At 48.3% G+C, this 144179-nt stretch overlaps 1 protein-coding gene across 1 annotated transcript; it reads right to left on the reverse strand.

Annotated features, from left to right (window-relative positions):
* Window positions 1-9807: 9807 nt before the first annotated feature.
* LOC149370767 (uncharacterized) lies at window positions 9808-113270 on the reverse strand. The gene is made up of 2 exons (XM_089578553.1): window positions 111321-113270; window positions 9808-9948 (listed from the first exon to the last, which is right to left on the reverse strand). The coding sequence occupies exons 1-2, from the start codon at window positions 112587-112589 to the stop codon at window positions 9808-9810; spliced, it is 1410 nt and encodes a 469-aa protein (XP_089434679.1). The 5' UTR covers window positions 112590-113270.
* Between the last annotated feature and the right edge of the window lie 30909 nt (window positions 113271-144179).

Raw genomic sequence — 144179 nt, forward strand, 5'->3', positions numbered from 1 at the left:
GCTGCTTAGTGAGTGAGCGGTGAATACTCTAAACCTTCCTTTTCATGAAAGAGCCGCGCCTCCTGAGTTTTGCTCCTGGACTTAAGGGAACTAATCGACTTTAAAGCCAACAGCGCTGATGCTACTTTGCGCGTCCTCTCAAACATTGCAAAGCAATTTTACCTGGAAGCTGAAACGCATATTTTTCTCTGTGTTGCAGTGATGCCCTCGGAGCTGTTGATGCTTGCGAAAACCCATTGATTCTTGTGTCCTGACCGGAGCGCTTGCTTTTGCTTGACTTGCCAGTATAAATAATGGTATTTAAGGCATTGTAGAAGAAGTGTATACATCACTCATGTCCTGGCTGCACGATAAATTCATCCTAGGTAACCTATTAACCTTGAGATTCCGGCCTAGATGCCAGATCTGATGTACTAAATCCCGCCGTATTGACGTATAAAAATTGTACGCGCTCATTACGTGGGCCATTATAGGCTGGTGATGATGATGGTACATACGGCAAATTGTTTAGTCAGTGTGGACATGCAAGGTTTATGATTGCAGTTGCTGGTAGGTGTTTGTCGCAAGAGATTTTTTGATTCCACAGAAATGGCAAAATGAGACAGGGTCCGTTATATGAAACTTTTTTTAATCAGCACGGTGTTATCAAGCAAAAAAACGCGCAGGTTTAGTAACACGAGGACAGAAATTTCCTTCCTGGGAAGGTTCCTTCTGGTCGCACTTCGACAGAAACAAGCTAGTATTTTTTGCAGGCACGCGTTTTCTTGTTTTTACAAGCTGCTATTTCTATACATTTCACGTTTTTGAGCGGCCTGCTGCTCACTTCCTGAAACATGCTGAGTTGCAAAGCTAAAATAAAACTATGGCATGTGCGTTGTGAAATAAAGTAGCAAGAAGGGAGGCAGGAATTGAGACTATTAACGGTCGCGTGAGCTCTCTCTAGAAGTGAGAACATATCGGAGTTAATTTTTTTTTTTGCGTTGGATGGTGCAAGCTTGTCCCGTGACCAAAAGGAGGGACATTGCGCTATTTTTTTCTCCTCTTTGCACATTTTCAGTTCGCTATCCTTTCTCTTTAATTCGTTCCCAATCAAGATGCCATATAAAACATTGGCCAAATAAACCACACAGTGAACAGTTGTGGTTTTGTTGCGGTTGCGGGTTCGGAAGGGATATAGGAAGAATTGAGAGCGAAAACGCATTGCTACATTCTTCGCTCCCTCGCCGCGGGTGAGTGAAGACACTGTTTTTTTTCTCTATTTTTCATACCATGACTTCAACCATAATATTAGCAAACATTTGCAGGCTGTGGCAAGTACTCAGTGCACAGCATTCGACCCACTGAAATCGCGTGCATTATTGATCGCTAGTTAGTCCCTAAACTCGACTCACAATTGTTTTGTGTCTTCTTTACCGATTACGCCTCTTCAAGTTTACGAACCGGTTGCCTTAGTACAATCGTTAATATTACGCTGACCGAAATTATAGTGACATGCATAGTACTAAACCCGTGTACTAATATATATGACTTGCCTCCTTGTGTTGGAACATCTCGGAAGTCTATAAAGTTTCGCGTTATTACTAAAATTTTGTTTTGGCTTTTCGCATCGTCGAACTATTGCTGCCTTTTTCACGTATTGCTCTTGAATCGCTCTTAGCGAGTATCAGCTGGCGAGAGGTTTTCATCGTCTTCCTGGCAATAAAGTTGTCTACACTCTATTCGCGCGACAAGCAAAACGTAAGAATAACACTTTTCTGGAAGTCACTCGAAGACCAGTGTGAACGACTCTTTTCGTATTTGCGCTGGTATTAGAAAAGTTTCTAGAAAATGAACACCTCACGCTGTCAGCCTCCTTAAACTAACGAAAAAAAAGACTGAACCCATACAGACTCTGACAACTGAACCAAAACCTTGACTACTTTACAAACTTCTGAGCCAGCAGCTGACTCCACAGAAATGCGTTTTCGAACGTTACTTTCACTACTCCCCGTTCCTTCCGTCCTGCGCAACCTAAGCTGCGATCTAGTCACTCTTTCTTTATTTCAAGCGCCTTCACAGACGAATTTCCCTGGTAGCGTTTATTCATGTGATCTTCTCGTATTTTTGGAGCAGAGATTCGCGCTTTATGTTTGAGGCACTGTGAGAATCAAATAAGCAAGAAAAAACACAATCACAGTTAAACGAGACACTAATGCAGAATATCTTTTCTAGCACATGTTTGAATGGTTTTGTTTTTTAGTGTTCAAGTAAACTGAGTGCTGCCGAATTCACTTTCCCTCTTGTCCAGAACTAAGTGTTTTGTTCAGCAACCGTTGTCGAATCTGTTGCTGCTGTTCCCTACCTCCTTCATATGTCATGCCATGCGCCATTCATAACCATTGAAAAGAGCCATAATTAGGAACGTGGGCGTCTGGTCAAGTAATTAAGTTAGGATGTGCTATGAAGTATACATTAACCGATGAATAAAATAAAAAACGGGCTCTAAGTTTCGAAACAGTCTACCCAGCTCGGCATGGGTGAGATCCTATAGAGTACGCGTTGAGTGTAGTGAAACACAGACCGAAACATGTGGCCTAAATAGATAGACCTCTATACATAGATATACCTCTATATATGGATAGACCATTGGTTGCCTATTTTCCTATTTTCAATATATTCGTACGGAACCTGATCGCGTGGCCGCACGGGTTCTTCCTAATCTGAAATCACATAAAGAAAGTTGTTTACGTACGGGAAGGGCCTGCCGCTATTTAGAAGATCAACCTTAACACGTAAAAACGGCCGCCCGGCTCACTACTTCTTATTTTTTATTTCGGAAAATCGTGTGCTGAATTGTTAGATTCGAACCATAAAAATACTAATACTCATTTTGTAAACTGTCTTTCATTGTTTTAATTGAGGCAAATTGCCAGGTTAACACATGATATAAATGAAACTTAGAGAGGTCATGTGCACCCATGCTACAACAGTTGCACAGTGGGCGCATTTTGTGCCGCTTTGGAATGGTTTGAATGAGCGCGTAAAAGTTCATCGTGCTGCGTTTTGATATCTCTGGCGAAGCAATTTAGAAAAGAAAATGCGTTACCTTTACACCGATTTACCAAGCTGTGGTGGCGAAATGGACCCAGCAGCAGTTCTGTGGGACTAGTCGACAACAGTGAGACTGTGCCCCATCGAGAGTGCATGCCTGGGATTTTGTTGTGCTCCGTATAACAGCTTTCCCTCTAGAAAATCAAGCTGCTCTCATCACCAGCCTCGAATACATCGGCGCTGAAAGTTAAATGCCTTGCGTAGTTGTCTGCATTTAATTCCGTACTGCGCCAGCCACGACCCCTACTCCTGCAAAATTAAAAAAAAAACAACTTTATTACAGTCGTACAGAACTCGCGTCTCGTACGAACGTCCCCTCCTGTCCATCACTGCCACTCAATGTCTATTTCTGCGAAGTTAATAGTCAAGTGAGAAAGGCTGTCTTGCTACCTGAACAGAACGGCAACCACAAGATGAAATGATGGGTGCTAGGATTTCTTTGTGCCTACTTGTTTGACCAAGTGGGAAGTTGAATGCTTTAGCATTATTTGTTAATTGATAGGCAGCGTAATACAGCCTATAAGATGTTGTAGCCAACTCAGTTTGCTTTAAGTTGTATCCTGCCATATACGAGTCTTAAAGGAGCGCAAAAGACCCAGATATGTGATCGTGTGTGTCCTCTCGAGTCTTTGTACGCTCTCTTTGCGCCGTTTGAAGGTATGAACAGGCAACTAGCCCGACTTTGATGCTTGCATAGGTATGGATGTTTTAATCCAATATTGCTTTCGTTCGGAAAAATGACGCACTAATCTCAAAGCTGTGTTTGGCTTCTCGATGCAATCCCAGGTTTCAAACACATTTTCGTATTAGAAGAGGAAGCATTCTGCGGCTCGGCCCCGGTATAGATTTTCGGTAGTGGCGCCCTCGTTTACATGGAGGGCAAAGTGGAAAATACTCCTTGCTCTCTGGGATGTCATTGCTTGCTTCAAAGACAGCGTTTGTTCTAGCCAATGTGCAACTTGGGCTTTGAGCCCCCCGTCCCTACTGCACGTCAGACTGCAATGGACATTTTCGATGAAATGACTGCAAGCATGGCAGGGCCGATTTCTTGCAATAATTCTGTGAACATAGGTTACTTTGAAGTTCATCCGTTACAACGATTCTCGGGTAGAGATCCACTTGGCGCGTGCCGCCGGTTCGTACATGATGGAAGATTTTCCAGCCTACGGCTGTCTGGTGTTACAAAATTTCTTTGGGGGATGCCGTGAGTGTCTGCCTCGTAGCGTCTTTATCGTAGATGATAATTTAAAAACCTCAGTAGATGGCCAGCTTAGCTTAAATATATCGTGATTTAACACACAAGAAACAAGATAAATTTAATTTAAGCAGCACGTTGTGCACTTATGCAGGTCCTAGAAGTGGAGCTTTGGACTGACGGAAATAGGGCGGACAAAACTTGCGGACCGAGAGCAGCAAAAATGTAGCCGTTAACTGCATTCCTCTGTTTTAAGAATTCCGTTGCCGAAAACTGACCCATTATTTTATGCTAGCATTTTGCTAATATTCCTACTGCTCACGAAATGCCTTGCGGATCGTTTGTGGGACGCCTTCTTGCAGCCGGCCTCCTGCACCCTCAGTAGATTCGCACTATCTTGTTCTCGAGTGTTAAAAATTAATGATGGCGTTAGGACCCTTGAACAGCCTGTTTTATAGGTTTTGCAGCAAAGCTGTAAGTGCCAGTTTCTTGGGTTGAGTATCGGTGTTGGCGTAGGCGGTCGGCGTAAGCGACAGAACGAGAACAGGAAGGGGGTTTATCAAGGTAGCGACTGTGACACCATGGTTACCGAGGAGTAAGGGTGGAGGATGGTTACGGCGAAGTCGCACGCTCCACCTGCGGCTGCTGCTGCTAAACGCGCCGCCAGAGGAGAGGCTCAGCGCTTGTAGCGGTGCACTGGTGATTAGTTCTAGTCTAAGAACGAGTATGTGCAGAACAAAAAGAGCAGTCTATAATTGTTTATATACGCATGTCTTTGTGAAATTGTATGCCTCGAATATCACGAATTGAAAATACTTCAACAAATGCGTTGAAAATTCGCATAACCGAGTACTGACTTCGCCCCGAGAATTTTTCTATGAAGAGTGCTTTCACTCCTTTCAAAACTGAGTTTTTTTTCTTTTCTAGCCCTTAAATCCGTTGTCCACAAGCTCCGGAAGGCAGGAAAACAGCCACAAAGTGACGCCTCTTCCATGCCGCAAAGTTAACACTGTTATGAAGAAAAGTAAAAAGATGAAGTACATTATTATCCTCATTACTTAAAGAAAAAAAATAAAACATAAGTGAGAGCAGTCTTTTTTATTTTTGCTTTAAAACCGGCTCTTTTAAGGCGCCTTTGGACGCAGCGTATTACGGGTTGCAGTTATCCTGTGCTGCAGCAAAAGTTGCCACGTGCTGCAGCCCTATTTGTGACACATTGTTCCTGCTCTTTTCTTGAGCGCTATTTTTCCTTCTTCAGGCGTTGCGGAGGCCACCGCCGATACTTCACGCATCACGTTAGTGTAACTGGGGCTTAATGTAGCTAGCTGCAGAGCCCAGTAATCACAACACCTCCCATGGGCAGTTTCTGCTAGCAGTGGTTATGCTTCTCTTCTATTTTTGCAGAAATCAAGACACCCAAATTTTTATACCCGTTAACAAATCTATGGCAAGTGGATCAATCTAGAAATTATAGCTGTGAACAATTCTCTCCTGTCCATAAACACACGAATCATATTTTCGCTTATCAGTGGTTTCCTACCTAGAGTGCGCTATCTTCTCTTTCGGGAGCACTTTGGATGAAAGGCCTATTAGCAGTATGTACACGCAGTTTTTGTTTGTGATACTTTCATAAATATTTACTTTGACGCAAGCTAGGAAAAAGAGTGACTGTAGGTGGTACTGTTTTGATCTCGCTGCTAGTGGTTGTGTTTACATTAATGCGAAGGAAAAGTGAAGCCACTTAATTATTATCATCGTCATAGGTCAGCCTTCACCTCGTGCTATTGTCTACACGCCTTATGATCGCTCTACACGTCCAGGTTATCAGAGGCAATAGTGTTACAACCGGGTCCTGAGTTCGATGCCTCTAGAGTTGGCAAAGGTCTACAGAACCTGGAATGCGACACGTGCAGAACGTGGGAGCATAGATGCCCTCGATTAATTGGAAACTGCCGCTTTACGTGTCTGTGGTTTTGAAGAATAGGCTGTGCAAAAAAAACCGCTCGAACGCCAAAGCAGAAACTTTTCCTAGAAATGTTCAGAAAGCGTATCTAACATAATCTTAGAGAAGTCCTGAAACTTTGTTAACCTCTCCTGCCAAGCATTTTGTGCTGCACGTGCTGCCGGCAGAGAGGTGCGCCTCTATTTTGCATCTTTTTCATCGGTATTAAGCACGCTCCGTTCATGATGATCAAATTCAGTGAATGAAGCATGACGCTACACGGCAGAGAGACCATTAACATTGCCCGAATGCTAATTTAAGTAAGTTATTTTTTATTTCCAAATTTCTCGTTGCCCGAATCTCTAGCCTAAAGACAGCAACGGATGTTCGAATTGATCCTGAAAGACAGGTACGTGAACAGGCGCCTCAGTAATCTCGCGAAATTTTATCAAGTGCCAGTAAACCTGTGGTTTCGACGTGCCTTTGAACTGCAGTGCCAAGGTATCAGAGGGTGTACTACAGAAAAATACACACACTCTAGGATTCAGTAGAAGAGGTTTGAGGTCTGTTTTCTTGTAATTATCATGTTTCGGTAATACTTTTGTTTTGTTACACTTTATTATGTATTATTTTTCTTTCTTTCTTTTCTCGTACTTTATTTCTAATAATTGATTGTACAATGCTGTTGGTACGTTCTTGAAATGTGTTTTCTGACATATTTTGTTTCACTTGTGTTGTTTACCTGCTATAATTTGAGCGCTAAGGATCTTGTATAAAATTTTTAATTATTGTTGCAAATTAGAAGTAGCATGTCTGTTTTAAATATATTATGATGTTACTGATACTGCTATGTAACGGTCTTCTTGGCCTTAGTCAAGCTGCATGAGCGGCTTTTAGCCAAGAAGACTCTCCAGGCACTTTCTGGAAAATAAAAATCGAATTGAATTGAATTGAGCACAAAGCCCCGATAACGCAGCACCACAAGAAAGCACTGAAAAGGGAGACGCATTGACAGGCATTGAAAGTTGAGCCCACAGAACCGAATGTTCATTTTTTTATCCTACTCTCTGCGCACAGATTACATCGTCCTGTAAATCGTGGTATTAGGGTGTAAAGCCAAGGAGATAGAAAACAACACAAGACGCAAAGAACAGACAGGCAGGCTTTGTAACGGCAAGCACATATCTTCGACTTCAGTGATCTCTAACGAGAAAATTGAATGGTTCCTTTCAGTACGGTGCACCATACAGAGTATGCAGGAAGCACCAGACAAACTGGGAAGGAAGAGGAGAGAGGAATGCACTCGCTCACAGAGATCTGGAGCGAACGTAATCGCCCATGCTCCATTGACGCCACCAGTGCCGCATCCGATCCCCTTCGTTCCTTCCTTGGAAACGTTGAGAAGCGTCTGCATTGATCGGCCCTTTCCTATTCCGCACTCCTCCCGCCAATTCCGCTCTCCGGGATTTATAGGCGGCAGCCGGGCGTGCTCCATTGAATGTGTTCGACGATCCAGACGCCATGACCTTTTCGCGTTCCGTAGCACCGATTTCTCCTGAGCGGCAGGAGTGCGAAGCCTCTGAGGGCTGACTGGATAATCTTCCGAAGTATCTCCGAAGACAGCAAAAAAAGAGAAAAATTGTGTCAGGATCCTCTATGTGTAGATTACTAAATATGCGTCTCCTCTTATTACTTCGTCTTTCAAGTGTATTGGGAGAAGTGCTACTTCGTGAGCGGCGGTATTGCAAAAGAGAGAGAGAGAGAGAATAAACTTTATTAATATAGAGTAATTACGCGGGTGGTTCACCCAGGTCCGGTAAACCATTGGCGAATACGGTCCTCCAGCCCTGACCGCCCGGCTGGCGCTGAAAGGGGAGCTCTGTGTGAGCCAGCTTCGCCTTCCACTGCTCATGGCTGAGTTCCTGTAAACGGTGCACTTTTGGTTGCTCGGGGCAGTTCCAAACCATGTGGAGGATGTCTGAAAACTCTCCGCAGGCCGAGCATGCCTGTGTTGGGTATTGCGCGGACCAAATTTTATTGTGTCGGGCTAAGTTTGGTAGTGTGCGGACTTGCATGTTTCGCCATACAGTGGCTTCCTGACGAGTGAGGTGTTTGTGAGGGGCTGCGTATTTCCTGCGACTATGATTTCACCGTGTGTTAGAGGAGACGAAGGTTCAGAGGAGAATCGCGATGAAGCTCGGAAAGTATGGCCTCGAGCTGCACTGTCAGCCGCCTCATTGCTCTCTATGCCTTCGTGGCAAGTATCCACAGAATACTGTGATGGATGTGTATACCGAGAGTGCTATTTGTCATCATGCGGGCGGCAGCTTCGCGGAGTTCCAAATTGAGGAACGCCTTGCAGGCTTACTGCGAGTCGCTCATGATTGTAGTCATTTGCTGGGTGGTGTGAGCGTGCTTGATGGCAAGCGCGATTGCGACTTCCTCAGCGTCCGCTATTCTGTTTCGGCTTTGAACCGTGGCGCTGGCTATCTCCTCTCCAAGGCCGGTTGTGACGGTTTCTACCGCAGCTGATCGACCTTGGTAGGGGCCGGCGTCAGTGTAAAGAATATTTGCTTTGCACCCTATGACCTTATGTTGTATTTGCTTGGCTCGGACCTTTCGGCGTGCATCATGGTGTATGGGGTCCATATTGGTTGGAATTGGGAGGACGTGGACGTTCCACGGGTAGCCAAGGGTAGACTGGTCCGCGGTGCGTGAACGTCTTCTGTGTGGGGGCGGCGTCCTAGCCGCTGAAGTGTCCTGATGCCTGTACAGATGAGGCAGAGGCGGCGTTCTTGAGCAGTTATGAGGGCTTCCTTGTGCTCCGCATAAGTACCGAAGGCGCCCTTGGGGTTGATGGCATCGGTTGGGGCAGAGTTCGGAAGACAAGTGCGATTTTATAGGCCTTGCTGATTTGGGCCTCTATTTTCTCCCCTTCCGTCCTAGTAATATAGTGGAAGGGTAGGTTGTATGTCCACCGTAGAATGATGAGCACTGTCACCACGCGCAACGCGCCCCGTTCCTTAAGGCCGCCCCGCAGGTTGGTGATGCGTAGGATCATCCCGCAGATCTGGCCCGTGGCGAGGGTGAGCCCTGTGATGGTCTACTGGCGTTCCCCATGGCTCTGGATCCACATGCCAAGGATGCGAATAGTATGGACCTCTCGGAGTGCGTGGTCTTGCAGGTGAAGGCTGATTTGCTTCCTTTTGAAGGGCTTTTTGTGGACGCGAATTTATTCTGATTTTTCAGGAGAGCAGCTCATCCCGCAGCGTCTAGCAAAGTACTCGATGGGGCCCTTGGCTTGTTGTAATTTCGATTCCTTCTCGCCTGCCGAACGAGTGGTTGTCCAGACCGCGACGTCGTCGGCATAGAGCGCATGACGAATGCCAGGCTGATCGGCGAGCATGCGTGCGAGGGGGATCATGGCAATGTTGAACAGCAGCGGCGAGATTATCGAACCCCGCGGGATGCCTTTGGGCGGAGAGGGCCGTTTGTCAGACTCGAGTAGTCCGCCCACGCTTACGGTGGCTGTTTGGCCAGTGAGAAAATTCCACACATATTGGAACATTTTCTGTCCACATCAGAGGTCTTCGAGGCTGTTGAGGAAAGCCTCGTGACTGATGTTATCAAAGGCTTCTTTGATGTGTGCGGCCAGGATAATTCCTTCATTTTTGGATGAGTTGTGGTCCAGGATATTCTCCTTGAGTTGGAGCATGATGTCCTGTGCAGAGAGATGCTTCCGGAAGCCGAACATGGTGTCCGAAAAAAGTTCCTCGCGCTCCAAGTGCTCTGCCACTCGAGTATGTACGATTTTCTCAAACCATTTACCCACGCACGACGTGAGCGAAATGGGCTGGAGGTTGTCCAGGTGTGGTCGCTTGCCTGGTTTGGAGATTGTTATTATTTCTGCGTGCTTGCACTTCCGGGGAATCGTTCAGGTCTCCTAGATCTCGGTGAAGTAGGGAGTCATTTCTCGGATCCGCTCGTCTTCACCATTGTGGATGACCGCGTTCGGGAGTTGGTCGCATCCCGTATTGTAAGAGAACAGTTTGACAATATCTGTGTAACCTAACCCTAGAATAAACTTATTATTAGGAAGAAAGGCATGAGAAAGTTATAAAGAAAGCTTTGCGTAATACTGAACCAACCTGTGGTAATTCTCTCTTTGTTCTCGTAAATATCTAAACTGTTCTCATACGTCCAAACCCAAATTATCTTCAATTTAAGGTGTTTGTTATTGTTGGTTTACAAAAAGGCTCTACATGGTTAGGCTATTTATTTCAAAGGTACTGAAACTTCCCAGACTCGAAAGAAAAATAAGTTTAGCAAAATATGAAAACATAATGGTGTATTACCGCAGGGAGGCTAGGTCCCAGCCCAAATCTCTTACCACTTTAGCTAATCTGCAAAAAAAGGAAATACAGCTATAGATTAAAATATGAAGCACTTTAGCGCTTGGTGTGGCCACAAGCCAAACATCTTTGTTATAAAAACTTACTTTTAGTGTTATAAAATCATTAAAAAATAGCTGGCTCTTATGCATGGAGTTAAAATTTCTAACCCGCTTAGTCAAGTGACTCCACAGTGCAGAACAATCGCGCAGACGCTGCTGGAGCGTCCGGGTGCCTCCTGTGAAAAAAAGTGCAGTCTGTGTACTGGCGAGTTGGCGACGCGCACCCACTACAGTACATGAAGAGTAGTTACGCAGCGTTTCTGGCATACGCGCCAGCTAATATGTCTCCACTGCGAGGTAGATCTACAGACCAACACCGATCTGTGATGCATGTAAGATGCGGCGGCGCAGCTGCCGCCTGCTAGGGCGACTTGGGTAAAAATTGTGAACGATTGGTTTATGGTATAGGGGTGTTTAACGTCCCCAAGCGACTCAGGCTATGAGGGACGCCGTAGTGGAGGGCTCCGGAAATTTCGACCGTTTGAGGTTCTTTTACGTGCACTGGCAGCGCACAGTACATGGGCCCTTAGAATTTCACCTCCATCGAAATTCGACCGCAGTGTCCGGGATCGAAAACGCGTCTTTCGGGTCAGCAGCCGAACGCCATAAGCACTGAGCCACCGCGCCGGCTAAAGTTGGGGGGGGGCGACACTGTAGTCGCCTGCTGCCGTCCGCCGTTTGTGTTCCGTGCTGTTTGAGGACTGTGCTCAATATCCACTTTGCTATGACATGAATGGCAGTATTTTCGAGGGTATCTACCATGCCCGGTACAGATGTAACACTACACGAGGAGCTTGCGTGATTCGTGGAGACCAAGCGGATAGAGCGCCTTTTGGGTGTATTTCCGGCTTCACAACACACATTTATTTTCCTGTTTTAAAAAGGTAGCTTCAAATTGGTGTAGCATACATTATCACAGTCTTCTTCTTCAATACACTCGCCAACTGTTAACACTCAGCCGCATCCATAGGCCCACTGTAAAACGAGAAAAATATTTCTGAAAGATTTTCTTACATCCTTTCCTTGGGGCCACCCTCTCGTGCCGTATCCAGAGCAGGGAAGGAACCCCACCCTCACGTAACTATGTGTTTTAAAAACACATGACTTTCTAAATGACGCTTCGTGCTTTAAGATCCTCTTCTGAGATCAATTTGGTTGTTCTTCACGAAGGGACATCATAGGTGCAATGCGGAATGAGAAACCTGCTTTGAAAACATTGCTTCCATGCATTCCTATGGGCACTAAGCCTACTTTTCACCCCCCAGTTGGATCCACCTGCCGCGAACCCTCCGCTTTTTGTGTAAACAACGTGTTGACCTATAGTTTCTTTTATGCGAAGCATACTACTTTAGCTACCACTTCAGCCCTTCACCGTGGTTATGCGCCTCCAAATCACGTGATACATGACGTCACACCACGTGACACGATGACGTCACGACAGTAGAGAAACGGGGGCCCACCTCGCGCCGTCGCTGTGGTTGTGCGCCTCCAAATCACGTGATACATGACGTCACACCACGTGACACGATGACGTGACGACAGTGGAGAAACGGGGGCCCACCTCGCGCCGTCGCTGTGGTTGTGCGCCTCCAAATCACGTGACACGATGATGCCACACCACGTGACACGATGACATCACGGCAGTGGAGAAACGGGGGCCCACCTCGCGCCGTCGCTGTGGTTGTGCGCCTCCAAATTACGCGACACGATGATGCTTCGCATTCTGCAGGCTTAACAAAGTTAAGCCTCAGCCTTTTTTTATATTGTCTGTAGCTTGCAACGGTGCAGTGGATGTTCAAGTCTTACGCAGAGAGAAAAGAAGATGGTTACTCATAGGTACATTGCCTGTAGGTAGCCATGGGTGTCAAAGGTTGCTCATAGATTTAGAAACCAAAGCAGCCGCTGTGGTTATGATGCTCGGCTGCTGACCCGAAAAACACCGGTTTGATTCTGGCCTCGACGGTCGCATTTCGATGGTGGTGACATGCTAGAGGCGTTATTACTGTGTGCTGTCATGATAATCATCATCATCAGCGTGACTACACCCACTGCAGGGCAAAGGCCTCTCCCATGTCTCTCCAATTAACCCTGTCCTTTGTCAGTTGCCTCCACTGTATCCCCGCAAACTTCTTAATCTCGACCGCCCACCTAACTTTCTGCCGTCCCCTGCTACGTTTGCTTTCTCTTGGAATCCACTCCTTTACCCTTAAGGACCAGCGGTTATCTGCTTATCTTGCTTTCGCGTTACATGCCTTGCCCAAGCCCAATTTGTCATCTTGATTTAAACTAGGATACCATTAATGCGCGTTTGTTCTCTCACCCACTCCGTCTTCTTCCGATCTCTTAAGGTTACACCTATCATTTTCCTTTCCATAGCACGCGGCGTTGTCCTTAAGCTGAACCCTCTTTGTTAGCCTCCACGTTTCTGCCCCGTAGTTGAGTAGCGGTAAGATGCAGCTGTTGTATACTTTTCTCTTCAGGGATATTGGTAAACTACCATTCATGATCTGAGAGAACCAGCCATATGCGCTCCATCCCATTCTTCTTCTTCTAGTTATTTCCCTCTCTTGATCCGGATCAGCGGTCACTGCGGTTCCCTTGCTATGCTGTTGAACATTATTTTGGTCTTCTGCATGTTAATTTTTAGCCCCACCGTTCTGCTCGGCCTGGTAAACTGATTGATCATGCTTTGCAGTTCTTGTCCTGAGTGGCTTAGCAAGGCAATGTCATCAGCAAATCGCAAATTACTCAGTTATTCTCCATTAACTCCTATCCCCAACTCTTCCCATTTCAGGCCCTCGAATACTTCCTGTAAGCAGGCAGTGAAGAGCATTGGCGAGATCGTGTCTCCCTGCCTGACACCTTTCCGTATTGGAATTTTATTGCTGACTTTATGGAGAACTATAGTAGCTGTGCAATCGTTACAAATATCTTGCTACATTTTCTCATAACATTCTTCCACACCCTGATTCCGCAATGCCTGCATGACAGCTGAGGTTTTCATTGAGTCAAATGCTTTCTCGTAATCAGTGAAGGCTATATATAGTGGTTGGTTATATTCTGCGCATTTCTCTATCAACTGATTGATAGTGTGAATGTGGTCTATGGACGAGTAACCTTTACGAAAGCCTGCCTGATCATTTCGTTCACTGAAGTCCATGGTTGTCCTGACTCTATTAGCGATTACCTAAGTAAATACTTTGTAGGCAGCGGACGATAAGCTGATCGGTCTGTAATTCTTCAAGTCCTCGACGTCTCCTTTCTTATGAATTAAGATAATGTTAGCGTTCTTCCAAGCTTCTGGTACTCTAGAGGTCGAGGTGTGTTGTCAGCGCACGTTAAAGAACCTGAGGGGGTCGAAATTATCCTGAGCCCACCTCTACGGCGTCCCTCATAGCCTGGGTCGCTTTGGGACACTGAACTTCATAAACCAAACCAAACAAAGAAAAAAATGCACCAACTTCTGTACGTTCAATTGAGAGAAGAATACGTTGGCTATACGATCATGAGACCTGACGCGAATAAGTTGCGAAAGCAGTTGGATTTATTTCCAATGATTACTTTGATGCTTGTACTCTAATGAACACGCATGGTCTAATTCAAGACGCCACATATCAACACAAATTTTTTGGATGAGGAAGGCGGATGCTCAGCGGTGCTTCTGTAGAGTCGAGGTATGGCGGGTAGGTGAATCGAGGTGTCGTGGGGAGGTGGGCCGAGGGTGGTGGTGGGTTGGTGGGCTGCGTCTTAGGTAGGTGGGGGGGGGGAGTGATGAGTGAGTTGTCTGTTGGCTAGTGCTTCTGGAGGGCAGCTAGATTTCCCGTCGCTCTTTCTTTCCTCCTGCTGCTTGCGCGACTAGCTGGTAGCGGCTTTGTGCAGGAGGCAGGTAGGTGGTTTGGTCGTGGGTGGCGACAAAAAACCCCACGTCTTCATTCAGGTAACGCAGACATTTTCGCCAAGTGCGTTTTTGATGCATTTGATAGGAGAGCATTCATTAGGACATTTTGACTCACGTACCAGACGACACCTCCTTAAAGGGAAGATGAAATGGTGTTAGGAGAAATATTCAAAAAGTCCAATCTACGGGGCTCCTAGGTAAAGCATGTGAATTGTTTTTGTACTACCATTTGAAACTTTGACGTAATCGTCGATTAAAACCGCGACGATCTTCAGGCTTTTCTCACTCGTTGGGGGAGCGCGAGGAAACTCGTTGTGACGTCATCATGGCCGATACTTCAGATGTCCGCTGCCTTCGCCTGCATGCTGCTGTGCGTCGTCCGATGCCGCGAAACAATGTTTTGTAAGATCCACCTTCGATGGCGTTGGCTCGATGGCGCCGTCGTATCTGACGTCATTACCGGGGCCCCTGCCCGTACTGTGCGATGTGAGTGCACGTTAAAGAACCCCAGGTGGTCGAAATTTCCGCAGCCCTCCACTACGGCGTCTCTCATAGCTTGAGTCGCTTTGGGACGTTAAACCCCATAAACCAACCAACCAACCAGCCTCTGTGCACTACAGAGAACCCTCAACGCCGACGCCACTTTATTCAGGGGTTACGCCACCATTTCAAATCCAAGGGCAAAAAAATTTCGCAGGCTTTAGCTGTATGTTTCACGAATTCGGCCCATTTAAACCCGTCTAATTCTAAAACCTCTTCAATTGCCCTTTAATGTTTGAGACTGCGTGGTGTCAATTGAAGCGTACCACCAATATATGCGGGCTTCGCTTTTATCTCTCAAGATTAATGCTTGTTGTTTCTATTTTATTTTTATTTATGATAAAGTACCTAAAGGCTCTGTGATGCTTTATTCTTTAAGATTTTACACCGGTTATTTTTTGAAGCTAGGCCAGGAACTACTGTTTCATAAGCCTGCTGCTCTACAGCACGCTATGGAACAACGTTCTTCATGCGTTCTGTTCTATTTTCTTATTTCCTGGCTGGGCTTAAAACGGCGAATGGAAGCAAGACGCAGTTCCTTGCTGCACAAAGCAGCACACTGCACACCGACTGCCCATCTCGTAACCTGCTTTTCTCCGACAAGGTCATTCGCAGCTATCAAGATTCATCGAGCTCCACGAGCAGGAATTGTATTATGTTGTTTTTATGTGTTTCAACATCCTAAAGCGACTCAGGCTATGTGGGACGCTGTGGTGGAGGGCTGCGGACGATTTCGACCACCTGGGGTTCCTCAACGTGCACTAACATTCCACAGCATACCTGCCTCTAGCATATCGCCTGAACGAAGAGCAACCTCCGCGGCCGGGGTTGAAAACGCCTCTTTAGGGTGAGCACCCGAGCACCATAACCACTGAGCCATCATGGTGGCTTGAATTTTATCACGTGACACCTCTGTTATTTTTGTTTCCTTAGCTTATAATTTGCACTATAAAAAATCTGCCTGGCCTTGTTCATTTCTTTACATTTATTCGGTTTCAATGAAGCCTTGTTATTTGCCATTTTTTGCTGCTTTGTTAAACGTGTTTATACCCTTGTGGTGTACGAGTGTTCGGTCCCTCATGTAAAGCTATGTTGCACAAGGCGTGCAAGATATTAAAAAAAAACAAAAAAAAAACAAACAAACAAGCGTAATCGCAATCAGTATGCTTAGCAGAAAGGTGAGCAGTCCCATTCGAACCTCTTCTAGCAGTGAAGTCCTCTTTAGTAATTCAGTCTTGCGCGCTTGGGGCATTTGGAACAAATATGCTAAGGAGAACGAGCGCTAACAGCGCCTTAGTTTAATTCGCTCTGCTTGGCGCTGACAACTTTCAGCACGGGAAATAGGCGGAGATAAGCCATGAATGAGGCGAAAGAAATAGGGGGATTAATAAATGCGTCCAGAAGTGTCGGGTTCATGAGCGCTGAAGCACATGAGACGTAGTCACGAAATTTATGAGCATGATCATGGGAGCGCGTGGCAGATAGCCTAATGCCCTGCTTGTGGGGATACGTGGCGGCTGCTTTACACAACGTGGTGGAAAGGAATACGCCGCCTTGCCTGCTTTCGGCAAGCGGAAGAACACACCTCCCTTTCCACTTTGTTTACGAAAGCGGCCGCCGCGTGTCGCCACGAGTAGGGTTCGAGGCTCTCAGGCACGCGCTCCTGCGTTCACGTTCATAAATTTCATGACTGTACTCTGTAGTAGCACCTCACTTAAGGACCAAGAAAGCTCAGAAAAATGTTGTAAAACAACAATGCGACCACCTTTGAACATGAAATCAATCTAATTTACGCACTTTTACTAAGACAAATGATATCAGGAAACAGTGTGTCTATGGAAATCGGGAAAATTTAGCTGTGGTTCAACCGGGCTGTGCCTAGTAAACGAGTGAAAGCTCTGTTAAGCATAGTTAGACATACTTTAGATCTGATTAAACTTTATTGCACATCGATTCGTCGCACTTACACACTGGGATAGGCCAATTGTATGGTCGGTGAGCCTCCGGCTTCGCTCTTCCCTAAAATCGGCGATATGCTCTCATGAACGGTCGATACGCTGGGCGAAGCAGACGCACGGGCAGCCTCAGATGCTCGTATCCGCTCTCGTCTAGCACGTTCACTTTCCCGTTTCTTCTCGAGTCAAGCTTCACGCTTCTCTTCAATTTCGGCATGTTATCGGGCATGTTGTTTGGCTCTCTTTATTGCCAATCAGATCTGACACCTTTCCATGTCGGAGAGAACATCAGGTTACGCTTGACGGCAACGATACATCGTCGAAGCACTAGTTCCGGCCCGTTTCTCATCCGTGGCTTTGTGTGAAGGTAAGCGCACGCCACACGTGTTTGTACAGCGAACGGCGTGTCGCGTGATTTCCGGAAGTTCCAAGAGTGCCGTCGTCGGCTCCGTGTACGCAGCAGAGGCGAAGCGCAGCGAGTCACGTGATTCGATAGTTGCGAGGCGAGCGAGCGCTGTCAGCACAACGCGCTGTGGCAAAGCGGGGCAAGTCACGTGGCATGACGTCAGGGCCAAGCCTCCGCTCCTCATGGTTGGAAGGTCAAATTTCAGAGCCACATGACCTTCAGCTTTGTAGGGGAGAAGTAGAGCTTTCGCTGTTAAAAAAAATCACGGGATATTTATGCTCCATTGTAATATATCACGCAGCAGCGTTAATAGGACCTTCAGTGGCCTGCAGTTGTCTTTGGATTTTTGAGTTCGCAGACACAGACACTGCTTTCTTTCTTTTGTTAGAGGCTAACTGGAATTTTTTTTTAATTTCCTACATGGAAATCGAATGAACCTTCCACAGTGGTCGAGGGGTAGCGCGCCCGGCTCACGACCCAACGGGCAGGTTCTCGCGTACGTCCTTGGTCGACATTTTTCTTTTCGGCGAAGTCGCTATTCTTTCTTCAAAGGCGCTACGCAGCGGTGGTGAAGTGACGTCACGGGCCTTTATACAAATGAGGAATTAAATAGTAACGTCAACACTGTTGTAATGGGTGTTAGTAACGGGATATTCAAATTATCCGCGCAAGGGCAAGTGGTATTGACGTCTTGACCCTCTCAACCAATCTCAATGCCGATGCCGGGTTTTTTGCTGAACCGGACACTTAATAAATTGACAAGATATTGTGGTGGTCCAGACTTTAACCTCTCAAGTCAAAGAAATGACGTCTACCTACAAGACAGTTCACATGTAAAAAACAGTAGAATCTACAATGGTTAATTTGTTTTGCATATGATTCGTGTAATGTGACAAGACGAAAATATCTACGTTACATATGATAGGACAAGACAGTTTGGTAGCTGGTGACAGCGGAACCTTAGTAAAGAAACAGGGTGGTGTAACTGGTCGTATTTTGAAGTAAGCCTAACAAGAAGCCATTTTTTATGTATAACAAACGCACTGATGTCATAATCAGCAAATAAGGACAGGAATTTCGCGGTCCTAGATGTCATATTCGTAAAAAAGCTCTTCCTTCATTCCCTTGCAGGCGTCCCAAAAAATAAGCACATTTCGTTTGTTTCCGCTTTAATGTCGTTCGATTTTTCTATTAATAACTAACGCAAAAGTACCGCAATCTTACACCCATTCATTCTGCGAGTAACAACCCAAATAAAACGTGATGACAAATACCAGAATGATTCTTTGATTGATTGGTTTATTGATTGGTTGACTGACTGATTTTCGTAGCCAGCATAAGTATCCCAGTCAAAGAACGGGTTTTCCTAATGAGAGGAAAGTTTGAGGCAAATATATATTTTTTTCAGTACCCTTCAGAAATCTTTCATTTATTTTGTGCCTTACGGCGAGTAAATTATTCCAGTAAAAATTAATCATTGTACGCCTTCCGCCATTAATTGTGTATTGTGCCTGGTTTTTTCATGCTGATGCTAGAGGCAGTGCAGTATTATGAAACATTATGGGTATTATGACTACTAGTATTATGAGTATTATACCACACATACACAAAAAAAAAGACTAATCATTCCAGCCCAGTATTGTTGCCCTTTTATGAGCTGTTGCCTTACTTTCTTCATCGGTTAGTCTCTCTGGTATCCCTCAATACTTGCCGCCACCGAAGAAAAGGCATCAGAGATCTCTTTGTTGCGCACAGCCTAATGGACTCTGTTCTTTTCCCCACACTCCTCCATTGACAGTGGAGCAGCCCATTGTTTCATTCTTTGGGGCTAGCGGCGCTGGCTCTTGAAAAGCCTCGGCAGTTCCATTCACACGATGCCGCCTGCTATTGCGTTCTGACGGGCCAGTGCTTCCACTAGTTTTTTTTTTTTTTGCGGTCCTCTTTCGTGGTTGCTAGCCTTGCTAAAGATTTGCGCTGCAGCGCAAAAGAAAGCACTCTGGTGTATTAGAAAGATAAGCTCAAGGAACACAATGGAAATCATTTGTTTTCCGTATGCAATAGCAGTCACACATTTAAGTGGATGCTAACGCTTCGTAAGCTTTCCTTTTGGAGGCTGAGAGGCACAGCTTATAACGTAAAAAAGAAATAAATGATCAATAGCTAGAAGGAAAGCCGTGACAGAGAAAGATTCCCACCGTCTGCGTTTCATAATCCTATAGTAACACACACCCTGTCATTACAATATTAATGTGTTGAGGAGACGCATACAGCGTCGTTCAGTTCTTGGGTTCAGAAACGATTCCACAAAGTATTTGTGCTAATTTATTGCCGTGTTACGAAGCTGCTACAAGAAAATTCTCCTGTGATGAAGAAAAGCATGAACCAAATTTTAAAGCTGTGCCTTTTATGGCACAGACTAGAAGCATGATGCTAGAAAATTAAAAGCTCAGCAAGTTTGCAAGGCAACTCTTGCTCCTGTTGGCAAGACACACTTCGGATTCCAATGCACGCATCACTGCACGCATCACTGCACGCATCACGCACGCATTTACTGTACAGACTGGCTCATTTAACGCTGTTGCATGGCACTGTTCACGACTAAAACCACTCATGAATCGACCTAATTGTTTCAGTGAAACGTGAAACGCTTATTTCAGCCCACGCAGTTTGTACACCCTTTGGGTTCACAAGTCAGACCTTTGGCTTGTGCCAAGAAAGTGTTTTTATAACTTCCAATATAATACTGCCTACTGCGTCACAAGGTTCGTGCTGAAGGGACCAGTGCATCTTCAAAAAAAAAAAAAAAAGAGAGAGAGAGTCCAAGGCAATAAAAAGCCGAAACTATGGGTTTGCGTGATGTTAATATTCGCGTTGTTCGGTTTGTTCGGTTATGCGTGTGAGACTCGCGAAACCGTTGCGAAACTTCCACCTAGTCGTTGGGCACAAAACTCGCTGTTTCTTCCGGGAAACTTTGAAAGAGAAAAGGGGTGTATATTTTTGCTGCCGCCCCACGAAACCACGCACGCTGGCGTGCAAGGTTAGGCTATTATCCTAAACACAACGCAAGAGGCGCGAACATATCGTTTGCATATATCTGCTTTTACTGAGGGTAGCCGGCATGAATTATCGAGAAGCAAAGCGATTTAGTGTGCTTTATCACGGCAGCTGCGTGCGACAATGTAGATGAGAGGCTGCTTTTGCGGTCGGCTCTTTGATACCACAAAAGGGCGTTGCGCCATCTAAAAGAAGAAAAATGAACAAAGTAACCATAGCCGCACGGTGCGAATGTGTTGTCTTGGCAGAGCCTGGCCTCACTTGTGCCTAGACATGGTTCTGTGCTTTTTCTTGAAAACTTTCTGTTTAACGGTGCAATGGTTAGTTTCGAAATACATGACTAAAACAAGGTATTACAATTCACCTCGATTCAAGCACTGAGGTCTTTCGTTCTCTTCATTTGTTTTTGTAAGCTGCGAGAAAACAATTGCGCCCGGAAAACAGAACTTTGCGCGCCATGCTGCATTAGCGTTCTTTGCTTACGTAAATATTCTACATCCCGTGTATTGTTTCAATCATTGAGAAAGGGCAATGGATTCTAGATACACACAACTTTGAAGTGAATGTTAAAAATATAGAAAAGGAAAAAAGCGCGTCAAGTAAAGCAAGAAACGCTGCGCAGGTAGGAGCAGAACTGGAAAATATTTTATGGCCATGTTACTAAAAATCATGATATAAAAAGAAAGCTAATGTGGCTAGTGAAAGCTGAGTTATAGCTTCCCCTAGCGTTTCTACAGGCGCTTCTTGGAATCGGACTGTGCAATTAGTTTAAGGAATAGCATGATTGCATTTGTTTCAGGAGAGTGAAAAGGAATGTGGTTCGCTCCTCTTGCGAGTAAAAATACAAAGGCTGGGCCGCGTGTAGAAACTTTCTGCTAAAAATGTTTTGAAGGTATAACACAGGTCTGTGTAAGCGACGAGCATTATCTCATCATAAAATGCGCCCCGCCTTGCTGTACGGATTCAGCACATCCCCTTTAAACTTCTCATGCTGGCCGGCCAGGTATACTTGTATTTTAACGCTACTAGTTTAAGGCTCCCGCTGTGCAAAAAATCTGTGGTCGTCGTCGGCGCTGTGAGCGATAAATAGGGTGGCGCAGGGTAGCCCAGGCGACCGCCTCTGAAGGAACCTTTGTGGGCTGCGTAGGTCACGTAACCTTGTGGCTTCATCAAAACCTATCTACCATATTGTGAGTAAACGAACCACCCTGACACGTGACAGCTAAATTAATGACTTATCGCGAGAGGTTGCTCGCGAACAGCAACTTGGGTATCACAAGCCCCACTGGTGGCAGCACCTCCCATCGCAGGGGGGGCAGTGGCGCATCATTTAACCGCTGCACCACTGCGCCAGGAGGGATATGATGACTGCTAGGGACATATGGATGTAAACCTGAGAATGCCCAATTCCGCATATATAAGCATTGATCCATGAACACTATCACGTCATATCCTTAAGGCAGAGCTTAAGTGTGTGTTCCTATGTTTTGACACTACTGAACGGCTGTCATTCAGTGCGGCATGGAACCGCACAAACAGGAACTAAAGCCTTTATTCGGAATTTAAGACATCATATTATCGTTCGAAACTTTCCTTATTCATCTATTAACATCGTAAAGAAAGTGCGCGATCGTTTTCGTCAGAATGAGGAAGAACAAAAAAGAAGATATACTTTTATGCAAACGCGTAATAAAAACACAATCTTTGTGCATTTAAAAGCGCACACATGGCGCGCAGTGACAGCTATGATTATGCAAATACTGACACTGCTAAGGAAGTTACGCGCGTGTGCAAGGAGCGGCCAGACAGATGAGTTAGGAGACTGGCGCGATATTCACAGGGTTTCAATGCAAATGAAGGACCAGGGCACACGTTTTAGATATTCGGCAAAGCGAAAGAAACGTCGGAAGAAGAATATTACAAATACATTGCTCTGCAGACGAAGGGTTTTGTAAAGACGGTCTTTAGAAATGTGAGTGCGGCCAATTACAAGACAGCTTGCCAGCATATCGTGTTTTATGTCGCTCTGACGCGTTTCTTGCGCTGTCATATTACTTTCGTTTTTAAATAATTGCGTTCTTATCTCCATCATTACTGGCTCTTTCTAGAGGGGAAATAGTCGAGGTGCCAAAAATGAGTATTGATCGGGAAGCAATGCTGGCGCTCAGAGCAATGCTTGGGGCAGTTACTATGCGGCCAATTCCGGCGCAAGGTTCCTCCAATGGCTGTTATTCAGATGAATGCACTCACATAGCTTTGTCTTGTTCTTTTGCATGCATCGTTTCCTTTATGCAACTGTTCCGGTGCTGGGGACCTACATACACATAAAAAAGTGACGTTTTTTTGTTCACTGCTAGGCCGTCAGTTCACACTTCATTACAAAGGCAGAAGTAGAAAACCAAACACAGCTATGCAGACAAAGGCAGGACGGACAGGAGAGCACGTCCGGTCTTCTGTCTGGCTTCCCATCTTAGGTTTTCGTCACTCCTCTTTTTCCTTGAGCTCAGGTGCTCACTCCTTCGACCTATTTTATCGGGCTAGCTATATAAGTAGAGTAGGACTGTTTCACCATCCTCGACGCCGGAACCGATACGCAGCAAAGGCTCCCGTGTGCACAGGTGCGCAGATGTCATTGGGAACTTGTGCTGTACTGTTGGGCGCTGTGCGATAAGCAATGACCGGTCTGCTCTGCCTTCGCAAAATGCTGCAAAAACAAGAAAAAAACAGCAAAAATAAACAATCACGGAATGATCGGCATGCAAAAGGCCTGCGCCTCAGTAAAGAGCACTACGTGTGACACACCACGCAGTTGGAAGAGCAGCACAATAAATTATAAGCAGCCGAACAGAAAAACGCCAACGGCGGGCAGTGAAGTTACCTATCACCTCATTTGTCTATTTGGTGTTTTACAGCGCTTCTTTTTTGGGGAACGGGGAACGGCAGCGAAAGATATTGAAAGCTACTAAAATCTGGGAACCGCTATCTTTTGCCGAGCAGTCTTTTTCCTGAGTTTCATTTCATTTCGTTGCTGAGTAGTGTCGTGCTTGTACATTTGGTTTGGGAACTTTAAAGCTTGTTGAACGCGTTACTCAATTTCGCCCCTCAACATACCCCTCACTGATACCCAGGAAATCTAGTGTACTGGAATTGTAATTATCGCAGCTAGAATACTCGAGTACCGTCGTGGTTTTGACGCTGCGCTGTGCTGCACAGAGGGGCAGGTCTAACTTTGGTTAATAAAGTAAACTGCGGGGCTAGTTGGTTCATAATGCACAGATGGTGGAAGCAGCGAAACTGACACATAACAATACAAAAAGGCACAAACACAACACCACTGAACGTACAAGTTGCAAGTCCAGCGGTGTTGTGTGTGTGCCTTATTTTTCTTGTCCTGCGTCAGTTTCGTTGCTTCCACCATCTATAATTTTGATTATTTACAGTTTATGGAAATTCTCTGTGGTGTCGGCGGTAGCAAATGCAAGTGAGGTTTGGTGAGCAATGACAATAAACTGCTCTCTTTTACGCCTATGCAGCGCACATAATCGTCAACCTCTCTTTCAGCCCGCGAGGATTACACACAGAGTCGCGCTTTCGACACCATTCTGTCTATTGAGCTATTCATGCGTATTAGCTCTGGCCAATATTTCGTAAGCTGGGAAATTGTAAGCGGTGGCGCAATACGGCTCGCCGTCGTCATTTTTCTTGATTCACGCAAGTAATGCAGATCAGTATCACACGTTCTTTTTTCTCCTGGGGCGTTAGAGTACGCGCTGACGCTTCGCAATTAGTTCCAGTATCATCGAATAGACCTGGAGCGTTTGGTAATAAGCTATGAGGCAATAGAACTCCCTCATGTGGAAGATTCACTTGGAGCCAAAATCAGTGGTTTCATAATGAGTGTCGCTTGCACAAACTAACACAGATGTCTGCACCAAGCGGGATGTAGAATTCGACTAAACCCAGTAAATATTTTCTCTCCCACGCCTTTCTTCAGTCCTTTCCTTTGTTCTCTCATTTCTTCATAGTAATTTTTTGTAGTATTTTTGCCCTTAAGTTTCCTCGCCTAGTGAAACGAGAAAATGTGAAAGCCGGCTCGTTCGTGAGCGGCATTGGCGATGGAAAGCTCACCGCATAAAGCGCTGAGCAAAGCAGCAGTACAGTTTTCTTCGTTTCTTTCTTAAAATATGATATTGCGGGAGATAGGTCGATCAGGGGATTGACAGGGCAGAAATTGAAATATGTACCAAGGTTCAGGCAAAAAAAAATTGTAGGCAATAAAAACCTCTATCTTTCAAAACCACCACGTTAATAGGGAATCACGAACCTGCAGACATCATTAATTAAGAGGGATGTCCGATACTTTCCGCCTCTTATGCTGCCATTTTAAATTAGGAGATTGTGTCAGAAGAAACTGAAGTGTAATTTTAGAGTGCCCTCTCTTTTGGGAGCGCACTGTTTTACGACACTGCCACAACAAGCGTACGCACTTTCACTTCGTGTTAACTGCACTGGGCAAGCTCTTGTAATTTCATAGATTTAGAGCTCCGAAATCAGTTCGATTGCGGCAGTTCTTAAAACTCGGGCTGGTTCGTGCAAAGCAAACTGCAAAACTTATCTCGTGCCTTTTTTTAATTGAAGCTGGTTTTGTGGCCAGGTTCTCGTTGAAGAGAACGCGAAAAAGAAAACAAAACATAAGAATAAGTTCCGGTGTGACTAGCTGTCGCTTTTAGAAAATGTGGCGCTTCAGCCACGGTAATAAAATTGATTTATTACCATCTTTAAATTTAACAGTAAATTTGGGCTGGCTGAGTTAGTACGCCCAGAATGTAAAACTATGGAAAAAAAGAAAGACGAACGAAAGTAAGATTAAGCACAGGCGGGGGCATACACAGATTATCCCTTCAAATATCCTCTGCAATGATATAGGAATGCAGCGCAGCATATTAACCTCAGTATCGCCGGTCGCTCGATATATCGAACAGCGCACTACGCCCCTGCAAGTGGCTCTTCTTCCAAAAATTGGCAGTGGCTTATCTCGGCTATGCCGAGATATACGTAGCGAAAGTGTTTAGCTAGTCCTTCGACGCGCTCTTCCTCTGTTTCCTGGGCGATTCGTTTCCTCTTCATCTCGTTCCGATGTCGATTCCAGGCCTCCTTCTGCTTAGCAGACTGGTCGCCGTCCATACTGTCGCCTCAACTGTCGGTGCGGCACTCGTGAGGCGTCCTTTTCAATCCTCCGACATGTTATCAGGCATGCGACACAGCTGGCGAAGCGAGCAGAGGCGAGCGCAACGGCGATGCAAGCGGTGTGACGTCATACCAAACGGCGGCGGCGGATCCGCGGCGAGGCGCGCGGTGTGACGTCATGCCAGATGGCGCAGCGAGCGCGGGGCGTCCGCCAGCTACGGCGGTTGCTAGGCAACAGCTCAAGGTTGGTCTCTGTGCCTCCTCGGAGCACCGCCACAGCGAAATCGGAAGTTCTTGGCCAATGTAGCTTTCGCTACAAAAGCCTCTTCGGTCCTTATCCGCGTGCTTGAAGGGTCCGGCTGTGCGGCCTTGGTCACCTTTCGGCAGCGCTGGCGCTCTAAGGGGTGCGACGACGTGAATATTGGACGTGCTTGAGGAGGGTGTTCGGTCGCTTGCACTCATATTGCACGCCATATCACTGCCATGCGGCGAGGCCGATATAACTAGCTAAAGCCTATAGGCGCCATTCGCCTGACATGCTTCGCATGCTTCGCTGCCTACAATCACTGATTGTTCTATTAATACTACACTGATAGCCGGAAAGGCGTTGGCTACTTTCAAAGCAACACTGCTGCTTCGATGCGGAGCACATTCGTACTATCAAATCCTAGCGAACGGCACGTTGCAAGCATGCGTGCGGGAGGCTTGCATACCGCTGCATAAAGCGTGTTAGTGGCGTGGATGCAATGCATTCAGCTTCTATGTTACAGATAAGCCTATTTACGAGCATTTTTGATATACAGGGTCTGTTCTGAAAGTAGTCGGACTGGTTTTTTCCTGGGCAAACGGGCGGACGAGAGGCGGTCTGCGCGTGCAGGATCGTTGAAGGGGGATATTGGGAATGCTGGGGAAAATCGGCAGTCGGCTCTCGGCCGTTGAAGAGAGGAGGTCGCTTGTACTGCGAACCCCTGTCGAAACGTCTCGTCACGCAGAATCCTCGAGCGTTTACTGGATCAGCGATACGCGATCAAATTTTGAGTAAATCTTGGTAAAATGGGCAAAGAGACTAACAACATGATTAAGGAGGCCTACGGTGACGCTTCCATGGGTAGATCAGGTGTTTTTTGAGTGGAACAAGCTTTTCCGAGAAGGTGAGGAAAGAGTGGAGGAAGACGGCCACTCCAGACGCCCTTCGACCAGCAAGACCAACGAAAATGTGTAGCGAGTGAAAATTTTACTTAACAGTGATCGTAGAATGCGTATCAGAATGATTGCTGATGACTTCAGCATTCCTCAAACCCAAGTTTTTGAGATCGTGACAGAAAACTTATCCATGAAGAAAGCGTGCGCGAAGTTGGTGCCGGGAGTGTTATCAGAGGAGGAGAATGCCAACCGGTAGGATCTCCTTCATCATGTGAATGAGGACCCCGAATTTTTGTCCAGCACCAGGCGGCAACGCTGCCTCAGCCCCCCTAGAGCCTCGACTTGGCCCCGCCAGACTTTTTTCTATTCCCGAGAATAAAATCGACGCTCGAGGGGAAACACCACGGATCGGTAGACGTGGTTCAACAGGCCGTGACGAGGGAGCTAAACAGCATTCCGGTCCAGGCGTTCCTGGAGGCGTACGAAAACTGTAAAACTCATTGGCAGCAGCGTGTAGGTGCGGAAGGGTGCTACCTTGAAAAATTGTAATCGTTTGTACTATTCTCTTGAATAAATTTTGTTTAAAAAAATGAGTCCTACTACTTTCAGAACAGATCATGTATATCAAAGGAACAATTTCGCAATCCCCTTCAAGTTCGATACATCCGGATTCAACTGTAACAACTTTCAGCAGTGCGTTTTTTTGACGCAGACTGGATTACGTGTAAAGCTATAAAAATGGTTTCCAATACACGTTTACTCCCGACATTCATCGCGGGGGCGGAGAGAGACAGCACATTGAAGAAGCAAAAGTCTGGTGACGACGCGCACCACTTTGCTTGCGGTGGTTCTGTGCTACAGGCGGTTCTTCTCTACAGCAATTTATCAAAAGATAACACAGGATGCGGAAATAAAGTATTAGTCAATTTTATACACTGCGAAATTGTTTGGCGCGAAAACTCGTGCAGCGAAAAAAAAAAAAACTGCTGTGACACAACGGAAAAACGCTGCACCGTAAATCACTGCTTTACCTAAATGCAGTCGGGAAAGAATAGTTGGGGCACAGGAACCGCACGGGGCTGTATTCAGTGCGGTCCTGCCTCTGCAACACTAAATAACTACACAGAGCATGATCACTCCGTCTCTTTCGTTGGTTTGTAGTGGGGTTTTTAGTTATTACATTCAATAAAAGCAAAACTACCACTCAAGAAAAGGAAAAATCACGTTTTATTCAGGCTTGAGGATGTGTGTGTCAGTGCTGTTTGGAGTCGGATTTTAGGGCATGACTACTGATGTTAAAATTAGGAAACATACGACATGGCTTCCTTTGAAAAAGGGAAAATTTGTTATTATATTAAGAAAATCGGTTTCCGATTTGGCGGTTAGATATACATCTTAAAGGAATTCACATTCTGGCGTCGCTCAGCGGTCTGCTGAGGGGCCATGAATATATTATATGCTTTTATTCTCACAGAGCTGAAAACATTTAAAGGAAGCGTTTAATAGTTGGACAGATTTGCATGCCCAATGTAATGTTAATGTAAAGAGGACTTACAGATTGCAACTCTAGAACGAATAAGCTTCTTACGTCTGAGGTCTTTATCTTAAGACACAAGATTTTCTATGTCAGAGTGGGAAATCTATAACTACCAATTCTCGTGGTGTTTTTTTCGCTTATGTGTAGTTGCGTGTACGGTCACTGGAACGAGGATCGCATTGTACATCATTCTTAGTTATTTAGTTTGGAGAAATATAGGATAAGGCCACAGGGAAAAGCTGTAGAACAGCAGCGGTAGTATTACCAAATGTGTTTCTGAAGATGCAAGCTTAGTTGATGGTTGCAAATTTAAACAATGATACTGATCAGCATCATCGCTCTCTGTCTCGCTACAGTAACCGTAAGACAATGGCATTAACTGATGTTTAATTTAAATCGCATATGTCGCATAAAGTTTTTCTTTCAATTAACTTATAATAATTTCGAAGGTGACACTTCTAATATCCTTACTTACTCCTTGGGGTACCAAACTACAAATCGCCATCCTCTTTCCATAACACCATTACATTCGCTAGTTAATTGTTTTAAATATTCTTTTTTTTACAAGGACCATCACTGATTGGAATGGCCTCACGGATGATGTCGTCAGGCAGTCATAATTGCATTTGTTTGAACAGCATGATTGTTGTTGATGACCATGCCGCGGTATTTTCTTTGCTGATTTTCTATGCACAATTCGGTTTTGTTTGTATGTGTCTGTATTTTTGTATCTTGACGCACTGTTTTCTATCTGCTATGATCTTGTGTACAAGATCGAAGCATCTATAAATAAATAAATAAAATACATAAATAACCGTGTCTACATTACACCAAATAATTCGGCAGTCCATTCTTCAACACCATTACTGTCCATTTCTGAACAGCATGGGCTTTGCACTAGACGCCCCTTGCTTTTTGAAACAGCTATGCCCTTATGCAAAAGTACTGACAGGTCTTGGTCTCCAAACGCGCTCACAATGTGGTGTGGGCTTGATTGAAACGCAAGGCACAAACCGGGCTCGAGACCTTTTCTGGAAAGACACATTAAAGCTCTGCTTACACATGTTTTCGCATGATGATGAAAAATGATCTGAACTCCCTTTACTCCCCCCTTGCCCTTCGCAAATTTTGGCAAATCTGTTTTCTCTCCGGATTTCACCACGCTTGATCAATTATCGTGAGGCGTATGAGCCACAAGACGTCACATGCTCATTTGGTTGTTCATAACTTATGTGTAAAACCTAACTATGAGAAAATATATGCAAAAAAATGTGTTTCTAATACACCTTTTTGCCGCGTTTGTAGTACGTGAGCGAAGATTAAAGTTCACCCCCATGCTTACTTTCTGACCTTACGTACGCGCCACACTGTTTCTGGCAAAGACTGCATATCGCTCTAATCATAGCTTGGTCTCTAATCCTGTTGACACACAAGGCCAGGCGTTGCGCCAGTGATTATCCTGCTGGCATTAAAGGCGGTGTTTGCAACACTGGAAGCAGCTTTAACAAGAAGAACGAACGTGGCATCTTGTGGAATGAGGCATGCTTTCAAGAAACACCCACTCTTTCCTATGACCCGCGATACAAGAGTGATCCAAGCGAGATCACCTGTTTTCTATCCGTTCTCAGCTCATCACTCATCAGCTGCTCATAAGTATATATTTTTTTCTGTTTAGCCAACGTATGCAAAATAAGATGTATTTGAGCCTACCCATACCCGCAGTACAGAGAGAGCTCTTTGATGTCGAAATCAACGATGAATACTCTGTGACTACGGCGTTTAAAATTTTCTTTTCTGACCGCAGCTGTTGCCATTGGTTTGAGCACTTCTACATGCGGGAGGTGGGGGGTTCCATCCCCACTGACGACGAGCACTAGCCAGTTTTCAGTAAGTACAGGCATTCCTTTGCAGGGTGTGGGGCTTCTCAGGGGTGGAACGCTTGGAAAATTGGTCTTTGACCCCTTCTATAGCCTGAAACAGTCTACGTCAGGAGAATCTTAAATTTGACCAAGCCGCCATTGCGCCATTTAAATTCAACATAATAAATTTCCTTCTCTTGTATCAGAGATCGCATATGGTCCCGGTTCAAGGAAACTGCTTTCCAGTATACGTCACCAATCTCTTTTCATGTAGGTTCTTTGCAGAAACAGGGCATTTACGGTATTTGGAAATATTTTTATTCTGTTGTTCTGAGAAAAAGAAAAGAACGTCTTCGTTTTTAATTAGTTTATTGCACCAAGAAAAATAAAATAGAACCACCGGATATTTGCGCTTTTTGGTAGTCTATCTTCTTCATCTTTTCGTTGTTGTCACAGCGCTCCTTCCTTAGTTAATTAATACGGAAATAAATTTCATTGGGTTCTAGTTTCAAGACCACCGGTAGCCGAGGTGTCTGTACTTCTAACAAGAGAAACTTTGTGTTTCGTATTCGGTGACACCGGTGCATAGCACGGGGACAGCTTAGAAAAGAATATACTTTAGAATATCCGTTATTGAAAGACATCAGTAGCCGCAGGATACATGAACGGATGCGCCAAAGCAACAAGGGGGCTTGTGTGGCGTGCCCCGGCAGCAGCGGTCATCTTCGAGAAAAATCAACTGCGCTTTGACCGAAGCAAAACCAAACATATCACAGATCAAGATGAACACAAAAAAATTTCAGTGCGGATTAAAATTTATCTAACGTTTGCATGGCAGTTCTCAGTCTTTTCTTGCAACTTGAAGAAAGTACATAGTCTAGCAGCTCATTGTAACAGAAGAACGTAATACGGCCTTAGCCTTTGCCAATGTGAGTGCTCACTCTTGAAGCAACATAGCGATCGCGGTATGAGTAGCAAGGCTGCATGTTTGACATTGTTATGTCTATGTCTGCTATTCTAAAATATTTTAGCACGAATTAATGAGGCAATGCACGGAAAACAACTAGCGCCGATCAATAAAAGCCTACATACGTCCTGTTACCTTAATTTGGCAAGTACAAACGTCCGCTCATGACGCTTTTGGAGCGTAGACTACTTCAAAAATTGGTTAATCCCATTTTGCTTCAGCACTAATCTGTTAGCGTTAGCAAGCGGGCAGTGTTTCTTTTTTATCTGGGCTTGTCAGCGTTAAGCATCAAGTGGTGCGTCTCGTCAAAGCTAATTTGAATTGTTATTTACATGCTGTGGCTTTATTTGACGCTTAGATTACGTTAAGTATTTTGCACAGTAAATTTAGGAGCATATTCATCCCTCTTGTTAATTCAGGCTATATATAATATATAATATATAAGGGGATAATATAAGGGGAGGGGGGGGGGGTTAATATATAAGGGGAGAATTAACATTTTCGATATCCTGAAACTTGGATAAGCCCGTTGAAACACAGAGGGTTATGTGGCAGACAACAATTGTTTCCTATGCTTGTTCATTTGGCTTGGTTTGGAATAAGCGTGTTTTTATTTGAAATTACCATAACGCCGTTAAATTATATCAAAATATCGCGGCTGCTTTCTAAATGTTAAGATATACCTCAAAGAAAGGCCCCAAAGGATTCAAGTAAAGGGTATGGGGCACGTCTTCATTGCTTGAAAACATAGGAGAGACGGCCACTATAAGCTGAAAAGAAGTCCAATTATTCGACCAACAGGGGCTACATAGAGTTTCCAATAGTCTTCGTGTATTCGGAGACCTCAAACATATTGCGCCCTTTGCGCACCTGAGTACTTGTTAACGAAGACTTGGCATGAGAGTGTTGTTGAGCTTGAGTTCTTATGAGCATTTTGGAGCCGAGCTGAAAATGAAAATGGAAGCCGGCCGAAAGAATTGGGAACATTAATGATAATTGCATCACTGGCTGCAGAAACTTCATTCGTCGCGATTTATGTGGTCTCAGCTTTTCGTGCGAGTATTTACCTGCGTTAGGGCTCGGAACTAGTAATCGATTGCTCAAATCGATCCTCTCCCGACTTAATCACGGAAAACATGCTAACGTGCGAGATTATAGAGCTTAATTTTCATCCATGAAGAGTGTGTGGTTGAGCTTGTCATTATATTCATAACTTAGGATCCGTACGGAAGTTTTTCGAAATATTATTTTACAGTTCAAGAACTCTTCCAATAAAAAGTACCCCTTTTATTACCCATTGGCATCCTGCGAAAAGTTCTCAGTAATCAATCTATTTGACTATTTGCCAAAGAGTATTACATGAATTTTATTCGACCACAGGAATCAAAACCCTAGCGTCTGTTCTCTGCGTATAATGAGAAATACAACTTATTTAATGTCAGTCTCCAGCTTGCAAACCTAGGAAATATTAATTCGGCACCCTACAAAAACGGTGGTTTCACACTACACAGCCTTCGCATATTTAAAATATGGAGAGTGGCTAAAAGAAAAACTCGAAAAACTACAGGCTTTCGTAATTAATTGAACGTGAAGACACCCATCGTCGCGTCTTGAACCAAAACGAACGGTTTTCGCAAAACACTGCGCATTTTTTACCGTGTCGTTTAAAATTGCAGCGCTAGCTTTTCTTTAACATTTATTTAAAGAGATTTAGGAAATTTTAACAATCATGATTGTCCTCCACAGGATTTTTTTTATTGCTTAGCAGTGTACACCAGTGAACCAAAACTCAAATGCCGGGTGACTTTCTTGACGTCTCTCAAAGCGAAACATTTCCGCTACTCCTTTTTTGCATATGTCTCTTCCCAACGTTCCAAGGCACCTAAATTCTTATTCCACGGTGCCCGCATTTTCGTCTCATTCATCTCTGGAATAGAAACAAACACAACTATTTTATAGTTCTTTCTATGCAGCTGCTGTTGGATCTAGTTTTTTTCCGCATTATCGGCACTGTTAGCGCCCGCAAATGTATCAGCGTCACCGGAGACTTTCAATGAAATCCTTGGTTGCACTGAACGCTTAAGAGCCACCGTTCGCCAGTGGCGCTGTGACGGCCCCTTGTATACGTGCGCACAATGGCGACAGGCCGCACGGCTTCTCTATCAGCTGCAAGCCGTAATGAATGGGTCCAAGTCCGAGTAATGGCCACTGTCCGCGAGGCCAGAACAGCGTCGATCCGTTGTTCCGGCAGCGGCCTTAGGGGCTGGCCCTTCGTTCAGTCTGGGCGGTGAAGGATGGATACGGCCTAGGTCTGTCGCCACCGCCCGGAACCGAGATCCGTTATCTTGAGGGGGAATAGCGGGCACGCGGGGCGCGCAGCTGGGTGCAAGATTAGCGTAGCCGGAGGGAAACGGATGGTGGGGAGGGGCGTCAGGAGGGCGGGAAACACCACTCATTCTGGTGGTCTCGCTCTCCCCACAAACCCTTGGTGTACCGTGAGTGGCTCCCGAAGAACCAGTCCCCTCAGTGGATGAAGGCAGTGTGGAAGGCCCCTTTATTTCTTGTGAGGCCATGTCACGTAGCGGCAAACAAACATGGCTTGCATTTGCAGTTGCCCCGCTTACGCTCTCTACAAATAGAAGCCGTTGCTCCTCAAAGAAATTTGCGGAACGTGAACGGGTGGGTGCATTTCCAAATACCTATGTTCTTTGAATTTCTTGCTCTGAGAAAACGCAGGAATATGAACGAACGGCCGAACATCATACGTGTTGGATATCTTTACACTCCGAACGCAGTGCGCACCTCGTTGTCTGGAGCGTTTCTCTATAGCTGGGAGCTGTACACTGAGATGTTACGTCGACTTCCTAGAATTGTAAATTTAGACGATTTAGGCTCACAGAAAGTTGGCTAGTCCAGGTGCACATCACTATAGCGACCTCTCGCACTCCCTGGGCTGCCTTGGTGGTAATTATGCGTGTCGCAATCCCGTGTGGCGAAGTTTTTTCCAGTATGAATGTTAAACGCCTTTTATTGCGTAAGCAATACTGCGCCAGGTTTAGAGCCGTCGCGTGGCTCCCGGCGTTGACAGAAGTCAAGCAGATGGAGCCCCGTTGCCATAGCAACCATTTCAGCCGCGCTCCACCAGGCGGCAGGACCGTCGCTGGGCCTCCGCCACTGCCGCGCACCTAGTCGCGCGCTCTCGACGCATGTGTTGGAATGTGGAGAGGGGAGAGAGGAAGCGGGAGGGAAACGGGGAATAAATACGCGCGTTCGCCTCGGGCAAAACAGTTGCTGCTTGCTTACGCAACTTGTCCGGTTTAACCAGAACTAAACCTCAGCTAATTTCTTTGTTTTGTTGTCTTCGCGCATGTTATTTCTAAAGTTGCGCGCATAGCAGGCAGAAAACAAAGAATGACAAAGGAGAAAGTAGCTGGATTTGTATCGTCGCCTCTGCTGTTGATTTTTAAGTTGAAGGGCACAGCGCGAGTGCTGACTTCTGTAGCATATAATTGGACTAGCATATAATCTATCCAGTGCATTGCCTTCCGTTGTATTCTCAGAGTAGTTAACATGTAAAAGGTGTAAATGGGAAATATATCCACAGGGAGGAGGAGGAAAAAAACTTTTATTAGGCAACCCTTAAAAGGAAGCCTGTGAGGGTGGGGATAGGGGTAAGGGCGTTGCAGGAACAAATACTGCAACATAACGTTGCTGCCGCATTTTAAGGCTGTGAAGGGTCTTATAAATCAACGTGATTCTTTAAATAAGGTGAAGCTCTTTTGTTGTATCTGCGGAACGACAATCTATCCGCATGTACCAGTTAGAGTTACGGCGTTTATCCTGCAATTTCTGCCTCACTTTCCAAAGAAAACATTTTTGAAAATAGAACTGCCTGTTGTTCAGCGCTTATTTTTGTTTATTTGCTTTGCTCGATGACCTTTAACGCCACTTATTAAAGCGATAATATCTCCTGCAGAGCGCAAAAAATTGGTCGCATTTAAAGTTCGGCCTTCTAAACCTCAAGGGTATGCATATTTGTATACATGTATGCATACTGCTCTATATGGCGACTATACTAACAAAATGGCAACGATAATATGCTGCGAATAATTTTTAAGACTAGCGGCCTTGCGTCGAAAGTAATGGCGCAGCTTTGTGACTGTTTTATTGCAAAGTGCACCCTGCGGGCTCTTCGTATATGAAGAAGTAACCCATTATAGAGTGGTCTGCTAGAGCTCCATCCGTTATCGTAGCACTATTTTAGCAGCTATATGAGGGGAACTGTTATTAAAAAGAAGAATCAGCTGCTTCAGGGATGTGCGCATATAGTGAACTATTTTTTCACCCTCTTATTGACGAACGCGAACTTCGACATCCATTTCCTGTACATTGCTCAGACTTGGTATCGCGTGCCTCCCATTAAAAGTGACTTTAATGGCGTACTCTTGCTTTCCACAGCATTCCGTGCGGCTCTAGAACACCTGGACGCGTTCTCACGATGGCCAAGCCTCGAGACGCAATCGGCACCAGCGAAACAGAAGCCCGGCATGAACTGTGGCAGTCTAAGGGACAGCGAAGATTTAGTGGCGTCTCTCTCGCGATCGTTTATTTCCGCGGGTTTTTCGGAGAAGGCTCGAACCTAGAGTTCCGTTTTACCCGCTGCCAGTTAACTCGTTCTAGCCGTGGGATTTCTTCCGGGTGCATATGTACGAAGTTGTGCTTTTTTTTTCCATGGCGACATCGGTATTTTTTTCTCCTGCCTTGATATCACTTTTTCGCAAGACATTTTATCGAGGTTTTTTGTTTCCGTGTTTACTTTTCTGGGTTGTTGAAAATGCAAAATTAAAAGAAAGTTAGTTTTCTCAGTGTCTTCCTCATCTGCACCAAACATATGTCCTAGGTTGGAAACCAGCAGCAATTGTCCCACTTGTTGAAAAAAACGCAAAATATTCTTGTATATTAGAGTATATCAGCAATTGTCCCACTTGTTGAAAAGAACGCAAAATAATCTTGTATTGTAGAGTATATATGGTTCACCATCAGAGATTAAGTGTGGCAGTTTTGCGTCAGTTCTTAAAAGGACTTAATACTTTTAGATGTATTAATGGATGCCACACAAACGCTTTTTTCCGTCTGTTCCTTCTAGAACAACAGAACTTCGTTTCTTTTCTTCGTTACATTTCAACTCAGGTGCTGCTAACCATTGAGAGCGCCCTAACACTAGTAGTAGCAATAAAAATAACATAATCCATGAATTTTCGTTCTCATACCATGCACTATACATAATTCACAGAGAGATGTGCAAAACACAAATCATGTTTTGCCGTGAGCAACAGACCACGGCTTTCTCGAGAGCATTCAGAGTAAATAATTGGTAGTAAGTAATAACTGAATATTTTCGTTTTTTTTGCAGTGTATTGAGCGACTTATTTTCGTCACCATTCCTATCACATTGCTATTGTCGGCCCCTTTGTTCAACTCCTTCCCGCCTCGGTGGCTCAGTGGTTACGGCGCTCGGCTGCTGACCCGAAAGACGCGGGTACGATCCCGGCCGCGGCGGCCGAATTTCGATGGCGGCGAAATTCTAGAGGCCCGGGTACTGTGCGATGTCAGTGCACATTAAAAAGCCCCAGGTGGTCGAAATTTCCGGAGCCCTTCACTACGCCGTCCCTCATAGCCAGAGTTGCTTTGGGACGTTAAACCTCAATAACCAAACCTAACCTGTTCATCTCCTACTTCTGTCAAATGTCCTTAATTGCTTGGTCACTGCGAAAATCTGTAAAATAGATAATGCTCCTTTGTTTAGTTAAAGAAAAAGCAATGTTAATGAGCAGCATGTCTGAGAGAAGCGAGGAAAAACATTCAAAGCATAGATGTTATCACTGTCCACGAACAGAACTGGGAAAATAATAAAAAAAATCATTGGAAAACTGTGTGTGGAAACGAGCTAAGGGTTGTAAAAAAGAAAATATCCCGAGCAGTTTTAAAACGCACTATGCCTTAGTGGATGGTATGTTCCTGGCATGGATCTTGGCTTCTCTGGGGGGAAAAGATTGTAGAATTGGTCTTCCATCCAACCTCGAGACTGCCGAACACCAAAGCCCTGGTGCTGTGTGACCAAAAATTTGCCCTTGCGAAATTAAATTGCAACATCATCAACATCGAGCAAAAACAATAGCCAAAGATAAATTTTGCCCACACGCAACGCGGTGGCTTCAGCCTGAATCAAATCCAGAATCGCTTATTGTAACGCTAAAAACCATTGTCTAACTTTCCTGACCCAGTTCTTGTCAAATCCCTTCTCAAAACTGCCCTAATTCTTGGCCTAACTGCTCGCTCCACCGCCTAAACTTTTCCGCAAATACCTGAAGCTCACATTAAACGCGTTAGAACTATCTCAGTTCCTTAAGTCTGCTGTTTCAATTAAGGCGTTCCCATAGGTGTAAGTTATGAAAGAATCTTTATCTCTTCTGAGTAGTGGTTCCTATTTAGTTTCCAGAGTGCTGTTTAAAAATAAAAAGGGTGTGACGAAGAAGTATAATGAAAGAGCGAGAAGAAAGAGAGGAAGAAGCTTGGGTGGCTTTTATCAGTTGTTCTTAGGAGAGGGTGTTGGTAAAATGCAAGATGAGTTCTACTCGGGAACTGTTTCCTGAAAAGCGAGAGAGAGGAATTTTGAAGGCGAAGACGGTCCTTGAAGGAGACGGCCTCAGGCCGATAGACTGTCATGCAAGCATTTTAAGAAACTCTCTCTTGAGAGCCGGCAATCAGCACTACTAAAGCACATAAGGTTTGGTCTATGGTTTATGGGGGTTTATGTCCCAAAGCATTCTTTGTGAATGTCCAGCGCACAGTTCTGCAAGACATTTTCTCCGCCTTGCGCGGGAACCCACCGCTTCGCGCCCGCTAACGGCGTTCCAGATTCCTTGACACAATGGCCGCGGAGATCATCGGCGGTGAGGGCCTGCGAGGCCCTCCTGCGGTTCTTAAGAGTGTCTGGCCTGCACGACAGGCTGTGACTATGCCTAAGCCTTTTCGCCTTGTACTTTCTCTCATCTCTTCCTTTCCTCCCTCCCCTTTATATCTGCACATCCCTTTGCCCCAGTGTGGGGCAGAAAACTGGTTTCATCTACCATTTAACCTCCCCGCCTTTCCTCTTCCTCTTCACTAAGTCCCAAAGAGGGTCAGGCTATAAGGGACGCCATAGTGGAGGGCTCCGTAAATTTCGATCATCTGGGTTTCTTTAACGTGCACATGCTGACGAGGAGAGGGCAGAAGAGATAGACAGCATGCGATGTTGAAGTGAGACGGCTCTACGTGGGAGACTTTTCGATGTGTGTTGATTTGCGCCACACAAGCAGATTATATGTTTTTGAGATGTGTAGGCTCTAAATCTCTTAAATTCTTCCCAAACGTCCCCGAGACTTTATGGCGAACATCATTTTGGATCAAGCTTATTTTTGAGAAGTTCACTAAAAGCATTGGGTTCTCTGTGTTTGCGCGCGTATTTTGTGAGTGCTGTGTGTGCGTTTGCACGTGCGAAGTACATAGATACTCAAGCAGCGGATGAAGCCACGTAGCGGATGAAGCCATGCAGCGGATGAAGCCATATTTGCCATGTTCGAAACGGAACTGAGGTCCGTTTTAAATTACATGCTTGCTGACCTGCAAATACTCAAACTAAAGATATTTTCGCATGGACACCTAGCAGCGGTTACTGAAGAGACTGCCAATTTTTTAAACCTGCGAGTATTATGTTTGCATACAGACAGCTTCTGCAAGCACAGTGACTACAGACATCACTGCACACCAGAGTAATACAGATTATTAGAGGCAGATGAAAACACATTACATTCATCTCAGCACAGTTTCTGCATCAGACAAGACACAAAACTCTCCAAAAATTGTCCAGCTTCGAAATTCCGGACCTGCTGACTACCTCAAAGATATAAAAAATGGCGGCAGGTTTACAGCAAGATGGCACACGAGTGGTTAAATGTTTTATCATAAGTGGAGGTGCTGAAACTCGAGCATAAGTTGGAATGCATGGTACAGTCTATGTGTCTTCTTAGTGCGGGGTGTCTACACAGGGCAACGTCTCGACATTTCTTCGTAAAAAGCTAATAGTCTGCCTAGGTTGCCGCTGTTCTTACGGCTATAATCTTGTTTCCTTCTTAGGAGTAGAGTGCTGTCATCCTTCCACGAGTTCTTCTCTGCTTCGCATTTTCGCGCTTTGATTTTATTGTTTCTTGGATCTGTGCTACAAGCTTTATTCTTTTCTCAGAACAGATCCGATGCGTAAAAGCTGCTGCGCACTGTGCAGACTTCGCAGCCACTATGGCGCGAGTGAAATTATGCGCTCCGCGCCGGTGCTTCGTGAAGGCAGCGAGATCAGGCACGGGGCAAGTACATGAATTACGCGCACCACGGACCAAAAAAGAGAAAATATATGCGCTGTTGTGCCGGACGACTCTGAGGCAAGATTACCTTTGCTGCAAGGAAAACAGACAGGCTTCCTTCATCAATGCATATGTACAGACAGGCTTCCTTCATCAATAACAGGGACGAAGGTGCACTTCTCTCCAGTAGGACAATGCAAGAGCAAATGCTGACGCCGGCTGTGAGAAGCTAAGAGCAGGTTCTCCACACTAGACGCGCTCGCGTAAGTTGAAGCCCCTCGTTTTTTCGCCAAACTCTCCACGGAGGTAATGGCGGCACACGCTGCGCTATCGAGCCGAGATCGACGCACAGCAACTCTCTAGGCACTCCAAGGCACTGCTTGCATATGTACAGTGATTTTTTTTGACTACAGGTTCTTATTTTAAAATCCACTTAAGATATGTCGGTGTCGAATGTATCGGTGGATTGTACAGCAAGGTGTACTTATGCATATAATTGTGCTCAGTAATTAGAGGGTTAAAAATTGAAATTACATTACAAACCTTTTAGGCTATATTTCCTGGGGCAAGATTACATTGCGAACTTGACGGCCACCACAGTCGCAGGTTAGCCTAGCTTTTATGATTTTTTCATTAGAAAAGTGGTTCGAAATATCGAACTTCAAAATTTTGCCCTTGAAAGCTCGTTGAGCTGGCTTTCCCGCGTTGCCCACATGTAAGATTGTGTCACTTATATTTCTAATGCAGCAGATACAGGCGCCGTTTGTGTAATTTTTTAAAGCTACAAGGAGTTAACGTGATGTCAGCGGAGATGCTGCACGCAGCGTCACCGTTTTATTTATATGCAATGCGGGAAAGCCAACCTAACAAGTTTTTAAAAGAATAATTTTGGCGTTCGATATTTCGAGCCACATTGTCCACACAGAAAATTAAAAAAACTGGGCTCACCTTCACTGCTGACGGCCTTGAGTTTTGAAAATAATCTTGCCGCCTCCCTAAAATCAAAAATAAAAAGCTTATTAGATGATTTACGTAAGCAGTCGTTTAATTATTTGATTATGGTGCTCGGCTGCTGACCCAAAAGACGCGGGTTCGATCCCTGCCGCGGCGTTTGAATTTCTTTGGAGGAGAAATTCTAGAGGCCCGTGTAATGTAGCGATGTCAGTGCAAGTTAAAGAACCCCAGGTGGTCGAAATTTCCGAAGCCCTCCACTACGGCGTCTCCCATAGCCTTAGTCGCTTTGGGACCTTAAAAGCCATAAACCAAACCATTTAGTTGTATCACCTAAATAACATCCGCCTTGATGTGCGATGCACGATCCACCGGCACAGGCCACAACGACGTATACCAAAGAGTTTTTTTAAAGCGAAAATGTTAATGTTTTGAAAAAATCACGCTTAGTATAGATGACCGGCCGCGCAACTCGTTGTATGAAGTTAATCAAATATGGCGGATAATAAATACTGCAAGCACATGCGACCTAGGTCGGTCTCAAAACCAAATGCTTTGTTCATATCAAATATCGTTCGAGCTCGGAAGTCGTAGGGGTCTCCTTCTTTTGCCTGCTATAGTACTGAAAGAAACAAAATTACGGCCATCATTGTATCAGATATAAGATCATAAGATCTATAAATGATATTTTTTTGATCATTGCCAAGACCAATTAGCTAGGCGTACTAAATTACAGAATTGCTGCTGTGCTGTTAATGTGTGCGCCCCACCTTGCCGCACGCTAGCTAAACCACGTGCTCTGCAGGGGTCTGGCAACCTGGTGTACCTCTACGCTTGTGCACCTCCGCTATGCTAAAATTCTCTAACTGATGCTCACTTTTTCTTCATAGCCGAAGCACAAAGCTGTAAGAAAATTGTTCCCTAGAGCAGCAGATGTGGGACGACAAAAGAAATTCACTTCTCTGTATGTGCAAACTGCCTCACCATCAACGCCCGGCAGACCCGTGACAGCTTGAAGACTGCCAAGGTATTTCGTTTGCACGTCCGGCGAATGGGGGAGAAAAAAAGGAAAGAATTTTTGCTGTACGCGCGCTGATGAGATGACGCGTTAGGATCGAGTTAGGAGCTCGTCGAGTGTAAACACGCAGCGCCGGTTGGTGATGCGGGCGCTCGGAAGTAATTACACCACACGGAAAAAAGAACAGTTAGAGAGAGAGAGAGAGAGAGATTTAGCGGATCAACAGTGAACGCGTCTCCTCGCCGCGACCCGATGAGGTGTGCTCAACAGAAAGGCAGCCTTCCTCATTTTTTTATTACTCCTTTTGTTGCGAAGGCTCGCTCTCGTGTTATCTTTGTGTTCTACTTTTCATGGAAGTCAAAATGTAAAAGAAATGCTACTCGAAGGCATCACAGAGCGACCGCTGTTTATCCCACAAAAAAAGTAGAAGCGTCGGCCATCGACAAAAATAACTCTGTTGCCGAAGGCCGATGTTCACGTATAATCGATATTTGTGGCTGCCTGACAGCAGTTCAGGTTAGTAAACTGAGCTTTGCTGCTGCGGACTGTTTCGGGTGGTGTTCTCCAGAGCACAACTGGGGTGTACATGGAGGTGGGTGTTTACAATGAACGCGTTACTTGAGCATGAAACACTCTGGGAATGACATGTCTGCGTTCGTGTGGAGGCAATCAGGATAATTAGGCGTCCCCGTGTAACAAGTTTGTAAGCGTGTAATTAGTGTGCTGCTTGTGCATACTGATTGCAAACTGCACAGCTCTATGGAGTGCTCTTTACACGATACGGTAGCGAGAAGCAGGCAAGCGCAAAAGAAAATTGTATGGTACGGTTTTAACGTAGCGAAACTAACTAGACGTCCGGAAGTATTTGTTTAGCCTGGTTGGAACATGGGTTTGCTTTGCTGGGTCGTCGGCATGTCTGGTGACGCTGTGAGACTGAGGTTAAGCTCTAACCGATGTTATAAGCTGATTTGATCTGTTCGCGCCGCAGATGGAAGTTGATGAAGGCTGCGATGTGCAGTGCACAGGGCTAGAGTGTGTTGCAGTTAAGCACGAGACGTGATCGGCTGCGGCGATAGCCTAGTGCCATCGTGCAGTGGCCAGCGAAGCTAACCTACGGTGGGTTCCAAGCCCAGTCGGGCAATATTTATTTCTGCATGAGCTGTAGCTATGCTTGGTTGTGCCAAGGTCACTTTCAAGGTCAATCTTCACATAAACTCTGTGAGCCGGTTAGACCTCGTCAAGTAGTGCTTTAGCACTAAAAACTAAACTGTCATCTGTGCACGTGGTATTCCTGTGTGTGTCTTTTCTATCTGTGTCCCTGTCTTTTGCGCTGTTTGAAAGAATCATGGTATTCCTGTTGTGTCGCCGGCATTCCAGCTCTCCAGAGAGCGCAGAGCTTTGAAAGAGAGCCAGTGGCCAACGTTTATTGTGCAGAAAATATCAAGCATAATAATACAAGTTATGCTTAAGCTGTGCCCACAGCACTCTTTGCTTTGTGTTTGGTGCCTGAGGGCTTCAGTTGCTTCGGCGCCGTTCAACGAAACGCAGTTCATGTAGGTAAGTAGTTATCCAGCCTGCCATGAACGAGCCCTCTATGTTGTAAGTTTGGCGAAACCTAGGAGATAAACCTAGGAAGAAAAAATAATGGCAGAGTTAGAGCCCTTCCCCGTGGTAGAGAAAGCGACACTCGCAGCTGTGCCGGACCTTTTCTTCCTCGCCCAAATAGAGCCAACTCAATGGGACTGACTGCCAACCTGGGGCCATGTTTTATAAAAAAAAACGTTTCATTTTCCATTCATTTGGTCCTCTGGTATTGGCTCCTGCTCCCAGTGACTTAGGCCGCGGGATTAGATGCTATGTTGGTCGTCAAATGAAGAAGCCCATGACTGCTCTTGCACACGCGCGTCCCACGTCCGGGTCACCTTGGCGGATCGGTGCCGGCGAGGACAATGACGAAGCACGGCAACGCTTTTCAGACGCCTGGCAAGCTTTCTGGCTCTATTACAATTTCTTTAAACAAACTGGGCAGCGTTCGTGCGACGAATCGGTGCAGGGTGGTGCGACTAAGCCGGAGGATGGCTAGTGATAGTACCACGACCAGACCTACTTTGTCAGTGATTAGCCGTTTACTTCCCTGCGTACTATTGCTGTTTTCACAATTGACGTCACGGTCAAATTAAACTGGTCATTACAAAATATTACAAAACTTATACTAAACGAAAATACACGCACTTTAATGTTCAGTACAAGAGGTTTGAGGTCTCTTTTTTTGTAATTGCTATGTTCTGACAAAAGTTTTGTTTTCTTACACTTTATTATGTTTTCTTTTTTCTTCCTTTCTGTTCCTGTATTTCATTTGGACTAATTGATTTCACATTGTTGTGCCATGTTCTTGAACTGTGTTTTCTGACGTAGTAGTAGTACTAGTAAAAGACCTTTATTCGATCATAATTTATAGGCCGAGCATGTCGACCGCCTGGGCAACCAGAAGCCGCTGTTCTTCTTCCCCTTCAGCGCCAAGCCAGTCGAGCCAGGTGGTGGTGGATAGAGATGGTAGGAGGGACTTGTCTGACGTATGTTTCACTTATGTTGTTCACCTGCTATAACTTCAGTGCTCAGAATCATATATATAACTTTTATTTACTATTGCAAATTAGAGGTAACATCTCTGTTTTAAATTTATTATGATGTTACTGATACTGCAATATAACGGTCTTCTTGGTCTTAGTCAAGCTGCATCAGCAGCTTTTAGCCAAGGAGACCCTCCAGGCACTTTCTGGGAAATAAACATTGAATTGAATTCAGACATGCCAGTGGTTCACCGTATAACTCGGGAAAAGGATCAAGGATGCCGATACCTGGACACGTTTGGTGCCCTCTAAAAAAGAAGCGCAGAAAAATTCCAATGTCAGCCTTTCAGATCTAGGCTTCGTGACAAGATAATCGAAGCGTACAACGAACGAATGGAGAGACAGCGTTCACAAGGATTTCGTTTCTGCTTTCTTCAAGTCCGTGCACCGGCATGCGCTTTTGTTCTGCAATCTTATAAGCTTATTTGATTCACCATGTTGGCGTCCGATGGGAATGATTGAAATGAGCAGTCCGTCAGTGAATAGTTTTCTCCTATTTTGCTTGCTTGAAAGCACTAGGTTAGGGAACATGGCGACAGTTTTGTTGGATTTTGAAAACATACTGAAACAACAAATTTCTATACAACGAATCACCAACACCTATGTCTTCTGAAGCTCAGCAATGATCTGCACAACAAGCTATTTATAGAAATATTTAACGCTTCAAAGTAAGATTTATGATGCAGCAACTCCTAAAGCATGCTTACAGCTCATGCAGTCTCGATAAAGGATATAGAATGATAGCTCGCTAACTTTATCTTTCACCGCCATGTACCGCTGTCAGATACACAAGAAGACTGGTATAATGTCCTTAGGTAAAACTTTCAGGACGTCACTGAACCCGTCCCTTTATTGTCCGCTTTTATAAAGGCTCCAGTTGCAAAAATTAACTCACTTTAAGTACCAGGCATGAATTTTCAACTGTGAGTGCATTATTAACACACCAAGATAACTGCTACAGTTGTTCGTTACTGCCATATTGGCTTCTGTTGTTCTCCTCAGTAAAATGTTTTTTCTCAACCAGATGCTGATTGTAATAAATTCACCCGCTAAAGCCGAGATTGATTTTCAGCCTTTGGCTTTTTCAACCTATATATTGTAACTTTCTAAAAGTCGTCTTTAAGCTACGTCGATAGTTTAACTGTCCAGAAAATGCCACCATGGAGCGGTGAGGAAAGATGCTAGCTAACTTTGCTGTAATTGCCATCAAAAGCACTTTGCGAGTTTTGATGGCTACCCTGCCACAGACTTTCGCGAAGTTAATTCCTTGAGTGGTAACTTTCAAGTTGACCGACGCTGAGAAGGCGTGTGACGAACATCCCCGGCCACGTGAATTCCTGCAGGCGAGGAAAGTTCTTCGGCGTAATAGGCCATTATCGCCAAGAGAGCACCTTGGCTTCCGAAGCTCTCCGGGAAGGTCCTCAAACTCCGACCAGGTGGGAAGAGTAGCGGACGAGCGTGCTCAAGTACTTCGTAGCCGCCCGTGGACCCTTTCGCAGCATTCTTCGGGCCATCTCGAGATTCGTTGTAAGACGCAAGTGTCTGCTCAAGTGCACTTCCCCATTACGCTGCTCGGACAGCGCCCCCTGAGAAGCGGGCACACTGCCAAAAATAGAGTCCACTTTTCCGCACGACCAGCGCGCCGCTGGTGAAGTACTGGACACTGCATTTTGACGCTGTAAACACTTCTGACGGCGGGCCTGACGGCACTTTAGGGTTTATATGGCCTTTCTTCCGAGGTTTGTTCTTAGAACCAAAGGATATCTGAAGCGGCTCCTAACTACCGACGAAGATAACCTCTGATTTTTCCTTGCCTTCTGCTGTGCAGTGAATGACCTACTTTCGGAGGAAGCAGTAGAGGAAGCCTAGTTCCTTTCTGCATCCTTCCTCCTGTTTTGTCGTTTTCAAGGTTTTCAACCTTTCGACGCTTTGCGCCACCGTAATCTTCCTGTTACTTGTACTACTACAGAGGTATAGAAAGAAGATGTGAGACGATAGTAGGCGTCAGATAAAGCAAGAACAGACCAAGGAGGAAAAAAGGGAGACTTTCAATTATTTATCGAAGCGATGGAGAGTCGACCCTACCTGTGCAAGTTGTAGTGGGCAAATCGCTACTGAAACGCGGAATTCGCTCATGCATAGCTTGCTTATCGAGGAAAGGACGCTTGTGAGGCATGGTGTTTGCCCACGGTTTTCGTTTTGTCTTGTATTGGGAATTGGATTCTCGCACCCTTTTTGGGATGCTACGCCTTATTTTTCCTTGCTAAATCGGGGTATCTAGGCTGATATCATAAGGTGGGGCATAAAAGATGCAACCAACATCAGTTAAGGACGCCGTTTCTTTTTCTACCCTCTGCAAGCGCAGTGCTGCCCTCGTTTTGAGTTTGGTTTACGGGGATAGCCGTAATTGGCGAGGAAACCCAGTGTACGAGTGTGTTTGCGTAACTAAACCTGGCAGTTGCGAAGGGGAGAGACGTTAAACAAGCAAAATGAAAGACGCAGTGGTTGTCTCACTCAAGGTGCAGATACCCAAAGCGCCGTGAGTGAAGGGACGGAGCACGGTGTGAAGGAAGGATTTTCGAGTTTCCGCAGTGGGAACATTCGCTTTAATTTTCACTGCATACGATTCATTTAAATGGCACTGCGCCGCACAGAACACGGAGAGCCTGATGCTTTTCACTTACAAACAAATGCCGCCACCGAACTCAGGATTTAATTATGCGTCCTCAAACGACGTAGAAAATGCTGCCACGGCCGTAGCGAGAAAGAAAGTACAAAGGCGGGATTCCAATCAGCGTCGTCGTGACCAGCCCATCGCCGTATGAGAGACTGCCACGGTGGTGGGGAAAAAGGCTGTAGGGATCACGTTATAACGGACATATAGAAAGTTGGTTAAAGTTAGTAGCCCTGTTTTCTCCGTCCGTCCTGTTCTCTTGGCGCTACAATTCATAATGAGCTAGTAGGAAGGCGGGATCTCATATGGCGCACTCGTGCTCAGTAGCCGAATATTGTAGAAAACACTGCCAAGGTGATAGTCAGTTATGCCAGTTTATGTCTATAGTCGACACTATTCTCAGTGAAAAGAATTTGGTTGGCAGTTAGGAAATAAGCTTTGCAGTATCGACTGTCTACCTTTATTAAAACACCAGGGTATTAATTTTGGAGTAGCGCCGAAGGATGTGTTATCGGACTGTAAATGCTTTATTTTTGTGCTGCGGAGCGTGCAGTACCTTCGCAGTCTGCGCTGTTTCTTTGCAGGTTTTCGAAGATGCGGTGAAAAATAGAATTTTTTTGTGTGTCAGCTTTATTGAAGCGGTAAATTAATACGTGTCCAACCTATCTAACCTCTGGGCGATTCTCAGAACAGCCGCCCGGCTTGGAGGAACATGAGAGGTAGCCTCTCGTAGAACTCACATATGCCTAGGGTTATTCTTTTGCGGCTATGTATACCGACTGATGTTTCGTGTTTCACAATCTTCTTTTAATATGTGAGCTTTATCGAACTACACCGCGAGGCGGAAATGCCTAAGTATGAAATATAAAAAACGTTGCTGATCAGTAGACGCTGCAAGAGTGTTTCCGCGTATCGGTTTTGGAATATGATTGCAGTGAAATGATACCGAAAAGCTATTACGAGATTAGAGAACGTAGTAAAACAGCACGAAATGAAGATAAATAGTACGTGTGCAGTTCGTATACGGGTTAACAAACAATACAAAATAACATCAAGGTTGAAAGCTGTACTCTTGGGCAGTATTACAAAACAAAGCAATCTGCCATGCAGTGTTTTCAGACGTCGCGCTGGAAATGCCATCTTTTCTTTTTTATCTAATATTAACGAACTGCGAAATAAGGATGGATTGGGCTCCATTTACTATACCTTTCGCTCCGAAGTATTTCAAGAAATCACTGATTAGCGACACGTGCGCATCACAACAATATTTATAATATTCATTCATGGCAGTTTGTGTGCGTACTAGAACATTTGCGGTGCTTACGTTTGTTTTCATGACCACGTGTCTGCACTTTGTTTAGAAAGAGCACTCGTTTAGCATTGCATAGTGTGGAGGATGTGCAGAGTAACATTCAAAGGAGAACTACAGGAGACAAAATTTGCCCTCTTTTTCCTATAAATTTCATCTCAAATACACATTTTCTTCTGTCTAGAAGGACGCGGGTGATTTTGGGTTTTATGAGTGATTATACTTTATGACGGGTAAAGTTGACGTTATTCCACAGAACCATATACCGGAGGCATTGTCAATGTAGGATAAAAAGTTCTGGCACTTTCCGAAAATCAGGGAGGACAGACCTATTGACAAACTTTGTCCTCTTCGCTGGCTTTGCAGTCTATTTCTCGTCGTCCCTGAATTTTTATTTAAGCTTTGTTTCTCTGAAAATGCAAGCCTTCTCGTGACAGGAAAAAAAAGCAGCTTATTTTTTATATATTTAAATTAATGTCATGAACAATCCTCGTCCCTTTGTTAAGTTCGCATACGGACAAACTGGGAGGTACGCACCTGATTTTGTGCACCACTCTCTTTGAAGACATTGCAGAGTCAGTATAATGAAAGCAGGCACAGCAGGCTACGACAGCTGAATGGGGTTTCTCTTTGTATTTCTCTTGCTGTGAATTCTGGAAAAAATTGATACGAAGCTGGTTGGTCATTTCGCGGGAAAATTAAGCGGCCAAAAGCAGCCTATGCTTTCAATACTGAGAACTTTGTTCCTTTGCGGAGTAAAGCGTTTAACTGTGTTTATCTGCCGCTAGGAGGTGGCTCTTTACGTCTTTTGTTTTTCAGCAACAAATTTGTTTGAGTCTATAGCTAACCTTCAGTTTTATAGTAGAACTGGAAAAAGACATAGCAGAGCAAAACCTCCAGAATGGCGCCGATGCAAAAATCAATAAGGGAAAAACAGCAGCCTTATGATGGGTTCCCGAAATGCGGACAATGTGCCAGGCGGCTGCTTGAAAGGGCGGTCGACTCCAGAAATTGCGGAAATTGCGTACATGCATGTTATGTTCAAACTCACGCCCTGAAAGCGCAGTTTTGGTTTTTACAATACAGTGGCTATCACGGAATAATAGCACAGCAATGAACGCGCATCAGATGCTTAAGCTTTTTAAAAGGACTTTGCCGGGAATTCGGGACAGCGCCCTGCCAGTTCCGCCAAGCCGAGCGGATCAGCACGTTCCATTGTGCAACCGTTACTGTCTTTTTCTTTCTTTTTACGTCACGGATGATGCCATCATTCCTATTTTTGAAGCTTTAAAGCCATACACGATGTGGTGGCAGTCGAGAGAATTAGAAACGCTTGTCTTGAATTTTTGGCATTGAGAAAGCCTTTAGTTTAGGAAAACGTTTGTGGGCATTGCAATCTGAAAGTCTATATATATGCATCTGTTTTTGAAAAATGTGTGGATCAGTTTAGCCCAACACTACGGCATTGTGAGATTGTTTTAGTTGTACACGAAAAGCAATGATAAAAAGACACATCACTGCACTAAACACGATTGCCGTTTGGCTGCTATAAGACTAGGACTAAGAAAAGAACGCTTGACAATATGTACTGCAACTGCTGAGGATGCAGGCCTAATGTGTAGTCCTTCCAATCTGATCCTGATCTAACCCTCACAGTTTCTCAAGCGAATGCATGGCGCTGCAAAGTTTCGGAAGCTGCGCAGCTTCAAGCAACTCTGAATCTTTGAGAAGGAAAACTGACACACTTCTGCGAAAACGTAGATCCGACGCCAAAGTAGTAGTGTAGAGGCTTCCAAAATGTTTTCCTAACTGAAACTTGAAGTGCGCGCAAATACAATAAATTTAAACTCAGTCGGTAAGGCTACAAGTGCGTTCTGAATGGGAGAGAAAGAATCGGACTAAAATTTTGTTTATATCAAAAGGCCCTTCAAGTGAGGCTCATTTAATTCTAATTCTTTAGGCCTCCGCACATGAAAATAAGGAGGTCATATGAGCGCAGGCATGTAAGAGAGGTCACCGAGGTATATGAAGCACGGAAAATCATGTTAAAGCCAATGTGGTTGGCGCTTTCATGCTGGAGGTCGAGAGTATTAATTTACCTATTAATTCGGGATACCCCTTGAGGCCCGTTTTCGAGGATATTACAAAGGACTAATACATCCCTCACTGTGTCAGGGCAAGGCATCTGATACTGTTCAAATCCATAGTTTTCGTGGCTTTCGTCTACCGCTCTTTAGCGGCACCTTCTATACGCCGTCACAGATGAGATCTAAATAGAGCTACCTCAATAGCGCTACCTGAATAGCGCAACCTGATTCATTACTCTCATTTAACAGTTATTAGGCTGTGGCCTATAACAAAAGAATGCCGATAAAAACAGCGAAGAAGCAACAGAAAGGCGTCACACGCCCTCCCGTAGTAGGAACAGCAGCAAACATTTAATTCGAAGCGGAGCAAAGAAAGTCCAGCTACAGAAACAGGCCCACAGTGTTCGGAAGAACTCCGGAGTGCCCTCTTCCCAAAAAGTATATGCTCACGCCAGAAGGGACTGGCAGACCGTTATTTTTTTAACATTTTCAGTTCAATCGTCCCCATGGGCTCCCACTCCCCAAAGCAAAGAACTAGGCGCTGCAGGAAAGCATGCTTTCAGCTCCTCGCGTCCCGGTCGAATCATTTTCTTTTTTCTGTTCTCTCCTCTGAGGCATAAACTCGGGTCTGCTCCAGCACGATAAAAGCGCCGCGGCAGACTACGTTCCGCAGCGCTAGCGACGGAAAAGAAAGCAGGCGCGGCACGGTGGTACGCTTTCCATTAAGCAACTCCGCCTTCGGAAATGTGCCCGAGGATTATCCCGTGTTACGGAGTTGTTAGCGTCCGAAAGGTGGTATCACGTTACGTCAGCGTGGTATGGAAAAAGCAGGGACTCCCGGCTAACAGATTGCGTTTTGCGCTGCAGTAGAGGTTTAGACTTTATAACCAAATTGCTCAACCATGATTAGCTGGATCTCAATGGCGTGTGTTCTAAGGTAACCGTGTGGAAGCCGCGTATCATGAGATATTCGCTTGAACAAGCCATGCAGTCTCGGCGCAGCACACGTGTTAGGTTAAGCATTACAACACGGCTCATGCAAGGGTGAAATAAGTGCGGCGTTTGGTTACAAAGCATACAGCTACACTATAGACCAGAACATGAAAGAAATTTTAGTGTCGCCATTTTGATAGCGCTGTGGCGCCATCTGCTGAACGCGGACATTTGGGCTGCCACGTGAGGCGACACGACACAGGGCGCATACGGGAGGAGCGGCTAAATGACACCGCGTAAGCGGTGCACAATGCCGTAATTGAAGTTAATTATCCTGCGACTTTCAGCGAAGCCGCTGTGTTCACTGGCGATGGGTTTTGAAGACCCTTTGACCGTCGCCGGGCAACTGCCTGCGCTGAGTGCAAGAAATTCTCATGCGATTTTGTCAAAACATGTATTGTTAGGAGTCCTCGAAACGATGAAGCAGGTTTCCATAAAGCCGCCAGAATTGCTTGGATCTGTTCATTTGCATGCCTGCTCTTTGCGCGGCAATAAGAATATGTGTACTGATAGCAGCTCCGATATGGTTTAGTCGAGCATCTATCTTAAGCATTCCAATTCTGGCTTGTTGCGAGCCATGAATTGCGAACGTGTGTAGCCGCGATATCACGCAATTCCAGAGTCGTGTCGGATCGCCTCACTCGACCAAATTCGTTGCCTTATATCGGTCAAACTACAAGGCACCGCGCTATTTTAGCGGGACCCCATAGATCGATACTGCTAATGTGTAAACAAAGAAAACCAACCCGGTAGCTTCGGGCTGCACTTGCCCTTCTTGCGTGGCCGAACAGCTGCATTGGCAGACGGTTTCACCGAGTCGGTGTTGTGGTTACTACACTGGATATGCGCCGTCAACCGGTGTGGGTTCGTGGCGTGAACCGGAGGCCTCAGCCAGCTGTCACTATACACAGTGCGAGAGTGTTGTATTCTGGTCTATAGCAATGCCGCAGATGTGCAGAGTGGCCGAGCGCGCATACGTCCAATTTCATTTATATGCACTTGATTATGAAGATGCACAAAGCACAAGATTCTATTAGTGTGAAAGGAGCTGAGCCGCTTTTTTGGGATAAATGCAATGCACGCCACGCTCTTTTGTGCTAGCATTTAAATCGATGGTGCAATCAATGATTAAAACTCAGGCTTCTCCTCACAGCATCCAAGAGGGGCAGAGAACCTCGGTGGGGAGGTCACGCAGGATGAGATTTGAATTTCGGCTGCCTTGCGCACACTCTTCAATGCGCCATTGGATGCTGACAAGCAACTCATCACGGGCTTTAGCTTCGGTAGCGTTGGCTTTGTTCCTTTAAAGCAAGCGTTTCTGCATTGGAAATGCACTGGCACCGAAGATGATGGCATCATGCTCTCCCCACAAGGTTCTGCGGTCTGTAAAGAGGCCTGAAAGCAGTCACTGTTTCAATCAGTGATTGCAGCACCATCTCGAATGCTAGCCAAATTTACCGTGCATATTGTGCCGGTAAGTGTCAGGAATTCATCCCATTTCAGCTCGTCGAATTCTAAAACCTCTTCAGTTCACCTTTAAGTCTAAACAGATATCTGCACGATTCCTTAAAACTCCGATTGCGCGATCGTGTTTCTTCAGCAGTATTATTATTCTAACGAAATGAGGTGCCCGGGATGATTGCGAAACTATTGCTGCTGCAGATGACCTGCTCATTAGTAGCGGCTTTGTGCAACCTTAGTAAAGGAGTGATTACTGATTAGCATCCACCCAAGCGCAGCCATACTGTTACAATGCAAAATTATACCCGACGCGGTGGCTCAGTGTTTAAGACGCTCGTCTACCGAGCCGGAGTACTCGGCATGCGCTCCACGCGAAGTGAGAACGGTGTAGGTTCGATGTTTTTGTGGAAACTTTCTAAGTGCAGTAGGCCGTCTGCTTTTCGTTGGGGCACGTTTGAGGGTGTTAACATCGTGACGCACGAACATATATTCATATATTAACTTGACAGCGTTTAAATCTTGTGAGATTTGTTTTAGCCCTCCCCCCCCCCCCCCCCACACACACACACACATAGAGAAAGAGCCGTGCTGCAGTTACTATGAAGAGAACAACCTAAACGTGTATATGCGAACTAGTTCAACCACTTCAGCATTCAAAACATTTCGCTAAAGATAATAACCGAAGAGTTATTTACCAGTTACAAATACAGCATTTAAATACGCATATGCTGATGTGGTCAAAAGGACTCTCTATAACAATGCGCTGGTCAAATCCTCGTAGTGTTGGTTGTAGTCTTAAAAATTGGCGGGGGCTTAGCTTTGGTTAAGCCGGGTAGGCTGCGAAAGCAAAAGCGTAGCGCCTCCAACTGAAGGAACGCAGTACGCCGCGTCTACAGGTCACGCGTGGCTACCGGCCTCCGCTGCGCGACGACTCAAAGCGTCTTCGGTAATTTTTTTTATATTTTGTATTTGTTGTTGCTGCGACTGAGAGAAAGAAAACATAATCTACAGCTGGTATGACGTCACAGCGGCAGTAGCGCCACAGGTGCGCGGCGCGGCGTAACTGCAGCCGGGATATCTGAAGGAGCGAGTTGGTCGCCCATATTCACTCCACTAAAGGTCAAACGTAACTGCGGCCGGGTCACGCGAATGCTTGAAAGTGCGAGTAGTATTGCTTTCGCAATAAAACAGGAAGCAAGTTATCTGAACCCCCTTTTTACCTGTAATAGGCTTCACCGCGCTTTAGGATGCCAATTCTAAAGGCGGGCTATATCCTGTTTTCGCGTGCAAGGGAATCCGCGTAATGCGGACAACGAACTGACGTTAGTAGTAAGAGGAATGTAATGCATGCGGGGAGGACAGCTTTCAAACCATTTTAAGCGATACCTTCCCGCTGCCTAGCCCGTTGCCGATCCCCCCCTCCCCCACCCCTCCGTGGCGCTTTACTTCGAAGTCTTTTGCAATGGAAGTCAATGCTATTACGCAGGTATCACTACAAATGTAAGGCGAGACGGAAGGATGCTGCGCGCAAGAAAAACGAAACGAAGACATAAAAAGCCGCAATATTTTTGCAGTACACTCGGGAGCATTGTGATAATTGCGTGCCACCTAGCGTTATCATTGCGAGGTGCTGAAGAAATGCCTTTTCCTCTTTCTTTCCTTCTTTCTTTCTTTCTTTCTTTCTTCCTTTCTTCATTTCTTCCTTTCTTTCTTCCTTTCTTTCTTTCTTTCTTTCCTTCTTTCTTTCTTTCTTTCTTTCTTCCTTCCTTTCTTTCTTTCTTTCTTTCTTTCTTCCTTTCTTCTTTCCTTTCTTTCTTTCTTTCTTTGTTTCTTTCTTTCTTTCTGTCTTCCTTTCTTTCTTTCCTTCTTCCTTTCTTTCTTTCTTTCTATCTTTCTTTCTTTCTTCCTTTCTTTCTTTCTTTCTTTCTTTCTTTCTTTCTTTCTTTCTTCCTTCCTTTCCATCTTTCTTTCTTTCTTCCTTCCTTTCTTCCTTTCTTTCTCTCTTTTTTCTTTCTTTCTTTCTTTCTTTCTTTCTTTCTTTCTTTCTTTCTTTCTTTCTTTCCTTCTTTCTTTCTTTCTTTCTTTCTTTCCTTCCTTCTTTATTTCTCACTTTCCTTCTTTATTTCTTTCTTTCTGTCTTCCTTTCTTTCTTTCCTTCTTTCTTTCTTTCTTTCTTCCTTTCCTTCTTTCTTTCTTTCTTCCTTCCTTCCTTTCTTCCTTTCTTTCTCTCTTTTTTCTTTCTTTCTTTCCTTCCTTCTTTCTTTCTTTCTTTCCTTCTTTATTTCTCACTTTCCTTCTTTATTTCTTTCTTTCTGTCTTCCTTTCTTTCTTTCTTTCCTTCTTTCTTCCTTTCCTTCTTTCTTTCTTCCTTTCTTTCTCTTTTTCTTCCTTTCTTTCTTCCTTTCTTTCTTTCTTTCTTTCTTTCTTTGTTTCTTTCTTTCTTTCCTTCTTTCTTTCTTTCTTTCTCTCTTCCTTTCTTTCTCTCTTCCTTTCTTCCTCCCTTTCTCTCTCTTTCTTTCTTCCTTTCTTTCTTTCTTTCTCTCTTTCTTCCTTTCTTTCTTTCTTCTTTATTTCTTTCTTTCTGTGGCCCGCCTATCGCCGCAGGTGCGGCTCGAGGCTATTTTTCACGCGCTTCCATGTTCCCATTCATACCGACCGCAATATTAAAGGGCACGCTAGCAGCGAAATAACTTAATTACGTAGGCCATAACGGGAAAGTACTGTGTGTTTGTCCACCCGCCCGACCGCCCCCGCTCCCACCCACCCACCGACTCACTTATCCCTCCCCCTCCCCTTCACCCCTCCCCACACAAACACACACGTGAGCGCACGGCGGCGAAACAATCTTAGTGGAAGCCGGACATGATGTATCAGCTATGTCCTTGTATATATCTTTCTTTTTCTTTTTCTTTCTTTTTATTTCAAGGTCTATACGTGCCTTCCCAGCCATCTTTGCCGAGATGACCATCAAGGGAAACTCAGTAAAAAAAGAGGCCAGCCACATATTGCGGAAAAGAAGGGTATAGAGGAAATTCAAAAATAAAAATAAAAGGTGCTGCTTTCACTGCCCATGGCTCTGCAATAGCGACGCTTGTATACAGTTCTTTGCTCCCTTGTACGACATCTTTCTGGCGACACCGCTATTCTCGGCAACACTGATTCAAATGAATGTCCTCGAAGCATTGCAAAGACCGGCGAGCGGGGGAGGGCAGTAAATTATGCTAATGCGCCGGCCCCTCGCTCGGTTTCTCAGCTGCAACGCTTGGCTAGAGCATGTAAAAAATCTAGGGCCCTAAACTTATTTAAGGAAAAAGATACAAAGTGCCCAAACACGACGCGAGATTAAATGCTACTAGCGCAAATCCGTAACTACGCGCTCACCAGCCAAACGTTGCAGCCCGCCAAGTTGCCATGCGCTCCTAATGCTCTACTATATTGGCATGATGGTGAATGACCTCGAAGTAAATGCTGCAAGGGCAATTTATTCAGCTTTACCTCTCGGAAAAGCAGGAAAGATGCACCATGACACAGATTGGGGAAGGGAAAGATTAAATGTGTTTCTATAAATGATCTTGCAAATGCCAACAAGCGCCTCCTTAAGGGGGATGGAGTGCAATATAATGCTGCTAAAACGAATGCTGGGTGACCCCATGCTCTCAGAGGAGGGAAAAAAAGGTTTCGAGAAAAACTAACCAATTTCGACGCCAAGAGCCAGATGAGGCATGAAATTATTTTTGTCAATCGGCGCCAAGCGGATACATTCGGTAGAAAGCCTGATATTGAAACTACATAGTTCAGCGCACGGAGAATTTTTTTGTGAAGAAATTTGCTTTACATTATTTATTTTTTGTGTGTGACTGGCAACACATCGGCGACTGCATCTCTGCGACTGCCCATGATCAACATCCCTGTGGTGACCGTCATCCACTCAGGCGTAGATCATGGCGACGAATGAATAGTTTCGGTTGGTCTGTGCCATCTATGGCTCAGTGTTCTTTTTACGATGCAGCGCTCCTCCGTTCGGACGGCCGGCAGCCGCGCTCGTAACACATGTGGCTCTGAAGAGAACGTCGAACGTCTACTCTTGGATTGCCTTGTTTTCAACACTAGATGGCATAGTCTGTGCCGTTATCTTGACAGCATATATCCTCGCCCTGTGACGAAGAGTAAAATCCTCGGAACGAGGCCACAGCAATGGACCGCCCGCAAAAGCCTACAAAACACTGTTTAGTTACATGAGGGCGTCATGCTTATGCGACAGAAGCCAATTGTGACTTTGTTCCGCACCCCTTCCCTCCTCCCCTTTTACATTCCCTATTTTCTCTCTCGCGGTGCCGGGTAGACACAGCTCATTGTTAAGTTCCTTCCCTTTCCTCTTATTCTCTTGCGCTCCCTCACTGTTCGTACGTTTTGTTCGTGGACATAAATCAAATTTGCAACTGGGGAGTGCGATAATGCCAAAGTTGTCGTGGAATTGAACACTCAAGCTCAGTGCATTGAATGCATGAAGTTGAATGCATTCACTGACATAAATTTTATTTTATATTTTAATGAGGTGATGACGGCCGTCGGGCCGCAAGAACACAACTAAAGTCTTCCAATGAAAAATGTTTATTGGAGAAAGTGTGCCCTCAGAAGAACTAACTCTCACTCAGTTTAAAACTGACGACGAACCCCCGCAACAAGGCGGCCAAAGCATCTGAGACGATCTAGAAAACGTAGAAAAAGCCCCGTGTGCCTACAATCATTCCAATTCAGCCTGGTCGCAAGTGGCGGCACAGAGTCTTAAAGCCTAGTGCCGGAGGCTCTGAGCATGGAAAAGGAACATTGCAATCTTTGCTGAAATACGATGGAGCAATTGATATCTTTGAATTAGTGCGTTACATCATGGACACCAATAGATTTAACACTAAAGGCCTGATTCGAATAATGTACACTGCGTTGAAATACAAGCTATATTCACAGTAGCTCATCGACTATCTTGTCGTAATCGAGAAAGGTGCCGATGCTCTACACATTATTTTTTGTGTGATTATAAAACATCCAGTCTTATTCCAAGTAAAGAGGGAAAAATTGAAACCACATGCTGTCTGGCGTGTTGGCGAGCAACATGACCGAAGGAATGAACGGAGCATCTTCAACACATGCCACGTGATATATATTTATATATATATTGTCACGTGCTTCCACAGAACCTCGACGGAAGAAGCAGAAGATGAAGGACTGACCAGCAGAGAGAAAGGAAGAGAAAGAGCTGAAGGACGCTGGTAGGCGTCCTGCTTCCATCCTGCTTCGACCGATCCCCTCTGTGAATTAACCCCCGTGCGTGCTAAGCACGTAACAATATATACATGTGTGTGAGTATATATACACACACATACACAAATGAGGTCGCCTGTTAGCTGGAAGTTGTCTTTAAAGTCTGCCCCTTTCAAGCGCCACATTATTCGACACGCCTTAAAGATATATGGTGTTGTTGCGGGCGCCTGAGGAACTACACTAGCCCACTAGCACATCTTATGCGTTAAATAAAGCGATCTACAATGCGTTTTCAGATATGTGCAAAAGTTCACATGTCAGGTGGGTACAAAGGTACACATTTTATTACCACGGCGGAAGAAGGCGAATGGTTCAGTATTTTGCATCAGGTGCGCTTGTCGGAATTAATTTTTTGAGGCAGTTCCGTCATATTTATTTTTCCCTTTTCCTGGTAATCTGGAAGAGCGTTTATCGAATTCTTGCTCTCATGGGGTTTGTAAAGATGCTATGAATCCTCACTTTCTCGTCAATTCTTTAGAAGTTATCTTATCTGCTAAGCATCGCTATGCAAACTACCAAGTGGGAGCTATTGCATGACAAGCAAAACAGCTACTAAGAATCTTAGTTTCATGCTTCGCGAATTCTTCTCTTACCTAAAGGCACGAGAGGACATCTTAGCGCACGTCGAGTTACCGCATCATAACGACAGAGACGACAGTTTTCAACCGCAAATGTACGTACCATTCATTCCTTCTTAGTTTTGTTATTGCAAATCATTCGCAATCAATATTTCCTTAGAGCAGCCTACCCAGCTATTCATTAGATCGGCAAGGCAGCAATTGAGAAAAACTTCCAACTAAATCGGCACGCCATTATGGGTGCAAGAATCGTTGCGTGCGGCGTCTGTCCATTTTTCACTGAATCTCTGAAACTCCCCACATAGAGCATTGACCTTCTAGGTCCAATTGGTGCACACGATGTCTTTTTGCAGATTGGTGTAAATGCTCTCTTTTCAAAGGAAGATACGCCGCACACTTTGAACTGGAGAGAAATACAGATGCAGATCGTATTCATGGATAACGCTTACAAAACTGTCGATACAAGAGAGCAAATGAAGCGCCACTGTGCTTTACATGATATATGCAGTCGTTTAGCTCAATGCGAACATGCTACACATCATCTTCAAGATGGAAAAGCTTACGGCACTTACAGTGACGAGGGCTAACATTCCCTCTTTCCGGTTGGCGAGATTTTGGTGAGCGGTGAAAAATGCGCCGCAGAATAAAGTGTGTCACGCCGTCTTGTCCTCGCTTTCAACGATCTGCGCCATATCCGCTTAAAAGCGAGCGCTACAAGTGAGTTCTGTTTTCTTTTTAAGGAAGAGCTACAGCCGTCCGCATTCTGGCGAATGAAAGCATTCATGCGAAAGCGTGACATAAGGCAAAGAAAAATATGTTTTATTTAAATAAACACAGAAAAGTTTAAATATCAAAATTTTAGAAGAAAAATAGGCATGCTTATAAAACGAGAAAAGAGAAGTGAAATGCTGAGCTAGCTTCGTCGAATGTGGTTAGTAACGCGACAGTAATTTGTGGCGTTGGTGCTTGCCGAAAACTGATGGTGGCGGAGGGGGTAGTGGAGTTTATATACATGTGGGATTAGCCTTAAAATGGCTTTTCGATAATTGGTCTGCCTGAGTCATTTAATCGAATGAAAGCGCCTCTACAGCTTTCTCATAACTCCGGTGTCCTCTGAAATTTTCTAGAGCATTTTTGCCACTGCTTGATGCTCATTTCGTGACTTCTCAGGGTACAGTACACGAGACAGGAGCGTCTCACACTGGTAACAAAAACATAGGCACGGTAAAATAAAAAACTCACAACACACACGCTTGCAGAATTGACGCACTTAGGTGAGATGGCCCGGTGGTTCCTGTGCAGCCCCGCCGGCATGCAGGCTGAGTTGATGCGCAGAGTAGTAGCAGTAGCAGTAGTAGTTGTAGTGGTAGTGGTAGTAGTAGTAGTAATTAGTAGCTGTACTGGTAACTAGTAGTGGTAGGAGTAGTAATAGTAAAGGTAGTTAGTAGTAGTAGTAGTGGTTGCTAGGAGCAGTGCTACTAATACAAGAAGTAGTAATGGTGGTGTTGGTCGTAGTACTGGCGGCACTAGAATGGAAGGAGAAAAGAGAAGATGCACAGTAGTAGTAATAGAATAGTTCCCTCGTGTGACAAGCCCTGGGTAAGGGAAACGAGGTGAAAAGGCCGCCGAAGTGAAGAAAAATAATGCACCATCATTTGCTCCGAAAAGCTCTCGTTCAAGATTCTTTATCAAAACCTCGACTCTGCGTGGGTGTCTCATGTTTGTTCAGATGCTTTCCATTCACTTTCAGAGCGGCCGAATGAGACCAGGAAGCTTGCGACAACAAGGTGGCCGCAGCTCACACAGGAAACAATTAATTAGGTGCATATAGGAAAAGCTTTGATCTTTCAGTGAACGTAGGCTGGTGATGCTGAAAATTCACTTCGATGAATAGGTAACGAGATCAGGGCAGTTATATGGCAAGCATACAGAGATCGATCCCGGGAACCCTCCAGCGAAAGGAGTAGAGGAAGCCCCCTCTTCGCCACCCTAACCGGTAACCAGCCGATAAGCAGGATACCTCAGCGAGCGAAATCCGATGCTACATAAGGAGGAGCGCCGTCCACTCAAAGCAAAACATTATTCCAATTGATCGCGTACCTTCTCACTCAAATAAGTCAGGAGGGAACAAGGATTACTCCTCTGGCGTGCACAAACGAGCACTCAGACACTGCCCAATGGGTTGTCGCCCACGGAGCCAAACCTGAATTTCTTGAGGTGTGACTGACTACCACCTCAACCTTAACGGGCCAGTGCGCAGACATCTTGCGCACACATGCCTAAGGCCACAGTGCGTAGCAAAATTAGAAGTGTCATTTGTGTGCTTATGTAGAAAGCGTTTCTCAGAAGACCCGTCTGCCACCACTATACAATCAAGCCAAGGTTGAGACACCGTACTCGCTGCTAGCCTCTTATAGATGCGCCTAGTAGAGGCAATGCGTCCGCTCTTTAGTGTACCTTTCTGTTGTTTGTTACCTAGAGCAATTGCAGTAGCAGAAACGTATTATGTCAAAGTCACAATCACGTTACTTGATGGCTTCTAGCTATTTAAAAACTGGCGTGCGATCTTAGGATGTGATGCGAATATTCTGTGTTAGTGGAGGAGGCTGCACATTTTGCTTTTGAATTGATCGTTTTTCCACTGTGCCTTTGAGTTTGGTTTCATTGCCTGCTTCCACTGCTGCGTGAACTTTTGGAGGGTGGCGACATTCTGGAAAGTGGAGGCGGGTGATTGGTGGGGGGAATATTTCTGGAAGGTCGAGTCTTGAGTCGCCGAGGCTTAACACATGTCTGTTTCTGGAGGTGATACTGGTAACTTAGGAAAATGGTAATTTTTGTTATCTTCATCCCATATGTTACAGAAATGAACTCTATTTCTTTCAGTTCATAAGACACTTGTGCGTTTTAGTATGGGCGCTGTCATGGCATTCACTCGCTTCGTACAAAATTCGAAATAATTCTGCGCAGGTTTATTATTGATTTTATTTGGCACTGGTTTTAACGAATCCAATCAAATACGTTGATAACTGTCACAAGAATACATTTTGGGGTTTTGAAAGCTTACCTGCAATCACATGCTTTTGAAGTAAACGTGAACCACATGCGAGATACCACAGGCTTTCAAGACAAAAGCGATGCAACCACAAGCATTGGAGATAAAAATATCTTCTATTCAAAGACCTTCGTCGCCTCACGCTCATATAACTCTCAGTCTTATTACACCGGATGTTTCTTGTGGCTTTTTCCTTCATGCGTTCCTACACTCAGCCTGTAACGAGTGAGGCATCCGGTGTGGGCTACGACAAGAACGAACTGAGAATCTGAATATGATGAAAAATGGTCTTGTGCGCCGAGTATTCTCTTTTATCTGCTGTGCTGCGGCGGTAGCTCTGTAGAATTTGAAATGATGAGGAAGCTCTGATAGCGCTAGCGGTCAATAACTTGCCCGAAAGGCGAATGTAGTGATTGCGTGAGGAAAGAAAAACAAAGAAAAGAACGCTTCACTTATGACCGCTTCGCTGCGCTCGGAAGCGCGGTTGCTGAAAACGTATTCTCGCTATTCATCTTCTACCTAAGTGGCAGAGCAATGGGATAACGACGTGAAGAACTTGCGAATTTATTTTGTTGCCGTACCTTCTTTGAGTGTTCCATTGTAAGGATTAATTTTTCTTGCTCGGTGAGAACTGATTCATTCGTCTTAGCTTTCCATTGCTCACGCGTTAAGCTGATTCCCGAGAAGACCGTACTTTAATAAGAGTATTGCTATAACTGATTACAAAATTTGCGTATTCACTGACGGCTTGCTATTTCTTCTTCCTTTGGTGTGAAGAAGAATGGGCTTTGGAATTTCCGGTTAGGGTTACTAGCCTCTTCAATTCTTTGACGTCTGCAAAGAGAACATCATATTTTTTGGGCTTCCAGTTTTTTTTCATCAACAACATAAATGCGTGGGAAGTTCCAGGAAACATGAAAAGGAAACTGAAGTTGCATGTGACACACAGGAAAGTGATTCTGCGATTTCTTCTCAAGGACATCGTGAGTAACGGAGGACTGTGCGATTTGGCGCCAGCAGGTTCTTTCTCACACACGCACAAATGTGCGCGGGCCTGCACAGAGCAAATCAGCATAATTTAACTTCACAAGGCCTTCGCTGAAGCCGGCGTATCTGTGAACGTAGACGTAATAGCAATTATTTCTGCCTTGATCTGTGTACTCCACTCTGGGATTCTGCTAAAGAATGTATTGACATGGCTTCGGTACGAACTTCGCGGTATATACAAACGTGATATCCGTGCATTTACTTCATTAGTTTATTCATAAGCGCATGAAGCTGGCTTCTTAAGTTCTGTGTTCATAAGGTTTCTTGTGCTCATAAGGCTGCAAGATGTTTTCTGCAAAAAGAAGAAAAGAGTCGACAATGCCATCAGTACAAAGGCTCCTCATTATGGAGCCCTTATATTGATGTATTGCTTTCAGGCGCAAGTCTTCACTCAGATGTTAAAGTGTACTCACAGCCACTAGGAGACGGAAACCCCGAGAATGCATTGCACACGGAACGCGTATCGACTTTCAGCTGAGGACGACTTTACATTGGAAGCTGAGACTCTCGCTAAATAATTAGGCGTACCTTCTGGCCTCGCTTCTAATTGACAGCGTGCTGTGGGGACAGTCTTCTCAAGTGTCACAATGCTATGTTGCCCAGAGCAGTATATCCGCTAACAGGCCATTTACGCTCCACCCACGGCCTATGGTAAGAGCGGCCGTTAACTTTTAAAAGCTTGCAACCCTCCCGCGCAGCAAGGGGAGCATCAGAAAACTGAAAAGTTAGTGGGCATTATCAGCAAATTTAAAAAGAAAGCGTTCGTATCGACTATGTTAAGAACAATTTTCATTTGCGTTCGATGACCTTCTCCAAAAAGAACGAAACCTAAAATTGTGCGCTAAAAATCTTATTAGGGGACGTTCCAGTACTGGCAAACTGTTCCCTTTCAAAGACGGCGCCCATGTCTTGTCTACTTTCTTTAGCCCCTTATATTAGGAGCAGGATGAAAAATTAAACTTTTTTTTTGTTCTGATGATATGCGAAATCAATGCTTGCTGCGTGAAAGCTTTTATTGGCCCTGTTTGAAATTCCTACTACCAGAAGCGAATTTGTTTAGTTGTCCTTTTTTTGTGCGTGGTTTTTGTCAGTATAAATTTTACTTTAAGTTTTGCAGGAGAATGCTGCTATTATTGCGCTCACTGTGCAGATTAGGCTTGCTTTAAGCACTTCTTATTCCTTTCACCCAAATGTAACGTGTACTGAAGATAACCGAGTTTTTAAAAAATGAAACCAAAGCGTTTAAACAAGTTTCGTTGGTGACAAAATGAAGTGGTCGTAGAATAATAAACAATGACATACCCAAAGTTATTAGCGCCCACGTTGCCCTGGGCGCTTTACGCAAAATGATTGAAATGGAAAGCGGTCTGAATCTGGGGTTTGCAAGAATTCCTCTCTTTCTTGCTCACATGGTAGCCCAACTTTGCAGGAAAAAAGTTATCAACGTTTGACGTTTCTACGTTTCTAATTCACTCAGTTGTCGTCACCAGTGCAAAAAATTCCAATCAATGAGTATGATCGAGTTATCTCACTGTTTTTACGTATAAACATCCCTGCAGAAAGATTTAAAAGTTGCAGACATAGTGAACAGAGCCGGCCGGGCTCGTAAGTTTTTGGTGAGAATTAAATACTGCAAAACTTTTTAGTTTCAGTTGCCTTAGCTTTGTAAGCGTAAGACTGCGCCATGTGCGCCCACGACTTGAGACTATCCAGTCCATCAAGGAAGATCGCGCATTTCAAAAAGAAGGAAAGAATTAATTGCACTTCCTCCTGCTGGAAAAAGGGTAATGAGCAAAATCTACTTCATGGGGCGTGTTTCGTGTTATGCGAAAGCCCTCCGCAGCAACTAGATTAATTATATAGGGTCTGCAGTAGCGAAAACGGTTTCAGCTTGTTATTAGAAATAAGGAACTGCGATAACGGTAGTGCGCGCTTCATTAATTTGGGTTAGGGATACACAATGAGTTCATGTTTTCACGGCTGAATTTATGTGCGTTATTTGAAAGGACATTAAACAAAGCGGGCTCGATTTTTATAGTACTTTGCAGTTTTCGTAAATAATCTTCATGTATGGTTTGTTCGTTAGCCAGTTTGCAGAAGCGCATGTGCTGTATACTGTTTCATTTTTGCTCTTTTTGTCTTGTATTTTCCTGACGTCCTGCTGGAACAATGAATGGAGCTAGACATTTTCGCGGCCAGAGTCTACGACGTGTACTACGTGTCGCGCAGAAACTTGGCTGTCTGCCAATGTCAAGTGCCTCCTGCTGTCAAAGATGACATCACTGTAACACCATGGGTACTTGATAATGATGTGACCATCGGCATGCTGAATTACAACTGCGAGTTTTAGGTCTCTGTTCCCGTTCTCTGTTCCCCGCTGTATTAATGCAGAACTAAAGGTTACCGTTTATGTTTGCGCCAAATAATCACGTTGCACGACCAAAAAGAAGGCCATAATGCGCCTAATGCTCTAAACTCGTGTGCTTGCCGGACTAAAGACTTGTCATCATTCATACTCAGAACTAATCAGTTCACTATGATCCACTACTCCTGATAGGTTCTCCATAACTGCAGTTTCTATCGCAAAACGCGGCATAATCTCCAGTGTCCACGAATTTAGCCTCGTGCGAAGGCAATGAGTCACAATTGGCACGGCTGCTGCATGAAAGTGTCTCTTTATGCCTACTGACTCAAAATGCGAAACAAACGCAAAGCGCCATTGTCGTGTCAGGTGATTGCAACAAAGCATACGATCAAGACAGAATGCACTTTATTTTTCTTAACACTGAAGAGTATAAATTTTACGTAAGTGTTTTAAACTAGTTTCGAGGCGTAATGTCTTTAACATGGAACACAGTCCAGCGCAACATAGAAAAAACGTTCCCGTGCATAGGCACACCTCAAAAAGAACTACTGACAACCTATTAGTTTATTGAACTACAAGCACTTTATAGGTATGGGCAGACACTCTGCTTCAGGGAATACATAGGACTCTTGGTGGGCATATATGCTATGAGCATAAGCTTTCTGCTATAGCGTAGGCCAAATTGAGAATATTAAAAAAATTCTTTCGGCGAAGTACAATAAACACTGGGTCCGGAATTTATTATCACAAACGAAGCAACTGAAAATGCGCCTTCCCTTCTTTGCCGGTGACCTGCGACTGAGCGGACGCTGACTCCCGAAATGAGAAAGAGACTGAGAGATCGCTGTATTTGCAACTGCTCAAAGACAGTCCAAACTAACTGTCGAGATAAAGAGCCCTTCACCTGAGGGTAGTGCGATCACAGCAATATCTGTACCGCACACCCGACTGCAGCCTTCACTACACAGCATGTCTCGATTATGCAATCACAGACGAGGCATTTCCTGGACAGCCCAGTCCAGTCTCAACTTCGCAGGAATGGCTACGGCATACATAGGTACACGGTAACGTTCGAACTTCTTGCGACACGCTTACTCAGCACGGCCGACATGGGATATCTTCTATAGAATATGACGCCGTTCATCACAGGAAATCTTTCCAAGCAACCTTCCTTGCAAAATAGATGAAGTATCATGAAAGATTGGCAGGTAATTTATACGTTCTTTGATTTTTGTCTGCACGAAAATTAACATCAGTTCCACTGCACTGGATCGCCTGTGAAATTTTGCCGACTGTAATTGGACGCCTGCGCGAAGTGAAAGGAAACTGACAACGGGAAGTTCAAGTTTTCTACAGTTCGAAAATATGTTCACGTGAAGTTGCGCACTTGGACACTTCCCTCTTACAATATGCACAATATGCTGGTGAATAGTGCTTTCTTTCTCCTTTTTCAGTGTGATTAATCCTCTTAGCGTAGTGAAACTATCAAAATTGAAATTCACGCTAGTTTTGAATTACCGGTTCCCCAGTCTCTAAGGATTCTCTCTTTTGATCAGGCGAACTTGTTGGCAGCTGCCCTTGTGACACTCTGCGGGGCAGTTGTTCCATTCCATGCTCATGAGCAATATCGGCAAGCTTTCAGATTCCGCATTTTATTTCTTGGTGCCTCTCTCTGTCCGGAATTTTCAAAGTTGTTGTTTACATCTGTTGTGTCCTCGATCCCGTCGAAATGTTTGGAACTCAAATTTCCCACTTTCAATGCAACAACGAACGTCACTCGAGATAAATAAATAAATAAATAAATAAATAAATAAATAAATAAATAAATAAATAAATAAATAAATAAATAAATAAATAAATAAATAAATAAATAAATAAATAAATAAATAAATAAATAAATAAATAAATAAATAAATAAATAAATAAATAAATAAATAAATAAATAAATAAATAGTGCCCGTTTTATACTGCGTTTTTTTCCGTCTCCCCGTTGAAGAAAAGCGGTGGTTTAAGCTACACAGCACAGGTCGATAGTGGTTCTTGTGAGCTAGACGAAATTAGAGAATGGCAAAAATGCCCGGCTTCTCTATGACCGAGCTTTCTAATAGATGGTTTTCGCTCCCATGGTCTGGAATTTCTCCGACGGTCTGTTCGTGAATTCATTTCTCCGGCTACTTTCCATGATATTTGCTTTCCTAAGTATCGGCTGGGCCTCTTCAAAGTTAATCGAGCTTAGACAGAGATCCAAAGACCATCGCCGCTTCCAGACCACTTCCACTTTCTCCAAAATAAGCCTTCATATGGGATAACGTACAAGAGCAAGGGGAGCCTGGAGTGCGGAAAGTATATTCGAAGACTGCAGAAAAATCGTCTCCTCCTGCTGAAACCTAATGGACTCCCTTTCTGAAACACTGCAAGCAGACATTCAGAGGCTATGAGGAAATCGAGTGGCATCGTATAGGCTATTGCAGCTTCTGCGTGGTATGAAAGAGCTGTTTCACACCGAGGCAGCTCCAAAAAGTATCAGCCTCATTAGTCGATCATTACAGCTCATTTGCTTTCTATGCCACGGACATTTCTGCAAGGTTGAATGACTTTGATGAAATGCGCAGTTTGGGTGCAGAACGCAAACGTTTTTTTTTTCAGCAGTTGCTCTATGAGGGATGCCTGCAGTATTTTTATATGTCGCCGTTATCCACTGATTACGTATCGGTTGCGCCGCCGCGGTGGCTCAGTGGTTATGGTGCTCGGCTGCTGACCCGAAGGACGCGGGTTCGATCCCTGCCGCGGCGGTTGAATTTCTTTGGAGGAGAAATTCTAGAGGCCCGTGTACTGTGCGTTGTCAGTGCACGTTAAAGAACCCCAGGTGGTCGAAATTTCCGGAGACCTCCACTACGGCGTCTCTGATAGCCGGAGTCGCTTTGGGACGTTAAACCCCATAAACCAACCAGCCAACGTATCGGTTGCAATACGCGTTAAAAAAAAAAAAAGAAACGCACCGAATTGAAGCCATGCTTTCAAATCGAAGAGCGAACATCCGTTCGGCACCTTCTCAGTCCGATGCCGAGGTCTTGCGCCGGCTACGAAACCGAGAATAGAATCGGCAAGGTAGAAAAGGTTCCACTCTCCAGACCTGTGAAGCCAAGGCAGTACGCCAAGCCCGTTTTTCACCGTTGCTCAAGCCGTTTCCCACACCGCATGACTGGTTACCACACCCGGCTGCTCCAATTCTTTCAAGAAAAGGCATTCACCAAAGCTTACTCGCGGCGCTATTGTAGACGTGGCAGTATAAATGCACTATACATCCCCTAGCCTGAGCTTCTAGAAACTCCGGCAGAAATCAGCAATATTGCACGATCCCAGTCCAAGCTGAAATTGTCTTTACTACAGCTACAGGGATGCCGCCGCGGTGGCTAAGCGGTTACGGTGCTCGGCTGCTGTCCCGAAAGACGCGGGTTCGATCCCGGCCGCGGCGGCTAGAATTTCTTTGGAGGAGAAATTCTAGAGGCCCGTGTACTGTGCGATGTCAGTGCACGTTAAAGAACCCCAGGTGGTCCAAATTTCCGGAGCCCTCCACTACGGCGTCTCTCATAGCCTTAGTCGCTTTGGCACGTTAAACCCCATAAACTAAACTACAGCTACAGGGGTAAATATTCGGGAACATTTTTAAAAATTTCCCTTTAACTGACGGAACTTTACACTGAGAGACCTCTGCAACTTTTATCACTGGGCCACATGCTTCCAGTTCAACACTTATCAAGTAAAGGCAACATGGCTTAGGAAGGCTAGAGACGGCTGCTTTATCTTGAAGGTGAGATGGCACTCACTTGAGTGTGCACAATAAATAATCAGTGCTTTCAAGGCAACAGTTATTTTTGTGGAAATATAAGAGAACAATCGCACTGTTGGTCAGTATTATCTTGCTGAACATTACCTCTCAAAGCTTGCTCTGGACGCGCTGTTAGACTGACTTACAAGCACGGCCTACTTTTCTAGTCGCGACTACCCAAAAAAGTCTAGCCTTTTAGGGTAGTGTCACCTGAAACCTCCAATCGATAGTTCTATCGTTTTTGTGACCCGTCATAAGCGTCATAAGCTCCCAATCATAGATGAAGACCTACTAAGCGGAGAAAAAAAAAACACTTCAACACTGAGGTTGTACCACGTTCAAGAGAACGTAGCGGTTTCCCGCTTTTAGTCCTAGTCCAGGTTAAGTTATCTTCCCCTGGTCTCTAAGTAGGTCTCTGCCGCAATGAAGCAAAATAGGATCAATTATGCCTTAGTCGCTGGCGAGCCAGAGCGCTGACATCCAGGACATCAGCGGCAAAAGTTCCATAATTGATACCCCGCTTACTGAGCGTGACATTTGCTACAGCCGCTTCCACATTATCTGTGCGGATGCATAGCTGGAGGCTTCTATTTGAAGTGCTGGATTTGCCTAAGGTCTCATCTGTAATGCTGCCTTTATGGTGCGACCAGTCTCCACACAGCGTTATCACGCTTCACGGCAGAAAATCCGTCCCAGGGAAAGATTTGGCTATCGTTATGTAAACACGCCGGAAAATGATTCTACTTGGCATACGCCCCAAACACGTAGGCCACTTGTCATATACCGTGCAGTCGTTATGGTCACGAGGAGCGAATGCACGTGCATATTTAGCAGGTTCACTGGGCCTAGATGCCTTAGCATTCGATTGGTGAAGCACTCTGGAAGAGAACAAAATAAACGCACAAATAAAATAGATGCTAAGCACAACTATAGTCCGTTTCATACAATGCACGCAACGCTGCCACACTAGCACGCCAGTTCGTGCAAAAGCAGTCCGCTCGAAAAAAGTAGTTCACATTCAACCGAAGAGAACACAGGCATATTTTTTTGCCACAGATCTTAAATGCATAATGCGACTGGTAACCTTCTGAACTTCGTTTAGCCTCTTGCCACTTTTTCGTCCTGCGAGTCATCTAGACTTCGAGAAGTACGAATGACAGGCCGTGGTATGATACGTGGCAGGTAGGCTGGATCCCTATGACTCCATCCACGCTTCAAAAATAGTTCCCACTCAATGAAGGTTATAGCCAATGGGCCTAAACACTCCGTGCCTCCAACTATAGACGGTGATTTCCATTGCTAGCAGCTAGTTTTATCCCAGTGTTCCATTCTGGCAAACAATCATTGATGTTTCGAGACAAAAACGGATACGTGACGGAGTAGTATGGCTTCCGGACGCGCTACTTCCGCAGCCTCTGCAGCCTTGAGTGCTATGAAACGGGGTAGAGACGGAAAAACCGCGCCGATTTCACAAGCAGGTCAAAGCCATCTAACTGATGGTAAGAAGACTGAACTCCTAAAAGTAACATTATGTCATTTGTTCTGCTCTGATAAAGCTAGTTATAGCGCTTCCAAGTTCAGACTTTAATATTAGCTTTTGTTGAATTTATTGTCGCTATTCACAGTGTTCCTTGACAAACGACACGAGAAATGGCTTTTGCTGCTCCTAAGATGTTCTGCGTTCAATACGACAATCCGTATAATATCTCTCGTGAACTTGTGGTTGGTGGATTTGTCTCCCGAGTCAGATGGTATGGTTTAGGTGCCTTTGCAAGTATTCTGTGATTCAGTGCTGTCTACAGCTGCCATGAATAGTGATTAATTCTAGTTCAGTGAAAACAAGATAAAAACAAAGCCAGGTAAAGTCGTAGGGTGGAGGTTGTTTGTCTGCTACAAGTCACGACAAACGAAAAGGGCGAGAGAAAAGAAAATATTTTGACTGTTCCCCGAACTACGCATTCGTGTACTAGATAGTTCTAACCCAGCTTAAAGAGTGCTGAAGATAGGTTTCCGAGGAATGTCCATTTGTTAGAATCCAAGTATACTTTTGAAGAATCAAGATCATATTTATGAAACGTCATATTTACTTTAATGCCAACATGCTGAAGCCGTACATATATGTTTTTCACGTATTTCAAAATTGCTGCGAGGATGCTTCCAGGTGAGATATTCCAGATTTTAGGAATATATTTCGAATTTCGAGGAAGATATTTGATGAATATATTTCCTAAATATTTTAGCGCATTGATGAGCACGAAATATGTTTAAAATACAATATATATTTGGCGCCGTAAACTCCAAATGTATCATTTTCGCTAAGGGAAGGCCTGTTGAAATAGATTCTGCCAGTTATTTCTGCCGTGGCCACGCTTTTCGCGCTTAAGCATTCTGTGTTCCGTTTGCTCTCGTACTGCGGCTATTGTAGTCGCTAACTATAAAGTAATCTGTGCAGAAAGAAAAAACTAGTTTTAAGTCATTTCGCCGCACACAGACTTGCTTATTGCAGCCCTCGCATATAAGTGCTAAGCGCAAATCGCTTAAGCGCATGCACTTTTCGGCACTGTCATGAGCGGCTTCGTCAAAAATTGGTTAAACCGAGGAAAATAAGATATGCAGGGCAAAATGGCAAACAAGCTATTAGCAAACCTGGAGCAGAAAGTGAGGCACCGCAAAGGTGTACAGGAATGAAGGCGGAGCTAGAGCACACAATACAGGCATTTTGAATCAGTAGTTAAGATTACATATGCACAGGATTGTCCTAAGTGTATCCTATTGACAAGAAGCCCTATCTTTTGATAAGTACTAGTGCAGTAATCCTGAACGCGAATTTCTCTCCAACCAGGTCCGAATCTATGCGCTCAGAGAGGGAGATAAAGAGGAGCAGGGAAGGCAGGAATGTTAACCAGAAAGGTGTTCCGGATGCTTACCTTGCACATGGGAAGAGAGACGAGTGATTGGAAAGGGAGAAGGGTCGAGGAGCGCAGCCACAATTTGTCACCGAAGTCAGTCGCTGTCACGTAGCAAAGCAGTGCTTTGTAGGACCTGAGGACAGTCAACTGCTGGGGCCACGGTCCAGAATGTTATCTTCTTTGAGAGGACAAGAACTGAGGCAATCCAGAGCGCAACGCAGTGCATATATGCCTTTCGGCTGCAGCAGCAGGACACTCATTCAGGAGATTCACGATTGCCTCATCGCAGCGATTTTTTTCACAAGCAGGGCAATCGGCCATACCAATCTGGAAAGTGTGTTGTCTTGCAAAATGTACACCGAGCCGTAGACGGCACAGCAACCTCACTGAGCGGAAACAACACTACATATAAAAACGTAGCAGCCGCATTACTCCACCCTGCTACCTTGGTGCTGAAAGTGAAAGCAAGAAATGGCTGCCGCGGTGGCTCAGTGGTTGTGGTGCTCGGCTGCGGACCCGAAAGACGCGGGTTCGATCCCGGCCGCGGCGGTTGCATTTCTTTGAAGGAGAAATTCTAGAGGCCCGTGTACTGTGCGATGTCAGTGCACGTTAAGAACCCTGGGTGGTCGAAATTTCCGGAGCCCTCCACTACGGCATCCCTCATAGCCTTAGTCGCTTTGGGACTTTAAACCCCATAAACGAAACCAAACGAAAGAAAGAACTATTTTGGAATAAAATTGAAAATTGGAAAGTACCCAACTAGTGGACCCCATTTCATGAATAGAGCACTGGGCGCGCTTGAATTGCTCAAAGTGCGACAAAAATGACAAAAATATTAAAAAAGTGAGGCGCAAAAGTTTCTTTCTTTAACAAAAACGCAAATGAAGAAAAATAACAAAAACTCATGATAAAGTACAAGGGAGACAGCATGCCTCATGAAGGGTGCAAACTATGACAGCTTTCAAGACATACCCAAGGCGTACGTGTCAACTTCGATCACTCATGTGCGAAAGCTATCACGTATCATCCTCCTCTAATTTTGTTTTACTTCTCCTACCGTTGCTCTTGCTTTTACTGTCACTCACACTCCGTCGGCGTTCCGTCATCCGTGAAGACGTTGCAAAGCTAGGCTGCCAATAACCGAAGGCGTCACTCAGCTGTTCCCGAGTCAGCAGGCGCTGGCCTGTTTGGCCTGGACTCTGAACACAGCGCAGGACTTCATGATCCCCAAGCCATATTCTTTTCCTGCGCTCAGAGTTTGAAAAACTCTTCTCCTTCTTTCGTCTCGCACCTTCCTTTCATCTGCTTTTCTTGTTCGCCTCTGCTCAGGGGCAGCACAAAGGAAAGTAGAAAGCCGAATACGTAGCTAGTACTCGCGAGACAGATTGGTAGTGCGCCGCGAGCGGAGTCAGGAGGAGAGGTCCGGAGGGCGGCCGGGAAATCACGCTGGCCATCTGAGATACAAGTCCGGCAATAAGCTACTTTGCCGTCCTGACCTTCGCGCACCCAGCACCGACACAAAGGCGCAGCCTGTCGGTTATTTGAGAGGTATATCCGCAGGAAAAAAGAAAAAAAAATCCCACCGTTCAAATGGAAAACTGAGAGGCGCACGACACTTCTTGAGATTATTTCATTTTTTCGGTCTTTCTCTGTGCACGCGCGCTTTTATCTGCGTTACTATTTTTTCTGCCGTCCTAGCAAGCGCCGCCATTATGGCCGTTCTTTTCATTTCTACTTTTACTGAGACGCCTCCCGTGCAACTGTTGTAAAATGTAAGGCTTTGATCTGAGTTTATTTTTTTTTTTACAATTCAGAAGTCGTAGACTAGTCATATCTTTGTTTTACTGCGTCGTTGAAGGAAATGTTGAGCTGGCAATGCACTCCGTTTCTCAGAAGCAATAATTGGTGGCAAGCCATTTGATCCAGTTTTTTTTTACAGAATATGCACTTCAAGTTATTGCCGTTTGGATGCTTCCGAAATTAATTATTCTGGCACTTTTTTCATCTTTATTTTTCATTGCACGTCTAGAATATTTAGGCATATTACACATGCTGGAAATCTACGTTAATCTTTATTTTTTTTCAATACACAGGTAGTCTGGAATGGATCTAACACCACTTCGATATAACTGAGGATAGTACTATGGCTGCAGTAAAAACACATAGGCGCTCAGTTCACCCTCACTTCCTCCGAAATTTTCTCCACTTGATTAACACTGCGCCACGTTGCTGCTTGCACCGTGAAGAAGAAAGGAAACCATTTTTGGTTGGCTCCAATCACGTGGAAAGGTGCAAGTAAGCCTCACGTTACTCCTTCAGAATAAATTCATTCGTACAGCACATTTACTTGAACCAAATATATTTCGGAAATAATTAGGATTGAGAATGGAATCACTGGGACCAGTGGGCCCCATTGGAGATTAAGCAGCGCAGTCGTATTTGAGTTGCCTTTGACAGCTTGTTTCGTGTAAATATCGCCTCTTCCTCCGCCTTTATGTAACAATGAACATTTTTCTCTTCCTCCCAAGATACCTACACTCAGCTCAAGAACTTTTTGTGCAGAAAGGAAGAAGTTTCAGGAGTGGCCCGCCTATCATCCGATGAAGAAGATGCAGCAGAGAGAGAGAGAGAGACCCTTTAATGAAGAGCAGAGAATTTAGCCGGCGTTTAAAAATCGCTGGCATGCTACTCTGCGTAGGGAGGGGAATTTGGGAGATAAAGACAGGAGAGCAGAGTGGAAGAGCTAAAAAAAAACGAAGATAAAATGCGGCCATGAAATGGGTACTAAGTATGCAGCAGTCATCGCTGCTCTCCGTAGAATTTACTTGGAGATCCCCCTGGCTCGGCATGGGCCTCCTCTATCTATTCCGATTCTCCTATCCTTCGGGGAAAGCGCCAAGGGATATGCCCTGAAACCACTGTGCGATTTTATTCACGATTATATAGTTTGATCTGGTAGATTATTCTGCTAGAATGTGAATTCACAACTTTTCCTTCTCAGAGTTTTTTGTTTTGTACAAATGCTAGCTCTGCGTCCCAAAATTTAAAATATACTCCATTCCCTGTACATGAGTGTGTTTGTATCCGCTATGCACCCTGGCCAATCCCCCGCCGTGGGTATGTGCCATTAAGCCTGAGGACATCATCATCATCATTAATTAGGACAACGACGACCCAAACACAAAGCATAAAGCAGACACACTGAACCTCTCGGGCAGCGAACGGAAAACTACAGGGTGATGCAGAGCCGAGTGGTAGCGCAACATCGCTGAAAGTTGAAAGCCTTTGAAAACCAGACCAACTCACCCAAAAATGGTTCGCATTGCTCGACCAAAGCAGTAATCACAGAGAAATTGCCGTTGTGGGTGCAGCATGATACTGCTGCACAAGGCAGAAGTCAAGAATACGAACGCCAACCGCAAGGCGCACCTTCATCAAACGCATACTTGAAACCCTTCTGCATTGATTAAAATTTTGAGAATTTCGCATTACAGGTTTTTGTCAGTGCAGTTATCTAGATGTTGTTAGCTCGAGGCTGGAAATCTGGGGCCTGGGTGCTTGGTCGCCCTGCCTTTCACACGGCATCTCTCAAAAGAACCAGTGGTTTTCTTCAGCCAACTAAAGAATTCCGTTTGCATAGTTGCAGAGACAAGCATATTTTGAAAGTATTTGATATTTATTTGAATTTTCAAAGTAATCACAAAACTCAGCGATTGGCGTCCACTCAGACTCATTGATTCCATTTGTAATCATACAAAAAAAATTATAAAAAAACAACGGAAGTTCGATTTTCTGATCTTGTAGAATTATCCTCATTCTGCAGATTTTTTGTTTTAAATGGTTTCAGTTTCGGCCGGGAAGAGTCAACCCGGTGTCCGGGATTGACCACAGGTAATTGAGGGTTTAAATTCTTCTGTCATTTAGTTTAACAGGAGTGAATACAAATTGGCGACGGCTACGCTCAGCTAACCCTGATTATGAAAGCGAAAGTCACGCTTGCACGACCAGCGTGAACTCACGCAGTGGCCTATTGCTGCAGTGACATGTGGCTGTTGGCATTGAGGGTAATGAGACGGCTGATTCCGCCGCCTGCGCGCTCACTCACCGGGCATTGCCTCCCTTACAACCAGCGCAGGACGAGGAACTCGCACCTGCTATTAGTTTCCCTGAGATTTCCGTACACCAAAATTAGCACGGCCACTACATAACACCCTGTAACGGCCTCAGAAACGCAGAGGAGCGCTGGCTTTTCCGACTATGCACCCCCACGGTAGTGTGCCTTGCAGTTCTAAAACTTTTCAATCAAGCATACTCAGGTGTTTGTGGACACCTATCACATGGTGTCGGCTTGCACCTCAAGTCCCTCCTTCCCACCCCACCCCCACCCTACCCGAGAGGACTGCGAGACTTCCTTGCTCCGTTGCTCCGACCTCCAACACTGATCCAACACCGAAAAGAATCATTTGGGCACCTGGCCACCAGGGCTTACGAGGTAATGAGGCCGCTGACGCGGCTGCCCGAGCGCTTATTCACCGGGCTCCTCATCCCAGCTCTTCTGGGTCGGAGACTGACCAGCCGGTGCTGCGATTCAGGGAAATAATAACGCATTATAGCGACAACCACCGCATTTTCCCGGCCCCTGCAAAGAGTCTGAGTAAGACGGAGGAGCGAACTTTAAGGCGCCTGCAGACAGGTACTCTACACTGTCCTGCAATCATAAAACATTACGATCCTAACACGGATGGGCGATGCCCTCAATGTGGGGAGACCTGTGATATCTTCTACATGGTGTGGGCATGCACTCAAAATCCCCACCTGCTCCCTTCCCCTATCCCTTCCAGAGAGGCATGGGAGACTGCCCTCCTCAACTGCTCCTCGCTTGAGTCCCAAAGGGCTCTGGTGAAACGGGCGAGAGTCGGGGCCTTGTCATGCGGTGTCCCGGACTAGGGACGCCGACCATGTAACGAGGCTACTCTGTGGCTCCCAAACTCTATTTCATCAATTAAAGGTTTTCACCACCACCACCGACCTCCAGGCCCAAGAATCCCTGGCGGCTCGAGCCCGGGCCGCCGCGGAAGCCACGGGGGTCCCGGACTAGGGACACCCACCTCCCCTCATTGAATTTGTAAGGGTCAGACTCTTAAGGTCTGACCCCAAACCCTCTCTGTACATAGTTTAATAACACTTTATCAACACCTCCACATTGTCTGCCAAAACATTGTCAGCGCTAACGCATGCAGCCCACACCTCTCTCTCTACACCACTACGTACCTGAAACTGGGATTGAGAAGTTAACTGACTCAGGGAGCCAGTTATGCGTCCTTCCTTTCCTCAAGATCATCGGAGTCTAGATAGTTGTCAACGCCCATGAATACAATCAGCATCAGTGCCGCGATTCTGCCACAACGCTGTCAATGCCAAACGCATGCAGAGCACATCTGTCACTACCGCTACGTAGCTTAAAGCGCGACTAAGGATTCCATTGTGCGAAGAGGTCAGTAGTGCGTCTTTGCTTTGCTTTCGAAGCTCCAGATCTTCATCGGTTTCGGATGAAAAGATTGAAAATTAGCTTTGAGGAACAACGGTACGCATCGCTCTACAAACCAGTGCCCATACTGTGGACAAATAGCTACAGCCTTTCAAATGGTGTGGGCATGCCAGTTCTACACTCCTATGAGACAAACTTCCGAATCCCAATTTGGAGCAGTGGGAGGGCATTCTGCCCAGCGAGGACCCCGACCAGCACCTAGGACTGGTTCTCAGGGCCCACGCTGCGGCGCAGGCCAATTGGGTGCCTGAATAGGCGGACCACCCAAGGTTCCGTTGTTGTTGTTGTTGCGACTGTAGGAAGGTTGAAAAGGAAAGTGCACGGGCCTGCCCCCCTGGCTCGGGCTGAGCCACAATCACTGCCACGTGCAGACAGAGGAGAGTTGAAAGATGCGAGAAGAAAGATTGAAATAACAGACGCGGGTCGCAACAACCGCGTCCGCCGAAGCGACGACGCTGGTTGTAACCCCTAATTGCCATTCTTTAAATAAAGTTTTCAGTAAATCAATCAATGGCCTTGAGGAAAGGAAATGGCGCAGTGACTGTCTCACGTATTAAGGTGGACACCCGATCCGCGCCGTAAGGAAAGGAATGAAGGAGGGAGTGAAAGAAGAAAGGAAGAAGCGGTGCTGAAGTGGAGGTGTGCGAAATTATTTTGACCACCTGAGGATGGCTCATTGGTTAGGACGGTCGGGTACTCAGCCGGAGTACCCGGGTTTGAACCCGACCACGGCGGCAGCGTTTCGATAGAGGCAATGCCGCCGCGGTGGCTCAGTGGTTATGGCGCTCGGCTGCTCACCCGAAAGACGCGAGTTCGGTCGCGGCCGCGGCGGTCGAATTTCGACGAAGGCCAAATTCTAGAGGCCCGTGTAGTGCGATGTCGGTGCACGTTAAAGAAACCAAGGTGGTCGAAATACGGCGTCCCTCATAGCCTAAGTAGCTTTGGGACGTTGAACCCCAATAAACCAAACTAAACCAAACAAAACGGAAAAGGCGCCCATGTGCTGTGCGATATGTCAGTGCAAATTAAAGATCACCAGGTGGTCGAAATTATTCCGGAATCGGCACCTCTTTCTTCCTTTCTTCTTTCACTCCCTCCTTTATCCTTCCCTTATGGCGCACCTCGGGTGTCTACCAGATATGTGATACAGTTACTGCGCCATTTCCTTTCCCGAAAAAAAAAATTCAAATTTTCGCCGGGGTCGAGCTTTAACATGCGTTGACATTGCACAGCACACGGGTGCCTTTTGTGTTTCGCCTCCATTAAAACACGGCAGCCGCTGTAGGGTTCGAAACCGGGTACTCCGGCTCGGTAGACTAGCGCCTTAACCAGTGAGACCGCAAAGTTGAACCTATTGTTTTGCCCAGAATTCCTTTTAGCCGAATGTTGCTGCAGGTAACGGACATTTGCTAAAAACTGCACTTTTTACCTGATTGGTTTCCTGTCCTGACGCGCTTTATATCCTGCCGGCCTTTTAGTTCTGTTATGTTTTCTATAATGTTTGTGCCACGTAGCGCCTACCTAGGTGCTCTGTAAATAGTTTTTTTGTGTGTATTGCCACCTAGCATTGCCAGGTGGCGCATAGCTGACGACGACGAAGTAGGGCTCGCGCCGTGTGGAATCTGTCGCCTTTGCTGCCCCAGCTTGTGTGGCCTTGTCTGTCTTCGCACTTGTTATTAAAGCCCCCTTCGTCAACAAGTGCGTTACAGTCTGATGGAGGTGCTGGGTACCCGTGAGCCCATGCAAGAGACCTCTCCAGGCAGCCGCCGCGCCAGCCCTGTACCGCTTGACACTCCCGTACATCGCTTCAGTCGGAGGATCCAGGAACTGCCTTCGGAGGTAGGACTAGTAGAGAGCGGCGCCATGGAGACAGCCGCTCCTCCTCCCCTGCAAACTGCCGCTGCCGCGCCATCCCACTACACCTTGCAGACTCCGTGGATTCCCAAGACGTTCCGTGGGGAGCTTTTTGAGGATATGGAGGACTGGCTCCTTCATTTTGAGCGTGTAGCTGCGTTTAACCAATGGGACGACGCAGCCACACTCCGAAACGTTTACTTCAGCCTCGAAGATGGTGCTCGCACCTGGTTTGAAAACCGAGAGGACGTTTTAATCTCGTGGCATGAGTTCCGTCGTCGGGTGCTGGAGGCCTACACAAGCGTGGGTCGTCGTGAACGAACTGAGCGTGCACTACAATCACGCATCCAGCTGCCGAAGGAAAGTGTCCAGATGTATGTCGAGGACATGACGCGCCTCTTCGGAAGAGCTGACCCGGCCATGCCGGAAGAAAAGAAACTCCGGTATTTGATGCGTGGAGTCAAAGAGCAGCTTTTCGCATGCCTCGTGCGCAGCCCACCATCGACCGTTGCTGCATTCCTGACAGAGGCCACAACGATGGAAAAGGTGCTGCAACAACGTTCTGCGACCTACGGCCGGCCCGTGCATGCTACTGCTGTCACCGCATCGTTTGCTACCTCCGGGAGCCACCCTGACGATCTGCGCGAACTGATTCGCACCATCGAGCGTGAATGAGGTCCTGAAATTTTGCAGCCCTTCGCAGCCAGCGCTAGGTTCGATTGCTGCTCTTGTTCGCGAGGAGGTGCAACGGGCGTTCAGGGCTCCTGCTGTCGAAACACCTCCTCTACCAGGAGACTGCCACCGCCCCACCTATGCTGAAATTGCGAGGCGCCCGGCTGCGGTTTCGCCACCACCGTTTCCGGTAAAGCCTCCTGAGTCGCGGTCCTCAGTGCCACCAGTGCAGTATTTCGACGATCGCCGAGCGCCATTGCGGAAGGCCGATGTCTGGCGCACACCTGATAAACAGCCACTCTGCTTTCACTGCGGAGAACCAGGACATCTCTACCGCCATTGCTCTTATCGGCACCTCGCTCTGCAGGGCTTTCGAGCCGATTCACCCAGACCCCGGTTTGGTAATCGGCCCCCTGCCATTGAAGACTTCCTAGCGGAACAGCGAATTTCAGCCCGCGCGCCGCATCAGCCGCGCTCATCGTCTCCGAGGCGCTCTTCCCCGAACCCCCACTGCTCCTCGCGAACAGCACAGGGTCGCTCGCCCAGCCCTCGCTGGGAAAACTGAGACCAGCAACCTTCGGGGGCGAGGTCGCTGGGAGTCGCTGTGCTGAAGACCTCCCGTCGCCGCCGCTACGCTCCGACCGTGAACAGATGGCACCGTCATCCGACCTAGACAGCCCCGTTTCTTTGGACATACCTGTTATTCTCGACGGACACAGTGTCAGTGCATTAGTGGACACCGGGGCCGACTATTCAATTATGAGTGATAAATTGGCGACTCTTCTGAAAAAAGTGCTTACTCCATGTTCTGTGGTGTACCTTCGTACAGCCGGTGGTCATCTCGTTACCCCAAAGGGCATTTGCACGGCTCGCGTTCAGATTCACGGATCTACGTTCGTCATTAGTTGTGTAGTTCTGTGCAATTGCTCCCGCGATCTCATTATTGGCATTGACTTTCTGCGGGAGTATGGTGCTGTTATCGACCTCCGCCAACGAATCGTCACCTTTTCGACCAGTCAAGCCACCTACCTCGCAGACTCTTGCCACCGCAGTGCCGCCCTTCGTGTTTCTGGTGACAGTGTCACGTTGCCGCCACGGAGCAGTGTTTTGGTTGAAGTCACCTGCAATGACTTGCATGACGCAGAAGCAGTCGCCGAGGCTAACTGTTCACTCCTGCTTACTCAAGGCATCTGTGCCGCTCGCAGTCTACTGACGCTTCGTGGTGGCCGGTCTGCGGTCCTGGTCACAAATTTTTCTAATGAATACCGGCAACTTTTTGCAGGAACTGCTATCGCTTCTGCCGAACCTGTTCTCGCTATTCCTGTTTGTTTTGCGTCCGCAGCAGCCGACACTGACGAACCCTGCCTTCAAAACGTCGACATGAACTGCCACCTGCCTCAGGAGAAACGACTGGCTTTGGAGCAGCTGCTGAAGGAATACAAACCATGCTTCGTTTTCTCCTCGAAGGTTCGTCAAACACCCATCACGCAGCACCGCATCATCACCTATGACGACGCTCGCCCTATACGACAGCAGCCTTACCGTGTTTCTGCTAAAGAACGGGCGGTCATTCAAACTCAAGTTCAGGAAATGGAACTCGTTCAACCTTCCCAAAGCCCGTGGTCTTCGCCTGTCGTCCTCGTTAGGAAGAAGGACGGCACTCTCCGGTTTTGTGTCGACTATCGCAAACTGAACAGTGTGACCAAAAAGGACGTCTACCCGTTGCCGCGCATTGACGACTCGCTGGATAGATTACGGCGCGCTAAGTACTTCTCATCTATTGACTTGAAGAGCGGCTATTGGCAAATTGAAGTAGACGAACGGGACCGCGAAAAAACCGCTTTTGAGACTCCAGATGGCCTCTATGAATTCAAAGTGCTTCCTTTCGGTTTGTGCTCCGCCCCGGCTACGTTTCAAGGGATGATGGACACCGACCTCACAGGCCTCAAGTGGCAAAGCAGTCTTGTTTACTTAGACGACGTCGTCGTTTTTTCGGAAACGTTTGATCAACATCGCCAGCACTTGCGGGCTGTCCTCGACGCTCTCCGCTCAGCTGACCATACCCTGAAGCCCCAGAAGTGTCATTTCGGTTAGGAAGAGCTGAAATTTCTGGGTCACGTTGTGAGCGCTGAGGGAGTGCGGCCGGGCCCCGAAAAGACTGCCGCTGTCGCGCGTTTACCCGTTGCAACCGACAAGAAAGCTGTCCAGCGCTTCCTGGGTCTCTGTGCGTATTATCGGCGCTTTATTGCGGACTTTTCCACGATTGCTGAATCGTTGACACGCCTCACCAGGAATACCACCTCCTTTGTTTGGACCACTGAGCAACAGACCGCTTTCTCTACGCTCCGCCAGCGCCTTCAAACACCTCCCGTTCTTGCGCACTTCGACGAAGATGCCGATACCGAAGTCCACACCGACGCCAGTCACATCGGTCTTGGCGCTATCCTTGTTCAACACCAAGAGGGCCTTGAGAGGGTTATCGCCTATGCTAGCCGTACTCTCTCCCGCGCCGAGAGCAATTACTCCACGTCTGAAAAAGAATGTCTTGCGGTCGTGTGGGCCACCATGAAGGTTCGCCCTTATCTATACGGCCACCCATTCAAAGTCGTCACCGATCACCACTGCCTATGCTGGCTGGCAAATTTGCGAGACCCATCTGGACGCCTGGCACGCTGGAGCTTACGGCGCCAGGAATTTGACACTGCTATTGTCTACAAGTCTGGGCGCAGACACGAAGACGCCGACACACTGTCGCGTGCACCAGTTGATCCTGGCGACGCAGTGCCCGATGACGACAGCGGCTTCCTTGGTACTCTCACCGCCTCCGACCTACTGACTCGGCAGAGGGCGGACTCGGACCTTCGCCCTCTCATTGACGCCCTTGAAGGTGGTGATAGGGCTATACCTCACCACTTCTCTCGACGTCTTGGCTCCTTCTGTTTGCGGCAAGGTCTCTTATACAAGAAGAACTCGAGAGGCAACGATAGACCTTACCTTCTCGTCATTCCAGCCGACTTCTGAGCTGACGTTCTTTTCGCCTGCCACGATGAGCCCACGTCTGGCCACTTGGGCTTTTCAAGTACGCTCGCCAGAGTGCGGAACATGCACTACTGGCCTGAACTTTGTGCTGATGTCAAAGGCTACGTTAAAAGCTGCCGAAAATGCCAGCGCCGGAAAACGCCACCACTTAAGCCGGCGGGTTTTCCAAGCCCGTTACTGCCCCTCGCGCTCCGTTCGACCAGATCGGCATGGACCTCCTCGGCCCTTTCCCTATGTCACAGGGCGGCAAAAGAGGATCATTGTTGCTACCGACTATTGGCTCGCTACGCCGAGACCAAGGCGATCCCTCGTGGCACAGCTTCCGAAGTCGCAGAGTTTTTTATGCACAACATTGTCCTGCGACATGACGCCCCTTCGCACGTGATTACAGACAGAGGGACGGCGTTTACAGCGCAGCTAATCGACCACATCTTTCGGCTGAGCTGCACAACGCACCGCAAGACCACGGCCTACCATCCGCAGAGCAATGGCTTGACCGAACGATTGAATAGGACCCTTGCGGACATGTTGTCCACGTACGTAGATGTCCAACACAAAACTTGGGATGAGGTCCTGCCGTATGTCACCTTCGCCTACAACACCGCCCTGCAGGAAACTACGCGCTTTACGCCGTTCCGTCTTGTGTACGGACGTGAAGTCCAGAGCATGCTTGATGCCATGCTCCCGTGCCCAGAGGATGACCAACTCGACCCAGACGTTCAACAATTTGCCCAACGTGCTGAAGAAGCCCGTCAGCTGGCCCGCGTGCACATCAGGCAACAGCAGAGCACCGATGCGCGCCGTTACAACCTTCGCCACCGACAGGTTGACTACAAACCCGGTGACCAAGTCTGGGTATGGACTCCTGTCCGTCGCCAAGGCTTGTGCGAAAAACTGCTCTGCCGCTATTTTTGCCCTTACAGAGTGGTACGGCGTGCGAGTGACGTCAACTATGAAGTTGTTCCGGGCGGTGTTGCGCAACCCCGACGACGACAGCCCAGCTCTGTTATTGTGCACGTTGTGCGGCTTAAGCCGTACTATACTCGGTGACGCAGATGTGTTGATGTCTTGGAACGCTTCAGTTGCGGAACTTTGCTCGCTTTTTGTTTATTTTTTGTTACGTCGACAGCACTCTTCTTTTTCATAAGGAGGGAATAATGCCACCTAGCATTGCCAGGTGGCGCATAGCTGACGACGACGAAGTAGGGCTCGCGCCGTGTGGAATCTGTCGCCTTTGCTGCCCCAGCTTGCGTGGCCTTGTCTGTCTTCGCACTTTTTATAAAGCCCCCTTCGTCATCAAGTACGTTACAGTATACACATACACATACATATTGTCACGTTCTAGTGACGGCAGTCCATGGTCAGGAAGACACCAGAAATACTTGCAAACGAAGCTCTTTATTTGGGCTGCCTTGCGCCCGCAAAAGAACTGAATCACTCGGTGGCGGCGTAAGCAACAAGCGTGCTCGTCAATCGACGAACTACGAATGCCCGCTGCTCGCGGCCTCGTTCAATTTAAAGCCGGCAAGGAAACTTCGAGATAATAGGTCGAGATCATCTGGACTAATCTGGAAACACATAGATGCAGCTCTTCATGGCTGTGATCAATCGAGATAAGTCTGGTCGCTTCTCGCGTCACGAACAAAAATGATAACACCCCTTTCCTGCTGCCTTGCGCGAACGAACGGGCACTACAATGATACGCGGCATTACCCCCCTCCCAAAGAAGCATCGTCTCAATGCTTTAAAATGAAAATAAGCACGGAGAATGCAAACTTCGAGTCCCTTAGCGTTCATAATATGGCTTCAGGCGTACGACATGTACGACTTCCGGGCGTGTGCGGCGTCGCTGAGATGCTGTCGTGCCGTCGGGGATGACTTCATAGTCGAGGTCACCGATGCGACGGAGAACCCTGTATGGGCCAAAGTAGCGTCGCAGTAACTTTTCACTCAATCCACGGCGGCGAACTGGCGTCCATATCCAAACACGATCACCTGGCTTGTAATGCGTGTCTCGTCGGCGCAGATTGTAGCGTCGGGCGTCGGTGTGCTGCTGAGATTGAATGCGATGCCGCGCAAGTCTGCGGGCTTCCTCGGCGCGATGAAGGTAGGCGGCGACGTCGAGGTTGTCTTCGTCGGAAACGTGCGGAGGCATTGCGTCGAGTGTTGTCGTGGGCTTCCTGCGGTATACCAGCTGGAATGGGGTAAACCTGGTTGTCTCCTGGACGGCAGTATTATAGGCGAAGATCACGTAGGGCAGAATGAAGTCCCACGCCTTGTGTTCGGCGTCGATGTACATGGAGAGCATGTCTGCGATGGTCTTGTTCAGACGCTCTGTGACTCCGTTGGTTTGCGGATGATAGGCAGTCGTCCTCCGATGGCTTGTCTGGCTGTAGTTTAAAATAGCTTGCGTCAGCTCCGCTGTAAACGCCGTTCCTCTGTCTGTGATGAGCACTTACGGGGCGCCGTGTCGCAGGAGAATTTGTTCGACAAAAAATTTTGCGACTTCTTTTGCGGTACCACTAGGCAACGCTTTTGCTTCGGCGTAGCGGGTCATGTAGTCGGTGGCCACGATGATCCACTTGTTTCCTGATGAAGAGGTCCGAAACGGGCCGAAGAGGTCCATCCCTATTTGCTGAAAGGCCTTAGTTGGCGGTGGTATGGGGTTCAGGAGTCCGGCTGGTCTAGTCGGAGGCGTTTTGCGTCGCGGACACTCACGGAACGTTTTCACGTAATGGGAAACGTCGGTAGCTAGCCGCGGCTAATATTACTTCTCCTGGATGCGGTGTAACGTGCGAGCAATCCCGAGATGTCCTGCAGTCGGCTCATCATGACATGCCTGCATAATTTCTTGCCTGAGATTTATGGGCACGACAAGAAGATGCACAGTCCTGTTCGGCGCGAAGTTCTTCTTCAGGAGGACATTATTGTGAAGGACGAAGGACGACAGTTGCCGCTTGGACCCTCGGGGAGGCGATGCGGTCATGCCTTTCAGATAATCAACTAGGCTTTGCAAGCCAGGATCCGAGTGCTGCTGCTGCGCGAAACTGCTGGCGCTTACCGGTCCTAAGAAAGCGTCGTCGCCTTCCTCTTCGGGTGCTGCGTCGACAGGGGCTCGTGACAAGCAGTCTGCATCGGAATGCTTGCGGCCAGATTTATAGACTACAGTTATGTCGAATTCTTGAAGGCGCAGGCTCCAACGAGCAAGGCGGCCGGAGGGATCTTTCAAATTGGCTAGCCAGCACAGAGCATGCTGATCGCTCACAACCTTGAATGGTCGTCTGTACAGGTAGGGGCGAAATTTCGACGTGGCCCAAATAATGGCGAGACATTCTTTCTCGGTGGTCGAATAGTTGACCTCGGCTTTTCGACAGTGAACGGCTAACGTACGCGATAACTTTCTCCTGTCTTCCATTTTTCTGAACGAGGACCGCTCCTAAGCCCACACTGCTTGCATCGGTATGAATTTCGGTTTCGGCGTTTTCATCAAAGTGCCCGAGCACAGGAGGGGACTGTAAGCGGCGCTTCAGCTCTTTGAAAGCTTCCTCTTGCGGCCTTTCCCATTTAAAGGGCACGTCAGCCTTGGTAAGTTGGGTCAAAGGTTCCGCGATGTGCGAAAAGTTCTTGACAAATCGCCGGTAATAAGCTCACAATCCAAGGAATCTGCTGGGCTATTTGGGCTGACTTGCGCCCGCAAAAGAACTGAATCACTCGGTGGCGGCGTGGAAAGAGAAGTTTATTTTGTTCTGTGTTAACATAGAAAATACAAAACAAAACAGATGAACTTAATGATCTGATAAGTCAAGCACATGCGCACTGACGCAGCACTGAGCACGTCAGTAATGCAGTAAGAAAGCCGATACTCGACCGCCGCGCAGGACGATAAAGTATGTCGACCATTTGCGCAAAAACTCAGCCTCGTTCATTGACATGGCGGCGTAAGCAATAAGCGTGCTCGTCAATCGTCGAACTACGAATGCCCGCTGCTCGCGACATCGTTCAATTTAAAGCCGGCAAGGAAACTTCGAGATAACAGGTCGCGATAATCTAGACTAATCTGGAAACACGTAGATGCAGCTCTTCATAGCTGTGATCAATCGAGATAAGTCCGGTCGCTTCTCGCGTCACGAACAAAAATGATAACACCCCTTTCCTGCTGGCTTGCGCGAACGAACGGGCACTACAATGATACCGCGGCAATATATATATATATATATATATATATATATATATATATATATATATATATATATATATATATATATACTTTCTGTACATAACCATGTAAAATAAATACCAGGGAAGAGCCACAACGACGGCTGGGCATTATGCGCGTTTACGCTCCCCATGAATTGCTAAATCCCTAGCACGGTTGACAATGCCGACCGATTGGTCAGACTCGGCCCGCCGCCTGCAAATAGAAGGTGTCGGCTCCTACCGCTTCGCCTCACCCATAGCGAAAAAATGGCAGGCGCGCACGCGAGAGTAAATAAATTGGTAAATTAGTTTTTGAGCTAAGGAAATGGTGCAGTATCTGTCTCATATATCTCGACGGACACCTTAACCGCGCTTAAGGGAAGGGAGGAACGTGGGAGTGAAAGAAGAAAGAGAGAAAGGGGTGCCGTAGTGGATGTCTCCCGAATAATTTCGACCACCTGGGGATCTGAACGTGCACTGCGATCGCACAGCACACGGGTGCCTCTTGCGTTTCGCCCCATCGAAACGCGGCGACTCCTTCGCCTTTTCAAGCCGATTCATGTGGCTGGTCACGTGTCCAAAGCTGGCAAGACGACCATTGGCGCAGAGGTGGCGGCGGACGACAGCTGCAGTGAACCACGTGGTTAGTTGCGTGACAGACACACGGCTCAGAGCTTGTACAAGTTAGGCCTTACCAGCGAACCATTCCAGCCTGCCGACATTGCGGTGTGGTCGGCCACCGCGTGGACGCCTGCCCCGGCCAAAGGCTGGACCGGTGTGGCCTGTGCGGACAGCAGGCTCTACTCGTTGAGGGGGTGCGGGCCCCTTACCAGTGCAACCCAAAGTGTGCAGTGTGCGGCGGGGCCCATGCCACGGGGGGCCCTGCGTGTACGGCTAAATGTCGCGCTATCCAGCCCCCGCATGCCAAGCGCGGGCGTAAATCGAAGCGGAACCGACGCAAGTGTGGCAAGCGTCGCCCGGACAAGCTGAAGGCCAAGGCTGCCGACCAAGCCATGGACCAGCCTGTGAATTCCTCTACCGGGAGCCAGGGGAAACCTCCAGCTGCGCCACCGCCGCCTCAAGCCGGTGCAGCGAAGCCCCTCGGACCTCCCCAGAACGGTGGCTCCAAGACGTGGGCAAACGTTGTCAAGCAACACTCCCAGGTGAGCGGCGCGGGCAGGGCAGCTTCTCCCTTCCCTCCCCCTTCCCAATCCCAACCACGGCCAATCTCTGCCGAACAAAAAGAACTATCTGCTCTCCGCGAGCAGGTTGCAAATTTTCAAAAGCGCCTCGCAATAGCGGAGGCCCGCCAAAATTCCCCCAACCACACCTCTGCCTCACCCGCAGCAGAGGCAATGGAAAGCGACGCAACCCCTTCAGGACAGGCTGCGCATGCCCTCACGGCACTCGAGGCGAGAGTGAGCGCGCTCGAAGCTCAAGTTAACAACAGAATATCCACATTGGAAACGCAAATCAATGCCACACTTACGGCGGCACTCAACAAAATTAGCCACTTTGCGGCATCTATCCCAAACCTCATAACCGCTCAGTTCGCTCAACTCATCCGCGCTCCCAAGCGCGCTGGCCCGCTCAAAACCTTCGCAGGCCGGCAGCTCAAAGCGTCTAGGCGTCGAATCGCCGGAGAAGAGGTCCCCTGTGCCATCCCCAGTATAGAGAACGCTCCTTTCTTTGGAGCCACTGGCTCTCAAGCCTCCTCTCTCCAAACTCACAACTCTACCCTTGATCATGGCGGGTGCCCCTAGAAATAGGAAGAATCCGCGAAGCGATTCGATCCCTATTCAAATTGTACAGTGGAACTGTCGCGGATTCAAGGCATGCACAAAGCGAGCCGATCTACGCCTTTTCCTTACAACTTTCCCAGAATTACCTGCTGTGGTGGCCCTTCAGGAGCCAGGAAATGGCGCCACCCTTGCCAGTTACACGGTGTACCAGCAGGATGCGCAGAGCTGCCTCTGCGTACATAAAAATTACACGGCCTCCCAGGTTGACCTGGATCTTAGCGCTAATTTCTCCTATGCAATGGTGACGATCCTTCCGCTACGCAAACAGGACCCCCCATTGCACATACTCAACATTTACTGTCCCCCAAAGCTACCAAATGTTACATTCGCAGATATCTTCAGCCGGGCTTTGAAGGTCGCGAATCGGGATCCCTTCATAATCGTTGGGGACTTTAATGCTCCCAGCACCTTATGGGGGTACACACGTGAAGATAAACGCGGACGCAAGTTGGCGGAGCTTGTTTCCACACTGGGCCTTACTCTTCACACGGATCCCGCGCAACCCACTCGTATAGGTAACTCCGTTACACGCGATACGTGTCCGGACCTCACCTTTACGAAAAATATTCGCTATGCAGATTGGAGGAACACCGAGGAATCTCTCGGTAGCGACCACTGCATAATTACCACTACAATCCATACGAAGCCACTCACAGACCACAGGCCAATGCAAAACTACCTGACTGGACCAAATTTAGGAGCAGCTACACCAATACTCAATCGATAATGGACCAAGGATATTCAACGTGGTCCCAACACCTAGTATACCACTTAAAATCAGTCGAGCAAAATGTTCAACTCTCAGAGGCGAGCCCGGTGGTGGATAACCACCTCCTCCACCTCTGGGAGGCACGACACAGCCTAGTCCGCCGCTGGCGTCGTCAAAAACACAATCGGAAACTCAAAATTCGCATCGCGGATATCACCCAACAGGCGGCACAATACGCGGCCCAACTCGCCGACTCCAATTGGGTGCACCGATGCAACACTGCAGCTCGGCAAATGTCGAGTCGGAGTACGTGGCGCCTTTTCCGCGCCCTTATTGATCCGGCACAAACCCGTACTGAGACACAAAAACAGCTTCAAAGGGCTATACGTAACTTCACTGGAGACACGGCCAAACTGGCCGATGCGCTCCGCGACAAATATTTGAGTATACACCAGGATCCCCGTGGTCAGGCGTACTCGTATGCAGGTTCCGAGAACGCGGATTTGGATCAACCGTTCCAGCTCCATGACCTAAAAGCGGCCCTGGCTAAAATGAAGCGAGGTACAGCACCAGGCCGGGACAAGGTGACGGTAAAGCTTATTGTCAACCTCCCAGATCCCGCCTACGAAACTCTCCTCGATTACTTCAACACTATCTGGATTGGAGGCACACCACTGCCCATAGATTGGAAAACGGCACTAGTAACTTTCATTCCCAAGCCGGGTAAAGCCATTAACACCGACAACCTCCGGCCCATCTCTCTCACTTCGTGTGTGGGGAAGCTGATGGAGACTATGGTCCGCGACAGATTGTCGGCTTTCCTGGAACAGCAAAACATTTTCGCAGACACCATGTACGGTTTCCGCCCACACCGGTCCGCACAAGATGTCCTGTTGCAACTTCACAAGGAGATTATCGACCCCGTCGAGCACCCCAGCAATGATAAAGTAGTCGTCGCACTTGACCTGCGGGGGGCTTTCGACAATGTGACCCACGAGATCATCCTATCCCACTTGCCGCAAACAGACTGTGGGCGCAATACTTTCAATTATATCAAACAATTCCTTACAGATCGCCAATCCTATATCCGGCTGCAAGACACAGAATATGGCCCATATCAACTTGGAACACGAGGGACCCCACAGGGAGCTGTCCTCTCGCCATTACTATTTAATCTGGCCATGATGAAGCTCCCTACCCAGATGGCAGAGGTCGCCGGTGTGCAGCACGCTCTGTATGCGGACGACATCACCCTCTGGGCAACACAACAATCGGTTGGAGAAATCGAGACCAACCTGCAACAAGCGGCAGCTATTGTGGACGAATACGCTCGTCGCTGTGGTCTTGAATGCTCCCCGAGCAAATCTGAATTTGTGCACATACGCCCCAACTCAAAGTGCACAACCAAAATTGCCCTTTCCCTACTTAGCGGACCGATACCTGAACACGAAGAGATCCGGGTACTGGGGCTTTTCATTCATCATAGGCGCAAGATAGACACTACCCTAAACAAGCTACGTAAGGTGGGGGACCAGGTGGGTCGGATGCTCCGCCGGGTGTCCAATAAAAGGGGGGGGACTACGATGCAAAGATGCCCTGCGGCTGGCCAATGCATTCGTGACCAGCCGGATTTTATATTCGGCTCCCTACCTCCACCTACGCAAATGCGATGAGAATGCCTTAGAAGTAGTTCTCCGCAAGATTTATAAGAGAGCGCTCGACCTCCCCATAACGACGTCCAACAAGCGTCTCCTCGGTCTGGGGATGACCAACACCTTTGTGGAGTTACGAGAAGCTCATCTTAACAATCAATACTTGCGCCTAAGCAAAACACCTGCGGGGAGCCGCCTTCTGACCCGCTTACACATATCCTACGCAACACATACAGAAGAACGGGTCCGCATCCCTGAAGCCTGGCGCTTTGCACTCCAGGTGCGACCCCTTCCGAAGAACATGACTGCAGACACCCATGATGGTCGCCGTCTCGCGCGGGCGGAGGCTATTTCTCAACAATATGGCCATAAGCCAGGTGTCTTCTATGTGGATGCGGCCGGCCCACACCATGGGGGTTGGTACACGGCGGCCGTCATCCTCCAAAACACTACAGTTCAGGGCCTTACTTTCCGTGCCTCAAACATTACATTTGCAGAAGAGATCGCCATGGCACTGGCCGCCGCAGATCCAGAGTCCCGAGTCATTATTACGGACTCCAGGGGCGCCTGCCGCAATATTGAGCAAGGGTATATTACAGACCGTGCTTTCAAAATTCTCCACGCATGCGAATACACAGGGTTTCCGACCCATCGTGCCATCGTGTGGGCTCCGCTCATGCGGGTCTTGAGGGGAACGAGGCAGCCGACGCTGCCGCCCGCGCGCTTACTCACCGGGCGTCGCCTAATCCGCAGCCTGATCCGGAATTCAATTTCAATCCGGCCATCACCTTTAAAGAGATCACCTCTCTTTATCAAAATTTTCATGGTCTCTATCCCCCTCCCTGTAAAGGCCTCACCAGGGTGGAGGAGCGCTGGCTTCTCCGCCTCTATACCAATACTGTACTGTGCCCGGCAGTACTTAAGCACTTCAATTCTTCTTTCTCGGGCGCGTGCCCACACTGTGAGGAGGAGTTTTCGGACATCTACCAAATGGTGTGGGCAAGCCCTTCCAATCCTGCCTACCCACCCCACCTCCACCCCACTCGAGAGGACTGGGAAGCGGCCCTGCGCGGCTGCTCCGAACTCCATGCCCAACAGGCATTGGTAGCGAGAGCCCGGGCCGCTGCAGAAGCTACAGGGATCCCGGACTAGGGATCCCTCCTAGTGCTTGTAAGGAGCGGGCCCTTCCGGCTCGCCCCATCGACCTCTCACTGTAAATAGGAATAAAATTTTTCCTCCTCCTCCTCCTCCGCCAAGTTTTGGCTGGAGCCACGGATCTTCGACCGCAACCCCGTCAACACAGCCGCGTCTGGCTTCCCGAAGACGACAGCTACCTGTGCATACCTCTCGCACACAGGTGGTGCAAAATTTAGGCCTTTTAGGGCCGATCTTCACTTGGGTATCCTGGCGGCGGCGCTAGGCCTAACGTCTACGCCGGCGCCCGGCCGTGAGTGAGTCGCCCACCCGCGGCAAGATGGCTTCGCCAAGCTTACAACGTGGGTACGACCCGGACGCCATGGCCTGGTCCGAGGTTCCAGGAAATCCAGCGCCTGATAGCCCGGACTCTGCGCCCATCGAGAACTTGAAGTTATTCAAGCTAGTGGAACGCCGCTCGCGCAAGCGGAACGCTAACTCCAAGAAAGCGGACGCCACGTCGCCAGGCCGCTCAACACGGCACAGCGCTCCTGCGCGCGCTGCAGCGCTTCACGGTGGGCCCCAGGGACCTGCTTGGAAACCAAAGCGGCTTCCGCGGCTTCATCGCGAAGACATCGTTATCATCCTGAAGCCCCGGGTGACCGCCGCTCTGAAGGATGTCTTTCAACATGGTGAGCTGGGAGCAGCGTTCGCGGCCTACCTGGGCGCCAAGGCCGCAGCATCGCTCAGCCTGCTCCCCACATGGGAGCAAAACCTGATCGTGGCAGGCACCCGAGAGCCGCACGTCGCAGACAAGCTATTGCGGGACTTCGAACTAACAACACCGAAAGGCCAGCTCTCTGTGTACGGCCAGTTGAAGCTCACTGGTGACGTGTGCCGCGGCGTCATCACCGTGGCCAAGCACGAGACCAGTGAGTCTCTGCAAAACAAGATCCAGTGGCGTACTGGAGAGCTTGCCGATATCCGCAAGCTTGGAAAATCAGACGTCGCGGCGCTCACCTTTGTGGGCAAAGTGGTGCCGCGATACATTCATTACAACTCAGAAGTCACCCTTGTGCGTGCCTATAAGAAAACGATCCCGGCCTGCGTGCGGTGCGGTACCGTGGGACACCGAGCGGACACATGCCCCTGCCCGGATCAAAAGTGTGGCCTTTGTGGCAGTGCGGTGTCGACCGTCGACGGGGTGGAGACACCGCATGAGTGCACTCTGTCCTGTGCAGTCTGTGGGCAAGCCCACGCCACCAACTCCCGGGACTGCACGGGGAAATTCAGGCAGCTCAAGGTGCCCGGCCGCAAGGCTAGGCGCTCCGAGTTCCCTGGAAAACAGCGACCTGGCTGGCAGCCCAGTCATCCCAATTCAGGTGCCGGTGGCGGAACGCCGCGTGGGGCTGACAACGTTAGTAGGTTCTAGTAACGTTGGGGTTGACGGCATCAACAAAACGTCATCATCATCATCCTCGGTGAAGTCACGGCCCGGGAACAAGACTACGCCCCCACCGCCACCGCCCAGCGGCAGGGACGCTGGCCACTTCCCTGCGCTCAAGACAAATGGCGCTGCCGGCGCCCGGGCATCAGCGTCTCAACACGGCAAACAACAGGTGAGCAGCTGGGCTGAGATCGCCTCCTCCTCCTCCCATTCCCCCGCCTCCCCAGTTACCGTCTCCGCACTCGACGCGGAATACAAAAAACAGATCGACGTGCTCCGGGCACAGAATGAGCTTTTGCTCAACAAAATTGAAAATTTAGAATCAAAATTGGCGTCCGCCGCTCCGATCCCACAGAACTCGGACGCAATGGAGAGCGACGCGGAGATCTCGCCTGCCCTCGTGACAGCCATCTCCGCGATGGAGGAGCGCTTAACCTCTAAATTACGATCTATGATCGAGACCGCCATGGACCAAATCTTGACCAAGGTCAAATCTGCCGTCCACGCGGTAGTATCAAAACACATCTAGGACAACCCCCGCCTCCTCCGTCGGACGGGGCCCATTAGGGACGTATCCCGTCCTTCAAAATTCAACCGTCTGATTATTGATTCGGACAATGAGGACAGCTGCCCCGCTCCTTCCATCATCACCCCCTTGATGACGCAAGTAGCTGGCTCTGGGGCAGCCAATCCCTCCTCCTCCCCCCCAAGAATTTTAAACCATGGCGAGACACCTTAATCAAAGGAGTTCCGCCATCTCCAATTCGGCCATATCAACTTCCATAACACAATGGAACTGTAGAGGCTTTAAAAACCGCACTAAGCGGGCCAATTTCCGCCTCTACCTTGAAACCTTCGAGTCCCTACCAGCCGTGGTTGCCCTCCAGGAGCCAGGCCTGGGCGCCACACTTTCAAATTACACGACGTTCCAACAGGATCCCGCGTCATGTCTTCTCGTTTACAAAGCCTACACAGCCAACTTAGTGGATCTCGACCTCAAGCTCGAGTATTCCTATGTAATGGTGACTATCCTACCACTCCGCCGCAGGGACCCGCCGTTGCATATACTCAACGTGTACTGCGCTCCCAAACTCAAGCGAGTGACTTTTGCGGACCTCTTTAGCCGCGCGCTAAGAGTAGCGGGCCGCGATCCCCTGCTGATTGTGGGCGACTTTAACGCTCCCAGTCAGCAGTGGGGGTATCGCAAGGAGGAGTCGCGCGGACGTAGGCTGGCGGAGCTTGCGTCCACGTTGGGCCTCACCCTCCACACGGACCCCGTCCACCCAACACGGCTAGGAAACTCCGTGACACGGGATACGTGCCCGGACTTAACCTTCACTCGCAACATACGACACGCAGACTGGCTCAACACCGAGGAGACCCTCGGTAGCGACCACTGCATCATTAACACTACACTACGCACACGCCCTCTCAAGCGTCCCCCACTAGGGTCCCGAACTAGGGACCTCCACCTAGTACTTGTAAGGGCTGGCCCCCTCTGGGTCAGCTCATGCAATACCTCCAGTAGTGCATGTGTAAATAAATGTTTTCCACCACCGCATCCCAGAACACAAGCCCATATCCCAGATTGGACGAAATTAAGGCAAAATTTTAACTCACTTGATAACACACCCATTTCCGCGCAAGGCTACACAGCATGGTCCCAACAGCTGCTGGCACACCTTTCCTCGCATGAAACACACATCCAGCTCTCAGAGGCGCTCACGGACGTGGATAACCACCTTCTACACCTCTGGGAAGCCCGTCGCAGCCTCGTCCGCCGTTGGCGACGCCAGAAACACAATAGAAAGCTTAAAGCTCGAATTGCCGAGCTTACCCAGAAAGCGGCAGAGTACGCGGCCCAACTCGCCGACTCCAACTGGGTAGATAGATGCAACACGGCCGCGCGACAAATGTCCAGCCGAAACACGTGGCGTCTCTTTCGAGCCCTAATCGACCCAACCCAAACACGAACCGAAACACAAAAACATTTGCAGCGAGCCATGCACGCTTTTCCTGGCAACACGACTCAACTGGCACAGAAACTTCGGGACCAGTATGTGTGTGCAGCCCAAGATCCCCGTGGATCTGGGTACTCTTATGCAGGCAGAGAGAACTCGGAGCTGGATCAACCTTTCCAGCTCCATGATCTGCGGGCGGCTCTCGCCAAAATGAAACGGGGCACTGCGCCAGGACGGGATAAGGTCACCGTCAAGCTTTTGACGAACCTGCCCGACTTGGCATACCAGTCCCTCCTGGAATACGTCAATGCGATTTGGCGCGGGGACATCCCCCTGCCAATCGAATGGAAAACGGCTTTGGTCACTTTTATTCCTAAAGCTGGCAAACCAATTGACACAGATAACCTCTGCCCCATCTCTCTCACCTCATGTGTGGGCAAACTAATGGAGACGATGGTGCGGGATCGGTTATCTACTTATCTTGAATACAAACATGTCTTTGCGAGCACCATGTTCGGATTCCGCCCACACAGATCCGCACAGGATGTCCTCTTGCAACTCAATCGGGAAGTCCTTGACCCCCTCGAATGCCCCCATAATGACCGGGTCGTACTCGCCTTGGATCTTAAAGGGGCATTTGACAATGTAACACATGAGATCATACTCACTAACCTAACATCACACCGACTGTGGCCTCAACACATTCCGATACATAAGCCATTTTTTAGCCGCCGCGGTGGCTCAGTGGCTATGGTGCTCGGCTGCTGACCCAAAGGACGCGGGTTCGATCCCGGCCGCGGCGGCTGGAATTTCTTTGGAGGAGAAATTCTAGAGGCCCGTGTACTGTGCGATGTCAGTGCACGTTAAAGAACCCCAGGTGGTCGAAATTTCCGGAGCCCTCCACTACGGCGTCTCTCATGGCCTTAGTCGCTTAGGGACGTTAAACCCCATAAACCAAACCAAACCATTTTTTAATGGATCGTCAATCCTACATTCGAATTCAAGATAGAGACCATGGTCCTTACCTACTCGGCACGCGGGGAACCCCTCAAGGCGCGGTACTTTCCCCGCTGCTCTTCAATCTGGCCATGATGCACCTGCCGGCCCAGCTGAGTGGTGTCGCCGGCGTGCAGCACGCCCTGTACGCCGATGACATCACTCTGTGGGCCACGCAGGGCAGCACAGGGGATATTGAAACCAGCCTGCAAACAGCGGCGTCGATAGTAGACCGCTACGCCCGCCGCTGCGGTCTTCAATGTTCCCCTCAAAAATCGGAATTTGTGCACCTCCGCCCCTCACAAAAGTGCACAACTAAAATATCCCTTTCTCTCGAGAGTGGTCCCATACGCGAAAGTGATGAGATACGGGTACTCGGACTCTACATCCACAAACACAGGCGGCCAGACACTACATTGGCCAAACTCCTTAAGGTGGGGGTCCAGGTGGGCCGCATGGTCCGCCGGGTTTCCAACAAACGTGGAGCGTTACGAAGTAAGGATGCCTTGCGGCTGGCAAACGCCTTCGTAACTAGTCGAATTCTCTATTCGACTCCTTATCTCCACCTACGGAAACAAGAGGAGGATGCCCTTGAGGTCATCCTTCGCAAAATTGTTAAACGTGCCCTTGACCTCCCCATCACTACTTCGAACAGCCGGCTTATGGCCCTTGGGGTGGTGAATACTTTCCGGGAGCTCCGGGAGGCGCACCTTACAAACCAGTACACGCGTTTGTCGCTAACGGAGTCGGGTCGTCGCCTTCTTGTTCGACTCCATATACAACACACCCCTCCAATGGAAGACAGGTTTCGCATCTCGGAACTGTGGAGACGTGTTCTCCGCGTGCGGCCTCTTCCAGCAAGCATGTCGCATGAAGACAATAATGGTCGGCGCCTGGCACGAGCGGAAGCGCTAGCCCGATATTATGGCAACAAAACAGGTGTATACTACGTGGACGCCTCCGGCCCTCAGCACGGGGGATGGTACACGGCCGCGGTAGTTCACAACAGCAACATAGTTAACGGCCTCACTTTCAGAGCCCGCAGTGCAACACAAGCAGAAGAGGTCGCGATTGCTCTCGCGGCCTCACATTCCAATTCAAAATACATAATTACCGACTCACGAGGGGTCTGTCGGAACGTGGAACAAGGCAGCACTCCCTTCCTAGCCTATCGAATATACCAAAATTGCATACGGGATACGGACCCCGCACACCGTTACCTCATATGGGCCCCTGCTCATCAGGGGTTGGCAGGAAACGAGGCAGCAGACGCAGCCGCCCGCGCGCTCTCTCACCGGACTGTTTTCGCCTCCCCACCTGATCAGGAACCCGATTTTAATCCGGTTTATACGTTTAAAAATATCGCAACCTCCTTTCAAGATAGCCATCGCCTTTACCCTAGCCCATGTAAAGGCCTCAAGAAGGCGGATGAGCGGCTTCTCCTCCGCCTCTTCACCAATACATTGCTGTGCCCGGCAGCACTAAAACATTTTGACCCCTCCTTTAGCGGCAACTGCCCGCACTGTAGTGCGGTGTCTTCGGACACCTATCACATGGTGTGGGCCTGCCCCTCCAACCCGGCCATTCCCCCTATCCCCAACCCAACCCGGGAGGACTGGGAGGCGACCCTGCTCGGCTGCCACGACTTACAGGCCCAACAAGCCTTAGTCGGGCGAGCCCGGGCGGCGGCTACCGCCACTGCGGTCCCAAACTAGTGAGTGAGTGAGTGAGTGAAAACTTTATTAGCTCTAGATTCGGATTGTGTTCGGCGGTTTTGAGATGGCTTCGTCCATCTTGCTCAAAGGTCGGTTGCCCTTAGTCCAGGGCTCCGCTGGATGCTGCTGCCAGTTTTGCTCGCCGAATCAGACCTTCTTGGTCGACCCGACGATCGCTGGAGAGCACTCCCTCCCATTGCTCCGCACTCGGGTTTGTTATCACTGGTACCACGCTTATCCTCTGGCATGCCCACGTTATGTGGTACAGCGTGGGGGGTTCTTGGCACCAAGGGCATTTGTCATTGTATTGTGTTGGATATATTTTGTTGAGTACGTGTAGGTTCGGGTAGGAGCCCGTCTGTAGCTGTCTCCACGCGACACAGTCCTCTCTGCTAAGGGAGTTGTCCGGTGGTGGATACCGCTTTCTGCAGCCCTTGTAATAATTTAGAATCGCCGAATAATCTTGGGGTACAGGTTCGTTCCCCTCGAGGTCGCCTACGTTGGATGCTCGCTAATAAGTGTACCCTCGAGCTATCCTGTCCGCCTCTTGGTTCCCTGTTACTCCCGTATGTCCCGGCGTCCATACTATCGTATGCCTGATTGGTTCTCCGTTTGTTTGTCGTTGTGTTATGTGGCCCCCAGAGCGGAGTATGCGGAGCGCTCTGTGCCCTATTCTGCCGCGTAGGTAGTTGCGGCATGCTGTTTGTGAGTCTGTAAGGATTTTTAGAGACCGTTTAGACCGATAGCCCTCCGCTGCCGCTAGAGCGACGGCCGCTTCCTCAGCCTCGACTATCGTACAGTCTTGTAGTGATGCGCTGGTGATCTCGCGTAGGGTTGAGTCAATCACCGTTGTTACCGCATTGCTGTTGTGCTGCCCCGCTGTTCTGGTGTATGTGGCTGCGTCCACGTATACCGTCGTTTCTTGGGGTGCTAATGTCTTTTGTAGGTATTCAGCCCTTGCCTCTCTGCGTGCTTTGTGTAGGTTGGGATCCATGTTCCGGGGTATTGGCGTTACTTTTAGTGTGTTGCGATATTCGTCCGGAATTGTTTCTGTCCTCTGTATTTCGTGAATTTGATCGGCGCGGCCCAGTTTCTTTAGGAGCTCCCTGCCAGATGGGGTCTGTTGTAGTCTGCGCAGTTGGGAGACTAGTTGTGCCTCTCTCAATTCATCGAAAGTGTTGTGTAGTCCTAGGGCTAGGAGCTTTTCAGTTGAAGTGCTGTGAGGAAGGTGGAGTGCGGTTTTGTAGGCTTTGCGTAGAATCACGTCCGCCTGTTGTACCTCACTCTTGATGGGATTATAGTAGGGGAGGCTGTATGTCACTCGGCTGACTACCAGGCTTCTGACCAACTTAAGTGTGTCCTCCTCTCGCATGCCATGACGTCTGTGTGAGATGCGCGTGATCATGCGGGCCACTTGTAGAGTGGATGCTTTGAGTAGGGCGAGAGTGTGAGTGCAGCGTTGGTTTGACTGTATCCACATCCCCAAGATTCTGATGAGTGTTTTTTCCGGTATCGACTTCCCGTCGAGGTAGACGTTCAACTTTAAGTCGTCGCTAGTGGGGACTGTGCGATTTTGTTTTCCTCTCCAAACTCTTAGGAGCTCTGATTTCTCGGTGGAGCATGCTAGCCCTCTTTCTCTGACGTAGTTCTCTACGCAGGTGGCTGCCTTTTGTAATTTCTCTTCTTTCTCTCCGAGCGAGCCTGTGTTGACCCAGATGGTGATGTCGTCGGCATACATGGCATGGTGTATGCCGTCGATTGCTTTTAACTGTTTTGCCAAGCCAATCATGGCTATGTTGAAGAGCGTAGGGGAGATGACCGATCCTTGAGGTGTTCCTTTATTTGGAGTAAGAAATTTCTCTGATCTGAGCTCCCCCAGGCCAATCGTTGCCGTTCTATTTGAGAGGAAGGCTTTGACGTAGCCGTAGATTCTCCTTCCGCAGTTCAGGTCGTTCATGCCCGTAAGGATAGCCTCGTGACTGACATTGTCAAAAGCCCCTTTGATGTCCAATGCCAGTATTATGTTTTCTCCGCTCTTGGGGACGTTCCCAAGTACTTCTTCTTTGATTTGAAGTAGTACATCTTGGGTCGATAGTTTTGCTCTGAAACCGAACATGCTGTGGGGATACAGTTCGTTGTCCTCCATGTACTGTTGTAATCTCAGCGTCACCACTCGTTCGTACAGTTTTCCTAGGCACGATGTGAGCGAGATCGGTCTGAGGTTCTCAATTTGTAGTTTCTTGCCTGGTTTAGGAATCATGACAACCTCCGCATGTTTCCACTCCTCGGGGACGGTCTCCGCTTCCCAGTGTTTGTTGAGAAAGTCCGTTAATTCAGCGACTAGCTCATCACTGAGGTTGCGGATGAGTGCGTTATTGATCTTATCTGCACCCGCGGCCGTATTTCTGGTTGTGTTTCGAATCGCTGCGTAGACCTCTTCTCGCGTGATGGGTCTGTCCAAGGTGTCGTTTTCACTTCCTCGATAGCGCTCTGCGTAAGCTGCTGGGTGTGTGTCCCCGAAGCACTTAACGCGTACTTTTTCCAGGAGTGCTGAATCTGGTCCCTTGAACTGGTGGATTAACCGGTAGATGGCTTTGTTGTTTTCTGCCTTGGTTTTTGTTGGATCTATGAGAGCCTTGAGTATATGCCACGTCCTCGATGTGCTCAAAGTTCCGTTGAGGGAGTCACTGAATTGTTGCCAGTTTTGCCTTGCCAATTGCGCCGCGTACTCTTCTGCTTTCGCTGTGACTTCTGCGATCTTAAGTTTTAGTTTTCTGTTGTACTTTTGTTTCTTCCACCTCTTGGTGAGCCCGCGTCTAGCTTCCCATAGCTTGAGCAGCCTGGCGTCCACCTCGGGTGTCTGCGTCGTTCGCGCGATTTCTTTAGTGTACTTGCGCTGTTTTTCTTTCAGCATGTTTCCCCACTCTTCTATCGATTGGATCCCTTTCGCGGCGAGATTCCCGTCGCATGCCTCGCGAAAAGCGCTCCAATCCGTAATTTTTGCCGATCCCAGCTGGCGCTTTAGCCTGTCTGAGGTTACTTGTGTTTTAAGTATATAGTGGTCACTGCCCAGATTTTCTAACAGGTTCTCCCACACTGCCTGTCCCGCTCCCCGTATGAATGTGAGGTCGGGGCAGGTGTCGGTACTGACGCTGTTTCCGATTCTGGTTGGAGTGTCTGAGTCTGTGAGGAGGGTGCAGTCAGTGTTTTCTGCTGCCGCTGCTAGTGCTTTGCCTTTTGGGTTAGCTGTTTGGTATCCCCAGCTTTTGTCCATGGCATTGAAGTCTCCTAGTATGATTAGCGTGTTGTTTTTTGCTAGGTTGCGTGCGCCATGGAAAAGTTCATGGAATTTTGCTTTCCTCTGTCTAGGGACCTCCACCTAGTGTTTGTAAGGATCGGTCCCTTACGGGTCGATCGAAACACCTCCTGTCCGTTCGGAATAAATGTTTTCACCACCACCACCACCACAAGGGAGTGCACACAACGCCATCGCCCGTTCGGCTGTACGCCTTGCTCGTCGGTAAATTGGCTTCTGAGGAAAGGAAATGTATCTGTCTCGCATATATCGGTGGACACCTGAACCTCGCCGTAAAGGAAGGGAAGAGGATAGGAGTGAACGAAGAAAAGACTGTATTGACTAGAGGCGTCTTTGTTCATTCGAAACCATCGTGCTGACATGGCGAAGTGGTTAGCGTGCTCATCTCGATCTCCGAAGACCCTGGTTCGATTCCCCAACTCGATCAATTTCCTACCCGATTTTATTTATTTATGTGGTCTGATTAGAAAGGCTAATTAGGCTAATTGATTCATTAACTAATTAACTAAACACAGTCCCACTTACTTGGAGCATCACTATACCATCCCTTTAATTGGTAGCATGGTTACTAGCCAAAGTACAATTGGCCCCGTTTCAAATTCGCGCACTGTGACGTCACGACCATTTCGACCAATTCAAAAGCGTGACATTTCTGTCGACAACTTCTCCTTACAACTATGAGGCATTAAAGGCTTGCGCCTTAATATCTGGCTGCACACCCGTCAAAAGCGTGACACCCCTGCTGACGATTACTAGGCCTGGGCCTCCACGACACGATCGGGGAACTGATGGAGGCCCACCGACAGGTCCAATACATCAGGCTCACACAAACTTCCACAGGTCGCTATATCCTGGACTCCCTCGTAATCAGAATACCGGCCAACGACCCAACCCTCCTCGCCATCCCACGACCCCTCCACCGGGAGCTTCTCATCAGGCCGCTCCCGAAGAATATGCACCCGTCCCACCATGACCAGCGCCGGAGAGCCCGAGAGTACGGCTCCGAGCCGGACGCCGCATGGGTGGACGCTGCCTGCTTGGGTGATGAAGTGACAGCAGCTGTGGTGGACTCCTCTTCATCCACCCTCCTCACACTACCTCTTCCTCCAGAAAGGTCCCCAGATGCTGCAGAGGAAGTCGCCATTGCACTTGCTATCACTCGCACGGAAGCCCGGAATATTTTAATTGACTCTAAAACTGCAATACAAAATTTTGCTCGAGGCCCAGTTCATGTCTCTGCTTTTGACATACTGGACTCGCCCGATGCACCCCCGCCCCGCCATGTGGAGCTGATATGGGTGCCTGCGCACTCCGGGAATCCCGGAAACGAGGCCGCCAACCTTTTAGCCCGAGGTTCTTTAAACCGGGCTCAGGTGGTCTCTGTTGGGGGATGCACGAAGGAGCGCATGCACTCATTCAGTGAGCTGACCCAGGCATACAGAGCCTCACGCCAGCTCTACCCCTCCCCACCCCTCCCTAGATAACAAACACGCAACACTCTAGCGCAGACTACAGACACACTCTCCCTTCACCCCTTAACCTAGCCCCCTATCATCCCTCCTTCCCCACTGCGGCATGCGCTCTATGCCCAGAACCCTTCGCCTATTCGCCCCGCCGCGGTAGCTCAGTGGTTACGGCGCTCGGCTGCTGGCCCGAAAGACGCGGGTTCGATCCCGACCGCGGCGGCTGAATTTCGATGAAGGCGAAATTCTAGGGGCCCGTGTGCTGTGCGATGTCAGTGCACGTTAAAGAACCCCAGGTGGTCGAAATTTCCGGAGCCCTTCACTACGGCGTCTCTCATAGCCTTAGTCGCTCTGGGACGTTAAACCCCAATAAACCAAACCAAACCAACCTTCGCCTCTACCCTCCGGCAGGAAACGAGGCAGCAGACGCAGCCGCCCGCGCGCTCTCTCACCGGGCTGTTTTCTCCTCCCCACCTGATCAGGAACCCGATTTTAATCCGGTTTATACGTTCAAAAATATCGCAACCTACTTTCAAGATAGCCATCGCCTTTACCCTAGCCCATGTAAAGGCCTCAAGAAGGCGGATGAGCGGCTTCTTCTCCGCCTCTTCACCAATACATTGCTGTGCCCGGCAGCACTAAAACATTTTGACCCCTCCTTTAGCGGCAACTGCCCGCACTGTGGTGCGGTGTCTTCGGACACCTATCACATGGTGTGGGCCTGCCCCTCCAACCCGGCCATTCCCCCTATCCCCAACCCAACCCGGGAGGACTGGGAGGCGACCCTGCTCGGCTGCCACGACTTACAGGCCCAACAAGCCTTAGTCGGGCGCGCCCGGGCGGCGGCTACCGCCACTGGGGTCCCAAACTAGGGACCTCCACCTAGTGTTTGTAAGGATCGGTCCCTTACGGGCCGATCCAAACACCTCCTGTTCTGAATAAATGTTTTCACCACCACCACCACCCCACATCATTTCCCTCTGCCCGGCGGACCCTCCCCCGCGGGACCTAGAGAACCTCAAGACCTGGGAGGACTGGGAGACCCTGCTGCGCTCGGAGGACCCGGCCGTGCAGACCATCGCCATCGGCCGTGCTGCCATTGTTATGGACCTTCGGAACATAAATACTTGAGTGCAGTGGGGTTGTGCGGGGACCCTGGGCCGTGCCCCGAATTCCTGTGTAAATAAAGTTTTAAGGCGAAAGCCTTTAATGGCTCATCGTTGTAAGCAGCAGTTGTCGACAGAAAATGTCACGCTTTTCAATTGGTCGCAACGGTCGTGACGTCACCATGCGAGAATTTCAAACGGGGCCAATTGTATTTTGGTTAGTAACTATGCAACCAATTGAAGGGATGGTATAGTGATGCTCCAATTAAGTGGGACTGAGCTTAGTTAATTGCATAACTGCCCAATTAGCCTAATTAACTTTCATACTCAGGCCATATAAATAAATAAAACGGAGTAGGAAATTGGTCGAGCTCGGGAATCGAACCCCGGTCTTCGGCGTGCGAGACGAGCATGCTATCCACTCCGCCATGCCAGCTCGATGGTTTGGAATGAACAAAGGCGCGTCTAGTGAATACGGTGTCTTCGCTCACTCCCATCCTCCTCCCTTCCCTTCCGGAGAGGTTTAGGTGTCCACCGAGATATGAGAGCCAGATACATTTCCTTTCCTCAAAAACCAATTTACCGACGAGCGAGAGAGAGAGAGAAAAAACTTTATTGTACAAGGAATTCGGGGCACGCCCCAGGATCCCCGCACGACCCCACTGCACTCAAGTGTTTATGTTCCTAAGGTCCATAACACTGGCAGCCCGGCCGGTTGCGATGGTCTGCACGGCCGGGTCCTCCGAGCGCAGCAGGGTCTCCCAGTGCTCCCAGGTCTTGAAGTTCTCTAGGTCCCGCGGGGGAGGGTCCGCCGGGCAGAGGGAAAGGATGTGGAGAGAAGAGGCGAAGGGTTCTGGGCATAAGGCGCATGCTGGAGTGGGGAAGGAGGGATGATAGTGGGCTAGGGTAAGGGGTGAGGGAAGAGAGTGTGTCTGTAGTCTGCGCCAGAGCGTTGCGTGTTTGTTATCTAGGGAGGGGTGGGGCGGACGGTAGAGCTGGCGTGAGGTTCTGTAGGCCTGCGTCAGCTCGCTGAATGAGTGCATGCGCTCCTTCGTGAATCCCCGATCCGAGGGCACCTGAGCCCGGTTTAAAGAACCTCGGGCTAAAAGGTTGGCGGCCTCGTTTCCGGGATTCCCGGAGTGCGGGGGTGCATCGGGCGAGTCCAGTATGCCAAAAGCAGGGACATGGACTCGGCCTCCGACGAGCGAGGCGTAGAACCGAATGGGCAATGGCGTTCTATGGACTCCCTGGCAGCGTTGCAAGATGCTGTCGCGTTTCACTCTTAGAGGCGAAGCTTAACATCTTAACCACACATCAGTGACCACACTTTAGGGAAAAAAAGTGCCCTCCTGAATTTTGACGGGTGTCCACCGAGATATGTGAGACAGTTACTGCGTAATTTCCTTTCCTCAAATACAATTTTCATTTTCTTCATAACGGGCCCTCTTTGTCTTCTTTCACTCCCACTTCCTCCCTGCCTCTATGGTGCGGTTGCGGTTGGTGCCGAGATGACAGAGAGTTACTGCGCCATTTCCTTTCCTCAAAAAGTGTTGCGTTCAAAGGGCAAGGCATCGCGCCGAACGGGTGGTGGCGTTCCGTGGACTCCCTGGCAGCGCTACAAAACGCTGTCGCGTTCCACTCCTAAAGGCGAAGCTTAAGCTTCATTAATTAGCAGTTAATTAGTATTCAGGCATTCATCAGTAATCAATCATTAATTAGTGATTTGTCATCACTTAGTAATTAGTACTCAATTATATGTGACGCCACCAGTGCCACAGAAGCAGCGAAAGTGGTGCGGAAAACGCTTTCGCCTCTACGCACTTTAGACAGTCAAAGTGCCCCTGAATTTTTTCTCTCTCTCTTCTGCTGACAGCCTTCTGTCGACAACGATGAGGCATTAAAGTCTGTCGCCTTAATATCTATGTCGTCGTGCCCCCATTTCTAATAGAGAAATAGATGTACCAGTGGATAATAAGTTGAGCGCTGTCACCTCGTTTTTCTGCCGTGGCTGTTAGGGGTAGGTACAACCCGACAGCGAGTGAGCAGTGACTGGAACTAACTATGACAGGAACTGGGCGGCAGCATCGAAGACAAGTAATCAGCGAAAAAAATTTGCGGTTTCAATTCCTTGAAGATTTTCATTCTTCTGCGCGGTTTTCCGCTGCCTAACACCAGCACACAGAAGACCGAAACTGTGTGCCCAGTTACTTAGGTCAACGCCTCGGTTGGCGTTTGACTGCTGATTCTGGCGTCGCGGGTTAGATCCCGGCTACGGCGGCCTTATTTAGATCAAGACGAAATACAAAAACGGCTGCTGTGATGTGCTATGCCAGAGAAGGTTAAAGAACTTTAAGTGGCTTAAATTAATCCGAAGTCTTGCATTACCTCATCATTCAAAGCGCACATGTCACTCCGGGACGTTAAGCTCCACAGTCTGCAAAGCGGTACATAAGAGGCTGTGCAAGCCAACAGTCTTTTATTTAGAAAGCACCGCGGTCGGTCATTTTGCAGCACTTACTCGTCTGAGCTCTTTACCCAGTCACGAATCAATCTTTCGACTTTTACTAAAGATTTTGAATGTGAGTGGTATGTTCTACAGTAAGCCTGTTAAGTCTCTGGTGGTGGTGGTGGTGTAAAACATTTATTTATACTATATACAAGAGAGGTATTGCTTGGACCGTGCCTGAAGGGCCCGGTCCTCACAATCACTAGGAGGGATCCCTAGTCCGGGACCCCTGTGGCCTCCGCGGCGGCCCGGGCTCTTGTCGCCAGGGCTCGTTGGTCCTGGAGAGTTGAGCAGCCGAGCAGGGCAGCCTCCCAGTCCTCTCGGGTGGTGTGGGGGTGGGGTCGGAAAGCAGGATTGGCAGGGCATGCCCACACCATGTGATACGTGTCCGCAAACACTTCCCCACAGTGTGGACACTCGCCCGAAAAGGCCGAATTGAAATGTTTGAGCACTGCCGGGCACAGTACCGTGTTGGTGTAGAGGCGAAGTAGCCAACGCTCCTCTGCCTTATTGAGGCCTTTACAGGGGGGTGGGTATCGGCCGTGAGCGTTTTGATACAGGAGAGAGATCTCCCGAAAAGTAATAGCCGGATTAAAATCAGTAGCCGGATCAGGCGGCGAGAGAGGCGATGCCCGGTGGTTAAGCGCGCGGGCGGTAGTGTCCGCTACCTTATTTCCCTCTATCCCCGCATGTGATGGGGCCCAGATGATGGTGCGCCGGGTTGGGAAATCCCGGTACTCACAACTGTGTAAAATTTGGAAAGCACGATCTGGAATTTGGCCCTGTTCAAAATTGCGGCAAGCTTCTCTTGAGTCGGTGATAATGACTCGGGACGCTGGATCCGCAGCTGCAAGTGCGATAGCAACTTCCTCCGCGAATGTAATGTTGGGGGCACGGAAGGTGAGGCCCTGAACTGGGTTGTTTTGGTGGACAACGGCAGCCGTGTACCAACCCCCATGGTATGGACCTGCCGCGTCCGTGTAAAATACCCCTGGTCGAGCACCGTACTGCTTGGAAATGGCCTCCGCTCGCGCGAGGCGGCGGCCATCATGGGCATCTTTTGTCATGTTATTGGGGAGGGGGCGAACCTTTAGTGCGAAGCGCCAAGCCTCGGGCATGGATACCCGCTTCTCCTCTTGGGTTGTGTAATTGATGTGGAGGCGGGTCAGTAGGCGGCTACCCGCACGTGTTTTGCTTAACCGCAAGTATTGATTGCTGAGATGAGCCTCGCGCAGCTCCCCAAAGGTGTTCGTCATCCCCAGGCCGAGGAGACGTTGGTTGGATGTTGCAATTGGGAGGTCGAGAGCTCTCTTATAGATTTTTCGGAGAATCACTTCGAAAGCGTTCTCATCGCATTTGCGCAGGTGGAGGTATGGTGCCGAATACAGTATTCGACTGGTTACGAATGCATTCGCCAGCCGCAGGGCGTCTTTGCATCGCAACCCCCCTCGTTTGTTTGATACCCGGCGGACCATACGGCCCACCTGATCCCCCACCTTGCGGAGTTTCTTCAGCGTGGTGTCAATCTTGCGGTTCTTTTGTATGTAGAGTCCCAATACTCTGATTTCATCTTGTTCAGGTTTCGGGCCACTAAGCAGGGAGAGGGCAATTTTGGTTGTGCACCTTGGATTGGGACGTATGTGCACGAATTCCGATTTCTTCGGGGAGCACTCAAGGCCGCAGCGGTGTGCATAATCGTCCACAATAGCCGCCGCTTGCTGCAGGTTGGCCTCGATTCCTCCAACCGAACCGTGTGTTGCCCAGAGGGTGATGTCGTCCGCGTACAGGGCATGCTGCACACCCGGGACCTCACCCAGCAGGGTAGGGAGCTGCATCATGGCCAGATTGAAGAGAAGAGGCGAGAGGACTGCTCCCTGTGAAGGCCCTCGCGTACCAAGTTGGTACGGGCCATGTTCACTGTCTTGGAGTCGGATATATGTTTGCCGATCTGTGAGGAATTGCTTGATATATTGGAATGTGTTGTATCCACAGTTCACTTGGGACAGGTGGGAGAGGATGATATCATGAGTAACATTGTCGAAAGCCCCCCGCAAGTCCAATGCGAGGAGCACCTTGTCATCGCTAGGGTGCTCGACGGGATCAAGAATCTCTCTATGAAGTTGCAGCAGCACATCTTGTGCGGACCGGTGTGGGCGGAACCCGTACATGGTGTCTGCAAAGGCGTTGTGCGTTTCTAGGTAGGCGGATAGTCTGTCACGGACCATGGTCTCCATCAACTTCCCCACACAAGAAGTGAGAGATATGGGGCGGAGGTTGTCAGTGTTGAGAGGTTTGCCTGGTTTGGGTATGAATGTGACGAGAGCCGTCTTCCAATCCACTGGGAGAGGCGTACCTCCCGTCCAGATGGCATTGAAGTATTCGAGCAGCCGCTCGTAGGCCGGTTCGGGTAGGTTAGCGAGAAGTTTCACAGTTACCTTGTCCCTGCCCGGGGCTGTCCCTCGTTTCATTTTGGCCAGGGCCGCTTTGAGGTCGTGAAGCTGGAACGTTCGATCCAGCTCTGCGTTCTCAGAACCTGCATAAGAGTACGCCGGACCACGCGAATCCTGGTCTGTGTACAGATATTTGTCTCGGAGCGCGTCAGCCAGGTTGGCTGTGTCTCCGTTGAAGGTGTGAATTGCTCGTTGAAGATGTTTTTGTGTTTCGGTGCGGGTTTGGGTCGGATCAATGAGGGCGCGGAAAAGGCGCCACGTGCTCCGGCTCGACATTTGCCGAGCAGCGGTGTTGCATCGGTCTACCCAGTTCGAGTCGGCGAGTTGGGCCGCATACTCTGCCGCTTGTTGGGTGAGTTCCGCGATGCGGATTTTGAGTTGCCGATTGTACTTCTGCCGGCGCCATCGGCGGACGAGGCTGTGCCGGGCCTCCCAGAGGTGAAGGAGGTGGTTGTCCACCGCCGGGTTCGCCTCTGAGAGCTGAACGTGGTGTTTGGTATCTTTGAGTTGGCAGATGAGGTGTTGTGCACAGGTAGTGTAACCTTGATCCGCTATAGGGGTAGGGTTAGTGTAGTTGGATCTGAATTTGGTCCAGTCTGGAAGGGTTGCTTTAGTGTGAGGTCTTGTAAGGGGTTTGGTGCAGATTGTGGTCGCAAGAATGCAGTGGTCGCTACCCAGGGTTTCCTCGGTGTTGTGCCATTCTGCATATCTAATATTTTTGGTAAAGGTGAGATCTGGGCACGTTTCGCGTGCCACGGAGTTCCCAATGCGAGTGGGTTGTGCAGGGTCCGTGTGAAGAGTAAGGCCCAACGTTGACGCAAGTTCCGCCAGCTTGCGTCCTCGTTTTTCTTCACGTATGTATCCCCATAAGGGGCTGGGGGCATTAAAGTCCCCAACGATTATGAGGGGATCCCTGTTCGCCACCTTTAACGCCCGACTGAATAAGTCTGCAAATGTGACGTTTGGAAGTTTGGGAGAGCTGTAAACGTTGAGTACGTGTAATGGGGGGTCCTGTTTGCGTAGCGGAAGGATCGTCACCATCGCATACGAGAAAATCGCCTTGTAATCCAGGTCCACCGGGGAGGCCGTATAATTTTTATGTACGCAGAGGCAGCTCTGCGCATCCTGCTGATACACTGAGTAATTTGTGAGGGTGGCTGTGTCCCCCGGCTCTTGGAGGGCCACTACAGCAGGAGGACTGGGGAACGTTGTTAAGAAAAGCCGTAGGTCGGCCCGCTTAGCACGGGCCTTGAAACCTCTGCAGTTCCACTGTAAAATTTGGACAGGGGCCGAATTGCTGCCTGAGTACCATCGCGGTTTATGAATGTCCGCCATGATTATGATTAGAATTTATGCTTACTGGGAAGGGGCCCGCCTCTGAGCCGGGTGCCCCAATGACAGCAGGTTGCGTCACGCTGGGCAGGTTGAGGGCGGGCTCCTGTTCCTCATGTGCGACTTTTGGTCTACCAGCCTTAATATTGGGGCTGCTTATACGCTTGCGTTGGCCGGAGCGCCTGGTAGTTAGAGTTTGTTTCGTCATATGTGCGGCTATAATGGTAGGAATTTTGTCTAGAGCCGCCTTGATGGTGGTTGCGATTTGCATTTCTAAGGCGAAGAATGCGGAGTTCATCTGGGCCTCAAGTGCGCTAACCCTCGCCTCAAGCGCAGACTGCGCGGTTGCAGTCTGCGCGTTCGCCGGTGTGTCGCTATCCATCTCCTCCACCGCGGGGGGAGTGGGCCTTTGGGTTGGAAAATTTTGGCGCGCCTCAGTGAGGGCAAGACGCTTCTGTAGGTTAACGATTTCCTCTTTGAGGGCGGAAATTTGGGATTGCTCGGCCGTTTTTGTCGGCGGTTTGGAAGGGGGGGGGGGGGGGGTATGAGGAGGGGCTGCCCTGCCCTTGCTGCTCACCTGGGATCCCTGGATGACGGCTTGCGCCCATGTCCGCAAAGAACCTGGTGGGGGGGTACTCGTTCGTTTCTCCACGTCGGCTTGGGGTGGCGGTGGTACTGCCTTAGGCAACTCCGGCTTGTCGGTAGATGGACCGCCTGGCTTTCCGGGAGATGGACCGCCTGGCTTGCCGGTAGATGGAACGCCTGGCTTGCCAGTAGACGGACCGCCTGGCTTGCCGGTAGACGGACCGTCTGGCTTGCTCGGGGGCTGGTTGGCTCCCTTGTCCTTGGCTTGGCGGGGCCGCCGTTTCCGGCGTTTACGGCGGCCCTTCTTGTGCGTCGGTCCCTGCTCCGGGCGCAGGGGCGGGGGGGTTCGATACTTTGCAACGCACCCGCGGGCCCCCGTGGTATGGGCTCCGCCGCACAGAAAGCATTTTGGAACGCACTCGTGAGAGACCCGCACCCCCTCAACGAGCTCGGCTTCTTGGCCGCACACACCACATTTGTCCGGTCTTGGGCCGGGGCAGGCGTCCATACGGTGACCGACAACACCGCAGTGACCGCAGGCCGGGATGGCGCGCTGGTATTCACGGACTTGGATGAGCATGCACTCGTAATGTACGTAGCGCGGCTTCAGCTTTCCGGAAAATGTTATTCGCGCCTTGTTTGACGTGCCGAATTTGCGTATATCCAGAATCTCGCCATGGCGCCACTCGAGACTTGAGCGGAGGGATTCCGCTGTGTCTGTATTTCGTACTGTTACCACGCCGTAACAGACGTTACCACCGTCTTGCCTTAGGTGGCCTGTAAGTTGGACTTTCTTATTTTGCGGATTTATCTCGAAGTCCCCGATAATTTTATCTGCAATTTCAGCTTTTGAAGTGTAAATTAGAATTAAATTTTGGTCGCGTACCGGAAGAATTGTGAAAAATTGCGAGCAGTCCGGTCCGAGGTAGGCTATGAACGCCCGCCCGTATCCGTTCTCCTCGAATACCTCTTGCAATGATACTCGAGTTCGCGGCTTGATGACTACCACGAAGTCTTCGGGTGTCGGTTTTGGTAATGGCTGCGGCCTCCAGGTCGTAAGAGGCCGGCCCGCTGTGCGTTGAGCGGAGTTGTCGGAGCTGGCGCCGGCGGCGGGAGCGGCAGGGGTGGCCGCGTCGACGGACGCCGCTTTCAGGGCACGGCCCTGCGCTCGGCGAGCTACCGCGGCAGCGAGCGCGGCGCTCTTGAAGCTTGCTGCTGTTGTCTCACCCAGGTTCTGGGGATGAACGGTGGTCCACGCCATCGCCTCCGGGTCATATCCTGGCTGGTGGCTTGTTGGAAGGCCATATTATCGCAGAGGAGGCGCTCCGCCACGCCAGGCGTTCGCGCCGCTGTCAGGCCTCGCGGCGCCGTCCAGCGTGGTCGAAACTTCGCTTTGCCAGGATTTGTAAAAGGGGATCTCACCTCGGAAAAAAAGATATCCGCCGATCCCCTGTGACTTCCGGAGCACTGTGGTGCAGGTGTTGTTGGCCCGGGGTGGAAAAAATCCGGGGCTCCAGCCGAGAATCGGCAGAGCCGATGCGCACCTGCTGAACGCTCGGCGCGCCTCTCTGGTGGACACTTCGGTGTGTGGTCCGGCCGCCGGCTTGCGTAGGTGGCCGGTGTGTGACCTTTGGACGTACTCTTGTTAAGGTGTCCTTCGGCTGGCGGGCACCTCAATATGGTGAGCCAGCCACCTACAAAGGCTCTTGCCGTTGATGTCGTCATCCCTGAGGGGGCTAGTCCGGAGGATGTCGTCGATGCGACTGCCTCCGTTGTTGGATGGGAGCAAGTTTACTGCGTCCAGCACTTCGGTGGACGCAACTACCAAGTGACTGTGAAGAGTGAAGCCGCCATGGCTACAATCGTTGAAGCTTCCTGCCTGACCATCGGCAAGGAACGCGTCGCCATAGTTCCCCAGAGCCCGCAGGTGACCTAGGTGACTGTTCTTTTTCTGACCGCACGTGTACCCTGTGACGCCCTTGCGAAAGCTCTCTCCCTTTTTGGCAAGGTGCTGTACATTATTCGCGGCGTCATGGGATCGCGTCCCACTGTCACCACCGGGACCCGCTATGTGCGAATTGAAATGAAGCCAGAGTCACCCGTACCCAACTGCATCAAGGTCGCGGGCCACCGCGTGACGGGTCACTACAAGAGCATGCAGCGCGTTTGCCGGCGTTGTGGGTCCACTGCGCACTTCAGGGCACAGTGCACGGCTCCTTCCTGCGCCCGCTGTGGGGTCTTTGGGCACCAATGCCAGGGTTGCGTGCTACCATGTCGTCGTTGTGGTGATCCACACACTGCTGTGGCGTGCGCTATCAAGCCCTCGTACTCGGAGGCTGCGGCACGCCCTGCGCCCCCGCAGGCCGCTCAGGGAGCCGTTGAAGCCATCAAGGAGACCGGCGGATCCAACACCGCCGCCGTTACGGATGCTTCCACTGCGTCTCAGCGTCGCTGCGTGGAAGAGCCGGAGTCTGCTGTTGATGCGTCCAGTACTGTACCAAGCGAGCAGACAGGAAAGGTTCCTGCTGCGTCAGCCTCAGTCTCTCCGAGCGCTCGTGATGATACGGGGGCCGAGCCTACTGTGTCCCTGGAAAAATCTTATGCTGACAACGTGCCACCCTCGGAGCCCGCGCTGCAGTCCGCGGCCAGCGTTGTGGTTTTGAGCAGGGACGCCGACATAGCTGAGGTCGACGGTGACGACCGCAGCTTGACGTCCTCAGCCTCTTCCGTCAACCTCGTCATTAACGAGACTGTCATCACGCCTGAGGAGGACCCCACGCCGCCGTCTTCGTCATCGCTTGTACGGGAGCCAAGATCATCTACAGACGCTGACCCTGTGCAGTCGCCGTCCTCTTCTACATCGAGGATCAGCGCTAGCACTTCTAGCGAACAGTCGTCGGATATTGAGATGGTCGCTTTAAGTTCGAGCTTAAAGCGTCCACATGCGTCGACTACGGACTCGGACAATTCTGCTGGTCGGCCAAGGAGGCCTCGTGCGTCCTCTGGTCCGACCCTCCGCAAAATGTGATGTGGTTTAGCGCCGTTCGCTGCGCGCTTTGTATTGCCTAAGCATCACGACTGTTCAGGTTTCATTTTTCATTTCCAAAATGACTAACCTTCAAATTATTACTCTTAACGTGCAGGGGTTCCGCAGTGTTTTGAAACAGGCAGCGGTGGTCGCATTCGCTCGTTCCTCGGGTTGCGATATCGTCTACCTGCAAGAAACCAATTTTTGTCGCCTCAGTGACGTGTTGAAATACAAGCGTAGGTTTGGCGTCGACGCCTTTTCGTACGCCAGCACGCGTTCTAGCGGCGTTGGCGTTCTTGTTTTGAACCACTCACTCTTGCGAGATCATCACGTTATCTACGATGCGCTTGGACGCGTGCTGGCGTCTGCACGTTTAACGCACTTCACCTGAGAATTATTTGTATTTATGCGCCTGCGCATTCTAATTTGGTAAAAGCATTGTTTAAAGATTTAGATGCGTATTTTCTTGGAGGGCGTAATGTTGTGATGTTGGGCGATTTCAACTGCGTGCTCGATACGGTCGCTGATGTGCACGGCCCTAGTAGAGGTAGGCCAGGCTGGAAGGCGCTCGAGTTGCGCCGCCTAGTCAACGATTTCATGCTCATGGACGCGTATGAGCTCCTGTATGGCAACGTCTTTGTGTGAACTTGGCGTCGCGGGTTATCGTGGAGTAGGCTAGACAGGGCGTACATTCCGGCGAGCCTTTCGCGGTCAGTGTGTGCAGCTAATGTACTGACGGTGCCATCCTCGCCGGTGCACATATCAGACCACCGCCTTTTTCTTCTATCACTCGCGGTTCCAGCGCCTGCAGTATCTCCTCAGAGACCATGGCGGTTGGATGCACGCATACTTCACGACGCCAGCACTAAAGAAGGGCTCACACGGGTCTTGCGTTTTTCGGTTGTTTGGGCGGTGCCTGGTGACTGGGACCGTCTGAAGGAGCAGCGGCGTCACCATTGCGCCGCATCCTGTCGAGCCATTAGGGCTCGCGTGTCAGATGAGGTGCGTGTGGTGACGGCGAAGCTACGTATTGCTCATCGCACCCCGTCACCTTGGTCGCTTATGTGCGCATGGAAAGAGGAGCTTTCGGAGCGCCTACAGCGTCTTTTACATGCCTTCTCTTTGACAGTGGCTGCATGGCATTGTCGACGCAGTCCAACTGCTCATCCCGAGGTGCTTCGGTTGGCCCGCCAAGAGCTGTTGTACACTCAACGTGCCCGTGCGCTTACATCTTCCGCCGGGGCTACGTTCAACCAGGTGGCAGGAATTTCAGTGCCTTTTTCAGCCATTTCAGGGGTATTGCTCAGTCGCTCATTCTAGTTGATCGCAATGTCGTTTGCGCAGCCCTATTTTTAGCAGGCTTGCCGCAGGTTTCCTCTGAACTCCATGACGGCCTTACGGCTGTGCCAACAACAGATGAAATCAAGGAGGCGTTGGACTCCATGAAACGAGGCTCAGCGCCTGGTCCAGACGGCCTTCCTGTGGAGTTCTATTTAGATTTTTGGGATATTGTGGGCCCTATTTTTTCGGAAGTATTAAAGATATGCTTTACTCAGCACGCATTTCCTGAATCATTTAAAACAAGCCGCATTGTCCGTATTCTTAAAAAATCTCCTATGTCGAAATGTCCGGCAGATTGGCGCCCTATCACCGTGCTAAATTCAGATTACAAAGTGTTAGCAAAATTACTCGTTCGTCGTCTACGAGCTGTCCTCCCGTCACTTATTTCCTGCCACCAGGTTTGCTCCATCCCAGGCCGTGAAATACATAGTTTATCTTCTGTAACGCGAGACACCGTAGCGTATACTTTACGACGGCGCGCATAGGGTCTTCTTGTTTCCCTTGATCAGGAAAAGGCGTTCGACTTCTTAGAGCACGAGTATATTTACGTGACGCTGGATGCTTTCGGCTTCCCAGCTTCTTTCGTGTTTCTCATTAAAGAGATGTACAGAGATATTTCAAGCACTCTGTTCCTCGACGGCCGGGAAAGTACCGCATTTGATGTTCGCCGCGGCGTCCGTCAAGGTTGTCCGCTCTCCCCCCTTTTGTTTGTCTTAGCATTAGAGCCTTTCCTCTTGGCAGTCAATCGCCACTCTTTTATTAGAGGTCTGGCTTTGCCAGGCATCGAAGCAATACGCGTCGCTGCTTATGCAGATGACATCACTCTGGTGGTGAAAATATTTTAATGAAATGGTTTAGGAGGTTGTAGCCGGAGCTCTCAGTCCGGAACCCCATTGGCGTAGGCTGCTGTCCGGGCTCTTTCGATGAGTTGCTTTTGACTCTTTTCGTCCGAGCTGGACAGAGCTGCCTCCCACCCCTCCTGCGTTGGCTGGTAATTAACAGTGATCGCCTGATTTCGTTGGCAGGCCCATACCATATGGTACAGGTCGGCCTTCTCCCCGCAGAATTTGCATTGTGAGTCAAATGACTCCGGGTCTATGGCATGTAGTCTTCGTGGCTTGTTGTAAGTGTTGGTCTGTAGCTTTCGGAGGTGTTGTTCCTCCCCTTTATCTAGTGTCTTAGCCGGCGGAGGGCAGACCCGACGGGATAATCTTAAGTGCTGAAGTATGTCATTGTAAGTTAGTAGTGGGGTAGGAGGTTCCACGGCATCCGCACTGGGTCCCGGGGGAGAAATGCTCGGGCTGAGGCATGTGCGCTCTCGTTCCCTGGGATGCCCTGGTGACCTGGTACCCATATTAAGTGTTTGTGTGTGGGTTGGTAGCCACGGATGTAGCTATCTTGCAGGATTTTAGCTGCTAGCGGTGCGACCCTGCCCCTGAGGTAATTGCGATACGCTGTCTGTGAATCTGTGAGAATGTATATTGAGCTAGTCTGTGTTGCAGCTAGAGCAATCGCCACTTCTTCCGCAGCCAGTATGTCCTGGCTAGCCAGTACTAGTCCGTCGACTGTTGTATTTTGGTGCACTACCGCGACGGCCGTCATTCCCTGCTCGGGACCCGCAGCATCGACATAGAACACGCCCTCGCGCCCGCCGTAGTGTCTTTTCATGGCTTCGGCTCGTGCTTGTCGTCTTGACTGGTGAAAATCAGTGTGCATATTCCTGGGTAGTGGAGCTGCCTTGAGTTGTCCTCTCCATGAGGCTGGGATGTCAGTTTTGGTGTCTAGCTGTCGGGGGCAATTGATGTTTAAATCACTCAGGACTTGTCGGCCAGTTCGAGTTGTGGACAGCCGTACCACCTGCGCCGTAAGGTGTGCCTCTATCAGCTCATCGATCGTGTTGTGCACACCCAGTCGCAAGAGCCGGTCCGTGGATGTCGCAAGAGGGAGTCCCAGGGCCTTCTTGTAGGCAGTTCTGATTATGATGTCGAGGTTTTTGATGTCACGCTTCTTAAGGCGGAGGTAGGGCGCTACGTAGACGACGCGGCTTACAACGAAAGCCTGCACCAGTCGCAGAGTATCGTCTTCTCGCATCCCCGATTTGCGCGTCGTTATCCTAGCGATCATCCTGGCGACTTGCTCGCTCACGAGCCGTAGTTTCTGGAGGCCAAGAAGGTTGTTGCCGTTGTTATTTATGTACAGACCCAGTATCTTCATGGTCTGAACTTCCTTGATGGGTGAGTTGTCTACGCGGATATTGATGATGTCTTGATTCTTGCGTTGACGGAAGACTATCAGTTCGGATTTTTCGGGTGAGCACGTTAGTCCACACGCCCGGGCATAATTTTGAACTGTTGTCGCCGCGGTTTGTAGTTGTTCTTCAATCATTCCCATACTTCCCGTGGTTGTCCAGATGGTTATATCATCAGCGTACAGGGCGTGGCGTATGCCCTGTACCTGATTGAGAAGAGGTGGGAGATTTAGGAGTGCAATGTTGAAGAGAAGTGGGGATAGTACTGCCCCTTGCGGAGTGCCTCTAGTGCCCATCTTCACTTGCGTTGTGTGTTTTGAGCCGGTGCTGATGTTGACGGTTCTGTCCGTAAGGAAATCGCAGATGTACGAGTAAGCTCGCTGTCCGCAGTTCATGCTGTGGAGGTTGTTGAGGATTGTGGAGTGTTTGACATTGTCAAACGCTCCCTTGAGGTCAAGTGTTAGAAGCGCTCGGTTACTGTTTGTGCGTGCGGGATCAATGACTTCACGTTTGATTTGCAGAAGCACATCATGGGTGGACAAGTGTGCCCGGAATCCAAACATCGTGTGTGGCAGTAGCTCATTGTCCTCAAGTTAATTGGAGAGACGGGTGTGGACTGCCTTTTCCATGAGTTTGCCTGCGCACGACGTGAGGGATATGGGGCGCAGGTTTTCGATGCTGATTTTCTTGCCGGGTTTGGGAATAAAGTGTACATTGGCTGTTTTCCATGCTTGTGGAATGGTGCCGGTACGCCAACATTCGTTTATGTAATCCGTGAGTTGCTGCAGAGCCTCCGTGCCGAGGTTGGCCAGAAGTCCGACAGTAATTTCGTCTTGTCCCGGGGCTGTGCCTCGGCGCATATCTGCTAGTGCTGCAATGATTTCCTCTGAAGTGAAATCTCTGTCTAGGTCTTCGTTCGGTTCCCCACGGTACACCTTATTGTAGGGTTGTGGGTCTCGCGCGGTGCAGATATAGCGACGCGTCAGTTCATCCACGAGTTCTTGATCTGTGCCTTGAAAGCTGTGTAGGGCTCGATGCAAATTTCTGAGTTGTTCACTCTTCGCTTTCGGAGGGTCAATTAGGCATCGCAGAAGGTTCCATGTAGCCTTGGTATCTAGGCGGCCTTTGAGGGATTCGCACTTCGTTAGCCAATTGGTGCGAGCGAGGTCCCATGCGTATGGGTCTGCTTGAATAGTAAGCTTGGCTATTCGAAGTCTTAGTTTCCGATTGTGTCTTTGTTTTTTCCACCGTTTTATAAGAGTACGTCTTGCTTCCCAAGGGTGTAGGAGGTGGTTGTCAACAGCTGGGTGGTCCTCCGTGGTGGCAAGAGACTTTGTGAGCTTTTCTTTAAGGTCGAGAATGGAAGCCGCCCAATCTTCGTAGCTGGTTATTTGTTCGGATGTGGTTAGTTTGGTGTCCTTTCTGAATGTCTCCCAGTCTGTAATTCTGGCTTGCCCTCGTGGTTTGCTGTGCTTGTTGCTTTCGAAGATGGTCTGCAGCACGTAGTGATCGCTGCCTAGGGTCTCTCCTGTATTGAGCCACTCATAGTTGCGGGCATTGCGGACGAGCGTGAGGTCGGGAGAAGTATCCCGCGTTACGCTGGTGCCGACTCGCGTCGGGTGCTGCGGGTCCGTGAGTAGGGTCAGGGCCATGTCAGCGATGGTGGATGCTAGTTTTCTGCCTTTCGTGTCTTCCCTGGGGTATCCCCATAGGGGGCTAGAAGCATTAAAGTGGCCAACTATAGCTAGGGGAGCTTTTTGGGCTTCTCTTAGGGCTTTAAGAAAGATCACGTCGATGGCTACGCGGTGCTGTTTGGGGCGACTATATATATTGAGTATATAGGTGCTCTTGCTGTTTCTGTGCTGTGGCAGTATTTTTATGAAGGTATATTCAATGTCGCTGTCTAGATTAAGGTCTACAGTGATTGCCGTGCATGATTTGTGGACCAAGATGCATGTCGAGGGATTTGCTTGATGTGTTGAGTATCCTCTGGTCTTAGCCTCCATATTCACTTCTTGCAGGGCTATTATTTGCGGCGTATCGGGATGAGAGTCTATGTATTGCTGTAATGTTTCCCTCTTCCGTTTTAGTCCCCTGCAGTTCCACTGTAGGATAGTAAGTTTATGTCTACGTTGTGGAGCCATGCTGAACACTAGAAACTTGTGCCTCATCATGTGGTGCGCCCTCAGGTTGTAGATCTGGCTGAGTGCTTGGCAGACGACGAGTTCCCATTTTACCCTGCAGCTTTGTGCCCCTGTTGTGAGAAACATCTGATAATTCCTGAAGTTTGCGGTCAATTCTGATCTCCTGCGATTGCATCCTTATTAAAAATGGTTCGAGGTTTTCCATCATGGGTTTAATAACTGATTCGAACATACTTTTGATTGTCGTCTCGATCATAATTTGTAATTTATTTTCAATGAGGTCTTGAATTGTTTTTTCCAAGCGAGTGATGCGTTCCTGGGTTTGGGGGTGCTCTGTACATTGCTGCTTTAGTGCCTGCGATGGTGGTGCCTGCGGAGTTGGTGCCTGATGGGGTGCGTCTGGTGTAGTTACTTGCCTCTCGGGGGTGCTAGCATCTAACTGGTGTGGAGACGGAGGGTGTAGCTCTGCCCTATCTTCTTCCATCGGACATGCCTGTTGCGTCGATGGAGGTAATGTGTTGTTTGGATTGACTGCGATGACTAACTGCTGTTTCAATGTGCTATTTTCTGATTTTAGTTGTTCAATCTCTGCTTTAAGTCGTTTGTAAGCCAACGCTTCGGGGGAGGAGGCAGCTACATCTGCCCAGCTCACCTTGCTGCCGTTGCGCTGCTCCTTGTTATGGGGTCCTGTTGTCTTCTCGGCTGGACGACTGCCGTTGTTGTGCGACACATTATCGGTAGTCCCAGGTCCATTGCTTGAAGAGCGTGAGCCGGGTGGTGCTGAGTTGTTGCTGGACTGGTCCTGGTGGGTCAGTCGGTCCCCGCTGCTCGATGGACCTCTGCTGCCGGACCGGTTCAGAAGCCTGGATCTTGACCGGTGGTTCACTTCTCCTATCTTGGGCTTGGTTGTTTGTGATGTTCGGTACTTGTACTTGCACTGATTCGACCCCATGGGATGTAGACCTTCGCAGACCGTGCACTTGGGTTGGCAGTCGTGGGATTCTGGAACATCTTGCTGACCGCACTGCGGACATCTTGACTTCGAAGGGCAAGGGCAAACATCCGCCCGGTGTCCAAGTTTCCCGCACAGTGCGCAGGCTGGCGTTGTTTTCTTGTATATGCGTACTGGAACCGCTTCACCGTAGCAGAAGACGTGAAACGGAACCTTTCTTCCTTCAAACGTGATGGCCGCCACGTTGGAGGAACCTAATTTTCTCACGCTGACCACTGGTGCGTCCGGGGAGCGAAGCGCGTTCGTGATGTCTTCGTTGGAAACCCTCGGGTCCACTTGTATTACTCCTTTGCAAGTGTCGTCGGAGGGGCGGAGGTAGGAGTACACTGCCTGTGCCATGTCCCCAAGCTGAATTTCGTGAATTGCCAGGATCTTTCTGATTATTTGGGCGTCTCGCACCCCGACGACGATGATGTTCTGTTCCCATATGGGCCAAACGCTGAGCTCGGCTGAGCCCTTGTCGACGCCAGCAGCAATGTCCAAGGCGTTTCCGACCGCGTTGCTTCCCCTGAATTTGCTGAGATCCAGCGTTCCTTTAGGTTTGATTATGATCACTGCATCTTGCTTGTCCAGACGCGGCTGCGGAGGAGGCTTCCAACGCTTGACTTGCGTGCGGGGCGTCTGCTGCAGCGGCGTATCCCCTGCCGCGGTGATGCGTCCATCTGGCGTTCGACCTTTTTGCCGTGCCGAGTGGTTGTCACGGGCTGATGCGCGTTCCCACTCTTCTATCTTGCGTTGGATAATCGCCTCCGTAACCTTGTCGAAAACTGGGGTTTTCGCCTGCGGCATGGTGATAATCTGCATCCCCTCCGGGTCGTATCCCATCAGGGTCGTCATGGTTTGCGGCAGAATTTGCCCGCGGAGCCGCGGCGGGCAGCTGAGTCGTGGCCTAACTGTTAGGCTTAGCAACTCGCGCCATCCGCTTGGTCTTCAAATTCTCGAAGGATTTGAGAAAACGGTCCCACCTGAACAAGGGTGGGTGGTCTCCTCGTTGTTCTGGAAGTGTAGCCAGATGGTGCCGCAGCGTTTCGGCAAATGCTTCGGGAAAGGATCATAAAATTCGGCGGAGCCGACGTAAGACACGTCCGCTCTTCCCGACTGCTGAGGCGCGTCTCCGACATCACTCTGTACTTAGCTGATGAACGCAGCCTGCTTGAAACTTTAAATGTTTTCAGTGAGTACGCCTCCTTGTCTGGAGCTGCCCTTAATTACTCGAAGAGTTGTTACTTTTTTGTAGGGTCTACCCAGACTCGTATTACATCTTCAATACCTTTGCAGTGGTGCGCGCAGATGCGCATTTCAGGTGTGACCTACGACTGTGCTGCAATATGCAATGGTGTGTGGTCTTCGGTCGTCGAAGACATTACAGCTCGTGTTCGAAGGGCGCAGACATTCGACTTGCCTCTGCTTGAGAGGCGAAACCTGGTTCAGTCCGTCATTCTCGGTGCCTTCTGGTACCTCTGCTACACTGTTAAACCACCCCTCCGTGTCATAAGGCGAGTGCAGACTACAGTTTTTTCGTTTTTTTGGTCAGGTGGAACCGAGCTTGTGGCCCGTGCTGTTCTTGGACAACCACGGGAGAGAGGAGGGTTTGCCTTTGCAAATTTGTCCGTCACGTCCTCGCTGTTAGCATTGAAGAGTATTTTGCGTATCCTTCTAGGAAACGCGTCTCCGGCGCGAATCCTGGCTCGGTTCTTTTTGGGCCCTTCTTTACGCTTTTTGGATCCGGCGGCCCCTGTTAATCATGGACCCCAGTCAGAGCAACCTACCGCTTTGTATGCTTCATCAGTGGCCTTTTACAGGCATATAAGAGCAGTAGTACCTGCTGTCAACATCGTTGCAGACCGTGTGGTGGACATTATGGGCTCGCTATTGTTACCTGTTGTGCCGGCGTCTCGCCGCTCACCTATGCGCCGCGTTCAGTGGGCTCGTTTAGCGTCGACACTTCTCCCAGACCATCTACGTGACTTTGTCTGGAAACTTGGCTGGGCAGTGCTCCCTACTTGTGATCGGTTAGAGCGGTGGGGTGTGTTACGCTCCAGTACCTGTCCGAATTGCCCGCTCCCGGAATCTAATGGTCGCGCTACAGTCACCTGTGTTGTAGCGCGTGTCTTTTGGCGCGCGGTTCATGCGGGATTCCGTGGGCAGGGCATTTCGTGATTCGTCTCCCGCGGCCGCTTCCCCAGCGGCCGTTTTCCTCGCCTGTTAATAGTTTCAGGTCTTTTTAGTTTAAGGCGCAGTCGATGCGCCGCGATCGCTGGTGGCTTTCGACACCGCGCTGTGTGGCGAATTCTCGGCCGTCTCCGACGGGAGCTGATCAGTCTTTTGTCCGAGGAACTCTTTTTCTTGGGTGAGGAAGAGTTTCTCCGGCAGTGGTCATGCCAATTCAGTTCTGTAAATAACGGTCGTCTTGTCCTGGTTTTTAGGCCAAACTGGCGCTAAGGTCACCTTTTCAATGTTTCAATGTCTAATTATTGCCTTTTCGCTCTTCTGTCAATAGGTATATATGCTATCCTGTTTTACATCGCCAATTCCTGTTAATTACTTAGAGATGTTTATGGTACCCATTTAATTGGCTCGCCTTACATGCTTAATGACGTGTGTTCCTGTAAATGTGAATGTATCGGGTAACCTTGGCATGTGTACATATGTAAATAAAATTTTTTCTAAACACCACTGAAGTAAGCTTTCGGCACTTTCTGAACACCTTTGCCGCATACGCGGCGCTGTCCGGGGCGGAGCTTAACGCCGCTAAGAGCCACGCCCTCCGCTTCGGATCGTTTAGCGACCCTCTGCCGATCCCGATACCTTTTGTGGACGCCGTAAAAGTGTTCGGCGTGTTGTTTGAGCAGAGCGGCGTCTCACGTCGCACGTGGGATGTCGTCGTGGCGCGAACGACAAGCGCTCTGTCAGGAGAGGCTCAGTTTGAGCTTTCCCTAGGGGCCAAGGTAGCGGTGATAAAGTCTCGAGCCTACGCCTTTGCTTTTTACGTAGCTCGAGTAGCCGTGATGCCTGGTGGTGGTGGTGGTGGTTAAAACATTTATTAAGAATGAACAGGAGGTATGTGGATCAGCCCGTAAGAGACCGATCCTTACAAACACTAGGTGGAGGTCCCTAGTATGGGACCCCAGTGGCAGTTGCCGCCGCCCGTGCGCGCCCGACTAAGGCTTGTTGGGCCTGTAAGTCGTGGCAGCCGAGCAGGGTCGCTTCCCAGTCCTCCCGGGTTGGGTTGGAGATGGGGGGAATGGCGGGGTTGGAGGGGTTCAGACCCACACCATGTGATAGGTGTCAGAAGACAGTGCACTACATTGTGGGCAGCTGCCGCTAAAGGAGGGGTCAAAATGTTATAGCGCTGCCGGGCACAGCAATGTATTGGTTAGAAGGCGGAGAAGGAGCCGTTCATCCGCCTTCTTCAGGCCTTTACTTCGGCTAGGGTAAAGGCGATTACAATTTTGATAATATGTTGTAATATCTTTGAATTTATAGACCGGATTAAAATCGGGTTCCTGATCGGATGGGGAGGAGAAAACAGCCCGGTGAGAGAGCGCGCTGGCGGCTGCGTCTGCTGCCTCGTTTCCTGCCAACCCCTCGCCGTACCGCGGGTCGTCTCGCGTCCCTAGTCGGCGCATTCCTTTTGGACGAGGGTACAGCGCTCGTTGCGCGTCATCTGCTACACCTCCCATGTAACAGGGGAGGACTCGGGCTGCCGTGTGTTGCCACGGTGACACGGGCCCTCAGCGCGAAATGGGTGGGCGCGCTAGTCGCCAACACGTCTTACCCGGGCCGATCGCTACTGCTCTACTGGTTGAGCACTGCTCGCCGAGCGTTCGTCCCGGGCCGGCATACGGGCCCACAGGCCGAGCATCCGCTACCCTTTTCCCGCGCCGCCGCGGGATTCCGGTTGGCTCTGGAGGCCGATCTCCCCGGTGTTGACGTGGCTGACACGCCAGTCATGCGCATAAGCGAACTCATCGCGTGCGCGCGCCTCAGCCCTGAGGAGGTTAGGCGGACCGCGCAACCGAAATGGCGGGTTTGGGCCGCGAGCTCGCTTCCCAGTGAAGTTCGCGACCTCGGCTGGAAGCGACGGTGGGGGGTTCTTCCAACGCGCCACCGTCTTGCGGCGTGGGGCGTCGTCCCTACCGACCAGTGCCCCAATTGCGGCGCGCCGTAGACGACCTACCATGTATTTTTTGAGTGCGCTGTCGCTCGCGTTATGTGGCGCCTCGTGTGGCGCATTTTCTCTGTTCGCGGTGGCCCCGGAGCCCGGCGCCAGCGCTGCCCTTTTGCGCGACTTGTCGTCGCTTGTGTGTATTTTGTTTTGTGGCGGCGATGCTGCCTAGCCGAGGTCCGCAGGCAGCCTGCCAGGGCAATGTACCCGGCGCTGCAGAATCTGCGCCTCCTCCTGTGGACATTTCTGTCTTGACCCGCTGGACCAGGATGGAGGAGCGCTCTTTCTGCAGCGCTGGCACACGCGCTTCTTTGTTGTGCGGGGAGGCAGGCTGGGAGTGCCAGCCTTGCAATATTAGCCTCCTTTCAGTGCCTTTTGATGTGTTAGTTTGTTGAAGTTTGAGTAAGGCCGGATGAACTGCGCCTTTGAGTGCTGCATTCCGTTTTTTTGTTTTGTTTTTAGCACCTTTGCGTTGTTGTTAGCCTTTGCTTGCTACCCTGCATATTGTGTATAGGCCAGATATAGTGTATTGTGTATAGTGTATAGGCCAGATTTGTGTATCTGCAGTACCTATCTGTGTTTTGCAGTTTTTATTAGTGCTTTTGTATCAACCCCTTCCAAGTGGGGGGGGGGGTGTTTTGACGGTACACAATAAACTTCTCTTTTTGTGAAGTAGGAAAGGATGGCGCAGCATATGTCTCACATACGTCGGCGGACACTTGAACCGCGCCGTAAGGGGAGGGAGGAAGGTGCAATGAAAGAATGCAGAGAGAAAGAGGTGTCGTTGTGGGGTCTCCGGAATAATTGTCCGAAATTATTGCAATTGAACTGCAATGCAAATTATTGCAATACAAATTGTTATTGCAATGAAAGTTACTGCAAATTGAACTGCAAAAAAAGATCCCCGAGTTATACTGGCAGAGTAGAACAATGGGTCTAAAATTACTATGCTCAAAACTAAAATAATGTTTACCAGCCTCGCAAGAGAACAGCAATTTACGATTGATAGCGGGGCGCGGGAAGTGGTAAAGGGTTATGTCTACATAGGGCAGGTAGCGACCGCGAAACCGAATTCTCAAAACGAAAAAATGTACAATAATAACAACTAGGAGAAGGCATTTGGCAGGTGCTCCCAGACCACGAATGGCAGTTTACTAGTATCCCTCAAGAGATAAGTCTATAACAGCTGTATCTTACCGCTACTCACCTATCGGGCAGAAAGGTGGAGGCTAACGGTATGGGTTCAACTGAAATTGAGCAAAGCGCAGCGAGCTATCCAATGAAAAATGATAAGTGTAACGGTGAAAGACAGGAAGAGAGAAGAGCGGGTGGGGAAAAAACGCGAGATGACTTTCCAGTCGAAATGAAGAAAAAAATTCAGGGGGCACTTTGACTGTCTAAAGTGCGTAGAGGCGAAAGCGTTTTCCGAACCACTTTCGCTGCTTCTGTGGTACTGGTGGCGTCACATATAATTGAGTACTAAGTACTAAGTGATGACAAATCACTAATTAATGCTTTATTACTGATTAATGCCTGAATACTAATTCACTGCTAATTAATGACGCTTAAGTTTCGCCTTTACGAGGGGAACGCGATAGCGTGTTGTAGCGTTGCCAGGGAGTCCACGGAACGCCACCACCCGTTCGGCGCGACGCCTTGCCCTTTGAACGCAACGCTTTTTGAGGAAAGGAAATGGCGCAGTAATTCTCTGTCTTCTCGGTGGACACCTGAACCGCACCGTAGAGGAAGGGAGGGGGAGTGAAAAAGATAAAGAGGGCCCGTAATGAAGAAAATGAAAATTGTATTTGAGGAAAAGAAATTACGCAGTAACTGTCTAGCACATCTCGATGGACAGCCGTCAAAATTCAGGGGGGCACTTTTTTGACCTAAAGTGTGGTTACTGTTGTGTGGTTAAGATGTTAAGCTTCGCCACTGCCACTGATCCAACACCCAAACGAATCATTTGGGCTCCTGGCCACCAGGGCTTACGAGGTTATGAGGCCGCTGACGCGGCTTCCCGAGCGCTTACTCACCGGGCTCCTCATCCCAGCTCTTCTGGCTCGGAGACTAACCAGCCGCTGCTGCGATTCAGGGAAATATTAACACATTATAGCGACAACCACCGCCTTTTCCCGGCCCCTGCAAAAGGGCTGAGTAAGACGGAGGAGCGAACTTTAAGGCGCCTGCAGACAGGTACTCTACTCTGTCCTGCAATAATAAAACATTACGATCCTAACACGGATGGGCGATGCCCACACTGTGGGGAGACCTGTGATATCTTCCACATGGTGTGGGCATGTACTCAAAATCCCCACCTCCCCCCTTCCCCTACCCCTTCCAGAGAGGCATGGGAGACTGCCCTCCTCAACTGCTCCTCGCTTGAGTCCCAAAGGGCTCTGGTGAAACGGGCGAGAGACGGGGCCTCGTAGTGCGGTGTCCCGGACTAGGGACGCCGACCATGTAGCGGGGCCACTCTGTGGCTCCCAAACTCTTTTTCACAAAATAAAAGTTTTCACCACCACCACCCTAAGAGTAGAACGCGACAGCGTCTTGCAAAGCTGCCACGGAGTCTACAGAACGCCATCGCCCATTCGGTTCTACGCATTGCTCGTCGGTAAATTGGTTTTTGAGGAAAGGAAATGTATCTGTCTCTCATACCTCGGTGGACACCTAAACCTCGCCAGGAGGAAAGGGAGGAGGATGGGAGTGAGCGAAGACACCGTATTCACTAGACGCGCCTTTGTTCATTCCAAACCATCGCGCTGGCATGGCGGTGTGGATAGCATGCTCGTCTCGCACGCCGAAGACCGGGGTTCGATTTCCGAGCTCGGCCAATTTCCTACTCGGTTTTATTTATTTATATGGCCTGACTAGAAAAGTTAATTAGGCTAGTTGGGCAATTAAGCAATTAACTAAGCTCTGTCCCACTTGGAGCATCACTATACGATCCCTTCAATTGGTTGCATGGTTACTAGCCAAAGTACAATTGGCCCCGTTTGAAATTCGGGCATTGTGACGTGTCAGGATCACTTCGACCAATTGAAAAGCGTGACATTTCTGTGACAACTGCTGCTTACAACGATGAGACATTAAAGGCTTTCGCCTTAAATATTGCCGACGATTAGGTACCTTCCTATTGCGAAATTTGAGCGCACCCCATCAGCTGTTTCAGCTTTTCGATAGATTGAGGTAAGGAATTCGAGCAAGACATTTATGTACAATTACAGACAATTTACTTTTCACACATATTCGTTCTTGAAGAAGCACTCCACTAACTGTTATCCTTTGTCATGAAGTAAGCTTTGTGGTCGAAGGAACAGATGGATATATGCTCGACTTGCTGCACCAATGCCTGGTTCTCAAAGACGAGGTCTCCGCAAGTATTTTGCGAGGTTGTCACATCCGTGGGAGGCGTTAAGAGCAAGAGGAACAGGATGTTCTCCCGCATAAGTGGTAAGAAATTTCTGTTTGTCTTTATATCTACATTAAAGTCCCCACTTACTCTGCCACCGTGGCAGGTTGCACTTGATGGTTGATCGTGAAAGTTCGCTCACCGTTGTCAGCGCTCATGCATGCAACCCACACACCTACCTCATCACCCCTCGTACTTATAAGCGCGATTAAGGCGTCCGCTGACCCAGGGAGTTATGCGCACTTCCTTTCCTCAAAATGATCGGAGTGTAAAGCGTTGTCAACGCCAACGCCAATGAACGCAACGATGGCTTCAGCGCCGCGTTTAAGGCAAAATGATGTCAATGCCAATGCACGCAGCGCTCATCTGTCACTACCGCCACGTAGCGTAAAGCACGATTGAGGTGTCCAGTGTTCCATGGGGGCAGTTATGTGCCTTTGCTCTGGTTCTCAGGTGTTCACCGAGATGTGGGACAGATACTGCGCTTCCTTTGCTGACAAACAAATTTACCAATTTTACCCTCTCCTTCTGAAGCTCCCGCTTCATTGGGTTCGCAGCTGTAGAGCCAGACTGCGCATTTGCCTTCCTTAAAAACCAATTGACCAATTTTTCCCTCTGCTTTCCAAGCTCCTGCTCCATTGGTTTCGCAGCCTAAAGGGTGTCCACTGCTGGTCACAACGGACAACGGCGACGGCGACGCTATAAAACGCAGAAACGGGCGCCAAAGATCTGCGCTCTAAACGAAATGGCCTGGATAGGGCATGTAACGCTAAGCCATGAGGGTAACTCAATGTATGCTATGAGAAGGCAAGTGTAGCATGGGGCACAGGAAATTTGGGGCATGGATGAGATTAAGAAGCGGTGGTGGCACAGGACAGGGTACATTGGCGAGATTTTCCTCAGTGGGCGAAGTCAGACTCATGACGGCAGTGTGATATTTTATTTAGCTTTTTATAACGTTGAGATGTCAGTAGATGGTTCTACTTCCCTGTCAAAGACGTCGCGCTAGTAACGTGCACTTGTTTCTTCTGATTACTTTTGTAATGTTATTTGGAGCTCGGTGTCCATAAGCGCTAAACATGACATTGCTCGAGTTTATATGCTTAAGTCGCGTAGCTTTGGCAGCCAGGAAAATAAATGTTACGCCTACTATCTTGCCGCATCTTCCTTTTCTAATTTCCATGTTCATGGGAAGCCCATTTTTATTTTACCTTTTTTCTTGTAGGACCTTGCCATTTCTGTCGCTCTTCCCTGCACGCATGTGCTCAACCCTTTCCCCATCAGTTCTGCCGTCCGTGCGACGGCTGCGAGCTAAGCGTCGTGATTTGGGGAGCACCTTCGCTCCAGTTTCACTCCCGCATTCGCCTGGCCGTCATTAATGAGGCGACTGTTTGAGTTCCTCGTAGCGTCTGGCTCTTTTCCGCGCTGATCGTGTGGGTCATTAGCAGCCGACGGGGCTTTTCGTTCACGCCGCTTAAGCGCCTCTCAGCCGCGCCCCGTGTATGATGGCTTCTGGGGAGTAATGAGCGATTTACGAGCTTAGCTCGCTTCCGCACTCTTTGCTTTGCATTGGGGCGGAAAGAGGACATCTTCGCGCTTTTTGCTTTCGGTTGTCAATTAGGGACTCGCTAATGCTTTGTCGTCATCCTGTTAGCGTTTAGCGAAAAGAAAGGAAACTGTGTTGTGCCATCTGTATTTCTCTTTCTCTCTCAAACTGCCTTCAGGGTCTATAATTGAGACCGCCTAATGCAGTGTGTTCTCAGCATGCAAATAGAGAGAATAAGTGAGTAGTTATGGCGTGAAATATGAAGAAATATGAAATACGAAGAAAACGCCGCGTTACTTCGTAAGAAGTTTCACATTTCTTGTTTTTGACCCTGGCTTCAAGAACAGAGCTGGAGTTAAAACCTATCCATAGAAAGACGATCTTTTTTTGTTAACCAGCCAGCAAAAATGAAGTTTTTTTACGCATGGGGAAGAGAACTCGAAGCTTAAGATCACCTGTTTGAGCTTTAGCCAGTCAAACAACTACAGAACCATGTCAGAACTGCAAGAAAGTGTTTTGTCGTAACGACCGATTTTTCTATTTTTTTGTATTATATTTTTGTAGTGGTGTTGGTTTTTCTGCAGCGCTCTTATGTAAATCCTATTTCGGTACAAACTGCATGAAATTATGTGGTCGCTACAAAAATCTATGTTGTTGCTGCAAGTTCATGGGCAATAACAGCAGAAAATTTGTTTTGGCCGCAGAAAATTTTCTCTTTTGGTTTTCGACTAGGTGTGCAACAAAAAAAAAGCAAAGGTCATGCCTGGAGCTTGGTTTTTGAAGCTTGCAGGCGTCAATATCAGAACCGTAAGACTGAAGTTCAGCGCTAGGATAACAGTAAGTCGTTTCATACTTCATGCGTATAAACTCAAACCCCAAGGGTAAGAAACAGACCTTGAAACTGGAGCGCACACACACGCAAAAAAAAGAAAGAAAATGCATGAATCGCGAATAACTCTTCAGCGCAAAGGGGTCGTTACGACTTAAGAGAACATGCTGGCATTCTCTACCAGCCGCCATTGTATGTGCAGCGACGGTCCTCCGAAATGTGTCATGCTGGCACCTGCATTAAGTTAGTCAGTCCACAATTTTGTTTTCGATTGATATATAAAAAAACTCTGTATTTCAGAGGAAGGCGCAACTGCTCCACTATCAATTTAAAGAAGATGCATCCGTGCAGTTAAGTGCACTTGAGAAAGAAACTAATTTTCTGTAAGGTTTTCATATCAGCCAATGTGTACTTTTTAATGGACGCATATGAAAGCTTTGTATTTTTAATAATTTTAAATATAACTATTTTATATCACATATAATAAATGCATGATAACTTTTGAAATTGTTTTTTTTTAAATGAGATCTGATAGATGCCTTCAAGTAGAACACGAGTGAATTTCGGTAAAGTGTGGTTTTCTTGCATCTCAGCTCACTAGAGCTTTTGAATTTCGTCCCTATTGATATGCGGAGTTATATATAGGGGATTAAACGCCAGGCTCGAACCTACGATGTTATGTTCAGAAGCACACTGTCGTAACTTGGGAGCCATGAGACTATACTTAAAGGCGTAGTCAGGCTGATGATCATAATAATGATACTTCTCTGACAGAGTAGATATTAAAATAAAAATATAGAGTAAATTCTGCTCCCCTGGAGTAAGTTACTCTACATGCTATCAAACTTATCAATTTTTTCAAGGTCGAAGGTTTACCTGTCTGGGTATGTTATTCTGACTGCTGATTTGACTGCCAGCGAGTGATATATCAGTGGCCAAGAGCGAATTCATACCTGTTGTATGAGAGCGCATTAAAATATTAAAATGAAGACTTTGAATTTCAGTGCATGGAATGGTTTCTGGACTTCCGTATTCTTAATAATTTCTGCATCTGGATGGTTTACTCTACTGTCTCGTACATTATGTCGTCTTTAGGCTGAGACATTTCACTTCAGAGAACATTCTTTTTTTTTTCAATTTTTGTAAAATGTTGAACCACTTCACCTGTCTACAATTTCAACGCGTCAGCCAACGAATATTTCCGATAAGTAAACAGAAATTTATACGACACGAGGCCCAACACAACCGCGACGAAAATTTTCCACATCGTCTCATCTATCATGTTAGAGAACTGTTGCGGAAATTGCTCTTTGAAGAGATAGACCGAGGGTATTGAGTCCTACGGTCCAGGAGGCGTTCTACACGTCCATAAATAACATTTGTGTCAGTGGTCGCTTCTTCCCGACCGATCTTGTAATTCTGATTGCTGGCGTCCTATGTTTTTGCTCATTAGTGAGCAGGGAATTTATTGCGTCGTTGTGCCTTTACTGATGAACCAAAGCCAGTTGACCTCTTCATGTACTGAACGAATAGCGCTTTAACGGCGCGAAGGAGTACTCTACTTCAGTGAACCATATATCTCAATAGTGTATTCCCGCGCTGCGTCCAGGACTTCCTCGGCAAGCGCTCATTTTCACTACCAGTGCCTCTCACGCGGACATCCCACCGAACTGGCGCTGGACAGAGGTGTATTTAAAAACACCGTTCGCAGTCTTGCTAATGACATGCGTATGTTTGTCTTTAAACATTTAGTTACCCTTGCGAAGTCACTTAAGCTGAGCAAACATTGCCTTCAATTTCATCATTTTAGTGCGAAACGGCGATTTCACAAGCAGTCCTGAAAAGCAAAGTGCGTCTGAAGCCCCTGGATACCTGCAGTAGTAAAAAAAAATGCGCAACTGGGTTTCGCTCCAAGTTTCGCACCCATATTTTAAACCCCAAACTGCCATGAAACATGCCAACTGAAGAGGTAACTGTTCCTGCCTAGTTTGCTCGCGGATCTGCTGTGCCTTTATTAGGTGTTGGTTTTTTTCTCAGTTTGTTAAACCAAAATTAGCACACACGTCTGAACACGATATTAGCATCGGGAAACCAAAAAATATATGATGTTTAGAAAGTTTTTTCTTCCATGTAAAGCGTCTTGTAATAAGGGAGTAATTACTCATTGGCATCCACCAAAGCGCAGGCATACGGCTACCAATGAAAGTTATACAGCTTTTACAGAAACTTCCTAGTTAAAGAAAAATTCGACCTGATTCAGGACTCGAAGCTGGGACCAGCACTTATTTAACATCTGATTTTGCTTATGGCACTATTTCCAGGCCCATAAGTTTGTCTGCACAAATTACTCCCACGCGAAAATTTTCGGCTTCCTCTAGCAAACTCTGGAATCATAATGCAATTTACGTACACAATTCCTCATTGAGCAGAACCACTGCCTCCCCTCGGAACGCTAGAATCATTTTCCGCACTCAACGAAGCGTACCCACTAAGGAGCCATTAGGCTCGAGCTAGCGAAAGTTATAACCAAAGCGCACGCGTCGCTTTCTCTATCTTAATTATATCTCAATTGCATTACCAGAATGCGACATCCAACTGTAAGAAGAATAATGGTCGTTTTGTTTGTTGCCGCTATTGTTGCTTGTTACCCCGCTGAAGCAGGGAAATTCTCAACAATTATGCAGAGGCTAGCCGTCCAAACAGTGCGAGGGAAAAGTGAGCTGTGCTCCCGGCTTAGCGTCGCTTGCCTGCGTAGCGCCTCCCGACGCCTGTGATTCCATTTGTGCCAAGTGGCGCGCTTGGTTTGATGACATGCTCGAACGCTGCCTAATGCTGCGTCGCGCCTCTTCACCAGCGGCATGTCTGCGCGAGCCAATGCTCTCTCCCAGAAGAACTGTCGTTGCTGCCGTTTCCCAGTGCGCTGTTCGAGACTGCAGCAAACAATAAAACGGCTGCCCGCTAAACCTTTATCGTTACAGCTTGCTCGCGTTATGTGGAACCGTACTCTATAAGCTGCTCGTTCTGAATTCTCCAGTTCGCGTCCACTTGGTTCTGTGTCATTGGTGACTCGCGCACACCTGCTACTCTTAATTAAGGCAATTATGCACCTTTCATTTCCTAAAAACCTGCGCAACAGTCGTAGGCGCAGGAAACATTTATTGACAATTTAAAATAAAGACGAAGTCTTCAGTTGCGGTTGTTGGTCCTGTTTCAAGAGTCCCATGAACTTGGCTGTCTCTCTTGCCTGGGACACCAGAGACAGCTTGCACGAAACATATACGAGAGTCTAGTTCCCAATATAATCTTAATGTAGGTCTAAACCCTCTTAGTTTTGAGAAAAGGAATGGCGCATAACTGGTTCACTTTGTCAGTTGACAACTGAAGCACGCAACGAATGCCGACTAAAAGTGTGGCAGCTTAAGCTTTTTGATCTCTTGTCGCATCACGGGCATGCGTCTTTTGGGGTGTTAAGGGAATAATACGTTGTATTTATGTATATTTTCGAAGCTGTTGGTTGGAGTTGCCTCCAGTCAGTCCCTGTGCTCTCCGGCCCTTCTGTGGTGAGGTGAGCAGTTGACGCACTCATCGAAAGTATTGTAATCTGGTGTTGTAGGCCGCAGGTATTAGTGCGGTGTCTTGCTGGGCAGTGTGAGTGTGTGTGTAGCCTGCTGTGTTTGCATATAATCGAACTTTGCTATCTACGACCTCGGTGCCCTCTAGTCCTTAGCGCGCTGGTATCCAGGGAGTTCGGCGTTTGAGCGATGGGTTAGAGGGGCACCCGCAGTTTGTTCGTTTGTGCAATGCTCATGCATTCGTCTTCCTAAAAAGAGCGGACATGCAGCCTGCGAATTGGTGATGATGGGTAGCTCTCAGTTTGTTGCATCCCCGTGCTGATTGGGTAGTGAAATCACTGTGGTTTCTGCCTCAGTGATGGCGCATTCCGTGAGTGTCATGCTCGTGATTTCTTGGAGATTAGAATTCACTACGGCTGCCACTGCGGCAGGCCTTTATTTACTTGTTTGAGAACATAGCGCGTCTACGTAGGCTGCCTTGGCGCTCCGTCCCACTGTTCGGCGGATGTAGTCTGTCCGGGCTTTTCTTCTGCGATCGCTTGCGTGAGATGACATATTGTTCGCTACTGGGGCTACGTGTACTCGTGCCCTGTATTCTGGTGATAGATTTGTTGTCGATTGAATAAGCTGTGGGTTAGCAGGATAGCCTACTTTAATTAATATGTGCCTGCCTGTCTCTGTTCTGAGAAGGGGCTCTTTCTGAGATCGAAGGACGGCTTCCGGTGTCTATTCGAAGGTGTCGTGAATGCGTAGGGCTTCCAGCCTGTCGTTGAGTTGGAGGGTAGTAGGCACAGGGCGTTCTTGTATGCTGTCGTGATCACAGCGTTGAGTTTGTTGAGTTCTTCCTTTAGGAGAGCGTTCAACAGTAGGTCTTATGGTACTCTGCTGATGATCAGTGCCTGCACTAGTCTGATCGTGTCTTCACCTCTTCCTTAGAGAATGAATAGAGAAGGAAATTCTGCATATATGGGAATTCACCCAATACGCTACGGTGTCCTAGCCTTATGGCGGGGCTTTAGTGCCCCCTCAATTTTTTTAAGGATGAATATGATTTTGTTATTAAAGACAGTCTAGTTTTAGATGCATTGTGATTTTATATAAGAAATGGTTTGCGCAATTACTGCGTGGATGACGGCTCATGTCTCACGGCTACTAACAATGTAACTGCACGAATGGAATTTTTGTTTCTGCTGAGAACCACAACTGTCGCTTTTTTAGCTGATCGGTGAGCGCTTTGAGTCCCTCGAGGTATTCAAGTTTAAAACGGGGCCTTGGTAGGGAGACGTCCATACCGACAGGAGGAACCGTTCCATCGCCATGGTATGGGCATTCGAAACCACCGCCTCTCTCAAGACAAATGCCTATAATCTACCCCTAAGGTGCCGTGACATTGACTTTGCAAATTTGGCTTCTTATTAATTAGAGCTTGCTCTAACTTTGAAATGTTGCAGAGTTTCAGTGAAACACTCTGTTTCACTAAACCATTTTAACAATACACCATGTATTTTTCAGGTGATGGTGATTATTTCGAGTTTAGCCTGCCTTGTTTAAATGGCAAAAAAAAGTATTCGTCGCGTGGCACAAATTCAGTATCCTTGTTATTTTCCGCACCTTTTCTATGTTACTCGAATAGGATATTTATTTCTATTTCCCAAGGCCTACAAAATAACTTTAAAGAGTGATTATTTTTATAAATATCCGTATCAGAATAGCAGGACTAACAAGCGAAAAAATAAAGCGGACGTTCGCTTTATACAGTATTCTACGCTCCATGTGCTTTCCTAAATTAGGGTTCAGTTCTGTGCAGTTGCGCATCTAATCCACAGCAAAGGCATGGCATGAAAAAAAAATTAATACTCAAAGTGCAACAAAAACAAAGACAAGATCACGTAGACGCGAACACACACCAGTCTTCTGCGCTCGAATGGCGCTCTTTGAGCTACACTCGGGTTATTTCCTAGTGATGTTGGGCCGGAAAGATTGCTTTATCATGCATACACATACACATTCGCATGAGTCATGGATTACTTGTTATGTCTTAAACACTGAAGATATCGACGATTGTTACAAAACCACCAAACAGCGCTGCTGCTGCGTTTTCTGCGGGCGCTTAGGTCCGGATTGGTCCAGACGCTCTACTACAGAGGGTATGAATCCTGGGGGAAGTGCTCCTCTCGAATCTTTGATAGGAACACTGGAGCTCTAGTCGGGGAGAAGTCTGGACACTCACGTGCCACTAACTGAAGAAGTGACCGGCGTTGCTTGCGTTCTTCCCAGCGTATCGTCTGCTGCGGTGCGGGAGACGGCAAGGGGTAGGAAGGAATGTGTGCCGCTAAAGGAAATGTGCCCAGCACACATCCGATAGAATCCACCCATTTCTACTTAGGAAGCCGGTCTGCTCCATGAAGCTCCCTCTGATCAGCAAGAACCCCAAATATGCCTCTGAAAGAGGCAACCTGCAGTCCCGACCTGCCATTGGAATAGCCTTGCTCCGAAAGGAGCCTTGCTCCGAATGCGTATTTGCTATTCCTCAGTATAAACCGATCTGTTCAACGCAAATTCTCTCTTGCCCTGCTTACTTTCATTTTTTTTTTGCGCAAGAATAGCCATTTTGTCAGTTTAAAATTTTTATCAGATCAGCCCTAAATAAATGAACACTTTATTATTTACTTGGACTCTTGGGCGTACGACTTTATTTGTCTCGGACAATATTTCTGGTGCGAAAGCACTATTTTAGGAAGTCTAGCCGGCTCACCATCTTTGTGTGAAACTTCAGGACCTTGCACTGACCTTGAGAGTGACCTTGCCCAAGCCATAAATAAATGAATAAATAAAATAAATATTGCAGCGACACAGCCTCTAAACCGCAGCGTCGCCAACACGTCAGCTTCGCTGGTAACTGCACGAAAGCACTATGCCATCGCGGCAGCCAATCTCGCCTTATGTTAAATTGCAACACGCTCTTGTGCTGCGCATTGCAGATCCACGTCTTTCATCAAGCAGTACTGCTATCTAACCAACATCGTGCCGACCACCCAGCAACGCAAAACAATGAGCCAATCAGGCTAGACACATACTTTCGCACGTCTGTTCGGTTTAACTATGTTGAAACCCTACCACTTTTTATGCGAAGCATACTAAAATAGCCCAACCCAGCTCCTAGAGCGCGGCGGTGTCGTTACCATTGACCTTTCGTGACCTCCATGTCATACCACGTGATACGTGACGTCACAGCAGATGAAAAACGGGGGCCCAACTCGCGCCGTCGCGCGAGGCGTCGTGACCAAGGATGACCACGTGGTGCGTGATGTCACGGCAGATGAGAAACGGGGGCCCAGCTCGCGCCGTCGCGCGAGGCGTCGCGACCAATGTGTTTCCTGCTTCTGCCGCTAGGTGCGCTGTAGTGAACACGTGATGCTGGAGCAGTGGTATACAAGGGGGTGCGCCTGCCTCTGCTAGGCGTACACGGGATAGAGATGCCTCCTGGAGACAGGGCTGCTCGTTGGAATGAGAAGCAAAAGTTGCGGAGTGCTACAGAGACTGATGAAGAGCGTGAAGAACGTCTAGCCAAGCGGCGTGCTCGAAATGCAACTCGGCGACAATATGCTTCGCATCTGACTAGGCTTAACCTAAGCTAAGCCTCAGCCATTTTTTTACACCTTTCGTTAAGTTTGCGTCTCTTGCTGGTCGCTTACTAAGATTAAATGCTGGAATTAACAGGAGCCCTCTGTAATAACGAGCAAAGCTCCCACTTTCCGCGGTGTCACACAGTGAGTAATGTTCCATTACTCTGTAGCGCTTCAAAAGACGAGGACACAAGAGACGAGAGACGAACGCCATGAGCGCCCTCTCGTCTCTTGTGTCGTCGTGTTTTGATGCGCTACAGTGTATTGGAACTATGTGCCAACAAGCCCAAAAAGCTACGCTACTGAGTAATGCTCGAGGAATATTGTCTTAAAGCAGCGAAGGATGGCTAGCGTCTAACTCGAAAGCGGTTCATTGGGCTAACTGATGTCCTAAAAGAGAAAACAACTTAGCGGTGGGGAAGGCAGCAAGGGCGCTGGATGGTCGACGACGATCAGAATCACCGCCACTGTCGGTAGCGTTGATAATAAAGAGCGCGTTGAACATTTGAGGGAATATTCATGAAGCAATGACAATGATCGCTAACAAAGTAGAAGCAACTAGGCGTGATCAGAATTTTTCCAGACCACTCTGGGCGCATCATGCGTGAAGAAGAAAGTAATAAAGTAATGCAAGGCAACCAAGCATTATCAGGATTCTGTCAGAGCACTTCGGTCGCATCTTGCGTTAAAAAAAAACGAAACAAAGTGGTAACGCAGTTCAATGCTGGAATAACAAAAACAAAAACAACATATGGAACCGGTAAGTAAGAAATAATGAAACGCATACTGACAACGTAATCATGGAAACAAGTTTGCTGTACGCACAGGGCATAGCGGAAGAGACCGAATGCTTGATTCTAACTGGAGCACTCCGGTGCTGAATACCGAGAGCAGAACGCCAACAAAGGCCCTGTTGAAACTTGGTTAAGATTAATGAATATTTCGAGGTGGCGACCGTTGCTTATAAATAGCTAGTAACATCAAATAGGTTGAGTAACCAAATGGTCGTATAGATGTGCTTTTACATTGTTAAATAAAGTAGGGTGCAAATTAGTTATGGCAGCACCTATTACGAGTGTTGTGATAGCCTGTAAATTCAGGAGATGGCTCTGCCTTCTTCAGTTGTGCTTTCCTTTTTTGAGCATCATTATATGCTGGCCCTGACCCGTCTAATCTTGTTTTCCATCCCGTAATAGACCCATCTAGTCTGTTCCCCAGTGATCTCTCCTTGCCTCAGGCAATCAGTGCCTTAAGTCCCGATGGAAAGAACGCGCGGGAAAAGCTAGCGACTAATTACTTTCACTCTACTACTCTGTTTTCTCTATCCGCGTCTCGGCACGGAATTACGAAATAGCGAGGAAAAACGAATGCTTTTTCACAAGTGATTAAAAAGGACAAAAATGGTAACTTTGTTGTTTGAGTTTAAATTCTCCGGTTTTCTGCACTGTTCTCTAGAAGCAAGAAAGTGAAAAGAAGGACAAAAGAAAATGACGTCCACTTGTTTCATTTAGCGTATTTCTGCGCGAAAAAAAGGAAAGACCAGAAAGGTTGCCATTAGTGGTGGTGGTGGTGGTGAAAAACTTTAATCAAAGAGAGCTTGAGGGTTAAAAAAATAAAAAAATAATAATAATAACTCTGCTGCATGGTCGGTATCCTTAGTCCGGGACACCGCATGACGAGGCCCCGTCTCGCGCCCGCTTGACCAGAGCCCTTTGGGACTCCAGTGTGGAGCAGTTGAGGAGGGCAGTCTCCCATGCCTCTCGGGTGGGGGAGGGGGGAAGGTGAGGATTCTGAGTACAGAGGGCAAAACGCATGTCTAGAACACGATCTGAGCGTGTTTCGGGCGTAACACGCGAAAACTAGCGATTAGATTTGGTCCAAAATGGTCTCGATGTAAACATGTGCTGTGAAACTCATAGAATTTCATCGTCATTTTTTGCCTTCTTGGTTGCAGCGGCTTTGGGAGCTCCGGAACGCAGAGTTTGGTTGTTCTAGGCATGTGTTTTGCCCTCTGTACATGCCCGCACCATGTGAAAGATATCGCAGATCTCTCCACAGTGCGGGCAGCGCCCATCTGTGTTCGGATCGAAGTGTTTTGCTATTGCAGGACAGAGAAGGGTTCCTGTCTGCAGGCGCCGCAGAGTTCGCTCCTCCGCCTTACTCAGCCCCTTGGCAGGTGCCGGGTAGAGACAGTGCCTGTCGCAATAATAAATTAGGATTTCGCGGAACCGCAGAAGCGGTTTATGAGCTTCTGAGCCATGAGAGCTAGGATGAGGAGCCCGGTGTGTGAGCGCTCGGGCGGCCGCATCAGCGGCCTCATTGCCTCGTAGACCCTGGTGGCCAGGAGCCCAGATCACTTTTGTGCGAGTTGGATCGGCGAGAGCGCGTCTTAGAATTTGCGAGGCCAGAGGTGATATTTCGCCTGCAAGATAATGTTCACAGGCCCGGCGAGAGTCTGTGATAACCGTTTTCGATTTTGGATCGGCGGCAGCGAGAGCTATTGCGACTTCCTCCGCTCGTGTTGAATTTGGGGCCCGAAAAGATAGCCCATCGACATTCATTCCCCGGTGGACTACGGCAGCCGTGAAGAATCCCGCGGGCGACGGCCCTGTGATGTCCACGTAATAGACGCCCTCTTTATAGCCACATTGCCTCTCAAGCGTGCGAACCCGCGCTTGTCGTCTGCCTTCATGTGAAGCCATGTCCATGTTACGCGGCAGCGGAGCGACCAAGAGCATGTGGCGCCACAGCACCGGGATGTTCTCCGTCCCCTCTGGTATGCATGTGTGTTGGATGTGTAAGCGGTTTAGCAGGCGGCGCCCAGGCACCGTCTGCGATAGCCGCGTATATTGGTTCACGAGGTGGGCCTCCCGCAACTCCTGATAGGAGTTTACCACTCCCAACGCCTTCAGTTTGGCGTTGGAGGTAGCCACCGGAAGGTCCAGTGCTCGCTTTGTTGCCTTCCTGATGATGGCGTCAATGCGCTCGTCTTGTTGTTTGGTGGTGCGTAGGTACGGCACGGCGTAGAGGATCCGGCTGGTCACGAAGGCATAGGCGAGCCGTAGCGCGTCCCTGCCCCGCAGACCACCCCGCTTGTTGGAAACACGGCGGATCGTGCGCCCTACCTGTTCACCTATGCTCTTTAGTTTCGCTATAGTAGAGTCCGGCCTAAGTTTGTTATTGAAGAACAGACCCAGGATCCGGAGCTCCGCCACTTCTCTGATGGGACCGCCTGACAGATATGTGTAGAGACGTGTTGTCCTTGTGGTTTGTCCTGACGTGTAGAAGCTCTGATTTGGCGGGAGCACATTGGAGACCACAGTCGGCAGCATATGCTTCGACTATGGTGGCGGCCTGCTGAAGGCGGTCCTCTATCTCCCCAAGGCTCCCCTCGGTGGTCCAGATTGTAATGTCGTCTGCGTAGAGTGCATGTTTTATGCCATCTACCTGAGCCAGTCGGCCGGGCAGGTGCATCATGGCGATGTTGAAAAGGAGCGGTGATAACACCGCCCCCTGTGGTGTACCTCGTGTACCCATAGAGTACGGGCCGTACTCCTCGTCCTCGATCCGGAGGAGTGCCTGACGCGCAGAGAGGAAGTCTCTGACATAGGCGAAGACCTTCGCCCCGCAGTTAGTGGTGTTCAAGTTAGAGAGTATGGTGGCATGTTTAACATTGTCAAACGCCCCCTTAAGATCGAGGGCGAGAATGGCCTTGTCGTTTTGTTGCATGGCTGTGGGTCGTATTATGTCCCTGTGTAGTTGGAGTAGGACATCCTGTGCAGACATGTGCGGGCGGAACCCGAACATAGTGTCTGCAAAGAGGCCCTTACCCTCCATGTATGGAGAGAGGCGATCCCGAACCATCGTCTCCATGAGCTTTCCCACACACGAGGTTAATCGCCCTACAAGGTAGAATACGAGGCGATATATGGACGCTATAGTCAGCAGAATGTGCTGGGACAGTTGAAAAGGCGGCAGGCTGCCTATGAAGCTCTCAGTCGCATCGGCTTACGTCATCTTAAAATGACAAGATCTCCTCTATCTCGACGGGCGCACCTATAAACGAAGCAGTGGCTTGGGTAAAGAAACTGGCATTTAGGAGCCTCGGAAATCAACATTCTGTGCGCAGGCTCTTTGCTAGCTGACTAGATGTGCTCTACGACGCTTCTGATTCAGGGTTCCCTGAATACGACAATGGTAAGAACCACATTGTTTTGGCGAGTGCAGAAGCGTAAACTTCGTCCTTGCTATATGAAGGTCACACTGTACTGGACCGAACATGCGCACGGCTCACATCGCCGTGGGCACCACGTACACCGTTTCTGTGACAAGCTGGTCCACCGTTAGCGTCACCGGTCAGTATGCATGAAACATTGAGGCCACCGACGAAAAGAACCGTGCTTGCGTCAACTGCGAAGAGGTTCCACGTGAATCTTTTCCTCTTGTCTCTTCCTCTTGATCGTGACCATTCTGCACTCTCACATTGTTTAATATGTGTTAAATGTAGAAACAACGATAGATATAAAGCACCTGGAATAGAATAAAATTCAATGTCGTTAAAAACGTGTTATTTTCACTTTCTTTCTTTTTTTTCTTTATTTCAGCATCAGACAAAACACAGAGCTGCATCTGGAAGGCTGCTGCATGCAGCCTGCGTGTTCACATCTGCTGCATGTTCGTAATATCGGTCTAATTTCATGCACTTTTCCCAGAAATATACCAGTGATATATTTTTCTTTTCGTTCTGGGTTAAGCGTGTTGTAGAAGAAGTAAACATCACTTTAAAGCTGCACAAATTTTAATCCTGAGAAAAGGTAAATACTGACTAGCATTAAAAATTTAGCAGGTCTCTAGCAGGTCTCGTTTGTCCAGCATTTAAAATAGAAAGCCCCAAAATACAACCTTTAGTTTCTCTTGGCTGCAAATATACCTCCGAAATTTCTGTGCGCTATAATTATGAGCTCAAAGATTTTCTGCTGGGGGCACTATAATACCCTCAGACGCTAATTGCAAGTGCTCTCAAAGCTATTCTGAAACTTGAAGACATTGCGGAAAATCAAACACAGAGGACCAAGGAAGAGAACAGAGCAACAAAAGTCAGAAGCGAACGCTTGAGCTCCTCAAGCAATTATAATCACTGAAGAGTTGAAGTAAGGGTTTAAGGTATTTACTGACGTAGTCGCTAATAAAGTCAGGACGACCTCAGACATCAACGAAGCAAATGATCAAGCAGGCTTTCGGGAAAGGAAACTCAACAATATCCCAAATTCACTCTATCAATAAGGATGCGTAGAACGTAATTAACCCCTATAAATAGCCTTCACTGATTACGAGAAAGCATTTGACTCAGTGGAAGCTTCAGCTGTCATGAAGGCATTGCGGTATAAGGATGTAGAAGAGTGTTAAGAGAAAATATTGGAAGATATCTATAACGATTGGACAGCTACCATACTCCTCCGTAAAGTGCGCAAAAACATTCCAATAGCGAAAGGTGTCAGGCAGGGAGACACGATCTTGCCAATGCTATTCACCGACTGCTTACAGAATGTATTCCGGGGCCTGAAATGGGGATAGTTGGTGATTAGAGTTAATGGAATTTTCCAATCCAATGGAAATTAGCTAAGTAATCTGCGATTCGCTGATGACATAGCCTCGCTGAGTCCCTCAGGACATGAACTGCAAAACGTGATCAATGAGTTAGGCAGAGCAGAATGGTGGGGCTAAAAATTAACGTGCAGAAAACCAAAGTAATGTTCAACAGTCTAGGAACGGAACAGAAGTTCGCAATTGGCAGCAATGTGCTGGAAGTAGTAAGAGAATATGTGTACTTAGGGCAGCTAGTGACCGCTGATCCGGATCATGAGAGGGAAATAACTACAAGAATAAGAATGGGGTGAAGCGCATATGACACGTTCTATCAGATCA

The sequence above is a fragment of the Amblyomma mixtum genome, chromosome 1 (assembly GCF_055824585.1).
Source record: "Amblyomma mixtum isolate Tamu chromosome 1, ASM5582458v1, whole genome shotgun sequence".
NCBI classification, from domain to species: domain Eukaryota; kingdom Metazoa; phylum Arthropoda; class Arachnida; order Ixodida; family Ixodidae; genus Amblyomma; species Amblyomma mixtum.

Bases quoted from the DNA above. Each gene is read 5' to 3' on its own strand.
- LOC149370767 (XM_089578553.1), bottom strand. From the start codon at position 112,589: ATGGCGTGGACCACCGTTCATCCCCAGAACCTGGGTGAGACAACAGCA. The intron at 9,949-111,320 runs GTGAGCAGCAAG...CTCTCTGCACAG, and splicing joins CCGTCATCCAGGGATCCCAG to GACATCATGCTCCAACTCAA.